General features: G+C 39.5%; 1 protein-coding gene across 2 annotated transcripts; it reads left to right on the forward strand.

Annotated features, from left to right (window-relative positions):
* Nucleotides 1-3527: 3527 nt before the first annotated feature.
* Nucleotides 3528-105760, forward strand: KLHL14 (kelch like family member 14). 2 transcript variants are annotated; one of them, XM_066247241.1, is made up of 9 exons: nucleotides 3528-3770; nucleotides 5170-6162; nucleotides 35873-35994; nucleotides 84740-84829; nucleotides 91636-91714; nucleotides 99780-99970; nucleotides 100052-100210; nucleotides 101787-101944; nucleotides 103974-105760. In XM_066247241.1, the coding sequence occupies exons 2-9, from the start codon at nucleotides 5213-5215 to the stop codon at nucleotides 104112-104114; spliced, it is 1890 nt and encodes a 629-aa protein (XP_066103338.1). In that variant the 5' UTR covers nucleotides 3528-3770; nucleotides 5170-5212; the 3' UTR covers nucleotides 104115-105760. The 2 variants fall into 2 exon arrangements, with proteins under 2 accessions (XP_066103338.1, XP_066103337.1); XM_066247240.1 differs by lacking the exon at nucleotides 3528-3770 and adding an exon at nucleotides 4219-4596.
* The last annotated feature ends 38419 nt before the right edge of the window (nucleotides 105761-144179 follow it).

Consider the following 144179-nt stretch of genomic DNA (forward strand, 5'->3'; position numbering starts at 1 on the left):
TTTTTTAAAATTGTTTTCTGAATAGCCATAACAAATTTTTTTCCTTTGGAATTTTAAACATTCTCAAATAGTGTAACTCTAAAGCCCAGAGGAAAACAACTTAGCCACCTCATTTTAGCAGCTATTCTGGAATTACAAGACCCCTCCCCCCACCCAAGGCCTGACCAGGCAGTGGCGCAGTGGGTAGAGCATTGGACTGGGATGCGGAGGATCCAGGTTCCAGACCCCGAGGTCCCCAGCTTGGGCAAGGGCTCATCTGGTTTTGAGCAAAGCTCACCAGCTTGAGCCCAAGGTCGCTGGCTCAAGTAAGGGGTTACTCGGTCTGCTGAAGGCCCGTGGTCAAGGCACATATGAGAAAGCAATCAATGAACAACTAAGGTGTTGCAACGAAAAACTGATGATTGATGCTTCTCATCTCTCTGTGTTCCTGTCTGTCTGCCCCTATCTATCCCTCTCTGACTCTCTCTCTGTCTCTGTAAAAAAACAAACAAACAAAAAAGACCCTAAGACCCCTCACTTCCCCATCCACCCTAGTTGTTACAGAAGCATTAAAATCATAGGTAGTCAAAATTTTTGAATTGTGGCTTTTATATTGTTTAGAAGCAACAATGATTCTCAGTCATAATTAGTGATCAATATATCCTATCAAAAAAATTCAAAACTGAGATATTTTGAAGTCTACAAAACATAACTAAATTCCTTTATTATAGAATGAAAAGATGCCAATAATTTAGGTGATCAATATTCTTATTCGCCTTTGATTTAATTCCAAATATTTCACTGGAAACTCATAAAAGATCAACATCAAAGCATGTAATACAAATTGTCCTTTGCATGTATGAGAACTTGGTGACATTCCACATACTTGATAACTTTAATTGCTAATGAAACAAAACACCCAAAAGATACTATAGTACAGTCACACAATTTTCTTATTGAAGACCTAAATAAGGGAAATTCAAAAAAGAACAAAATAAATCAAGACAAACAGTAGCGCCCAAAGATTTGGCTAACCTTTTTCTTTCCCCTGCTCTAAACAAACAAACTCCTTTTTTTATTATTTTACCATGTATTTGGGCTTTTCTATTATATATGTGAATATAAGAATGTAGCATCTGAATAAAGAAGTCCTACTCTCAGATAATCTAGGACCTTCATAGAGAAGGGCCTTTGTAAGAGATAAATACTTCAGTGTAATCCTTCTTCATTTATTTGAGAAGAATGTCATATATGCATGTTAATGTTTACTATTCTAAATGGGGAATTCCCTATTTTTGAACCAAGAATTTTAGTTTTCCCCCTCTCTTAAGCAGGTGTCTTTCCATTGCTCACAAATCGAAGGGGAAGGTCAAAAGACAGCCTTTTGGTGGTGCCCTGATGTGTATCTCAATAAGTTGACTAATCGGAGCACATATAAATTAGAATGAATTATGTTTCTATATTTAATAGCAAACAAAACTTCATTTAACTCATGTCCAGCTTCCTTTCATGTTTATTTTATTCAAGGGCATACCTTCTTATTTCTGCCTTTTTTTTTCTTTATTTATTTCTTGGATACCTCCAACCTCCAATGACAACCAAAATGCAGAGCTATAAAGGTAAGACCACAATTCATCATGAGCTAAGTCTAGGGGACATGTCCTTTACCAAAATGCCAATGAATCTCTAATACAGCAAAAATTCTGGAATCCTTCTGGGGTTCATTTTGCATGCTAAGCAGGGTCAAAAATGTGAGCTCAAAAGTGGTGGTCCTTATTTGTCAGATGAGCTCCAAAGTTGAAAGGTCACCTTTGTGAAATTGCACCTGAGTTTCCTATAGCACTTGATGCTAGCTCCTGCAAATCCAAGAGTCCTAATTGAAAGACAAATCTGACAATATGATAATTTTCCAACCAAAATACATGTGACTTCTGGTCCCTTATCTGTTGAACTGACAGAGAAGCTCAGAGATGGTTGTTGGACCACACAAAATGATAAGAGAAAAGGTGCTTTCCAACAAGATCATAATTCTTGAATAGTGCAGGAAAACAAATATAAAGCAAAGAGCTGTCTTCTATTCTGTGTAGCAGTGCTGCTTCCTCCACCCCGGGTTTGTACACTTAGCCACTCACCTCTTAGGTAAGGGCTAGTGTCTATCCAAGTCAGACTCACACCTCAAATACCAAGACACTGTAAAGTGACATCTTGGCATACTTGAGTCAGATGGTTTCTGCATTTCGTAGTGTGTGTGGGGTGTGGGGGGAGGAGTGGAAGGGAAAAGCAGCATACCAATGTAGTGAAATCTGGAAACAACAGCATATATACAGACACACAAAAAAAGTTTGCATATTGCACAGAGCGCTTGAAGATCATAAATCTATGCATGAGAAAGATGTAGTGGAAATTTTGGGGGGGATTAGAGTTTATTTTTGTCATCTCTGTGAGACAGCTACTCATTCATCCAGATCACAGCTAAGAAAAAAGCTGGTCACAGAAATTAGCAGTTTCAGCTCAGCAGCGAAGTCGCCAGCCTGTGAAGGCAGAGAGAAATTGACTAATTAGCAATGCGCACTAAAACTTGACGGTTCTTTATAGAGAGAGAGAAGAGAGAGGGAGAGGGAGGGAGGGGGGGCTCGCTTTTTCCCCTTCTTTCTTCCAAAGATGTTTGAAATCGCAGTCATTTACGCTCGACAATTTTTACAATAGCCTTGAGCCATAATTTTGCGAGTCTCTCCAGCATCCATCCCCCTGTATGGTCTCTCTCTACTGGCCAAGCACGACCGTTTCTCTCCCCAACCGTGGATTTCCTATTACTCTCGTTACGACTCACTGAGCCCCAGGCCCAAGGATAATGATGTGTTGTTTCTTGGTAGCATAATTTGTCACACGTACATTTTTTCTTCTTCTTCTCTTGCAGAAAGCTCTGCTCCCTCTCTCTCTCTCTCCCTCTCTCTCTCCCTCTCTCTTTCTCTCTTTTCTCCCTCTCCTACATTTTCTTGCTGTTGCTAATTCATGGTGATCAAATGATGTACGACAAAATAAATTGTAGAGAGTGACTGCCTGGAGTTGGGAACCAGAAGGTGTTTTTCCCCTCCCAAGGAGAGAGCAAACCTTTAAAAAGGAAGGACAATTGATTTTTTGGGGGGAGCTTAAGTGAGCCTTGACTTTGCAGCTGGTTGGAAGCAGGTAAGTTTCTGGCCTTGTGTCTGCCTTGTGTGTGTTTTGTTGTCTTTTGGGTTGTTGGGGGGTGGGGTGGGGAGGGAGTCTTGAGGGGGGGGGCAGTGGTGTGGCAAACGCTCCTGAAGATGAAAACTATCGCAAGAAATAAGCAGATGAAGGGGGGGGGGGGAGGCAAAGGAGAAGCAGAAGGAAGGGGAACAGGAAAAGATGGGGGGCGGGAGGGAGAGAGACAACGAAGCGGAGAGAGCGAGGGAGAGGAATGACCCGGTCCACTTACACGGAGAGACTCTGGGAGATGTTTCAGGAAAGCCAGAGCTGTGGGGGCGAGTATGGGGGGGGGGGTTGCCGCCGGGGGGAGGGAGCTCGAGGGAGGTGAGGGTCCACCTGGAACAGGATGGTAAAGTGAGTCGAGAGGAGCCCAGTCTCCCTACAAAAGGAAGCCGGCGCTCCAGGACCGGCGCCAGGCAGGGCAGCGTGAGCCGCAGTGGAAGGGCAGGTCCGGCGGGTCTCCCTGAGCCCGGCCGCGGCGGCGGCGGCGGCTGTCCCCGGAGGGCGGGCGGGCGCGCCGGCCGGGCGTGGGCACAGGGTCCCTTTCTGCTCAGCCCTGGAAGGTGAAATTACAGGTTACGGACCTAGCGTAGCGATGTCGCCTCGCTTCCCCCGTCCTACCCTCCTCTGCCTAGATGGGGGAGGCTCAGACTTTGTACAGAAGTACTTTCAGGGCTCGGGAAGCCGGGGTGCCCAAGTGGGGGGCCCCTGGGGGCTGGACCGAGGAGCTTGCAGAGAAGCCGCGGCTGCAGCGACGTTGTGGGTGGGACGCAGGGGACCCCACAAGCAGCCGCGTCGCCCGTAACCCCCCCCCCCACACACACACGCATTGGACAGCCCCCCTCCCTTCCCCAACACCTGCCTGTTAACTTGAACTTCTCACAGTTATTGGAGTTAAAGCCACTGCGCCTTGCGGCCGGGAGGGAGGACCGTCTGCACGAATCCTTCCCGGCTCTTACTCCAAATCCGCCCCAGGAGCCCTACTTCCTCCCGCCTCCTCTTCCTCCCTGCTGCCCCGCGAGGGAAGGGGAGACCCACGTCTGAACTTCCGCGCCTTGAAAGGCGGGGGGCGGGGAGAGGGGCCGGGGGTGGGCGGCTGGGATTCTCCTGCCTGGTTTAGAGGCGTCTCTGGAAAATTAGTAAAACTGAGTGGTGACGAGGGAGCCCACAGTTTGCGAAGCGGGGAAGCAGGCAGGGCCCGGGTGAGGGAAATGAGCTAGAATTGATAAGGACAGCTCCCGCCTCTGCCGAGTCCACTGAGCTGCTCCTCACCGCGCTCCGCTGCACTTTCTCGGGAGAAGAAAGGGCTTTATCTGCTCCCTCAGACAATTAGCCCAGGAGTTTCTCGGGGCGGCACGGATAATCGAAAGGGTCCCCAGCTTTTGGAGGGTTAGTAATCGCCCACCCTCACGCTTGTCTGGCCCCCGTTTCTGCCCCCCCCACCACCCCCCAAAAAACTGGACCAACTGCGAAACGCAAAGCTACGGGCACAAGTTGACTTGGAGCCTCCTCTGTGGGTCGCCTCCGCGCTCGCGGGGCATTCCCCGGCTCCCCACTGCCCGGCCTCTCCCTTCCTCCGGCCCCGCGTGGACACAGCCCACGAGGCGTCTCGGCCTCAGCCACCACTTTGCCGTCGCTGCTGCCACCGCTGTCGCTGCCAAGAGCCCTGGTGGTTTTAGGAAAGTGAGGGACGAAGTGTGTGGGCGGTGGCGAGAGGAGTAGCAGCCAGCAGCGCGGGCGCCCGGACCCCTGCCAGGGCCCTTCTGGCGGCGCTCACGGATCCGGCGCCTTCAGACCTTCTCCCTGGGGTCGGGGTCCGGAGGCGCGGTGGGCAGGAGCCGAGCCGAGCACTGATCGTTGTTCTTTGCCCTCCCTTGCCCCCCACACCCTTCCCCACCCCGGCCACACCCCACCCCCTCCACTACCCTCTCCTCCCTCCCCTCCCCCACCCCTGTCTGCCAGGCTGGAGGAGGGTTTAAAGCCAGGTGCGCCGAGTCAGGTCGCCATGTCCAGATCCGGGGACAGGACCTCCACCTTCGACCCCAGCCACAGCGACAACCTGCTGCACGGCCTCAACCTGCTGTGGAGGAAGCAGCTGTTTTGCGACGTGACCCTGACGGCCCAGGGCCAGCAGTTCCACTGCCACAAGGCCGTGCTGGCCTCTTGCTCGCAGTACTTCCGATCGCTCTTCTCCAGCCACCCGCCTCTCGGGGGAGGGGTCGGCAGCCAGGACGGCCTGGGGGCCCCCAAGGACCAGCAGCAGCCGCCGCAGCCGCCGCAGCAGCCACAGCAGCAGCAGCCGCCGCCACAGGAGGAGCCCGGGACGCCTTCCTCCTCCCCCGACGACAAGCTGCTGACCAGTCCCCGGGCCATCAACAACCTGGTGCTGCAGGGCTGCTCGTCCATTGGGCTGCGCCTGGTGCTCGAGTACCTCTACACGGCCAACGTGACCCTCTCGCTGGACACGGTGGAGGAGGTGCTGTCCGTCAGCAAGATCCTGCACATCCCCCAGGTCACCAAGCTCTGCGTGCAGTTCCTCAACGACCAGATCTCGGTGCAGAACTACAAGCAGGTGTGCAAGATCGCCGCGCTGCACGGCCTGGAGGAGACCAAGAAGCTGGCCAACAAGTACCTGGTGGAGGATGTGCTGCTGCTCAACTTCGAGGAGATGCGCGCCCTGCTGGACTCGCTGCCGCCCCCGGTGGAGTCGGAGCTGGCGCTCTTCCAGATGTCCGTGCTGTGGCTCGAGCACGACCGCGAGACCCGCATGCAGTACGCGCCCGACCTCATGAAGCGCCTCCGCTTCGCGCTCATCCCGGCCCCGGAGCTGGTGGAGCGGGTCCAGTCGGTAGACTTCATGCGCACCGACCCGGTCTGCCAGAAGCTGCTGCTGGACGCCATGAACTACCATCTGATGCCCTTCAGGCAGCATTGCCGGCAGAGCCTGGCCAGCAGGTAGGAGACCACGAAGAGGAGAGGTGGGGTGGGGGTGGGGGGACCCGAGAGGCCGGAGGAAGGGGACGGGGTAGGGAGGAGGGGGGAGAAGGGTGGGCTGGACCGGAGGCCGGGGCAGGCTGCAAACAAACGCAAACAAACAATTCAGACGGTGTGGGAAAAGTTGATTTCAAAGCCCCTGAAGGGTCAACAGAGAACTGGCCTGGAACAGCCTCCCTGAGCACTGGGAAGCCCACGTTCTCAATATGCCCCGAGCGGGAAGCGAGGAGCTCGTGGACCGAAATTGACAGGCAGGTGAGGCCAAAGGTCAAGGCAGTGAAGCTCTGGATCCTCCTCTATCTAGTCCCCCCCTCCAAATCAAAGTGAACTTGCTGAGGGAAGTGGATTCTGCCTTGAGAAGTTCCCGCCCCACTTCTCTCTTCCTGCCTTGGGCCGTCAGAAGCGCCTGGCACGCTCAGAGAGGAACGCGTTCATTCCTCCTTTCAGGCGCTCAACTTGTTTTCTGTTTTTCAGTGCGTGAGGTTGGCTCCCTTTGGAGTTCCACAATGCTTTGTCTATTAGGGTCGCTACTGGAAATCTTAGCATCACATACCGAGGCAAACTTTTCTGTCTCATGGAAAGCTTTTCCTTTTCATTTGCAAAGGAGAGCAAAGCGGGAGGGTTCAAGGTGTCAGAGTGAATCACGCCTGGTGGCTCCCATCTCAAAGGGGAGTAGAGTTGAAAAGTGGGAGGAGAGAGTCCTCTAGCTCCGGTTAGGTCTGTGAGCCTACTCGGAAGTCACAGAGAGTTTAAGGAGTTGTTGTGGCTGTTGATGCTGTTTGTAATCTGTCCCTTGTGTGCGTTGCAAACAGGGTTTTATGACAAGGGGGGGGAGAGAGAAAGTATGCTTTTTTAAAATGCTGCTGAAATTTAGAAGAATAAAAAGACTTCAGGATGTGACAATCATGTTTCACTGGCTCCAGTGTGAAACCCCTTTTTAATCAGCACTAGAATAAGATTGCTTTCTCTTTTCAGAAAAGAGCAGTATCTTTTCAGTTTCTCAGGGTAAAACACCATGATCCCAGATGTCAGTCTAATCCACTGAAGTGTTACACTAGAAGGTACCTGGTTTAAAAATCCATCGTGGCATTTTCCCACTCAGAAGAATGGCTGAAGGATAGGGTCTACTTTGTGCAGCCTTGTGGAACTAAATATTTATTTTTCCCATCATGATGTTCCTACCAGACCTGGGTGGCTAAAGTTTTAGGAAATGGAAGGTATTCTCTATAGCTGCTTGTGCAGCACTGGTGTTCAGGTAAGGCCCACAGGAGGCATGAGAAACCTTGAACTTAGGAACCTTGTGAGAGATGAGTTAATAAATTGTGGTGTCAGAAATTGACAGTAAAACCATATAGCACAAGCAAGAATCCAAACCCCTAGGCTCTTGAAGAGTGAACAGAGTCTAAGTAAGAACAAGAATGTAGAATGTACATTTATTTTGTAAAAGTTTTTTTATGTGTCCAAAGATCAAAATGGTAAGCTTAGTGTGATGGGCAAATGTCACTACACAATAGGCATTGGTGATTAATATTCTGTTATAACTTTTAAATGACCTATAATATACTTAGCATATATCATACATATTCAAGATTCAGACATCACAGTTGAAGTCCTGAACATATATTTAATCATATTTTTAAAAATATGTACTATCTAGTTTAAATTTAGAAACCCGGAAGGATAATAAAATTAAGATTCAACATATTCTACAAGTGATTTTTGGAAATGAGCCTTATAAATTTCATCCAATAAATAATTTCTGAAGCTCTCCATGCACTTGTACCAAATAAGTATGTCCTAAGGTTCAATGTTATAAGAGTTGACTTTCAAAACGCACAATCCATTTTTCACCTTAGTCTGAATTCAACATGCCAGCTGGGACCTGCTGGCTGGCTCTGTCCTGGTGGATGGCTGAGATACCAGCCTGCCTGGCCCCGTGACGACACCTTCCAGCTTCACTGGGCCATGTCATTTGAAGGATATGTAGTGGTGTCTGACCACTGAATGCTTACAAGTGTCATGGATGCTGCCAGAATCTGATACTTCTGCATAGGAAGAAATTGTGTTTTCCTTTAAAAGTGTAAAATATAGAAAATAGTTCACGTGAACCTATTGTTAATCTCACAGTAACATACTTTAGATTTTGTTACATTATTGATAACTATAACATTTTAATTTTTAGGGACTAATGAAATTCTAATTTTAATTCACAAAAAGAATGCAAGAATGAGTATCAAGTTCTAAACTTTAATGTAGACAAAAATCCAGTAAGTTGCAATCAATAGCATTATACTAGTCCATTTATTATGGTATCAGCATAATATAAAAATGTCCTTTCAACCTTACCTATTGTTTGACAGAGAAATAAATGTTTAAGCAATTGTTTTTGCAATTGTATCACTTTTATTGAAGACAGTTGAATGGGAGGGCCCCCATTGTATTTATTACTTTTTATCCACCTGTAGTTCTTAAAGTCTAAATGTGAAAGAGTTCGTCAAATTCAGTGAAGGGGTTGGGAAATTAAAATTGAGCAGACCACTGAAATAAGGACAAAACATAAGCAAATAGAATAATTTCAAAAAGAATTTACTTGTTAAGAATATGTTATCTATAGAAAATAGTTCTATTACTTTAATAACAAATTTTAAACATGTTTATAAATATTATTAAGTAATTTTGAATTTTTATTAAGTCTAGAAAGATAAAGCAACCCAAGCATAAAGACTTAATAAATACCCAAATTAATTTTTAATTTTTGCTTTAGTTGCTTTGTTTTTTCTGATTATGCCATTTATGCTCAGATTCATATTTTTAAAAACTAAGCAATGAGGACAAGAAATTTAAAAATAAGAGACATTTTCTTATATTCAAATATACACATAACTAATTTAAGATGACACAACTTGAATAGACAAAAATTAAAATATTGTGAAGTCTTGTTGGTTCATTATTTTTGTTTTTTAAAACTTAAAAAATAAGTTATTGAAAAAGTTTTGGCAAAGTTATTATTAAATACTTTTAAAGCATGAAAATTTAACAAAGGGATGTGACATACAATGTTTAGAACATTAAGAAGTAAACATCAGAAGACTTATAGTCTAAGTTACCCAAAGTCCCTTGTTTGATTTGTATTTTTAAATTTTCAATGCTTACCTTAGCAACTGTTCCAAATAAATCAAATTGGAGTGGATTAATTAACTTCTCTTTTACATTTTTATTGCATCTCATATAAGTAACAATTAAATAATGCTTATTAAAAGTTGAAGGAATTAAGATTTTGAAATAAAGAAGCCTCAACATTGTACTTCACGAATATTTTTCTCAATCTGTTGTTACTACTGTATATGGCAGAGGTCCATTCAACCTCCTCCCAAGAAAACACCTGTAGTAGAAATGCATTCATAAAAATTATTACATTTTTTAAAAACATTTAACCACCAGCTGTTACAGTGCTGTGTAGAATTCTGTATTAGCGAATGGTTTTCAAGCCACTACATTTTATAGAAGTTAGAAGACTACCTTATAAAGATTTCACTTTCTACAAACTGTAGCCTATTTAAAGATGTCACACAAAATAATGTAAAAATCTATTTAAACATCAGGAGTACTATCTGTTTACTAAAATGACTTACAATTATTAAAAAGCTTGTTAGATTTTGTAATACTTAGTTTTGATTCCTGGCCTTGGTGTTTAGAAAGTGTTTCTCAAAATGTAAGACAATACTTTCCATTGGCTCTCTTTCTAAGAACTGAATAACAACCTTAACAAAACAAACTAATCTTATATTCATGCATTTTCTAAATTGTTACTTCTTTTCATACCAATTTGATACCCTCAGATTAGAAGATGTTAGGTAGTTAGTTTTTGTATCAGAATTCACTTAACCATTCAAAATACAATTTGTTTATTATCTGAAATAGGACCATTGATTACAAAATTATACCATCTGTTTGGTAGACAAATAGTTATATCCTATAATCAAAAGGCAATTAGAGTAGATACTGATGCACTGTATTGGCTTAGAAGACATACTGATAAAAGTGGACATGTTCACACTTTAATCCTTGCTGTTGAAGTTTACTTATTATCTTAGCTTGTTTGTAAGTATCTCGATCATCTTGACATAAAAATGCAGTAAAAATTAGGTTACTTGATTTATAACAGCTACTTCATACCAGGTGATGTTCTAAGCATTTTATATGTTAATATTTTAATGCTCATAATAGCCTTATATAATAGGCACCATCATTAACCTTAATTTATAGATGGGAAGACTGATGCACAGAGAAGTTAAGCATTTTGGCAATAGTTGCACAGCTGATAAATGGTGGAGCCAAAGTTTGAATCCAGGCAGTGTGACTCTTGAGTCTGTGTTCTCATCCATGGTTTTCTGCTTCTTGCTATGAGCCGCTTTATGCTAGGGTATAATTTGGTCATTGCTCTTAGAGTTATATATAGACTTAAGACTCTCCTTTTTAAATAAACTTGTAAGTCAGATATATTAGCAAATCTGACTTCTAAAAGAAGTTAAGGATAGGTTTGTCTAGGGCTGGTGCCAACATTTAGTTTGTTTATTTGTGTGTTTGTTTTGTAAAAGGCCAAATAGTAAGTATTTTTAGTTTGAGGGTGGGATGGCAGATTGTCACATAATCTCTGTTGAACTACTCCACTCTGCTCTTGTAACCACAAAAACAGCCCAGGACAATACATAAATGGATGGGCATGGCTGTGTGACAATAAAACGTCATTTGTGTTATCAAAATTTCATTTAGGTTTCATATGTCATGAAATATTGTTTTTCCTTTGATTTTTTTCAACCATTTAAGAATGTAAAAACTGTTCTGTCTGTGTGGGCTGCATAAAAACAGGAGGCAGGCTGGGATTTTTCTGTGAGTCAGAGTTTGCCAGCCCCCGTTCGTGGCACCTGGGAGCCGTCACTAAACAAAATGAATACAAAAATTTGTCTTTATTCTAACGGAAAGAGTCCCATTGGTCTTTCTCTTTCCACTTGGAGATTGTTCAAGTCTAAATAATTCTGCCACGCCAATTTAAAATTTCAACTTCCCATAATAAGACTTAAGAATTTAAATAGTGATTCCAGGGAGGTATATAGTGATTAATTAAAACAGTGAATGAGTAGCTCATTTTAGCAAGCATATAGATGCTTGGATATAGAACCAACTACCATAGATTGGTCATTATTCAGAAGAGAGTTAATCATTTCTAGTTGGAAATTAAGGTGGTCAGTTACATTTAACCCACTGCTTTCAGAGATTGACATGCATATATTCAGCAAACTAATGTAAGCATATGAATGAACACATGAACAATTATTTTTCTAAATGCCAGCCTGTACCTCTGGCAGCTTTGATCATAGGGCATGTGTTGTCAGCCCTGCTGACTTCCATGTGAATCAGCTGGATGGAGTACAATATGCCCACGGAAGCTCCCACCTTGGCCAAGGTGGGGAAGCCCTGTAGGAGCACTCACGGTGTTGTAGGTTTCTCCTATGTATGCATCTCTACGATTACTCAGTGGCTGGCTGCTCTGAATATTTACAATCAAAGCAATTAGCTCAATTGCCTGACCTTGATTCAAAAACATGAGTTCAATATGAATTGGTATTTGTCCTAATTGCAGTTGAGGCCAACACATAGGATCTGGCTCAGTTTCATGTGTACAGAAAGCCAAAATTTTTTTGCACTGGTCTGCCATACTTTGTTCTTAATTCTGAGGTTAAGGGGTTAAACAATGAGCTTGCTGAGATTTGTCCCTATGACATTGCCTTACTAAAAAATACAGTGGGTCAATATATATATTTTAAATAAATCAATAAAAATAAAAACTTTCAGTTTAACTATGAAAGAAAATGACTGAAAATAAAACAAATCAAAACAAAGCCTTGACACTTGGATTTAAAGCAATAGGAGGTTTTTTTCCCCCTAGATATTCGTGCCCTGTAGTACTAAAGTGATATCAGCCTTGTTTCTGTGAGGACAATAGAAAGCTATTCATGTGAGTGATCCTTACAGGCGATAAGTACAACAGGTAGCAGCCAAAATTACCAAAATGCCTGTATATTTTAATCACATAGAACAAGATTATTCTGATTGGAAATTTATTCTGTTTATATTTTGTTTCAGAAAACCATTTTAACAATTTTAAGCCACAAATGCTTATGTCTTTCGTCATTCATTTAAAATTTCAGAAAATATATTTATTGCCATGTTCTTTCCATTAAACGTCCAAGATCATTCATGATGCATGAATTACTACTGATGATTGCTTTGAAACAAACAACAAAAAGCAAATAAACACTATTAAGTTATAGGCAAGAGGATGAGTTAAGCAGCAAAAGGACTCTCAGTTGTAATGTTGATGATACGGTGAAAATGTTAATTTTACTGTAAACATCAGAAGGGCTTATGTATTAACAGTATTAGTGAAAATAGGGATAGAACTACTTGCTATATCAGAAGCACAAGGTACTAGAGTAAGCCTACAATTGCAAGGAAATGAAAATAGCAACTATTTATGATGTGAAAAAAAAATAAATCACATAGTGAAAAGAGGAGAAAAACAAGCAGTAAAGAAAATGCAAGACAATAGGGGAAATCAAAGAAATTCCCAAGAGATAAACCATCTGAAAAAGAAAGAAAAAGAACTAGCAGTGGAGAAGGATGGACAAGGAAATTCTAGAAGTTGGAGAGTAAGTATTCAATATTTGCTGGACAAATAATAACAAATTTAGAAGCATTTAAATAATGACAGATCCAACTTGTGTAATTTACAGAGATAACATAGAGTTCCATTAAAAAGAGAAAAAAAGTCAGTTTTCAAAAGAAAATGGGTTTCAAAAAAAAAAGTCAATTGTGGTAACTTCACTCCTATAATTTGTATCAGTTTAATAATTCTGTTTTTGTTATCTGAGTTAATCAAGCTGTTTAATGAAAAGCTCTTTGTTCTTATGCTAAATGCAGTGTTTTCAGAAGTATCAGGGTTCAAAGGACAGCCTGTTAAGCCATCAAAAGATGAAAATATTATTGTATTCTTTGAAAAATCATCTTAATTCCCAGTGTAATTAGAACTGACAGCAGACTTGCGGAGCAAGGGGACCTTCACAACCTTGGGCAGCTTTTCTAAACTCATGACTATGACCGTGCCATGACCATAGTAGGAACTGCGGTAAGGTGTTCCAATTCACCACTAACGAGAAAGTCTGCTATGGAATATCCCCCAGATTTGCATTATGCATATATAACATGCCAAGCTCTGTGCTAGGTTCTGAGATACAGAGTTGAATAAAATGGACACATTTCCTACTTCATGTAGTTTATACCGTATAAGGAAAAAGAGAAAATAATCACACAAGTTAACCAGACTGGTAATGCATGCTATAGATTAGAAGAGTACTATGTGCCAGGAGACCCCATTACGGACTGTTGCAACTTTGTCAGAGTGGCCAAAGAAGACTTTATCTGTAGAAGAGGTGAAGAAAAACTTTGAACAATGAGATACCCCGGTAATGGGACTGAGAGGAAGACAGAGTGTGCAACCGAGGGAAGCACAGCGAGAGACCAGAACATGCACGAGCTTGTAGGCAGGAAAGTTTGGTGCCTTCCGGGAACTGAAAGAAGGTGCATGTGGCTAGAGATGGCACAGGAAGTGTTGCCCAAATTGTGGAGTAAATTGTAGGCTTGGCGAAGGATTACCCACTCCATGCATGAATTCCATAGTGCAAAATTCAGCCATGTTTTCACCTGAATTGAGAAAACCAGAAATACTATGGAAGAAACACAGCTGCCTTTGAAATCATAAACCTAAATGTATGTTCTGCCTCCACTTTAGCTGAGTCCCCATCAATAAAATGGGTTAATAAATAAAATAGTTCTACTCACTGGTGTTTTGGCAACAATCAGCTGAGATAAAGAAAAAAACTATAGGCCCTGGCCGGTTGGCTCAGCGGTAGAGCGTCGGCCTGGAGTGCGGGGGACCCGGGTTCGATTCCCGGCCAGGGCACATAGGAGAAGCGCCCATTTGCTTCTCCACCACCCCCTCCTTCCTCTCTCTCTCTTCCCCTCCCACAGCCAAGGCTCCATTGGAGCAAAGATGGCCCGGGTGCTGGGGATGGCTCTTTGGCCTCTGCCCCAGGCGCTAGAGTGGCTCTGGTCTCGGCAGAGCGATGCCCCGGAGGGGCAGAGCATCGCCCCCTGGTGGGCAGAGCATCTCCCCCTGGTGGGCAGGGCGTCGCCCCCTGGTGGGCGTGCCGGGTGGATCCCGGTCAGGCGCTTGCGGGAGTCTGTCTGACGGTCTCTCCCCTCTCTCCCCGTTTCCAGCTTCAGAAAAATAAAAAAATAAAAAAAATAAAAAAACTATATAATCAGAAAATGCTCTTTAAAAATAATTTATTATTCATTTTAAGAGCTGCATTAAGCAAAATGCACCAGAATGCAGGTTTGCCTATCAAGAAAATTCTTGAATGTATCTGTGATTCCACTGATGATAGCATAGAATTCATCAGAGACTCCCGGCACCAGGAGAAGTCAAAGGGATCCCAAAGGGAAACGCAAGGGCATATGAAGGAATTGGAGAATTTAGAATTTCCGATTGATCCTTGCAATTTATATTTAAGTATGTAAAGGGAAAATGGTGGTCTTTTTTGCTACAAGTCTTTCAATTCTTTCTTTCCTAGAAGAAAGTCCCTCTTCTTTTTAATCTCATGAACTCAAACTTAGAGGCTTCCATTTTGCTGGTCCCAGAGCCTCTCCCATAAGTGTGCCTGGGTCTCTGCTCCCAGCGCGCCTGCAAGGGGGCTGGTACATTGCACCCGCGCAGGGACTCTGAACTTCCTCAGCTCAGCTGGGCCACCGTATGGAGACTGGCTCACTGGAGGCTGCAGAGAAGTGAACTGAAGAATTACAGTCGGTTTCACTTCTCTGCCTGATGTGCCTTCAGGTGCCTCTGAAGAGAGACAAGGCCAGTGAAATGGTGAGGAGGAGGAGGAGGAGAAGGAGGAAGAGGAGGAGGAGGAGGAGGAGGAGGAGGAGGAGGAGGAGGAGGAGGAGGAGGAGAGAAAGTACCAATATCAAAGAATAACAAGTCCTTTAAAACATAAAGGCATTGTTGGAAAATGTGGATAGATGGATGTGTGTGTTGTGTGTGTGTGTGTGTGTGTATTCACAGTCAACATGCGTATTGTTGGGTTCCAGCTTTAAATTTGCTGTACAGTGACTTCTGGATGTAGTTTTATCAAATAAAGGTCTATTTCATACATAAGGATAGGGGCAGGACAGTCAACAATGTCACTGTCTGGCACTGAGTGAAAAAGTATTGGGGTGGGAAGGTCAATATTTTGCCAAAAAAGAAAATAGTCATATTTATAGATCCTGCTTAAAACAAAGCAGCAGGCCACTGTCTGGCCCTGATTTTTAGCACCTCTCAAAACCAGCCTCACCACAGAACATCATGGGCAAATGAAAAGGGTTAGGAGAAGGACTTTATAACCTGTGAGTCACAGAGGAAAACTTTGAAGGAAAATTTTCGTGTTTTCAAACTGCACACTAGAACCTCAGCACGTTCTGCCTCGTATGCATTAACGAGGGTTCATTGATACTATGAGGAATCCCAGCCAATATTGGTGTAGTATTGAGACAGAAATGTGTGCCTTGTAGCACAGACCAATTTGGTGGATTGGTTACTATGACAACTGTAACACTACTGTCAGTCACAATTCCTATAATCTTCCTCTTTTAAGGTTTTTCACAAGTGTTCACTCCAAAATGGCCCTTATAGGTAGGCATTACAAAGAAAAGATAGGAGATTAGATAATAGATAGAATAGATATAAATAGATATATGATATATGGATGAGAGAGAAAATATGTCCTAATAAAAGATACAAATAAAAAGGTTATGTTATAATGCAAATACTTAAAACAGTTATACTGCATAGTAATTAAGATCTAAAAGTCAGACAGATGTGAGTCCAACCCCACCTTGGCCACTTCCAAGCTGGCTTTCATTTGGTAACTTACTTAACCTATCTTCAGATGGCTTATATATAAAATTATCAAATGTACAGAATAAAACCCACCTTGTTTGGACAGTTCTGAATATTGGGAGAATATGTGTATAATATAAGTTAGTGCCTGGCTGTGAAAACTTAATAGCTTTTATTTTTATAAGAATAGTTCTATTTATATCTAATTGCCTTTCTGTTTGCTAGTTAAGACTCTTAATTCCATGCAACATGTTTCTTCTAGAGCTGGATTCTCACAGCCTGAGTGAGTCCCGACTGCTGCTCTGATAAGGATATGTTTCTGTTGGCAGTGCCTGTTTTATCAACCTTTGACTGAAATACGGAGTTTACATTGGCCCCACAGTCTGCCCCACCCTCTTGATCAGCAAATGGAAAAGTTAGAAAACTATGATGGATGCATATTAAACACTTTATTAAGATGTAATTTACATCCCATTCAATTCACCCATCTAAAGTGTGGGATCAAATGGTTTTAGTATATTCACAGAGTTGTACAGCCATCACCACAATTAATTTTAGACCATTTTTATCACCCCTCGAAGACCCCATACCTGTCAGCAATCAGCCACCATGGCTCCCACCCCAACCCCCATAGCCCTAAGCAACGACTAATCTACTTTCTGCCTCCACAGAATCATAGATTTGCTTATTCTGGACATGTCACCTGAATGGAATCATACAATAAGTGGTCTTTTAACTGTCTTTTTTCATGGAACATAATGTTTTCAAAGTTCATCCAGGTTGTAGCATATAGTACTTCATTCCTTTTTATGCTAAATAGTATTGCATTGTATGAATAGGATACATTACATTTTATCTAGTCATCAGTTGATGGCCATTTGGGTTTTTTCCATTTTGTGCTTATTATGAATAATCCTGCCATGAGCATTCATGCACAAGTTTTTTTTTATTTATTTATTCATTTTATAGAGGAGAGAGAGGGAGAGAGAGAGACAGAGAGAGAGAGAGGAGAGAGAGGCAGGGGGGAGGAGCTGGAAGCATCAACTCCCATATGTGCCTTGACCAGGCAAGCCCAGGGTTTCGAACCGGTGACCTCAGCATTTCCAGGTTGATACTTTATCCACTGCGCCACCACAGGTCAGGCCATGCACAAGTTTTTATGTGAACATATATTTTCATTTCTCTTGGGCATAAAGCTAGGAGTGGAATTGCTGGGTCATGTGGTATTCAATTAACATTAAACAAATGTTCAACTTTCTGAGGACCTGTCAGATTATTTTCCAAAGTAGCTGTACCATTTTGCCTTCTCACCGGCATTATATAAAAGTTCTGATTTCTCCACATCCTTGCCAATACTTATTATCAGTCTTTTTGATTATAGCCATGCTAATGGGTGTGGAATGTTATCTCCCTGTGGTCTTCATTCACTAATGGCTAATGATGTTAACCACTTCTTCATATGCCTCCTAGCCATGTATTTTATATTTTTGGGGGGATGAGGGAGAAAAAAATGTCTATGTAAATTATTTGTCTATTATTGGTTGTTGTTTTTTTTCTTGTCTTTTTCTTATTGAGTTGCGAGAATCTGTCAAGCATCTTTATTAGGGCTTCCTATAGTTCCTAGAACACAGTCGGGGTTACCATCTACAGGGACTAGGGGTTCTAGTTGATAAAACTGAACATAAAATGCATGCAGATGCAGAGTGGAAAATTCTCTAGATAGTTTTATATGGCACATATGTCTATTATTAAGAATCTTGAGGTTTACTGGTTGATTTTGATGTCACTTATTTTCTTCTTTATATGATTATTGAAGCTTTAGGCTGATTTAGGCATTATATCTCTTAAATGGTAGTTTGGACTTCATTTAGTAAATCTTTAGTTCAAAGGAAAAAAAATATCTATTACCCACGTTATTTGCTTAAATTTTCTTAAAGACACATAAGGAATTTTTAATTCAAACTCTGTTTATACAACAGTCATTTTGGGAAAACGAGGAATAATGTTTTACTATCAAGACAATGGTAACTCATGAGAACCACTGCAGAAGAAGAATATGTCAAAAAAAAAAACCCTCTGAAAAACAGACACTCAGTTGAAAGAGAGTGCACAGTGTTCCTTATGGGGATCAGCAGGAAACAGCCCAGCCCGGGATGCTCAGTCATGGCTGAGATTCAACTGAGGGCTTCACTTCACATATCACCAAGCCACTTTCTGACTGGAAAAGCTAAACATGATAATAACTTGTCCGGTTTCATTTTCCCTTGTTAAGTCTTCTTACAATTCTTCTTAGGGACAAAAAATATCTGCAGATGTTGATAAGAAATTACTTTTGCTACCCTTAGTAGGTTAGGTGCTGTTACTTTACTAACTGTTGCTTTGGGTGTGTGGGTAGGGGAGAATGTTCAGTAAACCATTTTCTAAGCTTAATGTTTATGCTCTGGATGGAACAATTTCTATTTTGATTATAAATCTCTTTGAACAATCAAATTCTTGCTTTCTGTGAAAAGATTTACTTTTCTATTATATAACAAAGATGACTTCGGGCCACCATCATAGATCTGAGTGCACAATGAAAGGAATTTTAACATGGATTTTTTTTATCTGGATATTAAAGGGTCAAAGAGTTATCAAAAGTATCTGATAATTTTATAGTTTTTAGTATGCACTGCCAGCAGATCCCAGGAAGGCAGATAGCCTCTCTAAATTAGTCCAGTGTGTGTGGTGGTGGTGGTGGGGACGACAGACATCTTCTTACCTTGCTGGAAGTCTTTGTCATATAGAGAAGGTACCATATTCTAGGCAGTCACTTCAGAACCTCTAGAAGCCTACAAACTTCAACTGTCACTCATTCTTATATTCAACATTTGGAAAGAGTAAAAAAGCCAACAAACAAAACTAAAATATTACACACCACTCAAATGCACTGAAATTCAAGGTTAGAAATTTCTCTAGAGTTAGCTGACTAAACCAGCAGCAAGTAGTCTAAGCAAAACTCCCATCCAAGGAAAAGGCACCCCTTGTGCAGAAGGGAGCCCCTCAAGCCTTCCATCAGCCTAGTCAAACGGAGAGCCTAAGTTTCGGAACACAATAGTCTTTTTGACCTAGAAAGAATAACCTCACTGCAGAAAGATGTTTCTAGAGAACGCCTCTCATCTTTTACGGCAAGGAAACTTTAGAGTCTCGGAGCATAAGAAACATTGAAAATCTCTGAAAGCAAAAGGAAATGTATGTCTGTAGCTTTATAGACACTAATTGAAGACGGCTTCAAAAGCTGATGCAAAACATTTCTCTCCATTTAGCCCTGCTGGTTATCCTTTCTCTACTGGAACGTTGTTATCCATGAACATTTATTGCATGTATATAGTAGCCGAGCACCGAACAGGAGCAGATCAGTAACCTGCCTCCCCGCATTTCAAATTCTTCAAAGAAAGGGTAGCTGATAGGCTGCTATAAAGTATAATTCTTGTGTAGCAAAAATTAGAAAGCCCCTTTCTAGCCTGACTAAGTACTGTAGCAGTGGATAGAGCGTCAGACTGGGACGCAGAGGACCCAAGTTCGGAACCCTGTGGTCTCCAGCTTGAGCGTGGGCTCATCCAGCTTGAGCACCGGGTTGCTGGCTTGAGCATGGGATCATAGACATGATCCCATAATCAATGGCTTGAGCCCAGGTCACTGGTTTGAAGCCCAAGGTCACTGGCTTGAGCAAGGGGTCACTCGCTCTACTGCAGCCCCCAGTCAAGGCGCATATGAGAAAGCAATCAATGAACAACTAAGGAGATTAAGGAGCCACAACAAAGAATTGATGCTTCTCATCTCTTTCCTTTCTTGTCAGTCTTTGACTATCTGTCCCTCTCTCTGTCTCTGTCTCTGTCACACACACACACACACACACAAAAAAAAAAGAAAGCCCCCTTCTCAAAGCAGACATGCAAGTTGGACCATATAAAGCTCCTTCTCAAGTGTCAACTCCCAAAAATGGGTGTGAGATTCAATTCAGTGGTCTTTTCTGCCCCTCATTCTTGTTGTCTGGACAGTCTTGTTAAAGAGGGCTATATTAATCTCCTTGAGCTGCTAAAAAAGAAAAACAGACTGGGTGTCTTAAACAACAGAAACTTGTTTTGTCACAGTTCTAGAGGCTAGAAGGTCAAAATCAAAGTGCCAGTAGGGTTGGTTTCTGGTGATGCCTTTCTTTCTGGCTTGCAGATTCCCACATTCTCCTTCTGTCGTCCCATGGCCTTTCCTCCGTGTGCACGGGGGTGGGAGCTAGGGGGTGGTAAACGGAGAGCTGTTGTCTCTTCCTCTTCTTATAAGGACACTAGTCTTATAGGCTTTGGACCCCACCCTTATAAACTCATTTCACCTTAATTACCTCCTAATGGCCTTATCTCCAAACATATTGTGGGTTAGGGCTTCAACATATGAATCTGGAGGAGACAACCCAGTTCATTACAAGGGTCAAGAATAGGACACAAGGAATTAGAAAAATAAGTTAGGGAAACTAGCTGAAATGCTACCTTTTCAACTATATTTATAAAGACAAAGTTATATAGTGGTTGAGCAATTATGCAAGTCAGTATTAGATTAATAACTCTTCCAGTATTACAAAGCTAGTAGAGAAAAAAAATGCAGGTCTTGTTTCTTCAGCCTCAGAAAATCTTGCTTAACTAATTGCTTCTTGGTGTTTTGGCTAAGATCAAGTGAGAATCTTGCTAACTCATAAGTCCTCTTAAGAACCAACCATAGAGCTGTTTATTTCTTTTTTTATAATAAAATTTACCTTCCTCAGCCTTGCCTCAGAGATTCTAAATAAATTGATCTGTAATATGGACCCAAATACATGCATATCCCAGGAGGTTTTGCTACCAGTGGTCTTAAAATCACACTTTAAAAATCATGGGACTAAACAAGTAATGCTTGTTTTCCAATTTGCTACATAGCTATAGAAAATGTGAGGAAATACTGATAGTAACTTCCTGGAAGATAAGTTTGAAGAATATTTGTTGGAAAATTAAAAGAAAGCTGCTTAACTGACATGAGAAAAATAGAAATGAGTCATAGGGAAAGTTATTGGAATTACCAGACCCTAAGGATTTATTTCACAATGAAATTTGGGTGCACTAGAGAATTTTCAGGATAATTCAAGCCACAAAGTCTAGTGTCCATAATTCAGCTTCAGAGAATGCAGTGAATTACCCAGAGTAATTTGTATTTGCCTGTCAAAGATATGATCATAAGAAGGATATCAGCATGAATTGGCTGATTGGGTGGGTCTTGAAGGCTCCTACAAACATCCTTTTGGGAATGATGGCTATAGGAGGTTATCCTAGACTCTGCAGAGCCCTGAAGCTAAGGTTTCCTTTAGCACTTAGCCCTCCAAGGTTGGTGAAGCAGCAAGGAACAGCAAGAACTTGCTCCCCATGGGGATGGAGAGGAAAAGAGGAGGAGGATAAGAGATTCCTATTTCACCCACAACAGCAGGGTGTCTCTAAGCTGGATCCCACAAGCCACACCTCATTGTCTCCACAGCACACACACACCCCAGGCCTGCTTCAGTCCCTCTTGCTTTATCTACCCCCAAATCAGGGTAACCTTCATATATCTTAACCCCAGGATAATTTCATAAATTTAATCTTCCCCTAAAAACAATTCCTGGCCCAGTTACAAGCTATCAGCTGAAATTCCCTTTCCTTTTATTTATTTTTTCTTCTCTTTCAAGTTGAGAGAAGGGGAAATAGACTCCCGCATGCGCCCTGACCCAGATCCACCCAGCAACCTCCCCCTGTCCCCCATCTTGGGCAGATGCTCTGCCCATCTGGGGTTATGCTCACAACAGAGCTATTTTTAGTGCCTGAGGCAGAGGCTCCATGGAGCCATCCTCAGCATCTGGGGCCAATGCACTTGGACCAATCGAACCAATTGAGCCATGGCTGTGGGAGGGAAAGGGGGGTGGGGAGCAGAGGAAAGGAGAGGGGTGGAGAAGCAGATGGGTGCTTCTCATATGTGCCCTGACTGGGAATCAAACCCAGGACATCCACATGCCAGGCCAATGCTCTACCACTGAGCCAACTAGCCAGGGCCTGAAATTCTCTTTTCTTAACGATGAACACCTATTTATCGCCATGAATATTCCAAGAGAAACCTGGAGCGATATATCTGGTTACTAACTTCTCACTGGGTCCCTGCATGGCCACTCCTGCAGTGACTCTCCAACTGGAAACTGCCTGCTTGGTGGGAGGCTAGCTCCAGTTCCTCAGAGCAAGCTTCCCAGTCCCCTCCCCCTGAAACCTCTCCCTGGAGCCTCTGGAGTTAGAGTAATGGAAAAAATCAATTGCTAGATCATCAGGTGGGGTCTGGCCTCAATTCCCCTCACTATCATCCTGAATAGCTGAACTTCTTTCTTTGGAATGTGATTTTGTTAAAATATTCCTTTTTACTTTTTGTCCTAGACACTCGGATACAATTAATTGGGGTGGGTGTGTTATATCCTAAACTTGAACTTTCAACATTAGTCTGTACTTTTGTGTCTTTGTACATTTTTTTTCTTGTGCAGCAGGTGCCAAAGTTACCTTAGGTCCAGAAGTCACTCATCTCTTCGAAAAGCTGGCCAAATGGGATGCACAAAGAGAGAGAGAGAGGAGTCTCAGTAATGAGACTGGTTCTCAGGAGGTCGCATTGTCTAATAATTGGGCCTCTTTAGGAATTTAAATGCAGGCATTACTTATGAGTTCATCACTAACATGAGAGTGATGCTTTATGTCCCTTTGTCACTAGGCCACACAGAGCTGGGACGGCTCCTTTGTGACAGGTGGCACAAAAACACTTCTCTCTGGAACAAGGAGAAGTGCTTGCTCCTATCACACAAATACTGCTGGTCCCTGCCAGCTCACTGGGTAGCAAGCTTATGAGCTGGTGAGAAGTGAGACCCTGCGTCCCACTTGCAGGAGGATTAGTCTAAGAGGCAATCCTTGCCATGCAACTTCCTCACGGGGATATGGGGAGGATTAATGAGATGCTATTTTCTTTGCAATTTATGCTCTTCAGAAGAAAGGCACTAAATACTAGGTATTAGAATGAGGGATTATATAGGTAATCAAGCAAAGAAGATAGTCAACTGCTTCTAGTTACTAAAGGAAGCTTTAATCTGGGAGGTGGGGAAAGAGGAAAATGCAATGAGTATGAAGTTGGCTGGAAGCCATTGTCCCCCATGAAGCAAAGGACTAGGAATGATATGTGAAGGGTTATGTACAATATAAAGATAGACCAATTCTGGCCCTTAAGACTTATGATCTCTAAGTTTTGGGGAAATTTACATTTCTTGGATTCTATTAAAGACCTTAATGTTATTTTTCCCACTTCTATCTCTGCCATTATTAGCCAGTTCGTAAGTTCGGTGCCCAGAAGAATGTGGCAGAAGCATAGATAAACTGTTCCATATGTATGCTAGAGGATATGGAAATATTCTGGAATTAGTATATGCCAGGGAAGAACTAGGGAAGACCCTAGTGTGCTACAGGAGCTGTAATGATGAGTGAGGGGGTGGGAAGATGGTTTGTTACAATTACAATGTGCGAAGCTACAGTCCATAAAAATGATGATCTCCTAGTCAAACATCTTAGTGGCAGAGTGGAGTCAACTAGGTTTTCAAAGTTCAGATTTTAAAGTCCTGATTTCTTTCATTTATTATACTGAGTGCTCAACTATGGTTTACCTCCAGCTGGTAGGTTTTGAAATAATTTCAGATGGTACATGAGAAACCATTCTTTAAATTTATTTTAATAGTTAGGATAGGTATTACTACATTTCACTATATTGCTAGATTTTAACATGTATTAGAAATAAAACACAATTAACCCATGAGGCCCATGATTCAAAAATGTAATTGGTTAGAACAATGATTCTCAATACTGGTGAGAATCATGCAGGAAACTTAAAAAAAACAAAACAAAACAAAACCCACCAAGATGGGTCTCACCCTACCTACATCATTAATTCAGAATCTCTGGGAGGTGCCCTTATCCTAGATGTATTTTATAAAAGTTCTCCCAGGTGATTCTAAACAGCAGCTGGCATTGGGAACCACAAGAATAGACTGAGATTAACCATTTCTTTAAGTGAGCAGTTATAATAAAATAGTAAGTAATATTGTAGTATGTGGAGATGGCAAATATCATGAAGGTCCTAATAACTGAAATATGGTAAACTTCCTTCTATCATGGGTAGCTCCTATTGTGGGATACAACACTGATCCTTGTGAAGAACAAAGAGAAACACAGGGATATTCTATAAAAATACGGTAGTATGACAATAGCAAGACTGATTATTTGGACATGCTCAAGTAGGGATAAAAGACAGGGGGCTGGAGGCAGGGCAGCGTAAACATAGCAGGTTAGATCTGGTGTTTCATCAATAAGACTGTCCATTCCCCAGTATATTACCCTCTGACTCTTCCACCCTGTAGTTCAGAAATGTGACTTTTCCTCATTTCCTTTTGCCTTCTGATACCACCAACATACTCATTGGACCCTAAACATGGGGGAAAAAGAAAGATGATAAAGAATCTGTAATTTTCCTGGATAGTTTCTGGGATTACCAGCAACTTTGCCTGCTCTCACCCATTTATTGTGTGTGTGTGTGTGTGTGTGTGTGTGTGTGTGTGTGTGTGTGTGACAGAGACAGAGAGAGAGACAGAGAGAGAGAGACAGATAGTGACAGACAGGTAGAAAGAGAGAGAGAGATGAGAAGCATCAATTCTTTGTTGCGGCACCTTAGTTGTTCATATTGCTTTCTCATGTGTGCCTTGACCGGGGGGCTACAGCAGACCGAATGACCCCTTCCTTGCTCAAGCCAGAGACCTTGGGCTCAAGCTGGTGAGCCGTGCTCAAACCAGATGAGCCCATGCTCAAGCCGGCGACCTCAGGGTTTTGAACCTGGTCCTCTGCATCCCAGTCTGACGCTCTATCCACTGTGCCACTGCCTGGTCAGGCCCCATTCATTTTTTTATTCATCATTTCACTATTCATACAAAAAGCATTTATTCAGTACCTATTATATTGTTTTTAAGTATAGTCATAATTTTTCTCAGTGAACGTGCATTGTCTTTATAATATGATCAAACAGATCTTAGAGTTACAATACTTCCATTTTAGAAAAACTAAATAATACACATGACTGGTTATTCTCTACTCACAACACAGCCAGACTCAAGGTGGGAGGAACAGGGGTGGCTATGATGTAGGAAAACGGGAAGCTAAGGCATTCCCCAGCCTCACCTGAGAATCACAAAAGGGCTGTGTGGAAAAGCCCTAGAGATATTTCCTCTGTGAAATGGAGGAAATAAAACCCATCTTGAAGCACTGGGAAAGGTGCCCAAGCCCTCTTTCCTCTATTCTTTCCTCTGTTAAATGGGGATAATGATACTTTGTGTTTACCTACCTCAGAGAGGCATTATCAGTTCTATTTAAAGGCTCTTCCCGTGAAAGCTGCCGGGTAATTAGCAAGAACAACTATGATAAAGAAACCTAAATACAAGAGCAGATCAGCTGGAACAAATTCTCAAGGGGGTTTACTTCTCTGGAAAATTTTTAAAAATGGGAGTAGCTCTCCTCTAGGGACTTTTTGGTACCATTGTAGCCAGAAGTTCAGGGAAGACTAGCTGCTTTTCAAAGTCTCCTTTTGGCCAATCACTTGGGATACCTCTGCTTACTTTTCTCACGGTCTTTCCTCTTTCAAGTTTTTCAAACCTTGTGGGGCATCTGTGTTAGACTTGCTTGCTGGTTTACCGGCTGCAAGCCCTTTGCCTGATTGGTACATGAGTGCGTGGCTGTGCCACGTGTATATGGCCTATAGATAGCTATGGGTGCTTGTGCTCAGGAGGATTGTGAATTGCAGGTTGCCTCCTCACCTCCGTGAGGGACCGTTTTTGCTATTTGCCTGAAAGGCGGTTTCCCCTGCCTGAGTGATTGTCCGCCATTGTAAGACTTTAGTAAATGGAATGGCCCAATACTTTCTGGCTCCGCAATTTCTCTACCATCTGCCCGAATCCAATGTGGACCTGCCTAGCCTCAGTCACGGGCATAACAGACCTCCTTAACTCAGAAACTCTTAACCCTAAAAAGAATCTCAGCCAAGACATTGACCTGTGAGAGAGAGACAGAGGAAGAGAGAGAAGGGAAGTTATAATGTACATTTTATAGATGGTAGAAAATAGGGAATTCTTTTATAGTAATTGATCCTTAATGTCAGATTTTGCTGAAGTTCATTTGACAAAGAATATAGCATAGGTCAGGAGCCCAGATGGCAAGGACAGCACCGCTACGACAGTTTAGGGAGAGCCAACCCAGCTGACCTGGGTTTATGTAAGTTTGATTGGGATAAAGAGACAGGTCAGTAGATCAAAGACACATCACAGTCCAGAATTCATGGACTTGACAGAACATTGAATATAGCAAGAAAATGAGGAAGGAGTGAAGATTAGCATAAAACTTGGTGACTTGGGTATCATAAGTTTTGATGATTATCTTTACAGAGAGAGACAGAAGCCAAGAGAGTGAATAAGTTGAATTTATGAGTGAGATCTGGACCAATACCATTGTAGGAAGCCTAATGGTTTTACATTTTTGTGAAGCATGTTTATACATGGTGGAGCAAAAGTACGTTTACAGTTGTTCATACAGAAAATAATACAATAATTAACAAGTAATAATACAAGAATAAACTCTGTGTTTCATGTACTCACAGCTATAAACCTATTTTTGACCCCCCCCCCATGTATTCTGGTCATTTATAAACAGTGCAACCTATGGTATCTGCAAGGCTCATAAACAAACAAAAAAATGACAAAATTCCAAAGATTGATTTTCAAATGAGTGATCTATAAGGTTTATAACTGTGCATAATAATAAGTTATTTTTCAATTGATTACTATGGTAACTACTTAAATATTTCCCAGGTGCAACCCAGATGCCAGCTGGTAGCTTACCAGATCTGGTAAAGATCTGATAAAATTGTTACAAAACTCTGCAACCCCATGTCCTGTGGAAATCCAAAACCCATCCTAGTTTCTGTGAATCCCTGGGGGTTTGCAACTTCCTAGCTTTTCCTTCCAGATCACTACTGTATGTACATCACTGTCCTACCACCAGATGTGAAATTACCATTCACTCACTGCTTGTGTAAAATACTAAGCCATCATAGCTTTAGTGAAGTCCACTGAAATTGAAAAGCCACGGAAAGAGTCATAACTCCTCCCAATCTTCTCCAGCCTCTCCCTACTGGATTATGTTGGAAACATCAATTTTTTTTCTCCCTTCATCATACAGAGAGGCATCAGCAGCACAATGTGGCTTATACAGTGTGTCCGTAAAGTCATGGTGCACTTTTGACTGGTCACAGGAAAGCAACAAAAGATGATAGAAATGTGAAATCTGCTCCAAATAAAAGGAAAACTCTCCCAGTTTCATACCTATTCAGTGCAGTTCGATGTGGGCTCACGCATAGACTTTTTAGGGCTCCTTAGGTAGCTATCCCGTATAGCCTCTACAGACTCGTCACTGACTGATGGCCTACCAGAATGGGGTTTCTCCACCAAACTGCCTGTTTCCTTCAACTGCTTATCCCACTGAGTAATGCTATTCCTATGTGGTGGTGCTTCGTTATAAATGTGCCGATATTCACGTTGCACTTTGGTCATGGATTTGAATTTAGCAAGCCACAGAACACACTGAACTTTCCTCTGTACCGTCCACATCTCAACTGGCATGGCTGTGGACTGCTCCGCTGTATACACGGTGTTACGTCACCATCTGCGCATGCGCACATGCTGCCACATCATCCTACAGAAACTGGGAGGCTTTTCCTTTCATTTGGTGCAGATTTCACATTTCTATCATCTTTTGTTGTTTTCCTGTGACCGGTCAAAAGTGCACCATGACTTTACAGACACAATGTATTTGTTGAAGAAGATGGTTTTGTTTATAAATAGCGACCATTTATTTTCCCATTACACTTAAATGACTTCATTTAACCCTTAAAACATTTCTACTTTACAGATGAAGCAACTGAGGCTTAAAGTGGTTGAATTCCAGGCCAAGGATATAAACATATGAAGATATAGAAAGAAAATGTAAATCCAGGTTTGGCTGACTCTTAAAATTAACTTGGCCGTTGAAGGATGAGACAATGATTATCCACTCCAGTTTACTTCTCTACTTTAAAATTGCTTAGTTTTTGTCATCAAATCTTTATGTTTCAAAAAAAGGCCATACTCCTAAAGACCAGGTACGGGGACTTATAGAATAAAAATCTCATCGATTTAGTATCATTTCAGAGAGAAAGAGTTAGGATAATTAAAATATCTGAAAAATGGAAATGCAACTCTTATTTTTAAGAAATAAAACTAGTGTGGGGACACAGGCCATTTGCTTGTCAAACCTGCAAATTATACAAAAGAATGGCGAATACTGATGACGATGGCAAGAAAGATGAGAATGTATTTATTTAGCACTGTTATAAATGCTTTATATATGTATTTTTTAATACTGAAAATTAAAAAGGTCTGTGCCTTGGGTTTATTGTTATCCCTTATCCCTATTATACAAAGAAGATTAAAGAGAACAAAGAGGTTATCTGAAAGTCACTCACTCAGTGCAGAAAAACTGAAGCCAGGTGTCTGAAGTTATTTACAAGGCTTACACCCTTAAAAACCAAGTTGTCTTGCTTCAGGAATTATGATGTTGGCCCTGGCCAGTTGGCTTAGTGGTAGAGAATCAGCCTGGCATGTGGGTGTTCTGGGTTTGATTCCCAGTCAGGGCACACACTTTTCCTATCCCCCACTTTTCCCCCTTCTCTTTCTCTCTTTCTCTCTCTTCCCCTCATGAGCAATGGCTTGATTGGTTGGGGTGTGTTGGCCCTGAGCATTAAGGATGGCTCTGGGAAACCTCTGCCTCAGGCACTAAAAATAGCTCCTCAGTTGCAACCATGGCCCAGATGGGCAGAGCATTGACCCAGATGGGGTTGCCCCGTGGATCCCATTTCGGGTGCATGCAAGAGTCTGTCTCTTTATTCCTCCCCCTCTCACTTGAAAATCATGATGTTTTCAACAGTTTTTCCCACTAGGCTAGTAGTAAGTTCCATGAGGATTATGGAATTTATTCCTCTTGTTCCCACTAATACCTCTGGTGCTTAGAGCAGTACCTGGAACAGAGTAGGAATTCAATTCATAATTGCTAAAGAATAAGTGAATTAAAATAAAGTATCTAAATCAGTAGAGGATATAAAAAAACATTAAAAACTGTCATGCATTGGCCCTGGGCGGTTGGCTCAGCGGTGGAGCGTCGGCCTGGCCTGTGGTGGACCTGGGTTAGATTCCCGGCCAGGGCACATAGGAGAGGCGCCCATTTGCTTCTCCACCCCCCCCCTCCTTCCTCTCTGTCTCTCTCTTCCCCTCCCGCAGCCAAGGCTCCATTGGAGCAAAGATGGCCCGGGTGCTGGGGATGGCTCCGTGGCCTCTGCCGCAGGAGCTGGAGTGGCTCTGGTCTCGGCAGAGCGACGCCCCGGAGGGGCGGAGCGTCGCCCCCTGGTGGGCGTGCCGGGTGGATCCCGGTCAGGCGCATGCGGGAGTCTGTCTGACTCTCTCTCCCTGTTTCCAGCTTCAGAAAAATACAAAAAACAAAAACAAAAAACTGTCATGCATTTCCTGTCTAAAATGTTTGACTAGCCTGATCAGGTAGTAGCGCAGTGGATAGAGCATCGGACTGGGAGGTGGAGGACCCAGGTTCGAAACCCTGATGTTGCTGGCTTGAGAGCAGGCACATCCAGCTTGAGGGAGGGGTCACTAGCTTGAGCCCAAAGGTCACTTACTAGAAGCCCAAGGTCACTGGCTTGAGCATGGGGTCACTCTCTCTGCTACAGTCCACCCCTCCCCCCATCAAGGCACATATGAAAAAGCAATCAATGAACAACTAAGGATCCACAACAAAAGAATTGGTGCTTCTCATCTCTCTCCCTTCCTGTCTGCCTGTCTCTGTCTGTCCCTCTCTCTGTCTCTCTCTCTCTGTCACAAAATAAATCAATAGAATAAAATAAAATGTTTAACTAGAAGAAATACAGGATAGGGAAACCCTAGCTTGAAACACTTGTGTTTTTGTTTGTTTGTTTGTTTTTTAATTTCGATTTGTAGTGAGCTGGATGCTGACAGGAAACGAGAACTGTGTTGTGAGTTCTAAAAGTCTCTCGTGATTGTAGAAAGCCTTAAAAAGTAGTGTATGTCATATTACACATCACATTGTTCTACTGTGCGCAATTCTGACCTTCACATTTTTAGAAGGGACACTGGTAGTGCACAGATGCTCAAAGGAGGTGAATGGTATAGTAAGGAAAACAGAAGATTTTTCAGAAAAAAGTGGGGATTTTCAACATGGGAAAGAGAAGACATATGGCAACTATCTTTCAATATTTAAAGAGCTGCCGTGACACAGAGATGAGAACTTGCCCTTTTTCTCTAGAAGTCTTAGGTAGATTTTCAGCTGAGTACAAGGAGAAAAAAATGTATATCTAACACAACTGTCCTACAACTTTCTACAATAGAGTGAGTGGATTTGTAAAACTAAGGGCCATTTCATTATACATTTTAACTGATAATAATAATTACTTATGAAAAACTATTAAAAGGATTTCTACATTATTTAGAAAACCAGACCAAATCAGTGGTCTCAAGTCTGACTGTGTGTTAGAATCAACTGGAAGACTGTGCAACTGTTGATTTTTAAGGTTCCATCCCATTTATACATAATCTCTGGTAATGAGGATTTATATTAAGACCTGAGAATTTATATTAAGAATCTAAATTCCATAATCCCTTCAGTGAGCCTGGTGATTTACCAGACTTGGGAATCACTGTACTAGATTACTTCCAACTTGTCTTCTAACTCTCTGATTCAATGATTCTTAGAACAGTGTAGAATGTTTTCTTTAATAATTAAATGATGATTATTTATAATTGGAAAATGAATTTAGTCTACAGGTACATTGGTAGTTCTAAAGTGCCAGCAGACCACCTGATTTCTTAAATAAGTTAAAACTTCCCTTTCAATCTGGTTGATGATGAAAACTTTTTCTATGTATCATGGAAAAAAAAACTTTATCTGGCCTGTTTCCTAATTATTAAGGTTCCAAATCACTGAAATAAAAATAAATGAGACTTTACTGTACTTAGAAAACCAGTATGATGAAAAATATGTTTACACCAGTAGATTTTAGGTCATCCTTCAATCATTCATCCCAGGAACCAAAGTGTATATGCGCACGAGCACACAGGCATACACACGCTCACATGCACGCACAAATGTGACACATGGCAAATGTGGGGCAACCACTGAGCTGAAACAACGGGACTCTCCACATTCCCCTCCTTTTTTACCTGATATATTTCTATGCAAGAATCTAGGAACTCAAGTCAAAGGCATCAAATATTATTATTAATCACGACATACTCAGCCTTTTTGTTTAAATTTATCTACTATCTTAGCTTTAAAATATGTACATTACTTTAGTCAAGGTGGTGATCAGATGACAACTAAAAAGGAGTATTTTTAAAATATTAACATATTTCAAGAGAACATTCTAATTTTGGCTAAATTGTTTCCCTATGTAAAGAGCTTCTAAAAAGTATACCATGTTGCCATATGAAGAAACTCTATTGCAATAGTGCTATGTTTTTACTTTTTTGCCTAATCTGGAATTAAACCTGAAGGCTCCGCTGGAATTATTTACAAAAGAATAGATGAAACCCACTGTCGCAAATTAATTCAGATTCTCCTAATTCTACTTTTCTGGTTCACAAAGTATCTTTTTTCACCATGTTTTCAAATTGAAGTTCACATACATCAAACAAATAGCATGATAATCAGAGTTTTCAATATCAATACACATCATTATTATCTGTCATTATTGTCATTGTCACTGTTATAATTGCACACTGTAAAAAGAATGGAAATTTTTCTACAAGAATTATTCACGTGTATTACTTTCAAGGAGTAATTTAATAGTTGACATTGCATTTATATCAAAGTAAAATATGTGATGGTTCTTCTCATTTGTTTTGTTCTTAAGAAATGTGGAATAATCTTTATTAGGTCCCTTTATTTGGATTCAGAAGGGTTCAGAATTTGATGTGATGTTCAAATGTATACTTTCTTATAACAAAGCTCAAAAGATAGCTAACATAATTAAAGCAATAATTTTCTAAGAACATAATTATAAAATAACAACTGGGTAGTGCAGTTCTCCTAATTAGCTGGTATTCATATACATAAACCCAATAAGAGTCTCAGTGAAAAATATTACTTTTCTAACTATTTAATAAGGTTTGACATGTTGAAATAAAGCCCATATTATATTGTCAATATCTAAAGACTAATTAATAATAATTTACTTTAGAGTTTATATAGAACTTTTTACTTTGTTATTTTATGTAATCCTCATGACAATCCTTTGACGAGGCAGTCAGATAAGTCTGCTTAGAGCTAAGAAAACATAGTCACTAAGAAAGCATATAATTTATACAGTCACTCTGATAAACAGCAAAATTAACACTAGAATCCAGGTCATCTATCTAGGTCTAAATTAAAAGTTATAAGTAAAATAAATACTAAAAAATAAATTTGAATTGAAAAAAAAAAAGGACATTGGCCTGGTAAAGTTGAAATCCTATGTTTGAATCCTGTTTCTACCACTTTCACTGTGGGAACTTTCTCACTTCTCTGTGAAATGGAGTTATTATGCCCGCCACATAAGGATGTTTTGAGAGTCAATGGAGAAATATGGTAAGAAAAACACTCAAATGTGTTTCATTATTTTGTGTCCTTTTTTCTGCACATATGTTTTATCCTATTTTTGGTTTCTGTGTGACTCACCGTCACCAGGCAGAGTTTTAAACTGTATTTAAAGTCAAATAACATCTGGGTTGAAAATTTTTGTAACAAGCATTAGCAACAAAATACTCTGAGTAAGATGCCATAAGAAATTGAATGAATGATAACAAAAAATGCAAGATATTTAGAATGTCTTCCCTCACTACGAAGGTCATACATAATGAACTTAAAGCATTGATCCTTCACGGGCAACACACAACCAATGACGGTAGGTAGGATTTTTCTTACTTCCATGTAATTCCTCACTACAATCCCTGAGGAGGCCTGGATAGTTTGCAGATTTATCTTAGTTTGTGTAGTTTTTCTCACTGTTGCTATGCTACCTAACCCTTTGAGTCATGTCATAATTGGCGGGGTAGCTGTTACCATTTGCCAGCTGTTTGGTGGCTTACATATTAGTGGTCTCAGTCCAGTTCTTAGAGGACAGATGGTAATGACTGGCTCTTTGGGCAGAGAAGATAGAGACTCTAGACTCTCTCATCATCTGCAGAGATGGTCTATCTAAGCCAATGTTGAAAATCACCAATGGGATGGGTACAAAAAAATAGACCTTATTAATAAAACAACTTCACAAGCATATTGGAGCCATATAATTATCTCCCTTTGTCATTCCTCAAACACATTTCAAAAGCAGTTTATTTATTTAAATAGTAAAGATTTAATGATGTTGCTTTGGTGACCCACCACTTCATTGAGTCCTTTCTTCTCTGTCTAACTGACAGACATTGGTTGATCTGCTCCCACCTGCAGTGTGGGAACACATAAATGTGTCATGTCACAACAGCCACACACTCGTGACTTCCAGCTGAATAGGTCTGTCCACAAATGGTAACTGACAGCAACCTAAAGAAAATATTTGTTCTCATCTTGACTTCTCTTATACGCAGAGTGGTTGATTATTGATTATTTGGGCTAAAACTACAGCATGAAAAAGAAGTCTTATATTAGTTCTATAACCATGCATTTAGGGGATTTTATGATACACCAGTTATGTATGTATGTATTCAAAATAGAAGAAAGGTAATTACTGCACTGAGTTTACTTAACTCCTCTCAACAAACCATCACAATCACCAAAATCCACAAAATATGGAGCTCTTTACTATTGAATTCTATTTTCATCTTCCAACTATTGATCTGTAAGGGCACAAATCCAAAGCACTTTTCAGTTTGAAGAAGTTTGAGTTGTTGTTTGTGGCAAAATTAATATTGCAAGTTGATGCTACATTAGGTGTTCTTCTATAAGTGGCTCCTCCTATCCATGAGTCCCTAACTGGAGTTTCTTCAGAAGGTGTTTTTCCTACTGAGGCATGCACAATGCATTCAATGGCACTAGCGCTTCATTAAAGGAATTCTCTTGTTCCCTTCCTTCACATGGAAACGCCATTAACTGTATTAAGTTAACTTGCCGAATGTTAGGTTCTTAACCAACAAACAGTGCTTCTCCACAAGGGCATACTTCGCCAAGCGTCCTTGCATCTGAACCACGGGCTGAATGCGTAATAATAGATTCAGAGCCACCCTGTGGGTTGTGATCATATTTAAAAGAAACTCTGGTATTTATTGACTTTTCCCTTCAGTCCTGTTGTTCTGTTTCTTTCACCACCACCTTCAGCCTTTCAGGTAAATGAAAAGTTCAATTATATGTAAAGTGACAGTTAAATCAGCAGGCCCCTTGTAGGGATCTGGGCCTCCCTTCCCTGCTCCAATCGCCAGTGTGCTCAACCCATTACTGTTCCCGAGGATGTGTACATCCATCAGGTCGAGTCTGCCGGCCAGGGTGCATCTTATAGCTTTTACTGCATATGAGACGTTGCAGGCCCGTTCCCAGGAACTGCCAGGCAGACTGGGAATCACAGTCACGGTTAATAGCAGCGAATTGCCAGCTCTTGATGGGTGGGTAGTCACTCCTTTCAGTGGCTGCCCCCTGGGGGAGAAGGTAGAAAAACAGAGGGAGGGAATTAGAGTGACTTTGCACAGTTGAGCAGGTTCGTGCCGCTGGATCAGTGGCAGGCACTGGCAGGGCTCCACTCTGGGGAGGCTCAAAACATCCTCCCGGTCTCATTCTTACCAATCGGTGCTGCTGTGTGGCCAGTGGTGCCCAGGGATGGGGTGGCTGGCGGGCGGGGGAGGGGAGGGGAGAGGGATTGGGGAAGGGGATGCAGGCAGAAGTCAGCGAAGTTAAACAAACAAAAAGTCCTGATCATACTGGTTAACACACCCCAGTTAACCCTGTGCTACTAATTGTACCAAACTTGTATTTGAAGTTCCCTGGGTGATTAAAGAGTTGGTTCACAAAAATCTCTGCATAACCTTAATTTTTTCAAGGTTCTTTGAGTGGAGAATGGCTTATAATAATGATTTTGACTAATACGATTTTTGACATGCAACTTTAATGCTTAACCTCAGTACAACTCCAGAGCATTTCATGTGTACTCAGCTGTAAAGAGTGATGATTTAAAGGGATAATATAAGAAAAAGGTCGTTCTAGAATGAACCTCTAACAAATTGCATAAAGGGAGCTTATTATTCCATGAGTATGCGGATATGCCGCTCTTCCGATCATTTTTCTGCTTGGTTCAAAAAAAAATTGTTGAGACATGAATGGGAGAAGACACAGGGAAAAATGAAATAGAAATCTGCAAGCAAGGAACATTCTTTTGATGGTTATGATTTCGTTGCCACTAAAAAAGGCTCTACAATAATGTGGTTATTCATCTCCTCTTTTGTTTTGGGTGAAGAATTCGCTCTAACAAGAAAATGCTGTTACTGGTTGGAGGCCTGCCTCCTGGGCCGGACCGCCTTCCCAGCAACTTGGTTCAGTACTACGACGATGAAAAGAAGACATGGAAAATCCTCACAAGTGAGTGTCCCTTTTTAGTTATTTACCCCACCTGTTATTGCACATCGCAGAAGTCTCGAGGAATTCAAAAACATGGCTAATCAAATTAGACATTTTATTGATTTGTTACCCTTTGGAGGCCTGTTTATGTAGCATGGGGGATCTAGAGGAAAAGACTAAATTAACGTGGCAAAGGTGATGAGTTGGTGGTCAAATACACCTGAATTCAAACTGGCCTTAAACTGCAGCACAAGTCTGTGTTTCTGGGTTTGCTGAGACAAGGGAAGGGCGACCCGGAGCTTCCCGAAGAAATTCTTCAGTTTATTTATTGTTCGTTGAGAAGCGAAAGGTTGGCTAACAGCACTAGTAAATTTTCTCACATCAGATTGGTTGTTCAGTTTATTGTCTCAGTAACTAACCTTCCCTTTCCTTTTTTAGGCATTTTGCTCATTAATCTTTAGTTTATGCAGCTTAGTTTTTAGGGAAGCACCCCCTCTATTGCTCCTGTTTTAGACGTGCAGAGATCATCAAGGCCTATCCCAGCTGCATTAAATAGCACTTGCTAACTTCCACCCAAGAGCCTCCTCCTCCCCTCCTTACAGGTTGGTTGTGTTTTACAGCAAACCTCTTGCCTGGGGCACTGAAAGTTGGAACTAATTGTTACATCGGTTATGATTCCCAATCTGACTCAGTCATGGACTCAAAAATCCTCGTTTCCTGAGTGCAGCAGGCTGTGTGCACCAGTCCCCTGGTGGGTACAGTGGCCGCACTGGTCAATAAAACTAAATTTTAACTGTCAAAATTGCCCAGAGCTGTATAGATAAAATAATAATGAGCAATTTTGATATATAAATCAAAGCCACACATTTAAAACCAACAAAAGTGAAAGTTAGCCTTTCTTAGTGCATGTGTCTTTTAAGCAGTTATATATGTTATCAATTTTAAAAGAAATAATTTCCTTTTCTTTCACTGAAAGCCCTTTAAAATAATGGAAACAGAACAACAGTTTGCCCATAACAGCAGAAGAGAAGCAAAGGCATGTGATGTGGTGCTTGAAATAATGCGTTTCAGAGCTGGCTTACCCCAGCGAAACCTGCAGTAGCATTGTCCAGGAACTGCAACGAGAAGGCTCCCTGGACGCCTATACACCGTGGCTATAGTAAAGAAGTGGGGGAGAGTAGCAGCCAGAGTAAGGAGAAGGAAGAAGGAAAAATAAGTTAGGGATGCCTTGAAATGATTTTTGATCTCTTTTTGACACAAAGAGTAACTTAAATATCTGAATGCATGACTAAGCTCTATTGTACAGATTCATCAGAAACTAAAGCTAAATAAAACTAAAGAATTTGTTTTTCTAACACTTAATCAATAGAGAAAGCCTAAATACAATGAGACAAAAATACTAGGCGGAGGAGAGAGGAAGGACAAATGATTCTCAAAGAGAAATGACAGAGAAACAGGGTAAGGGACAGGGATATATGAGACCTAAGCAATAAGTGATATTCCTTTACAAATCCATCTGTTTTTCCCAAATATGCCAGGCCAGGGCCAGTGGGATGTTTGTTCAAAGCCCTTCATTAAAGGCAAAAAGATTAATTAAAGCAGTATGAATAATACCCAAGTAAAGTCATTTGAACCACGTTCTGAGATGTGGGGTGATCGTCCACCTTATTGTCCAAATTGGAACACTTTACAGTATAAAATGGGGATCTATTAATTATGCTGGAACAACAGGTATAGACTGAAACATATGGCCACCCTACTTAATTTTTTCACACTGCCTGATACGACTTTGAGGGACGTAGTAAGAAGCAGAAACTTGAATCAATCACATGTAAGTTCTAACACATGTCTATGACCTTGAGCAAGTTATATACACGTCCTGAGTCATGGGTATTTCACTTACTTATAGTAATTTGCGTATTTTAAAAATAAAATTATGTTTATAAATAATCTACCACATGGCATGAAGTCAATAAATTGCAGCTACTGTTGCTGTTATGTTAACACCACTACCAATACTAGCACAAAGACTGCTCAGACTCTTTTGCCTGGAGGCATCAGTCAACTGAAGCTTTTCATAGAGAGGGGAGAAACTTACATTACACAGACACAACACCTGTACCCCCAGCTCCAGAGAAAGGAGCCTGTTTCCCATAGTTTGTATATGTCAGGTGGAATAATCTACTAAGAAGCAAAGATAAATGAGTATCTGTTGACTCCATTTACCACATTTGAAATGGAAGGAAATAAAAGCATTAATGTATAGAAAAGTTCTTATAATGTGAATATCTTCAAAGATCTTGAACTTTTTTTTTCTATACTCAGGCATAACCCTAACTTTGAAATAAACGTCAACTCTACTCATAATCTTTATCTCACTGGGCTTTGTACTTTATAAAATGAAGTTTATTACCTGCTGGGCTGTGAAGACAGGGCCGCAAGTGAAGACACATTTTTAGGTCTCTTGGAGAAGTATAGACAGTTTTCTGGATGACTTCTGCTCTGGGTTTGAAATTTTTAATTAAAGCATCTTATTTGACTACATTGACTCAATAATGTAAGCTTTCCACACTGTTTGGACCATCTAATAATAAATGAAGAAATGTTTCTCATTGGAATGAGAAGATATCCAAATTCACCCCAAATCCAAGGAAACATTAGGGATTGCAGAGCTTCCTGTAGCTGTTCTTTTGACCCAGAACAGTGGCTGAACTAATTGGCAGGGAACTGAGAATGGCAACCAAGCCAGGAGATAGTTCCTGGTTTGGGGGTTGGCTCATTTACTGAATGACCATCTCCGTACAAACTAACAAATAAGCCAACAAGTGAAAATCAAAAACCTGAGGTTAGCTAGAGCTTCTGAATCTTAGAAACCTTTGCCCATTTGGCCTGAGCCAACATTTCACAGCCTGTGAACAAAGAGTCAGGAGCACAAATACCCCCTTGAGGAAGCCGTGCTATTCACACACCGTGTAGAATTAAAAGAAAAGTCAGTCATAATATTTTTAGGTCTTCTCCTGTTATATTATTTATATTTTTAAAATACTATAATAATAATAATAAGCAAATAATAATAAATTAAATGGAGTGGAGGTGAATAGAAGTAAAAAAAACCCAAAAAAAAAACTATGTTTGCCCAACATAAAGAAAACAAACTTTAAAAGTCAGCTTACCAGTGGTCTGATCTACCCAAACAGCATAGGAACCATTATTCTCCCGGAAAAGACTGTTTTGGTAATATGCTGGCACAGACTGCTTTTTTGTCCTCTTCTTTGGGAAAATAATTTAGTATAACATTATAAAATTAATCTTAAGAATAGTGACAGAGCCTGACCAGGCGGTGGCGCAGTGGATAGAGCGTTGGACTGGGATGTGGAAGGACCCAGGTTCGAGACCCTGAGGTCGCCAGATTGAGCGCAGGCTCATCTGGCTTGAGCAAAAAGTTCATCAGCTTGGACCCAGGGTCGCTGGCTCCAGCAAGGGGTTACTCAGTCTGCTGAAGGCCCGCGGTAAAGGCACATATGAGAAAGCAATCAATGAACAACTAAGAAGTCGCAACATGCAACAAAAAACTAATAATTGATGCTTCTCATCTGTCTCCATTTCCTGTCTGTCTGTCCCTGTCTATCCCTCTAACTCTGTCTCTGTTAAAAAAAAAAGAATAGTGACAGAGCTCCCCAATGTCTTTCAGAAAAAGTATTGAAAAAGAACATGTAAAAATGACTATAAAGTCCCTTCGTAAGTGTAAAGTGTTAAGTAATAATAATAAAATTGGCATTGTTGTTCTCTTGACTGTTAGTAATAAAAGGGAAGTTGAAATGCACTTTCATTCATTTTTATTTTACAGTACTGCTTCTCTTGCATTTCTCACTCCTGCACGCAGTCTCCCGTTTCATTCTTAACTTATTAGAAAGCAGTACAGGAGACATGAATACTAAAATAGCCAATGCAAAAAAACAGCGCCTCCTGCACATTACAGGCCCTAATTGTTCGTGCAAATATCAAACAAAATTTTTCGGGCTACTGGCATACTTGGTGTAACATATTTTTTACATATCAATGTTTTTATAAAGTCCAAGAGCGGGAAACGTCTTGCATTCCTCCTCGAGGGAGGACTGAGAGCTGTTGTTTCTATTTGCATTCCCCGTTGACCAAGTTCTTTACTGGTGGGTAAAAGTGTTTTCCAGGACCCAACTTCCTTTGTCCTTCCAATGTGCCAATGATGACTTTCCATTCATAAAGTTAGAATGAAAATTAGAAGAGCTAAGTTAGAAAACCTTGTCCCCACCTTTTGGCCATTATTAGGTACCCTTTGTTAGTGATTGGGGAAATGTTTTGTTTTTCCTTTTCCTTTCCTTTGATTTACAATTCTGTCTTCTACTTGGTAGTGCAAGGATTTGGGAACTTGTATTTCCAAGTCGTAAAAAATAAAGAAAACCATTGTGCAGAGGTTTCCTCTGTTGTCTCCTCTGGTCCATATTTGATCATCTCCATTAGGAAAGGTCCTGGAGCCAGATATCATTGATTTGTTTCAGGAGAGTCACAAAGATCAGAGGTTGGTGCACTCTTCATACTTTTCAAGAAATATACTTTCCATAAGTTTTGAAGGAATAGTACAGAGAAAACAAATCTTATATAAGATACTGAACTTCAGTTCCCAAAGATAAAAATAGGTTTGAGCCTGATCAGGTGGTGCTGCAGGTGCAGTGGATAGAGTGTCGGACTGGGATGCAGAGGATTGAAAACTCAAGGTTGCTGGCTCGAGCATGGGTTCATCCAACTTGAACGCACTCACCAGCTTGAGCGTAAGATCACTGGCTTGAGCGTGGGATCATAGACATGATTCTATGGTCGCTGACTTGAGCCCAATGTCATTGGCTTGAGCAAGGGGTCACTCGCTCTGCTGCAGCCCCCCAGTCAAGGCACATATGAGAAAGGAATCAATGAACAACTAAGGTGCCACAACAAAGATTTGATGCTTCTCATCTCTCTCCCTTCCTATCTGTCCCTCTCTCAGTCTCTCTCTGTCACAAAAAGAAAATAAGTTTGATCATATCCTAAAGCTGAGTAATAGAGAATGGTTTAATAGCTATTCATTTAGGGAACAAAAAACCAAAAAACCTGCATACTGATACATTCCATTGGACTTGCTTCCTTGGCCCTTCTGTTTCTTGATTTCCATTTGTTTCTGCTCTTTTAGGATGTATTGAGGAAAGTCAAGTTAATCAAAAGCTAATAATCGTTTCTTATGATTATTTGTTTAGAAGGAAATAAAAAGTAAGTTCAGCTGAAGGTTTTATACCTTTGGGTTTTCTTTGTTCATATTATCTTTATTACTAGGAACCAAAACCCAAAAATTATTTCATTTAATTTTTTGGTAGGCAGGTATAGTCTATAATAGTGCATTTCTCATTGCAGGAGAACCTCAGAAAACAATGAGGTACTTCCCTTATGACTCTGAAAATGCATAGGCAGAATTTAGACTTATTTATAGATCTCATTCCTTCATGTTGCAGCAATTATTGAATACCTTCACTGGGTTGCATGATAAAACGTGCATAAAATTATCACCCTTCTTAAGAACCTAAGGGGCCCTGGCCAGTTGGCTCAGTGGCAGAGCATCAGCCTGGTGTATGGATGTCTCGGAGTCGATTCCTGGTCAGGGCACCCAGAAGAAGTGACCTTCTGCTTCTTCACCCCTCTCCCCTCTTTCTCTCTATCTCTCTCTTCTACTCCTGTAGCCATGGCTCCATTGAAGCAAGTTGGCCCCAGGCACAGAGGATGACTCCATGGCCTCACCTTAGGCAGATGGTCAGAGCATCGCCAGGTTAGGGGTCTTGTCAGGTGGATCCCAGTCGGGGTGCCTGCGGGAGTCTGTCTCTCTGCCTCCCCACTTCTCACTTAAGAAAAATGAAAAAAAAAAGAACTTAAGGAATTGGCAGCAATACAGTGTGCTAAGGGATAAATAGGAGAAACTCATACTATAGGAGTACATAAGGGGGTCCCTGATCTACATATGAGAGGTCAGGGAAGCTTTCCTAGAAGTAACTCTATAAAACTGGAAAAAATAATGGGTAGGAATTATCTAGCATAGAGGTGGATGAGTAAGTATTTATAACAGAGTCTGGCATTGAGCATGCCAAAAGGCAAAAGAGAATTGGTGCCTTTTAAAAACTGAAGTGAAATTATACATCTATAGGAGATCTAGAGGTTGGGGAAGTATGTGGTGGGCCTGGAGAGTTAACCAAGACTGCTTCAAGGACTTGTTAAGAGAGGTTCAAGAAATAAGAATTAAGAGTAGAGACTATCCAATTTTTGTTTTTAATGTTAATGAAAACACAGTGATCTAAAGATATATATATATATATTTTTTTTTTTTTTTACAGTAGCATGGTAGTTGTTCTCTCTTAGCTTGGAGCTTTTTATTTTAGTTCATGCAGTAATTGTTTCCATGACTTTGGACAAAAAGAAGGAGAGATAATTGTGTTTGGACTTTTTAAATATGTTAGCATCTAATTTTACCTTCAATGAGCTCAATTCTAATTTGAGATACATGACTACACATTGCTATATATCCTGAATTATTTGCTACTGTGTATTCATGCACCAGTGCATTAGTGGATTTTTCATAGATTTTTTAAAAAATATGTGTGGTGGTCACTCCAAATACTGTATTTTAAATAAGTTGGTGCTTAGAAAAACCAGTTGACTTTATTTCCCATTTACATCTCCCTTGAATATAGCAATTGTTTTTTCTCCAGAGAATAGCACATGTACAAATAATTTTGATGCTTCCTTTACACACAAGCTATGGTACTTGCTGCTGAGTCTGGCATGAGGGAGGTAAGGGTCACATGGGCTGCTTTGAATTCGTTGTGTCATTCCTAGGCAAATTGCAGACTAAGTCTGGCAAACCATTGAATGTAAATCCTGAAAGATTAAATGATCTCTTTGCCCAACCCTCTCACTTTACACATTCATTTCAGTCATTCCACAAATATAATTGATATCTTCTAAGTAGTAGGCATTGTTCTAACTACAGAGGATGCAATGCCGAGTCAAAACAAATATCATCGTACCTTCATTCAGCTGAGAGTTTAGTAGGGTAACCAGCATTAATAAATAATCCCAGATAGCAATATATTATATAATAATAATATATAATAGTCTGAAGTGATAGTACTCTGCAGGAAGGGTATAAACTATGTAAGATCTTGTAATGAAGAAAAATGATCTACTTTAGGAGTCATGGAGACTATTACCAATAAAGTGGCATTTAAGGTTGAAAAGGATTTAGTCAGGTGCCCAGGTGAAACTGTAAGAGAGGATTGCTCCAGGTTAACTCATAGAAAGTGATAAGAAACCCTGCAGGAAGAAGGCACATAACTGAACCCAGAGTGAGGGGGAGAAAGATAGGACATATGGCTAAAGACTTTAGCAGAAACTAGATCATGTAGGCATTTCTATGACAAGTTCACAATTTTTTAAATAATTGAAAGCCAGGTGGTATCACATGTGTAGTCACACAATGATTTAGTGGCAGAATGAGGAACAGAGCACTAGTCTCTGTATTTTCATCAAGCAGGACACACCACACCAGCCTGTCTCACCAAGTGCCATTGGCCAAAAGTCCATGCAGATGAATGGGATTTTATCTGCACTGACCGATTTCACCCATGAAAATATAAATGGACCATAGTATGACATTCATAGAACAGAACCTAGTATAGATTAACTGAGTGAATAGCCTACCCGCAATGGGCAAGAATATAATCTTGGTGATATATCACTTGATATATAAGTGATAAAATTTGCACTTAAGATTATTTATAAGCCATAATTCAATGCAAATTTTTTGACATTATAACTCTGTCTTTAAAGCTGTATCAAAAATGAAACAACATACACACACACACACTTACATAACACAGGCAACATATTTCGGGACAGATAGCTCTAAATTTAATGCATCCCAGACATTTGTTGACTGTGAGACTTTGAGCAAGCTGATTTCTCTCTGATCCTTCTCATTTGCAAAGTGAGAATAATTCCTCATAGAGTTATTGTGAGATTTAAATAAAGTAGTACAAATAAAGCTCTAAGCTAGTATCAGGGAGATACTTGTTCCTCACTATAATTTTAGTCTATTTTAGTCTATTTTGCATTCTTTTATAACCAAACAGAGTGAACCAAAAAAATTACATCTTAGCTTCTGCTCAAAAGTTTGAGAAAAAAGACATTCCTTTGATTGAGAATAAAATTTTTATCTCTTTTTAGCATGAAGTTTATATGCATCAGTCAGGATGGGCTAGGTTATGCTATGATAACAAACAACTCCAAAATCTCAGGGGTTTTAACCAACAAAAAATTAATTTCTCACTCATTCTCCATGTCTAGCACAGGTTGTCAGAGGGCATCTGTTTGTCAGAGTCATTCAGGGATCCAGGCATATGGGGCTTCATCTTTTTCGTGTGTGTGTGTGTGTGTGTGTGTGTGTGTGTGTGTGTGTGTGTGTGACAGAGACAGAGAGAGGGACAGATAGGGACAGACAGATAGGAAAAGAGAGGGGGCTTCATCTTAAAATGTCTTCCTTCCTTCCTTCCTTCCTTCCTTCCTTCCTTCCTTCCTTCCTTCCTTCCTTCCTTCCTTCCTTCCTTCCTTTCTTTCCTTCTTTTTTTTGTGTGACAGAGATAAAGAAAGACAGAGAGGGGGACAGATAGGGAAAGACAGACAGGAAGGAAGAGAGATGAGAAGCATCAGTTCTTCATTGCAGCGCCTTACTTGTTCATTGATTGCTTTCTCATATGTGCCTTGACTGGGGGAAGGGGGAGCTACAGCAGAGCCAGTGACTTCTTGCTCAAGCCAGAAACCTTGGGCTTCAAGCCAACAACATTTGGGCTCAAGCCAGCAACAATGGGGTCATGTCATGATTTCACGCTCAAGCTGGTGAGCCTATGCTCAAACCAGATGTGCCTGTGCTCAAGCCAGTGACCTTGGGGTTTCCGAACCTGGGTCCTCAGCATCCCATTCCAATACTCTATCCACTGCATTACTGCTGGTCAGGCTTAACGTGTATTTTTAACATCAACGCAGTAGAGGAAGACTGTGCTGCAGCATCTTGCACTGAGCATAAGATATTCCATGTGCTCTCCATGCCACGTCTCTTCCTCTGAAGGGGGGATCACCCCAAATAATATCGTTCAGGGTCAATCTCTGGGTAATGGACCATTATCCCAGTATCAGGTTCATTTGATCTGGAAACAAACTGAAATATAAATTGTCCTGTCCCCTCACACAATGCACAGTGATGGATTGAGGACAGGATCACCACAATAAACACTTTAATATGGAAAGAGTATAGCAACTTAGCAATCTAACCAAATAGACTTTTGGAAGAGTGCCTATCAAAGGTGTGTGCCTTGATCAGGGCCCTCTGCTCATTGTCCTTGGTTCTCTGTGGTCCCTAACTCCACCTTACAAGGGGTCCTTCTTCTTCCGTTACCTTCCTTGGTCATATCTGCAGTGAACCTGAGAATATGTTCTTCTGGAAGTGGAAGAATTTTCTAAGTACATTTCATGTCTGTAGATATTTAGGAGACAATGGCTATTTTAAGTCTTTAATTGTCACAACCTCTCTTATAGTCTTAGATTGTTTTTCCCCTCCCCTCCATACTCTATATATACACTTAGCTACCAGGCTTTAATGGGACAGCTTGCTTTTTTTTTCTTTTCCCTGAGTTAAAAGAATTTACTCAGTATATCAACCTTCATTAAAACTCTCTTCTAAGACACTCTAATTCAGTGAAATTACTCTGAAAGGAATATCTTTAACTTTTTAATAGTTAGCAAGCCGAGTTCTAATGAACCTTTTTTGCTCAAAATTCTTCTCATTTTCTGTATGATATGTAAAACAAAAATATTTTACCTGATGAGATTGAAAAGCATTGCTTCTTCCAACGCTACATGCTGTTAGATTTTTGGACTCTTTCTTTTCAACCTTACTTATAAATTAGCCTGTGTGTGTGTGTGTGTGTGTGTGTGTGTGTGTGTGTGTGTGTGTGTGTGTGAAAGAGAGAGAGAGAGAGAGAGAGATCATCTTTATTTTTTAAGTCTTGCCAAGTGCAGCCAACAGCAAACAATACACACTATCAAGAGGTTCTGTTTTCCAACTTTTTCCCCTGGAGGTAGAAGTTCATTAAATAACTGATTAACCATCCAAGTAAGAGCAAACCACAGTTTACCAAGTGGTTTTTCATGCCATAATGTGCATTTCCTTCTTCCCCTTCACAAAATCAATTTTCTTGCTATCAGCCACTGGGTGCTCTTGGAAACCCATGCCTGTATCAGTCAAAATAGGCTAGGCTAGGTTAGATGGTCCTAACAGCATGGCCAAAGCATAATGGCTTATACAAGTAAAGACTTATATTTTTTAAATGCCACATGTCTGTGCTGTGTTAGGGTCTCTGCCTCACATCCTCTCATTCCTGGACTCAGGTTCATGGAAACTCCAGGATCTGGCATGTCATTATTGCCATGGCCAGGGAAAGAACAATCCCACACTCACTCCTTGAGCTTCTACCCTGAACTAACATATTTCATTGTCAAAAACACATCAGTTAGCCCCTAGCCAATTGGCTCAATGGATAGAGCTTCAGCCCAGCATGCAGACATCCCAGATTCAAACCCTGGTTAGGGCACACATGAGAAGCAACCATCTGCTTCTCTCCCCTTTTGTCCCCCCCCCCTTCTTTCTGTCTTCCCAACCTGCAGCCAGTAGCTCAGTTGGTTCGACCAGCAGCCCTGGGCACTGAGGATAGCTCAGTTGGTACAAGCGTCAGCCTCAGGCACTGAGGATAGCTTAGTTTGTCTGAGCATCGGCTCCAGGGGCTGAGGATAGCACAATTGAGTCGAGCATTGGCCCCAGACGGGGTTACCAGGTGGACCAGGTCAAGGCATGCAGGGGTCTGTCTCTCTATCTTCCCTCCTCTCACTTAAAAAAAAAAAATCACTTGGCCACACCTAACCTCATCACGTTTAGAGAAGTGCCATCTTCCCATATTCTCAGAAAGAGAATAATCAAAATATTTGTTTAATAGCCTTAATCATAACAACAGTACACCCTATGTTCAACAAATATTCAGTTCACTCTTCTTGTCACATGTAAAATATTCTCACTCCTCCAATGAGCAGTTATTAGGCAGAGGAAATATTTAGTTGCTCCATTGCATCTTTCTATCTCTTCAGTGTGACTCTACTGTCAGGACTGATCTTCATTCAGAGATTAGGTTCTTCTACATTAAAGGAAAAGTTTAAAATGCATTTCAAATATTGTAATAACACATTTGGGATAGAATTTTTCAAATTTTGAATCCCCTCAAAGGGTATAAATATGTTTGTATTTATATAGTTTTACTATTTTTACTGTTTATTATGCCTAACCTATTATACATCTATCATATAATTGTGCAAATGTGTATATATAAACATAACTCCCATAGAACAGAATGGATTTTGTCATTTAGAGTCACCTCATTAAAAAAAAAAAGAACTAAAGTAACTTTCAAAATTACAATAAAAAAGTGAAAATATAATTGAGGTGATTATTACATGCAAAGATCTTTATCACAATAAAGGAGCGATTAAAGTAAAGTGTAGATGAGCAGACTTTCTATAGAGATCCATGGCGTGACGCTGTGGGGTAGGTACCACATCTCTTATTCCTGACTAGCTGGCCAGTTAGGAATTTGGTTTAGTGTATTATACACAAAATGAGATCATTACTAAGGAACGATTACTCTATGACTACCCCTTTATATTTATTAATTATATTGCTATCGATGGAGCAAATAGTGGTGCTTCAGAGAAGAGCCTGGCCACATCTAGCCGATATTGAAGATGGCTGTGTGTGCTGAGCAAACGCAGATGCTTTCTTACCTCTCTGTCTGGCTGGCAAGGCAAACTACCCCTTACAGTGTGTGCTAATTATTAATCCTACTGACATGCTTTTATTTATTTATGTATCTTGGCCATGAATTCTTAATTTTGTTTTTAAAAAAAATGTAAGATTGAAAATTCCAGTTATTTAGCTAGAACAGTAATCATTGTGAGTTTCAAAGACTGAAATCTTCCACATTTTTATGTTGAGAACACAAAGCACTTTCAGAAAACCCTACTGCTAAGGCAATGATGTATCACTTTCACTTTCATTATATGTTTTTAATCAGAGCGTGACTTCACACTAGACAAAGCGATGCTTTATGCATGGTCTCACTTGTTTTTGCTAAAGTCTTTTGACATGATTAATTTTACTTTAATGCTTTTGTCTTGTTGTAATGGTAAGGATGATGGGTATAAACCAGGCAAAAATACATGCTTTCCTATTATAATGCCTCTGAGCATTAAAAATATCTTAGCAGAAAAGGGAAAAAAAATCACAGGAGACTGGTCCGGCTGGAATTAAATTTCTTGCTACCTGAACACAGAGTGCATGAGATTTTAAAAAAATGATTCAGTCATTGTTTTTAGTTTTATTTTTTTGGTATTTTTTATAGCAATTTATTCATCTGTATGATTAGATCTGAAGAGGAGGAGAGATTGTGGCTCACTGGCTTCTTGATCTCATTTGTCGCTTTGTAGCATTTAGCTCCTTCACAGTATTAAGGGACCAAAATATTAAGCAATTCAATATGGGGTGTGTCTCAACCAGATCAAGGTAAAGCCAGCCATACTTCATAGTGGTGCCTGGCATTGGATATAGGTTAGTTTTCAGCTGTTCTCATTTCCAGTTTATAGGAATTTAATACAAAGTCCTTTGTCCAAATTACAGGAAAGCAGTGATGTAGATGACTTCCAGAAGAAAACAGTAGATCATTAAACAAGTGAGACCTGCCAACGAGCAGCTAGCTGTCCAAGTATCCGTTCTACCATATTCACTTTTTCTTTTTCTTTAGATAATCATGGTGTTGCTTGCCCATGAGTATGAGACCTTTTTTCTACACAACTTGTCTTCTTGTTTTACTTGCCTTCTAAATAAATCTTATTACAATAAAAGTATCATCTAGGATTGTCCAATAGAACTTCATGCAATGATGGAAATGTTCTACATCCGCACAATCCAATATGGCAACCACATATAGCTGTTGGGTAATTCAAACGTGGCTAGTAAGAGAGAAACAGAATTCTAATTTTATTTCATTTTAATAGATTTACATTTAAATACACCCCCACCCTCAGTGACTAGTGGCCTCTGATTTAACAGCACAGTTCTACTTTGCAGAAAGTTGTGTGATACGTTCATATTCACTTAAAGAGAGCTGTTTACCACCCCAACCCTGCAGGCCTGAACCTCATTCCCTGTAAGTAGGGAAGACTATAGAAGACTCCATGAAATAACTAAATTCAAAGAACACCCAATGAACCACATAGAAGCTCTCTTCTAGGTACTAAGGTTTCATCTTTTGCTTTCTCATTCTCTCCTTCCACAAATCCTCACTTTTTCATTAGGTTACCTAGTATATTCATTATTTTTTTGTCAGCCGTAACAAAGTACCAAAACCTTGGTGGCTTAAACAACAAAAATTTATTCTCTCATAGTTCTGGAGGCTTGACATTCAAAATTGAAGTGTCAGCAGGGCCATGAACCCTCCCAAGACCTTAAGGGAGAATGCTTCTTTTCCTCTTCCTAACTTCTCTTGGCTCCTGGCAATCCTTGGTATTCCTTGGTTTGTAGCTTCATCCCTCTAATCTCTGCCTTGTCTTCACATGGCCTCCTTCCCTGTGTCGATCCTCTGTGTCTCTGTTTCTAAATCTTCCTCTCATTTCTCTTAGAAAGACATCTGTCATTGGCCTAGAGCCCACCCTAATCCAATATGACCTCACCTTAACTTGATTACATCTGTAAAGACTCTATTTACAAATAAATTCATGTTCATGGGCCCTTGGGGCTTAGGATTTAAACATATGTTTTTGGGGGAAACAGTTCAACTCACTATGCCTAACAAATGACACACACACACACAGAAGAAACATAGAACAAACAGCTGTTAGAAGCTGTGTGTGAGGCACACCTTCCAGGCACTTTACCTGCATCTATTTATTTACTGTAATTCTTATGACAGCATTCTATAATATTAGAAACTATGGTTATTTCCAGTTCATGTGAAGAAATGGAGGCACAGGGACAGTAAGTAATTTGTTCAAGGTCACACAGATGGTAAATGACAAAGCCAACATGTGCACCCAAATGAAGCCCCAGAGCCTGCCATCTTCTCTGTTTCTCATTACTGTTGTAATAACACAGACAATATTGTAAACAGAGTTCAAGGTAAAGCAAGACTAGACAGGCTACTTTAGCTTTTTATGCAGAATAAAATGGGATAGTCTCTACACAAATGGAATATATTAATATCCTACTATGCATGGTTATTTGTTGAACCTTCCACTATGCCTTGTGTTATTCATTGAAGATTAAAGGAAGAGTTTTGTACTGGGTTATTTCTAGGTAAAAATTATTTTAGAATGAGGCAATCTTTCTTCTAGGGGACTTGCAAATCCTGCCACTGCTTTCTGTGTGTACTTCCTCACTTGCAAAAACCGTAATTATAAAATCCGTGTGCCAAGACAAGATTTTTTTAAAGAGGGAAAAGCTGTGTGTTTCTGTTCTCTTTGTTCATCTGTTTTATCTTGGACCAACGATGCCAGGGTACTCTTTGGTCTGTGGTATCTGAGTAAACCTCACACCTTTGTTTCCTGTTCATTCATAAATTTATTTGAAGTTGTTTATTACCATAATTATTAACTTTACCAAATATCGGTAGCTGCTCTTGTGCATGCATAAACATTTCTTAGGATTAAATTATTTCTTCCATATTAGAGCTATCAATTTTTTAAAAAGCATCTTTTTTTTTCTTTATTCTTGTCAGAAACCCAAGTCATTTTTCCCACCTGAGTGATAGTCAAAAGACTTAAGTGTGGATGAATTAAGGAGCAGTCAATGGTTACTTGCTTTCAATCTTATTATTAAATTTGGAAGTTTGATATCCTATATTGTGTTTGTCACAAATATATGGGAATAGGTTTCTAGTTCTAATTCAGAAAACAATCCAGAATGGTTCTCATAATTTATATGTATCTCTAATGTCCACTTGCTAATCTCAGCATTGGGGTTTCCTCTTTCATGCTATACCCCAGTTCCAGCCTCAAATTCAAAGCTTGAGTAGACATGGGTTCAAGGTTAAACCCAAAATGTGGAGCTACCAGGCACTTTCACAAGATGAAATAACCTTCCTTGACCTTTGAAGAATGTTTAAAAAATAAGAAAACATAAAATACGTATCTCTTTAAGATGCAGCTTTTGTTTCTTTAAGCAAATAGATTTAGTCATTTGCAAGTATGATAGTCAATGCCTGATTCTATCATGGTGTGAAGGAAGTCACGGATGAAAGTTCAGTTCCTTTTACAGCTCAGCTAGCTTCATATAGAGAGCATTCTTATTCCAAGCCACACTCGAGCTGCACCCCAAATGGGTCCATATAAGAATATGTGACTGTTGATAATGGAAGCCCATTGGAAGAGTGGATGAAACAATGAAAATTCATTATTTAGCATTACTGAAAAAAATAGGACATTTCTTTTTCCAAAAGTAGGTTGGTAACGTGATCCTCATGCAGGTTGCATCCTTAAGCAGAACTGATCCGGGCAGGGCAAGCACAGAGCAGTTCTCCAAGGTCTTCTGAGTTTCTCTTGTTTGCAGTGTATCATATGTCACTTGACAGAGTGCAAACACATGAATACAAATGTATTTCCCAGAATGAATAAGTAAACAGCATAAAAAAGGCTTCTGGGGAAAAAAATGTGTTAGAAGTATGTAGTTGTCATTCTAGGAGTCAGCAAACTTTTCTACAAGGGTCAGACAGTAAATACTTTGGACTTTGCAGCCATAAGGTCTCCATTACAACTACTCAACTCTACCACTGCAGTATGAAAGCAGTCATGAACAATGTAAATGAATAAGAATGGCTTTATTTATTTAAAAAAAACCAAACTTTTTTTTTAATAATTTTATTTTTTTAATGGGGCGACATCAATAAATCAGGATACATATATTCAAAGATAACATGTCCAGGTTATCTTGTCATTCAATTATGTTGCATACCCATCACCCAAAGTCAGATTGTCCTCTGTCACCTTCTATCTAGTTTTCTTTGTGCCTCTTCCCCTCCCCTTTTCCCTCTCCCTTTCCCCCCTCCCCCCGTAACCACCACACTCTTATCAATGTCTCTTAGTTTCACTTTTATGTCCCACCTACGTATGGAATAATGCAGTTCCTGTTTTTTTCTGATTTACTTATTTCACTTCGTATAATGTTATCAAGATCCCACCATTTTGCTGTAAATGATCCGATGTCATCATCTCTTATGGCTGAGTAGTAAAAAAACCCAAACTTTTAAGACCTTCCTTTATAAAAAGAGGAGGAAGGCTGGATTTGACCTGTAGGCTGGAGTTTGCCAACCCTTGCTCTAATCTAAGGGCATCTCTCTTTTATTCACAATCACACCATTTGGTAGCAAAACAATACTTATTTTGGTAATCATAACAAAGAATTCTCACACTGACTAAGCCCTGAACAGATGTTAGCTCATTTAATCCTCACAACAATCATCTGAGGCAAGTTCTATCATGACTCCCATTCTGTAGAAGAGGAACCAAGGCATAAAAACGTAAAATAACTTCTCCAATGCCATGAGGCAGAAGCAAAGCCAAGAGTCAGACTTGGGTAGTATCTCTCCAGAGATCACAGTTTTAAGTTACTAGTCATACCAACTCTCAGGGGTGTTTGTGACCTGTTCTTTTTAACATCACACAGGCTCTGTTCTGACCATAAACGAAACAGTTCCTCTGCTAGCAACATGGGCAGACATTATATTTACCTTGTTGACTAACTTCACTTGCTTGCCTGACTCACAGGACATAGCCCACAGACACCGTACAAATGTCAAATCTGGGGATTAGTTTACACTCTTGCCAAGGCCCAACAGGCAAGTACCAGAAGTAGCTAAACATTGGCTCATTAGCCATGGGGTCCTGCAGGAGGTTAAATACTGCTTGTGCAGAGACAAGGTCAGTCTTTCAAAGATAGGTCCCAGCCCTTAAATGTGTGTCATTAGATTTTTCTGCTTATCTTAATTTTCTGTCTCTGAACTTGCAAATATCTGTAACAAAAACCAGCCTCTTTGCAGACTACACATGCAAAAGAAGGGATAAAAAGACAAGAAAGGGAGAGTTTTGATTTTAGCTACACCAAATTGTAGTGACACCTTACATGAGCACTTATGATGTGACCAGCTCTGTTTTTAACATGTTGCATGCATCTTCTTATTTAGTGCCCACAATACCCCATACCCCATTTTAATGTACATGTAACTACTTCAATGAGGATTTTAAAAACTAAGGCTTAGGAAAACTTACAGTTAGTACATAAGCGAGTTAATATTCCAAGGCATGAACCTCTGACTCCCAAAGCTACATGCTTGCTGCATGGCACTGCCTTTACTGGGGTGCCCTCTCTTCCCCTCCAGGCTTGAGGCTAAGACAGATGGAGAGCTTGTGTGTGCCAGACACCTGCTGCAAACCTCACATGACATCTCATCGACTACACAGAGTGTCATTGTAAAGTTCAGACCATTATTATCCCCGTTTTGTTGTTGAGGAAACCAAGGTCAAGGAGTGTGTCCAAGCTGGTTTGTGGTGAAGCAAGATTACAAACCCAAGCAGCTGGCTTGAGAGCCTACCTCTTAAACCTGCCATTGCACTGATTTGAACTTGTCCCTCTGATTCCCAGGATAAAGGGTGGGCATGTCTTGAGGGCTCTCTAGGATAATGGAACTCTACATGTTTATTTATTGGATAAATATTATCCTCATAACCACACTGGATAATATCCTTATCTACTCCTTGCAACTTTCCAGTCTATCATTCTTTGGGTCCCCCATAATAACCGTGTGAGATAAACAGGTCAGGCATTGTTACCACTTTGACATATGAGGAAACTAAAGTTCAGAGTGGTTAAGTGACTTGTCAAGGTCATGCAATAATTGATGAATTTGTGACTCACACCCATGGCTTCTGACCTAATTTAGCTCTGTGTTCTTTCTATTAAGCCATATTCTATGGAACCTTATTAGGAGTTCTTTGACCTGTAACTGACATTATTTGATATCTTCCTATATGGCATTTTTTCCCCAACTGGATTATTTAGAAACATATGTATTAGAAATTTTCAAATCACTTGAGCCATTTTGAACAAAAAACAATTAGCTTTTTGTTTTCATATAATACAGAGGTGAAGACTCACAAGGTGCCATGCAAAAGTTGAAGCATATACTGGGTGAGCAATACAGGATTTCAACAGGAAACAGATGACACTGTTTAGTAAGAAAGCTACTTACAGAGATGTGGGCAAGGGCTGGAACACCTCAAAGATTAGTGTATCCCTGTTCCCCAGGGCTAATAACAGTGGGCACTGTTACCACCCCAAGGCCTGAAAAATGAGGGGAAGGAGAGCACAGAACCAGAGACAGAGAAGGCTATATTGAGAGAACCATTTACTAGGATCTTCATTCAAACAAGAAAGCAGCCCACACTGACCCAGAAGAAGAAAGCCAGGGGAGGAAATACCTTGACCTTTCTCTCCTTCTGGAACCAGATTCAACCCAAAGCTAAAATAAGGGGATCCCTGGATGTTGTGAGTAGTACCACTGGTGCCCAGAGAAACCAGGCTGGGTCATTGGGAGTAGGGAGAGGGTCTGTAGGGGCAATCAGAAGATGTCCAGCATTCACCATCCATGAAGCTGCCTTTTATTAGAGACCAAAATCTATGATTAAAATTGTCAAAATACAGATACCTTTTTGTTCTTTGGAACTCAAGTATCTGCTTTGGCTTACCCAAGCTCCTTTATACATGAGCTATCTTATATTTTCTATTAGATCTAACTGGCCCATTACCAAATAAACAAACTGAAGTGGAGGCAGGTAACAAGGGGACAGAGATACAATAGCATCAAGCCTCTCCACCAGTTACAAGTCAGGCCAGTCTAAATTCAGTATTATCCTAGCCCAGGGGTAGTCAACCTTTTTATATCTACTGCCCACTTCTGTATCTCTGTTAGTAGTAAAATTTTCTAACCACCCACTAGTTCCACAGTAATGGTGATTTATAAAGTAGGGAAGTAACTTTACTTTATAAAATTTATAAAGCAGAGTTACAGCAAGTTAAAGCATATAATAATAATTACTTACCAAGTACTTTATGTCGGATTTTTGCTAAGTTTGGCAGAATAAATCTTTATAAAACAACTTACTATAGTTAAATCTATCCTTTTATTTATACTTTGGTTGCTCTGCTACCGCCCACCATGAAAGCTGGAACGCTCACTAGTGGGTGGTAGGGACCAAGTTGACTACCACTGTCCTAGACCATTTCCCTATGGTAAGATGACTGTGAATGTTTGTTTGAATTTTTTTAAAAGATTTTATTTATCTATTTTAGAAAGGAGAGAAAAAGAGGGGGAAGGAGGGATGAACAGGAAACATCAACTCCCATATGAGCCTTGACCAGGCAAGCCCAGGATTTCGAATTGGCAAACTGATGCTTTATCCCTTGCGCCACCACAGCTCAGGCTGTTTGACTTTTAAAACATGAGTTACTTTTCTTCTTCCCCATGATTCTCTTTGCAAATTGAAGACAGTCTCCATGGTACAGCATTGTGCTTTACACACATTAATGTTACAAGGTAAAAATTAGTAATTTGGCCTGACCAGGTGGTGGCGCAGTGGCTAGAGCATCGGACTGGGATGCGGAGGACCTAGGTTTGAGGTCACCGGCTTGAGCGCAGGTTCATCTGGTTTGAGCAAAGCTCATCAGCTTAGACCCAAGGTCACTGGCTTGAGCAAGGGGTTACTCGGTCTGCTAAAGGCCCACAGTCAAGGCACATATAAGAAAGCAATCAATGAACAACTAAGGTGTCGCAACGAAAAACTGATGATTAATGCTTCTCATCTCTCTGTGTTCCTGTCTGTCTGTCCCTATCTACCCCTCTCTCTGACTCTTTCTCTGTCTCTGTAAAAATAAATAAATAGATAGATAGATAGATAGATAGATAGATAGATAGAAAAATAGATAGATAGATATTAGTAGTTTGACTCACCTTTGTCAGAAAGCACAAGTGGGGTTTGTGGTTAGAATTGATATTGCAGTCTTCAATAGTATAGACCCCCACTGGGCTCTGCGAATTCCTTATTTACAGACTGCAGCTCTGCTGTGTACTGCCCTCTGCATCTCCTTTTGGGTCTCTCTCTCATCATTGTTCGTACCACATTAGACTTGAGGCTCTATTTCTGATAAAGAGAAGGCACTACATATATGAGGGATGGTGCCATTGGGCTGGGGTCTCTTGATTGTCACAAAATGCTGTAGAAATAACCATTGCCATGAGGGTCCTATGGGAAAGCCACACTATTTTTGCATGGTCCGATGGGTGAGTCAGACAAGTAGGTTCACTGGACTTGAGATTGGAGAAGCCTTCCCTAAGTAGTGAGCATGAGCGAATTAAGTGTTCTAACATTTTTCACCACTGGTAACCGAGGAAGGCCAGTCCTGTGAAAAAGCAGTTTGATTGATTAGCCATTTAAAAGGAATGTGTCAATGTCGGTGTAGAGGAACACTTCCCTTGAGTGAACAGAACGCAAGTAAAAATGTAACTTTCATGGGAATCAAGCCTGAACAAATGCTCCATGAACAGAGATGTCAATAACGAATCATTTTTAATGAGTATTAATAAGTTCAATAAAAATCTAGTTTGAAAGTCATTCTTGGCCTGGCCTGTGGTGGAGCAGTGGATAAAGCGTCAACCTAGAACGCCGAGGTCACCGATTCAAAACCCTGGGCTTGCCTGGTCAAGGCACATATGGGAGTTGATGCTTCCTGCTCCTCCCCTTCTTTCTCTCTCTCTCTCTCTTCTCTAAAATAAATAAATTTAAAAATCTTTTTAAAAAGTCATTCTTTTCCTTTCTTTGACCCCTTAAAAAAATGGCTTCCATTAGGAGGAGCTTACGTCTTATCCCGCACATTCCTGTGACGCGTGGCACCGGGGGAAGCAGGCTGGCAGCCACCCGCTGAGCCCCTCTGCCTCTCCACAGCCGCCCAAGGTGTGCGTTGTTGGGGACCGAATAAATAAACAGGGTATTTTTGCAATCTGGACAAAGTGCTGGGCCCAAACCCCACCTCATTTGCCTCATTAACAAAGAGCTACACCTGATTCTCATTTGTCTCACCCATGTTCTCCGGAGGAGACTGGAAGCTAGATTCTTATTAGTGTAAAGTAGATTTGGATGGTATGGTGGGGGTTGTCTTTGAGTTGCCTTGGAAACTTAATTGAATTGCTGATGGACCACATTTTTTTTCTATGAATAAAAGTGGATGTGCTTCTGGGAGCACGGAAGTTACGGCTAAGGAACAGTAGAGACTGGCTGCAGTGGCGTCCTCCTGAACCCATCTGTATATATATCTTTAAGTCCCTGTCTATCATTTATTTCAATTCCATACCTTTGCCCATTCGGGACCCCGATATATACTTGTTGTGGCTGGACCGCGACAGTGCGTCACTCTGTAAGCTGCTGAGAAGCTCCCAGGATATGAAGCTCCCTCTCGGCAGGATATGAAATGTGCGCTTGGAAGCTTTTGTTGTCCCATGACTGCTAATGTTATCTAAATGTCCAGAGGCCTGGAGTTGGGGGTAGAATTACTAGGGCGGCTTAAAGATTTCCAGCCTCAGAGCACTAGCGCGCTCCTGGCCCACGTGTAAAGAGCCTTCTCTTTGAAGAACATGCTTTGTTCTTAACTGCACTTTTGATGTGCCATCTCTCACCATTTTCTCATCATTTCATTTGATAAGAGCAATGTGAAGAGAAGACTCTTAAAATGCCAGTGCTTCCAAGGCAGGAGAAGAGGAAGAACTTGAGGAAGAAGAGAGTATTGACAACTCTTAACATATATGAGGGAGCGTGTGGGACTGGGGGTGAAATCCTGTAGAATGCAGAGAGTTTTATTTGGCAACAGTTTCTTAACCCAGAGAGCCTTCATGCTGTACCTGTAGTACTTCTGATGTCATCTTCATCTCAGTGAAAGTTGTATTTATCTGGCTAAGCCATCTTTTTACTATATAAATGTAGTTTTGCAAAAACGTACTTTCTGTGGCCCCTTCCAGGATGCCTCCTTGAGTACTAGTGTTTGGTGGGTTATCCACCGCCCTTTTCTCATCCTGAACACCCTTCCTGGGCTGTGGCATCCACAGAAGGTGATGACGGACCACTAATCAGTGTTTTCTTCTCCGTCCTCTCTCTTGAAACCGACTATTTCTGTATTTCCAGTTGCCTCCTTCACATCTCCACTTGGCCTTAAATTTCTTGTCTTGCCATCAAATCCATTGTCTTTGTTCTCTGTTGCAGTGAACCGAAAACCTAGGTGTCCTCCCAGATTGGCTCCTGTTCTCTAATCCCCTCTTCATCCTGTTAACAACGCTGTCATTATTATCTTCTCTATCCATTTCAATCATTTCTTCATCTCCATTCACACTGCTAATCCCTAGCATAAAATCTCCAGTGAATCCCCCACACACACACAGAAGATGAAAGCCGACGGCTCCACATGGCTGCTAAAGCCTGCCTCCCACGTTCGCTTTCTGCAGCTTCCTCCATTGCACACCTTTTCTCCCAGCTTTTTCAAATTGCACACAGATCTCTGAAATGTAGTCCTCTGACACCTAGGCCATTGCTCATGTCCTTTCTTCTGCATGGAATGCTCTTGAGTTCTGCCTAATTCCACACTCCATTGTGTAACACTTGCTCAATTTCAAGCTTTGTGTTAGGAAATTGAGATACAAGGAAGACGTGGCCCATATTATTAAGGTCGACACAATTTCACAGGAAACGGAAATAAATCAGTTCTGTATAATGTGATAGGCCAAGAAAAAGGTAGGTAGAGGGCACTAAGGAAGCACATGGCATTACCCCCACCTGGCCATGGACCTCTTCTGACCAAGTGCCAGGGTAATTTCTGACCCACATCTAACAAGTACTGCTGTCTCCTCTGTGTTGTCATAGTACCCTTCCTATACTTACCTTGGAAAGTGTATGTTTTGTATTATAGTTGTTTAAGTGTCTTCCTTCCTACAATGAAAGCAAGAATATTGTGCCTTATTTATCTACATAGCCACTGTGTCAAACACATGTAATAATTATTGAAGAAATGAATGGTTAGTGACTAAACAACAACAGCAGCTTAAACAACCTTGGCAATCAATACACGAACACATCAAAATCAGTTTACCTTCACATTTCATTTACACAGTGATCAGTTTAGATGAGTGTTACATCAAATTGTTTGATATATTCATATAAAATGTTATATAGTAGGCCCCCAAAGTTGTTAATGATGAGGAAAATATTCAACTTATCTTGATCATTGAATAATGGACTTGTGGGGTATAGACATATCTTGTTTAGTGTTCAAGTTCAAAAATTATGGGCAAGCTTTGAAAATATATTCTTTACCATTGGCTTTTATCAAGCACCTAATATTATACTTGCATTAAATGGGTACTAGCTAAATATATGTTGAAATAGTGTTTTTCCATCAAATTGTAGCACAGCATTTTAATAATTTTGATGACACCAGCAGGCTCTAGTTTTATAAAATGTTCATAAAAGCTAGAATTCCAATATTGTGAGTATATCTACGTCACTGAAAAGATACACTAAGGTTAAAAATAGTATGGAGCTTATCCTAATGACTATAAAATATTGAAATTATTTGCCTTTTTGTGTAAAAGAAGCTCTTAGATAAAATATTTAACTCTGAATACTGACACAAACTTATCTTCCAAGTCCATTTTATTCAGTAAAAATGCTAACCTTTTGTCTAATTTATGTTTTGGTGCTATTGCCGTGATGTTTAATATCTGGGTTCTCCTGTTAATCGTACGACCCTCAGTAAATAATTTACAAATTCAGAGCCTTAGTTCTTTTCATTTTAAGTTCTAGGGAATAAGCCCTGCCTACCTCACAAAAGGTACATGGAAAAGTTCTATGTAACCTGGAAAATGACATACAAATGTGATGAGTTCTTATTTTTCCAGGCAGTGACAGAACAGTGTGAACAAAAGCAGAGTGTGACATTGCATTTGAAATTTAGGAAATTGCAGTTGAGAACTGCTGAATGGTGGGTTGAGATTAGGGGTAAAGGGTCAGCTGAAAACCATTTTGATCTTATTCTATAGTCAGTGGGGAGTCACCAAAATCTTTGAGCAGGGAAATAGCATAATTAAATCTGTGGTTTTAAAGTTAATTTAGGGTGAATTGGAAAAGGAGAGACTGGAAACAGGGTAATCATTTATTACATAACCCAGGCAGAGGAAAATAAGGGCCTGATTGAAAGCCATGACTATGAAAAAATAAATAAAAGAATGGCAAAATTAAAACTCATTTCATAAATAGAATTAAATATCATTTGGAAATTCTGGGCAAGCGGTGATAAGAGGCAGTCTAGCTTGATGGCCGATTTGAGCTGATGTTTTTGCTTAAAAGAGGAAACCAACAAGATACAAGTTTAGGCCCTGGCCGGTTGGCTCAGCGGTAGAGCGTCGGCCTGGCGTGCGGGGGACCCGGGTTCGATTCCTGGCCATGGCACATAGGAGATGCGCCCACCCCCCCTCTTTGCTTCTCCACCCACCCCCCTCCTTCCTCTCTCTCTCTCTCTTCCCCTCCCGCAGCCAAGGCTCCATTGGAGCAAAGATGGCCCGGGCGCTGGGGATGGCTCCTTGGCCTCTGCCCCAGGCGCTAGAGTGGCTCTGGTCGCGACAGAGCGACGCCCCAGAGGGGCAGAGCATCGCCCCCTGGTGGGCAGAACATCGCCCCCTGGTGGGCATGCCGGGTGGATCCCGGTCGGGCGCATGCGGGAGTCTGTCTGACTGTCTCTCCCCGTTTCCAGCTTCAGAAAAATACACACACACAAAAGATACAAGTTTAGAAGAGGAAGAAATAAGCTTAGTCTTAAACATGTTGAGTTGTGTCTGTATGCATCACATCCAGCTTTGTGTCGGGCACATTGTGGGTGTTCAGTAAATATTCAGTGAATTCTTCAGTTAAGGAATAAAAAAAAAATTAAAGACTGGGGAATATTTAAGGGATGTTATCCAGAAAAGATTGGAAAATACTGGTCTCTATGACAGAAGAGAAAAGGCTAGAAATACAAATTCTGAAGTCAGCATGTAAGCAAATAACATCATTGAGAGCTATAAAGTAGAAGAGATGGAGTGAAGGAGAACTAATGGCTCAACTCTGAGAGAGTAAGATTATATATGTCCAATGCCTTGCATAGAGTAGGGTTCAATAAGTAAATATTTGTTGACTACATGGATGAAGGAATGAATGAATACCATTTTCAGGAGTAGATAAAGAACAGCTGGGCGTCTTGTAGTAGCCCTTTGTTTTGTCTGAAATGTTTTATCTGAATCATAGACTAATACTGCAATTCATCATCTGGCTCCCATGAAGAAAAGTGAATTATATGGCCTAAATTGAAGGCAACTGTGAGGAATTTCTTCCCCTTGTCATTTTCACTTACATATTTTCTTTCCAGTTCAAGTTATTTACTTAAATCTGTCATCAAACTGCAGTTATAACAAATCATTCTTTCTTTAAGACTGCATATACTACAATGACAGGAACTAATAACACTTTTTCATGTACTAAAAGTGGGCCAAATAGAACAAAAATATTCAGTGCATTAATTCATCTACTGCAACCCACATATACATGTTGCACAAAAGGTTTTCGAGTATTGGTCCAACACCTTGTTCATCACTGGGCAGATCAATTTTGAAAGAGAGGACATTTCAATTTCAATTTGTACAGATTCTTATAGGCATAACCTAGACTGGCAGATGAGAATATCAGAACAAATAAGAATATGTAAACAATGAGAAGTTAAACCTAAAGCTTTTAGGGGTCTGTTGGGCAGATAAAATGTATTATGCTCATTTTGTTAAAGATGACGCTGCCTACGTGGAGGCCATTGGCCCAGGAGATATTAATGTGTGTTGGGGGGCAGGCAGAATCCTTGTAGCCTGGGGCTTGGTTTTGGGATTAAGCCTTTCCCACCCTTTTTGATGTGGGGTGGTACAATCCCATCTTGACTCAGATAAGTGACTTTGTATTAGAGACTTCCCTATTTTGTATATTGGATTAAAGGTTTGGATTTCTACACTATAAAATAGGGGCAGAATAGGAGCTTGCTCTCTTCGTTCCTGAGATTGACTTTAGAGAAGAGAGCAGAGAGGAGAGCAGAGAAAGGCCACATGGAAGAGGCCAGGAGAAATAGCCAAGATGGTGGAGTGTTGAGTGAGAAGCTAGTTTGTGCAGAGTTTGTGCAGGGAGAAGGAAGGAGATGGGGAACACAAGCGAATAAGGTTGGTGAGCTAGAAACCTTTAATTCTAGGAAACTCGGATAAGTCAGTAGCTTTGTGAGCACTGAATGTGAGTGGGTTTTGGAGCCCAGTGTGTGTTTTACTTGCCCGCCGGGTGCAAGCTAGGATTAAAGACTATGGCCCACCAGTTTTTGGCTCCGTTGTTTCTTTACCGACTGTCCGAATCCAATGCGAACCTGCATGAGCCAGGCAGCTGTGATGGTGGCCCTGGCTTCTGGCTTTACAGGGTCATAATGTAAAAGGTTTATATCTATAAAGGTAATATTTGATTTTTTAAAAAATTGCTTTTAATTTATTGTGTTTACATAGATTCTAGTGTCCCCCCGAAGCACCCCCTCTCTGCTGTATTTCCCTCAACATCCTCCCTTGCCCCTCTCCCCCCCAACTCCCTCCCCACTTCCCTCCAGGATTTGCTTTTCTGCTCTCTATAACACTGTGTTATGTGTATATAATTTTGAAAAGAAATTTAGAATATCAACTAGATATGATAGAAACAGCCAGTTTCTATATGATAGAAACAGCCAATTTCTAAATATTAATTATAGGAAGTAAAGGGGTCAAACTGATTGTTAGACTCCAAGAATACTAAAAAGATTACAATTTATAAAATTTTAACCTCATCACTCCATTTTCTCACTACACGCAAAACAAAAACAAAACAAGGTATTTTTAGAGCTGATATAAGAGAAATGTAAATTTGCATTTGCCACTGCCATTTGACCATACCTGCTCTCTGAGGAATTAAATAACCAAAAAACAGGCTGACAGGAAGGAGGTAACAAAAGAAATAATAATACCAGAATAATATACAAACCAGTCACTGAGTAATCATAAGTTGACTATACTTTTAAAATATAGTCACCATATATAATTATAGTCCAAGAAATCTTGTTTCTCAGTTAATAAAAAGTTTTTTCTTAAAATTACTTCTAAATTTCAGATGAATATAATTTTTAAAAAATGAAAACATAAAATTAATGTCCATTTCAAAAATACCAGTAAGCCCTTTTACTAATTTTACTGAATTTTTAGATTTTCTAACAGAAGATCCAGCTATAGATATTTTTTTCATCTCATCTTGAATAAAGGACATGAACTTTGGGCAGCTCTTGTCAGATCAAAAACCCTAATTTAATTTGAACACCACTTTCTTCACAAAAAAAATGATTATACAAATTAGCTCTGGCTAGATAGCTCATTTGGATAGAGCTTTGACCCTAAGTACAGAGGTTGCCATTTCAATCCCCAGTTGAGGCACATACAGGAATAGCTTGATGTTCCTTTCTCTTTCTCCTTCTTTCTCCCTACCCCTCTCTCTAAAACTCAATAAGTAAAGAAAAACTTTTAAAGAAAAGTATACTCAAAAATAAGAATTCAAAAAGTTAAACTGCTACTTGAGATGAGGAATTATAATTTATATAGGACCTAAGTTAATATGACAAGAAAGTAAAACATAATGTTGAAGTGACTTAATCAAAAAAAGAAAGATCATCCACAGTTTAAATCAGGGGTCCCATGAACAGACACTTCTCCCAGGAAGAAATACAAATGGCCAACAGATATATGAAAAGATGCTCAGCTTCATTAGTTATTAGAGAAATGCAAATCAAAACTACAATGAGATACCACCTCACTCCTGTTAGATTAGCTATTATCAACAAGACAGGTAATAGCAAATGTTGGAGAGGCTGTGGAGAAAAAGGAACCCTCATTCACTGTTGGTGGGACTGTAAAGTAGTACAACCATTATGGAGGAAAGTATGGTGGTTCCTCAAAAAACTGCAAATAGAACTACCTTATGACCCAGCAATCCCTCTACTGGGTATATACCCCAAAACCTCAGAAACATTGATACGTGAAGACACATGTAGCCCCATGTTCATTGCAGCACTGTTCACAGTGGCCAAGACATGGAAACAACCAAAAAGCCCTTCAATAGAAGACTGGATAAAGAAGATGTGGCACATATACACTATGGAATACTACTCAGCCATAAGAAATGATGACATCAGATCATTTACAGCAAAATGGTGGGATCTTGATAACATTATAAGGAGTGAAATAAGTAAATCAGAAAAAAACAAGAACTACATGATTCCATACATTGGTGGAACATAAAAATGAGACTAAGAGACATGGACAAGAGTGTGGTGGTTACCAGGGGTGGGAGGAGGGAGGACATGGGAGGGAGGGAGGGAGAGAGTTAGGGGGAGGGGGAGGGGCACAGAGAACTAGATAGAGGGTGGCGGAGGACAATCTGACTTTGGGCGAGGGGTACGCAACATAATTTAATGACAAAATAACCTAGACATGTTTTCTTTGAATATATGTACCCTGATTTATTAATGTCATCCCATTACCACTAATAAAAATTTATAAAAAAAAAAAATCAGGGGTCCCCAAACTACGGCCCGCAGGCCACATGCGGCCCCCTGAGGTCATTTATCCGGCCCCTGCTGCACTTCTGGAAGGGGCACCTCTTTCATTGGTGGTCAGTGAAAGGAGCACATTGACCATCTCATTAGCCAAAAGCAGGCCCATAGTTCCCATTGAAATATTGGTCAGTTTCTTGATTTAAATTTACTTGTTTTTTATTTTAAATATTGTATTTGTTCTCGTTTTGTTTTTTTACTTTAAAATAAGATATGTGCAGTGTGCATAGGGATTTGTTCATAGTTTTTTTTATAGTCCAGCCCTCCAACGGTCTGAGGGACAGTGAACTGGCCCCCTGTGTAAAAAGTTTGGGGACTCCTGGTTTAAATGCATGTGTTAATTGTAAAAATCTGGGAGAGTACTTTAAGGTAAGTAAAAGTATTCTTTTTATTCTTTCAACTTCACTAAGGTGTTCACTTCTTGAATAAAAACAATTTACTGTTTTAAAAGTGAATTAAATAAAAAGATGTGTTGAAGCTATTAAATAAAACTTGATCCATAGTTAAATGCCTATATATTTATAAAAACCTAAGAAAGAACATTAAGGAAGGAAGAGAACTTCATTTATTCAACCTTTCTAAAATGTTTGCTTCTGAACTTAAAGCATTTTCGATTTAAAAAATGTTTGGAATAATTGTTGTATAGAATTACTTCCTGAAAAGCAAAAGAAACCAAATCGTTTTCCCAACTGTGTATAGATGATATATAGGAATACAAGTTTGTATTGATGCATGGAGCAAAATTGCTTATAGAAAGAGAAGCAGTTAATTCGAGTTCATATTTCTGACACAAGATCTTCAAGTTATTAGAAAATCTGGCCTGTTTTAAAAATCTGTCTTTAACAATATTAGCATAAGATACCACTGCTAAGTATTTGTTCATCCGAGTTTCTAAAAGAGGAATAAACTATTTGTATTGCCTTTATCACTGAAATATAAAGTTCAAAAGTAGGTTATCATGAATAGCTAGAGAATCAGAGATAGATTTTGGCACAGTTTAAATGTTTGGAATTAGGAAGAATGGAGTAAAGAAACTAATACTGTTGTTATTTTCCAACTCAGCATGAGCTGCATCGCCCCCTCCCCCAACAACAACAACAAAAATGAACACTAAAGTTTTAAAGAGATCTCCCTAATTTTGTCTTACTGTTGCAGTTTTCCCCTTCGTTTTGTTAGCCTTTTAAAAGGCCCGATATCTAAGCCTGGTTCTTGATGCTTTTTTTCTGGGGGGCAAGCAAAGAACAGTGTACACCATCTAGTGGCTCAGTTCAAAATTGCAGCTGTCCGAGAAAGACGCCTTGGAGCAGGACGCCGCAATGGGTATCTGCAGCCAGGGCAATTAACAGACTTAGTTCTTCCTTCAGCATTTCTCCAAGTGCCTGAAGAACGCTGAAGTGGTTGCCATGAATTCCAGAGGGAAGCCCTCACAGCACATAAAAAGATTCAATCTAGGAAGTTAATTTAAATAGCCCAGAGTTAAAACCCTACTTTATTCTGCCTACGTATATATATATAATTACTTAGCTTTAGTGAGAACTTTTTACTGACCTGCTTAGTACCAGAATTGATATTACTACTGTAACACTTTGTTATATTGGGAAGTGAGCAACTATGATGAAAAAGGAAATAGGTTCCATGTGTAATCATATGCTAAGTGAATTGCTTCTCTAAATCGCCATCAACCAAAGCTGTCGTTGCCAGTCTGGGTATTCCTGGAGAGCCACGGAGCTATTGCTAAGCGTCCTTGAATCCACAGTCACAGGCACATCCTCTACAAATTGAATATATGATGTCTTCTCTATACATTGGATTCATAACTACAATTCAGATGTAATTAGTCAAAGAATTACTAAATGATCAGCAGTTTATTTGTTATATTATTTTCACCAATAAAAATTAGGATATCACTCTCATCTTGGAATCTGGAATAATGTATTTATATAATACATTTATATGTATATTACATAAAAGATATATATTTTTAAAGAATTATTATGGTCCTGATTTCAGCAGTCCCCATTTCTAGAAATTTGTTATAAGAAGGTAATCATTCATATGTTTAAAGATATTCATTTCAGTATTTTTTACCATAGCAATTAATTGGAACCAAATTTTTGTTTGACGATTAGGGATTATTGAATAAATTTTAGTTTATCCATACTAAAAAGTATACTACTATTAAAAACTATTTATGAATGTCTGTATTTATTGAAATGAACATTGCTTATCACATATTTACAGGTAAGAGCAGATTAGGAAAGCATATATATCATAATCCATGTTTATGTATTTGTGTGTAAAGAAAGCCTAAAAGGATAGCTTTTATCCCAGGAGGAATAAATGATGTATTTTGTCAAGCATAATATAAGAGAAAGAAAGGAGTCAAGGATGCTACTAAACTTTTTTTTCTGAGCAAGTGGAAGGATAGAGTCGACACTGACTTAGGTGGGAAGTGGAGTGTTTGGAGGGGAAAGCCTGGAGCTTGTTTGGGGGCACATTAAGCCAGACAGCCCTTGTTGATACCCACACGGGGCCATGAAGTCATGTGGCTGGAAGTTCACCAAGGTACTGAGTATGGATAAAAGTGAAAAGAGGGCAAGCTCTTAGGCCATGCCAGTGTTTACAGACTGAGATGACAATCCATCAGCAAGCTTTCAGACCAGGGAATGGCCAATCAGGTAGAAGGAAGTTCCAGAGAGAATGGTCTCCTGGGAGGACATGTGAAGAAGAGAGCCATCGACTATGTCAAATAATACTGTGTCAAATGATAGGTCACCCGAGATAAGCACCGAGAAGAGACATTTCATTTAGCAACATGGACGTCGACAGCAGCTGTCGCAGTGGAATGGTGAGGGCAAACTATTATTAGGAAGGGTTTAAGTAAAAATGAAAGGGGGAAAATTGGAAACTTTGAGTAAAGACAACTTTTTCAAGGATTATTTATGTAAAAAGAAATGGAAAAATGGAATAAGTAAGAAGAAGAGGATATTGATCCAAGAAAAACATTTGAAGGTGGTAACAGCGTGTTTCTCTGCTGATAGGAAAGACCAGATTGGGGAGGAGGGGATTAATGATGCAAGCTGTGATAAAATTTCTGGGAAAGATCTCCATGAGTAATTGAGAGGGAATGGGACCCAGCACACAAATGGAGGTCTTGACTTTAGAAATAAGCATGGACAGTCTATCCATCCTTGATAAAAAATTAAAAAAAAAAGAAAACAAAAAGAAAGGCAGAGTATGTATAGGCATGCTGATAGACAATTTGGTATATACATTTGGGGAGCCTGTGGGAGTTCTTTTCTAAATGTTTCTATTTTCTTAGTGAAATAGAAAACAAGGTTATAAGCTTAAAGTAAATCAGAAGGCTGATGTTAGAGAATTGAGAAGAAAGAAGATGTAAAATAGTCATTCAGGACAGGTTAGAAAACTTTCTGTCAAGGGCACGATAGTAAATATTCTATCCTTTGCGTGCTATTAGGTTTCTCTCACAACTATTTCACTCCGCCATTGTAGCAAGAAAGCAGCCACACTGATGATAAGTAAACTGATGGATATGACTGTGGTTTCAATGAAACTTACTTACAAAATCAGGTGGTGGGCCAGATTTGGCCCATAGGCCATAGGTTGTTAACCCTTGATCTAGAAAAATGGGATAATAAATGGTGTAGAGAAACACAGTAGAAATTTCAGGAAATAATAACATGAATTTTAAATGAGGCCATTCACACAATGGTACAGCCACATTCACTTATGTTGGTGCTGACCTGGGGCCGGATCCACCAAGATTTGGTTTTGCTGTGCAAGTCAGAGAATAGAGAAAGAAGCAAGAGAATGAGGGTGTGTGCTGGGAAATGATTGCAAAGATGAGCATTAAAATCTAAGCTGAATCATGAGGATAGTAAGAACATTAGGAGCATGGGGCATAAGGGAAAGTAAAAGAAGATATTAATGGACTTAGACCTTGTTACTAGCCTTTGATGCTCAGATACTTCTCCTGAGGAAAAAGAACAGCTCATTAGCTAATTTATTGAAGAATAAGAGCTAAATAGTGATTGAAATGATGTCACGTTATTGGGTGACAACGTATAAAGTGGTCATCAGAATGTGGGATAGATGTAATGTTATTCCCCATTTTCTCAACATGAAGGGAAGGAGAATCCAAGTTTGAGTTGAAAATTGTGTTTGAATGAGTCTTGTTTACAATAATATCTAGTTTCTTACTTATGAGGATGACACGTATTCCTACTCTTCTTCCCCTATGTTATATTAAAATGTTCTTGCCTACTCCTCTCCACAAATAACACACATACCCATTGTCATTTTTAGTTAATGGTCTTTCTCTGTTTTTTGTTTTTGTCGCCCTCTCCTTTATTCTCTCTCTGTGTGTGTGTACCTCTTAGCCTTTATATGTGGTTATAGTTTACTTTTTCTGGGTTGACACTTGAAGGTGTTATGTATTTCATATCTTCCCCTTATAAACCTTTCCTCTTTTAATGGGTTATTGAGCTTTAAGATGATGGCTTTTAATTTTAGCAGAAACATACCCAGGTGATGAAAGAATGTCAGCAAGATCAAAGGACAGGATCTATTCCCTGTTTACCACTCATGCTTTACTCCACTCCCGGCCTCTCTGCTCTGAGAGTAATAGACTCTTTGGTATTCAGAGACCACCATGACCTTGTCTCTCGCTACTTTTCCAACTTTACATCTCATTGCTCCTCAAACCTTACTTTACACTCCAGCCCCACAAAGCTGCTGACAGTTCTCCAGCCACCATGCCTTTGTGCACACAGCTGGCATTGACTAGAATTCCCCAAGCCTCTCTCCATCAGTCCATTTCCCACCCTCCCTTCAAGGACCCAACACAAATCTACCTGTAGCTGTTATTTTCCAGGACAACTAAAAAAAAAATTACTCTTCATTTGCTTCATCTTTCTCAGCACCTTGGAATTTTATCATATCATAACTTACTATCTGCTTTACATTTTTATTTTTCTGTGTATGTAAATTTTCCTCTATTGGTTGTGAGCCCCATAGTCTGATATTATGTTTGTATTCTTCTCTGTTTCATACACAGCACACAGTAGATGTCTAATACATATTAAATAAATGAAATAAAAGCTCTTATCCTTCTCATGCAATGTGTATTGTTAGGATGTGAGTTTAAGCCAACTTAAGTATCACCAACATAACTCTTGAAAATATGGGGATCTGTGTCACTTCATTCTATCCACATATCCAGATGTGACCATCTTTGGGGGATCATAAGTTCCTACCCCAATAAGTCAAAACTGCATTTTAAGTTAGTTGTATACCAAATCCATGCTTTAACAATTTTGTGTTTTGATTAATTACTTAATAGTGCAAGTGAAGAAAACTGGCTTATTGGGAGATGTTTTGTCCTTTATAAAATTGAACAATGTAAGAATATTTGGTGGAAGAACTAAAGAAGAGGAATGGTAAAATAATTAATTTTTATAGTTTGTCTGTAATAAGCCTGGTGTTCTACATAAGTTATCTAATTTAATTAAATTCTCACAATAACTCTGTGAGGTAGATAGATATCATCATCCACACCTTACTGATGAAGGAGACTCTGAAACTCATAGTTAAATGATATAAAATCTAAGCCTGTATGACACTATACTATCTTCCATTTAAAAGGCAAATTGCACATAAGTCTCCAATATTGAACCAAGTAACTAAAGCCACATGGTTTTTGAAATTACTGTTTCACCTTAACCAAATTGCTTCACTTTCTCCATCTGCAATTTCAAAGTATTGGCTGAAAGTTACAGAAATCCAACTCAATATAACTTAAACTATTTTGCCCTTGATTTAACAAATACTTATCAGGTGTCACTGTGTGCAAGACATTTATCCAGGCACTTGGGGTTCATTGGTGAGAAGGACAATCATGCAGCTACATGGCTAATATATTAGTATATTGCATGCCTATATGGTCCATATGTTAATATAGGAATAATTTAAAAACAAAATGTTTAAAACCTGTATAATGATAGACACTATTGAGTGCTATCAAGATACAAGAATGGTGAAAGTCAGGGGTGGCATTTTCACGTGGGATTGTCAGAGAAGGTCTCTCTTTCTAGGAGACACCTGAATAAAGTGAGGGGTCAGGCCCCGAGAATATATAAAGGGAGAACAAACAGATGAGGTGGAGAAAAACCCACGTGTGAGTAGAAATATGATTCTAGTGTTGGGGAGATGACAAAGAAGGAAGCCAGTGTGACTGGAGCATCATTGGCGAGGGGACAGTGGTAGGGAAGGAGGTTGAAAAGGTAGCCAGCAGCCAGGCCATATGGTCCCTTGTAGACCATTCTGAAAGCTCTAAAGTGTATCCTGAAGGTCACAAGTAGTAAGGAAAAGACATAGAAGTGAATGTCATCATCTGACTTAGGTTTTCAAAGGATCATTCTGAGTGAAAATAAACTCAAAAAAAAAAAAACCAAACAAAAATAAAAGCAGAAAGGCTGTTAGAAGGCTATTGTACAAGTGTGGGACAGAAAGGGAATTTATGAGGCCACATAACCAGGAGGGCAGGGCAGCATGAACCTTAGGAATGACTGAGAAACCAAACTTCAAAATCCTGTCCGAGTTCATTCTTGTAGGTCTCATTCTGCTCACTACATGAGCTCTTTCTCTCTCAAACCTGCTTCTTATGGCCAAGCAGCTCCAGGATCTGCACTCAGAAGGGCAAGGTTGCTTGTTACTCCAGCAGAAAACCCCTTTGAAGGGCCTGGCTGGGTCATGGGACCATCTCCAGACCAGTCCCTCTGTGAGTCCAGCACTGTGACTCTGGGCCCAGCTTTGTGACCCAGGGAACGAGCTACTCTAAAGATAGCTAGAAGGAGCAAGCACAAGAAAGGAGTGTGCACTTTCTGGTGTTTTGTAAAGACGAGGCAAAGCACCCTGTGAAGGCAGCAGACGGATGTAATGGCTGGGGAGAGATTGAAGATGGCACATCGCTACCTGAATGAGCCAAGCCCCAGTGACTTCCTCCTTCTCTAGATGTCATTGACGCAGAGTTCCTACATCACTGTGTTCCTCCTTCCTAATGGTCTCATAGGGGTCTGTATGACTTTCAACTTGACTGCACATTTTCTGAGAAAATAAAAAGAGCCATAGTGTCAAGTTCTCTGATAACTTTTCTAGTACCTGCGATGATGGGACAGTGTTAGTTAGCCACAGGTGGATTCTCAGATTGGCACATTCAAACCGAAAGAAATCTGGAGCCATGCTTTCCCAGCCAGAAGTATTCCTTGGGAGTCCAGAAGCAATCTTGTCACAAACACATACATCCATAACCATGTACTGAGCAGGCTTTCCAGATGGAGCCATTGGAAAACAACTTGATTTTTCCCAACCACTGATTTTTCAGAACCTCTCTGTTGGATATCTCCTCTCTCCTTGCGGGCTAAACCTCATGAGGTTCTTAAAGCAACCCCATGTGTTAAATCAAATCTACAGGGGTCCTCACAACTATGATATATTATAGGAAAAATGTATAAAGCAAAATCGGCAAAGGAAAAAGGTACATAAGGCAAAGTCTGAAGGAAACCAAGTATAGAGTCTTCTTCCAGTGAAGTCACATGGGACGCCTTTATTCCCTCTAATGAGAATTGTGACAACACCTGCAAAATATTGTCTACCAGGGAGGTATTAGAGACTCAGTGCCCAAAGTTTCTACTGAGGGCCGGTCAGGTTCTTCTGCCCAGCACATACCAAAATTCCATACTCCGATAAGAAAAGCAGCTATATATAACACAAATCGCACTGTTTAATTTGGTCACAGACAGCCACTTTCTCTTAAGGTAGTGGGAACACTCTTAAAGTCTAAGTTCCTAGACATCAGCCCAAGGACAGCCTTGCCAGCGGGCCTTCCTAAGGACAGCAGTCCCAGGCCTGCTATACCAACCCCTTCCTGTACACTGATGTTGACAGGATGGTGAGCAGGGCTGACCCGCCCTGCAGGAAACCGGTCATCCTGAGTAGTCTGGTTCTGCCAGGGATAGAGCTGGAGGAGGGGAAGACAAAGGGAAACAAGCTCTTACTCGCTTGATGTTGCCTTTCAGAAGGCAAATGCTGTAAAGCTGACTTTGTGTTTTGAATAGCTGTCTTTATAGGTTCCATTGTGAACCTTTTTCTATAGCCTTCCCACCATGCCACAGGGCTATTAACAACAGAATTTCTGTTAGGGTCAACTTGACCTGGCAATTAATTGTCTTGAGTGAAGGATTCTTTCGTGACAGTTCTAACCCAGCAAGCTTCCTGAGCACCAGCTCAGTCCCCAGGAAAGTACATGGTAGCAGGGCCCCTCCAAACCCACAAGTACAGGCCCCTTCTGCCCCAGCTCTCCCCTCACACCCATCACAGACAGCTCTTGCGGCTTCCTGCTTCAGACGTCCCCTGTGCCTGCCAAGCGTCAGGAGGCATAGAAACATCTGGCCCACATCTCTGTTCCACCTGTCTCTGCTTTGTCTTTGGGGTGGAGGGAGGGAGGAAGGTTTGCTTCTCCTTCTTTGAATTAAAAATGCCCAGGGGTCCCACAGTCTCGCACTAACGCTCCCTTAAAAACACCCTACTCACAAATAGCTTTCCAAATGTGTGTGTGTATGTGTGTGTGTATGTACGTGTATATACATACAATCAGTCAGAACCAGTTAGGTGGAATCTTAAGCAAGTTGTGCATAGATGGCCTGGCATATATCTAAATTAATTTTGGTCTTAGGGTCTCACTTAAATTCTAAGGAGAAATGCCAGATTCTTATGTGCATTCAGAAATATATTTATAAGTAAATATAACATGATATACAGTGACTTTCTACTTTTGCCAGTAAATGATGGTTCCAAAAAAGAAGACAAGGGAATTTCAGTATTCACCTTATTGCCCTCCATGTTTCTGTCTTCAGACCTGCACATCCAGCTCTCCCCTTCTTCCAGCTCTCCCCTTCTTCCAGCTCTCCCCTTCTTCCAGCTCTCCCCTTCTTCCGGCTCTCCCCTTCTTCTCAGCTCTCCCCTTCATCCATCTCTCCCCTTCTTCCCAACTCTCCCCTTCTTCCGGCTCTCCCCTTCTTCTGGCTCTCCCCTTCTTCTAGCTTTCCCCTTCTTCCCAGCTCTCCCCATCTTCCGGCTCTCCCCTTCTTCCAGCTCTCCCCTTCTTCCCAGCTCTCCCCTTCTTCTGGCTCTCCCCTTCTTCCGGCTCTCCCAGTCTTCCAGCTCTCCCCTTCTTCCCAACTCTCCCCTTCTTCCAGCTCTCCCCTTCTTCCAGCTCTCCCCTTCTTCCGGCTCTCCCCTTCTTCCGGCTCTCCCCGTCTTCCGGCTCTCCCCTTCTTCCCAGCTCTCCCCTTCTTTCCAGTTCTCCCCTTCTTCCGGCTCTCCCCTTCTTCCGGCTCTCCCCTTCTTCCCAACTCTCCCCTTCTTCCGGGTCTCCCCTTCTTCCAGCTCTCCCCTTCTTCCAGCTCTCCCCTTCTTCCGGCTCTCCCCTTCTTCCAGCTCTCCCCTTCTTCCCAGCTACATATGTCATAACTTTATTGAGAGGCAGCTCTAGGTGCCTCTTCCTGGCCAAGACCACCTTGGACTCATCTCCTTAGAGATGATAGGCTGTGCTTGAATTTCTCATGTGTGTTAAAGCTGTTGACTAGTATAATCTTGAGGGCCCAGCCCGACTAGTTCCTGGATATAACACACACACAGGTACAAGCGAACATAGACATACACACACCATGAAATGACTATGGGAGAAATATGTAACAAATCTTTCTGACTCTCACACTGAAACATCCTTGGAAGTCATATAAGTGCAATAACACAGTAGCACACTGAACAACTGCTTCTAGAACAATCAGGTGGCTCCAAATGTCAAGAAAGATTTAATTAGAGAGCCATTACCTCTGGATTATCTAAGGAGAGAATGCTCCAGAGGGAATTTGAGTTGGGGACGGATTAGCTGCTTAAAAGGACAATGTAGATCAGCCTGGTGTGCAGGAGTCCCGGGTTCGATTCCCGGCCAGGGCACACAGGAGAAGCGCCCATCTGCTTCTCCACCCCTCCCCCTCTCCTTCCTCTCTGTCTCTTTCTTCCCCTTCGGCAGCCAAGGCTCCATTGAAGCAAAGTTTGCCTGGGTGCTGAGGATGGCTCTGTGGCCTCTGCCTCAGGTGCTAGAATGGCTCTGGTTGCAACAGAGCGACGTCCCAAATGGGCAGAGCATCGCCCCCTGGTGGGCGTGCTGGGTGGATTCTGGTAGGGCGCATGCGGGAGTCTGTCTGACTGCCTCCCCGTTTCCAACTTCAGAAAAATACAAAAAAAAAAAAAAAAAAGGACAATGTAGAAAAGAGACCTTCCCTTTTATTTGTTCCCATGTTACTCAAACACATTTTCTTTGGCTTCAACAAAATAGTTGATATTATAATATATGAATTATAATATTGAAAATATTTTTGGAAATTGATCTAATTTTAATAATCAATTTTTAGAAAATAGTCTCATTAAAATAAACATAATATCACTGGGACCTAGACCAAGTTCTGGCACATAGTAAGAACTCATTTAATATTTGTTAAATCCATATTATTTTTACTGATAGTGACTTTTGTTACTGTGACAACCTGGAAAACCTTTTTTAATCTTATGATTTAGCTTAAGCTTCTCTTTCTCTCTGAAGTTTTAGTCATTTCCTGTCTGGTGCTTCTATTGCTTGTCTCCTAAAGCATTGTGTAGCTTATTCATCTGTTTACGAGCTTTCTCTCTTTCTGCTCTGTGAGCTTTGGAATACAAGAATAGTGTCAAATTAATCTTTATATGCTCAGAGTTTAGCACAATAACTAATAGTTCCTCAAATGCATATTTTTGAATGAAATGAATGAATGAATGAGTTGATAAACAAATGTCTCTTAAACATACCTTTTGATATCTCATAGGTTATAAAGTGAACTAGAGTTCACTTTCCCATATCAAGAATGTGTGATTTACATCAGAAAACATTCCTAATAAATTCTCATTATACTTGCCTCCTCTCTCCCTCAATAACTTGGCTCAACAATGGGCCCATCCTCTAAGAGAACCGAAGCTATTTCCCAATCATTTTTGCTATCCTCTTGCTATATCACCCACAGTTTAAATAGCACAGGCTCCCCTGACATTTGCCAAGGATCTTATATTCACAAGTTTAAATTATATGTGTGGCTTTACTACTTTAATCCATTTACAGAGTTGACTATTTTTTTAATGAGCCTTTGAAGGTATAGAACAATGAATAATACAATTTCTCATTCCCCTGAGAGATACGATCAGGAAGTCGTTGTGTTGGCACTTAGGAAAGGGAACATCAAAGTAACATCAAAGCATTAGCATGTTTCATCAGTGTCTGCAAACACAACATTTTATAAAACGGAAAACAATTTTGGAATAGATTGCAGCTTTCATTCCCAAAGACTTTTTTTTTAATTTCTAACTAACATGCCAGGAATATCCAAAATAAAATAGTTTATGTGGTAATAACATAATTTAGGGATGTATTAGTGAAAACATGCTACTTAAAATAAAAATGAGTCAGTTTTGCTTTAATATCTAATAGAAGTGCTATTTTAAGTCCCTTTAGCCTCACCAGTTGTTAGCTCAGAGTTAAAACTGTAAATATACAAGGATTTATTAAAAACCTTTGATCCTGGCACAATTAGACCTATGATAGTTTCTAATGAAATATGTCACAGTCTTTGAAGAACTTACAAACCTCCTTTGTGTAAAACACATCTGCACTGCAGGTAGGATGACATCTATCCTAGAAGCCACAGGATCCTGATCGAAGGCACATCTTTTTTTATTTCTCCTCTTGTATCCCCTCACCTTCTCCCTCCATATTTCTGGTACTCACCACATTTTTATAAAAATTCCAAAGAAATAAACCCACAGTTTCCTTTAGTTAGCTAGCACTCCGTCATCTATGCTACTAACGTTTATTGTTTCACTAATATTTCCCATTACTATATTCGCTACAAACGCTATAGCAGTGCCTGAGTCTGACCCAGCCTTAGGTGCTTCTCAGTGCTAGGCATGAAGCTATAAAGATGACACAGTCTGGCCTCAAGGAGCTCATAGATCCCGTGGAAGTGACAAACAAACGACAGGCAATTTCAGCATACTGTATCATAGCTTGGCAGGTATACAGTAAAAGCATGTATCAGTGCAATTACTGTACAGAGAAGGGAGTAACAAAGCAATACTCATTGTCAGGAAACCTCTCCCCTAGATACAATTTTGAACGATGACAGGGAAACAAGCTCTCTTGGTGTTAGCACAGCTTCCGAAACCTAACACATATGCACTTTTCCCCAGATTTATATACCTTGAACTCACTTCACAAACTTTGTCTCCAGTGGGACTATGGGGAACTGGTTCGTCGTGTGCAGAACGAGTTCAGAATGAGGGAGAAGATATTGACAACCTCTGGGTTAATTCAGAACCTCCACTAACTCATCACTGGAATCAGACCATGTGAATTTCATACAGGATTTAATTTTCCAGACAAACTGCCCATAATGATCAAATCATCCCCAGTATACAACACATTTTTATTTATTTGCAGTTTGCAGAGAGTAGAACCCAAATAAAATAGAAAGAAAAGTAACAGAGCCTTTTCTGTAGATTATCAGTAATATCTGTCAAGTCCTGCTTTATATAAGATGGTTTACTGTGTGTCTGTTTCTATCTTCAGAGAGGCATCGGCCAAATTGCTAGGTCATGCAGAAGGACTGGGTGGTATGATTAAATTAACTAATACATTTTTAAACATTTCTATTTCTCAATTGCAGTTATTATAAAATTGAAAAAAAAATCATTTAAAAAATCCTCTACAATCCCATGGCAAGGAATACTCACTTATTCAATATTATTAAAGTGAGACGTCTTTCTTTCAGGTTAGCTTTGTTTTAAACAGCATGTAATTGCTATTTGAATTTGCTCCAATGAGTAAATATATCACAAATATGTATCCTAGCAATAACATACTTTCAAAATATCATTTATTTTGCCTGTTTAGATAACCCCATAGACAAGCACTTTAAAGACAGAAATAGTAATTATAGGTAGAATAAATTATGATATCAAGAAATCAAAATCCAGCAGAAAAATCTATAAAATGCAATTGGATTTTAAATATATAAAAAGATGCTCAACCTATATCATCATTAAAGAAATGCACTTCTATGAAATTTTAACTAGATCCTAATTATTCACCTACCATACTGGCAAATATACAAATGTACAAAGGGGTACTCTTTGATGATATCCATCAAAATATAAAAAACACCCATCCTTGAGCCCAGAAATTTCACTTGGAGGAATTAGCCCTACAGATAAACTCCTGCATCTGAGTGTTATATACCTACAAAGACACTTGGCAAAGCACCGTTTATAACAGGAGCAGCTGTCAATGCCTGTCCCCTTCTCTCCATCACAGTGCCCTTCCTGATCAAGCCTCCATCACCTTTCATCTAGACTACCTTACCTGATGTCTCTCTTTTCCCTCTTCTACCTACAACATCTATGGAGGCTACAGTGACATTTTTAAAACATAAATCATATCATGTCATTTTGCTGCTTCAAACCCCTCCAGCATCTTTCCATTGAGCTAATAATACAACCCACATGACTTATTCTGGTTCATAAAGACCCAGCCAGCCAGCCAGGGTCCTCCTCCTGACGTTCTCTCATGCCTCTTTGGTCCTTGCCCTCGGTGCTCCAGTCACGGAAGCTTTCTCTAGGCTGCTTGGGCACATTCAGTTTATTTGCACTTCAGGGTCTCGACATAGACTCCTTCCCCTTATTTTTTTAACTATGGTTCCTTCTCACTCTTCAAATTTTACCTTAAATGCCTTTCCCCAGTAAGGCCTTCCCAGATCACCCCAGCTAGAGTAATAACCAGACACTCCCTTTCTAACACATTGTCCTATTTATTTCTCTTCATATCATCTGTCACCACCTGGCTTTTTGTTCTGTGTGTTTCTATATGTTCTCTACTTATTTGTTCATGTTCTTTCCCTGAAATGTAAGCACTATAAGAGCAGAGACACCATCAGTGTAATTTCTTGCTGTGTTATCAGCAACTAGAAAACTGTCTGCATCTAATGAGTGTTTAGTAAATTTGTAGAATAAATTAATACATGGCCATCAGAAGGGAATGGAATACATTAAAGGATACACATCAGATGGAATACTGTACAGCTGTTAAAAAGAATGTGGTAGTCAATAATCCAAAGGTTGTCCTTTGACCAAGACTGAACCATTACGCCTGGTCTGCCCTGGGACTCCCAGTAGACCTCATGTCAAATCCTACTGTTCCTGACCTTCTTGTTGTTCTTGATACACTCTCTGTACCTGTACCTCAGGGCCTTTGCACTTACTGTTCTTATTTCTACATCCAGCATGGCTCACTTCCATCAATCTTCTTACTCACAAGTCATCCACTCAGAAAGGCCATCCCTCACCACTGTCTTTCCCATCCTCTGAACCTGCTTTACTTTTCTTCACTGTACTTATCATTTGAAACAAAACTGCTTATTTATTTGTGTACATGTTCTATTAGGTGCTTCCCCTGATTAGAACACTCTTTGTTGCTCTGCATCATGACCTCCCCAGCAGGTAGAACATTGCCTGGCATGGAGTAGCTGCTGAAAAAATATTTGATTGGTGGGGAGCAAATAAATGGATTCTTGAGTACAAAAGAAGCAAGGTACTAATCAATGTGCCCATAGAACACTGCTGCCATTTGCATTAAAGAAAATGATTTGTATGTAGTATATCTCTGGGGGGGAAAATCAAGAACACAGAAACAGTGATAACTTCTGTGGTAGGGTGCTGAAAGCTGCAGGTCAGGAATGGGAAGAAATCTTATGGGTCCCGCATATCCCAATGTTTTATAAGATTGTATTTTCTCCATGGACAGTAATTATTTTTTCACAAAAAGTAAGAAATAGATCATATTTGATAGTTTTACAAGCTTGTGTATTTAAGGCCAAGAGGAAATCAAGGCCCTTGTAAATGAGACATTGAAATGATAAACAGTCAAAAACCATTGATTTAGTGGTTATATAAACATGGCATAGCCCTATACAATCTCTTGTTTGGATGTTCATGAAAATTTTGTGTTTGTGAAGGACACCTGTAGCTTTCTTATGGCAGTGGTATACATTCTTCAGCTATAAAATATGGGAGAAAATAGTAGGGTTGATCTCTAGCAGAGTAAACCTTTTAAAAATACAGCAAACCCAGGCACATTTTATATGCCAGGAAAAAAGCCCTCTATGCCCAAGATGTTTGCAAGGTTGAAATATATGCTCATTATTTAAAGAAGAAAAAAAACTTCTACCAATAGACACTACCCATACTTAACTGGTTATTTGCTTAGTGTTTTTCTGGCTCCAGCAAACAAATGTATTCTACTTTAAGAAAACCCACTATTTGAATATCGAATTTATAGGAAAAAAAAAAACTTTAAAGGAGTGACCACTTGATTTAATTAAGATTCCTTTAAATATGAAAATAATAAAAATTTAAAATATAATTCAATACAAAAAAACTATACAGAAAGTTCAGGAACACCATCACCGAAGACACAGGTACTCAGTAATTACTTGCTGGTTGGGTGAACATACCTATTGAAAATCAGTAGAGTGAAATGGATGAGAGCGTGGGTTGGGATCCAGATATCCCTGTGTTTGGATTCCCTCTGCCATTCATTAGCTGAGTATGACCTTCAACAAGTGACTTCACCTCTTAAAACCTCAGTATTTCACAAAGAAATAAAAACGAATGAGTTATGCCTCCCTTGTACAATAGTTAGTTGTATTAAATGAAAGATATAGGTAAATAAAAGCAAATAAAATATAGGTATATTTTATTATGTATTATATTTTATCATGTGTTATAATTTCATCTATTAGTTCCTTCACTTAATTTCTGTTTGAATGGGAGCAAATGAATAGCAAAAACAAAACGTTAAGTGTTATGATATGTTCAGCGATATAATATAGGTACTATATAGAAATATAATTATATATTTTGTCATATAAATATAACACTGGCACAGAGCCAGACACCTAGTAAACATTTGGTAAGTGGTAGATACTATTGTGAGAAGTAACACAAAATACTCTGAGGGTTTGACCATTTTCATATCCACAATGATTAATTTTATGTATAACATTCTAGGATATTTTATTGCACTAGTACAAGGAGTAGTAAAAGACTGTGTAACTCAGATTTTTATGGCCTTAGAGTTATGAGAAAACAATTAGCAGGTATATAAGTGAATTGTGGCAGCAATTCAATTGTAACAAGTGCTAACATCTATTGAGTGTGTGATGATTAATCATTCTGCAGAGTAAATACTGGGACTTAATATCCTCTCCAAGTTTACTTTATAGCATTGCCTGCTTCCTACTTTCTTAATTAAAAAATTTAAACGTAAATGTTTCATTTAAGTTCCCAGGCAAGAATAGAATATCACTTGCTTGGAGTGGAAAAGGCAAAAGATGGTACAAATTCTTCAAATACAGAAACTAAATGAGTATATATTCCCAAAGATGACCAAAGGTTTCTTCTTTTTCCCTCTTTCCTTCTAGCACTTGTGGTTTGTTTAATAAAAGTTGAGAATTCTCACAAAGGGCCTTATAAACACGTGTTATTAGATTTTAAATCTGATTTGAAAGTGCCTCTCTACTGCTCCCTCTGAGAAAAGTGACCTTTTTAAATGGAGGGAAGTGGGTTTAGATGACAGTCATGATAAATGCGGTCATGTTCACTCAATAAAATAAGGCCCAGTGCATTTGAGGATAAATCAGTGAAATGTACAACCCCACCTGTCTGTCTCCATCATTCATTTCCACTGTCACTTTCACAGTGGCTGATGGATCACAGTTGCTGTAAAATTAGACAGCCTTTAATCTCATTTCATCCTGATTAGGTTCTCTTTACCCTTTCCCTCTAACTCACTGACTGACACGCTAAAAACTCACACTGGGCTGCATATGAACACGGAGTACAAACTTCTCCTCCAATACTTGTTTGTAAGGATGAGGTTAATGTCCACCTCTAGAGAAATTTAGAAATGGTCATCAGGCATGTATTCATTGTTATCTAAATGGTAATCAATAATTACAGTAACTAATGCCATTTTAAACAGATGTTTGTCCTTGCTCACTGTCCTATTTTTTTTTTTTTTTTACTTTCCTTCAGGTTTAATCAGAAATCAAGGAAAGTAGATCTTTTGCAAAACTCAAACATTGATTTAATATAGATTTTCTTCTAATAAATTAGGAGCATTTTACATTCAGAATAAATTTCAAAGAGCCTCTTGATTCATGGTAATAATTCAGAAAAGACAATAATTCAGGAATGAGAGGACTGAAATTCTCTGCCAAGAAATATAGCCTACAAGGTTTAAAAACAAGAATAAATATGTGTAGGTAAATAAGAGTAGCTTCAAGTAGGCTTCATATTAGACCATCAAAGACTTTCTCTCTTATTTTGAAGGTTTCACTAGTTAGTTTAGTGCAATAGTTTCATTTGTTTGCGTAAAGCATAACAATAGGGGTAATCAAATGAAAAAGAGGCTTAAGAATAAATCATCTATTATTTCCTTTACTTAATTTCTGCTTGCCTGAATGGGAGCAAATGAATGGCAGGAACAAAATATAAGTGTTGTTATATTTTCAGAGATAGTGCTGTATATAAAGCTGGACTTCCAGTTAAAAAGAAGATAATACAAGTTTTCATTCCTTATAAGATTTGGACATTGAGTGGACTAAATATTTAAAATAAATATTGAAAGAATGGCTATCATTAAGTAAGTTGGTTATAGTCCATGGCCTCTATTTGTACAGTCATTTCTCATGTGCATAGATGCATGCAGATGACAATCAACGCTGTAAATTTACAGTGACCAGATGACATTATGATGAACTGAGTAACACCAGGCTGTTCAGGATATACAAAACATACGGTAACATAGTTTGGTTTCTGGTATTTTGAAACCATCATCATAATCCAAACAATGATGAGTTAATTTGAAAAAAAAATGTCCAAAACACATCTAATCTTAGTTGCCCAGTCAACCCAACATATGCTTTGCCCCAAATGGCTTCTACGAAGTGAAGCCTGCAGAATCTATATGGTTAAAAGCATTTCCCAAAGAGGTAACTGAGGGTGGAGGAAGAAAAGGACATTCCCAAGATGACTCATGAAATCAATTGACCTAATTAATGGGCCTCACAAACCCATGGCACACCCAATTTCTTCTGCATTATCTCCTAAATCAGGGGTTCACATACCAATACCTTCTCCGCTGTGGATATTAGTTCAAAAACAATGAAGAGTCACAGTAAATTTTTTAAAAAGAGAAAATAATCAAAACTCCTAAAATCCTTTAGTTAAAAAGCTTCAATGACCTCATTTGCTCTTGCAAAAGCTGTGTTGTAGATTTCAAAGCTTTGTTTTCTATTATTTTTATTTACATACCTTCGTCTGCAAAAGCATATTCTGGGAAAAATTTAAAAAATAATAAAAACAAACTGAAACGAGAGCTATGTATCATCCAAAATGAGTCGAGTATAAGATAGGGGCACTCTCTCTTTTTCCCTCTCTCTCCCCATTGGAAAAAAGCGCACGGTACGAGCTGGCCTTGACTCATATTGATTTCCCACTGCACTGGTTTCTTAAGTGCTCTGTTGATCCGTGTCAAGCAATAAGTTCCCTGCCTGAACATGCACATCACCTCCCCATTTTTCCTCACCTAGATTTAAGGTGCCCATATGATGAGCTGAACAAGGACATCATTTTTACTTCTGGTGTCACTGGGTCCAAAACACTGCATGTGTTGTAACTGAATCTGGGTACGTTTACATTTACCATATGATATTAAAACAGCAGAGATTAACACTGCCTGCACAGGGGGTGAGAGGGGAGTCCTATTCTGGTTGTGTGTGTCTCCCAAATGAAAATGTAAATGAGAACAAATTAGAGAAACCTGGCTTTCATGGGTTTCTGAATAACACCCCCTCCCCTCAGCCACCACGTTGGGGCAGGGAGAAAGGCGAAATGAGGGAAATGAATATTTGTGATGTTCCTGACAGTTTTTATCTTTGTTACAGAAGAGCTCCTAAGCAGATAGATAGAAAATGTGTGATTGTGCTGCTAATGACATTGTACAGGAAATTAAGCGTATACATTTGGAGAAGGCATTAAATCAGCAGGACCTTAATTTAAAAACTTAAAACTGTATGGAAATTCAGCTTGCTCATTGCTGTGGAATGAAAAGCTACCAAGCTCACTGAGCCTGTCTGTGGAAAGAGTGCCAGCAAACCAAGTTGGGGCAGAGCCCCTTAATGGCTCCAAGTGCACGCAGGGTTATTTCTTCCAAGACGCAACCCCAGTCCTGACCATTTGGGAGTTTCAGTCACTGTTTTAGAATGAGATCCCCCTTATCAGGCAGGTGAGGAGAACTTAAGACTCGAAAGGAGCATGACAGGTTGTACTTGACTAATTTGCGGAATAACATTATGTAAAATTAATCAGGAGGGGTTGGATTTGCAGTGGCTGGGAACACACCATTGAGCCACTGTGGGTTGGGGGGTGCCCTGCTCTGCTGGCTCTCCTCTTCTTACTGACTTCACCTCACATTTTATACACTTCGGTGAAAGCAAATAGCTAGTGAGCCAACGGACAAGTTCTAAGATGGAAGATTTCATACATCTGGTTTTTTCTTCTTCTTAATTCCAGTTATGCCGTACAACAGTGCCCACCACTGCGTTGTGGAAGTAGAGAATTTCTTATTTGTGTTGGGCGGAGAGGACCAGTGGAACCCTAATGGTAACTATTGAACAATGTAATAGTAGCTGCTCAGCAAGTATGTGTGCAATGAAAGGCACAAGTAACAGTTCGTTCTGTAATTACCGTGCAAAATATGTATCTGCAGCAGGGACCAGTGAAGTAGTCAGTGAATGGGGCTGACGGATGGAAGGAGGGTCAATCCCTGAACTAGCAGAGGACAACGCAGCAGAGCATTCACTCACTGACTGTCTGGGGATTTAGCTTCGCCCTGACGCCCCAGCCCCTTTCCTGAGCCATCCCTTGAGAAATGCCACCAGCACAGCATGGACTCCCTAGAGGCAGGTGACAAGCTGCAGCTATTAAGAATTCTTAACACCTTCTCCCCTACTTCTCTCTCATCTTACTGGGAAAACAATACCATTCCAATAGTTAAGCATGACCAACAGTCGCACCGAGGTTCGTTCGCAGCTTTTATTATTTGAGGCCGTTCGAGTTGTCCCCTTTGCAAGAGCTTCTTCCACAGATAATCCACCATCCCTGTGGATGTGATCACATCAATAATTTATCGCAAAGAGAAATGAAACACTTGAACACATTTCCCAAGCCAAACACGGGGAGTGCACACAGTGCCTTGCAGAACACGCAGAATTATCAAGGTATTTTTAGAAGGCTTGCACGTGGAGGAGGAGTTGCAGTTGTACCCTTCTGTGTAACAGAGATCATTATGACTGAGAAACCATAAAACAGCTTGCAGGTACACATTTTTACTTTAACCCCCCAGAACATCCAGATGAAATTACATATACTGCATGTATTTTATTGTGAATGCTCTCTTTCAGCATCTGCACCAAGGCAAATTATAGAAAATTGTTACATCTGTTCACTCTAGAAAATCTTAAAGGCGCACAACCCAGGCTGCCCTCCAAGAACAGTTCTTTGAAGTGAGGGGGACATTCTTTTTCAAGACGTGCTGCTTGGTTGGGCCATATCTTTAATTCTTGGGAAGGAGACAGTTCCTGGGCTTTGTGGGGACCAGAATTGGAACAGGAGCAAAAAACTGATATGCAACATCTCTCCTCTCGCTTAGCTTTGAAATGACAGATTTGATATTGCCAAAAACCCTGGCAAACTTACGTGCAACCCCTTGCAAACTCCCTCTTCATTGTGTGACCTTTTCTTCCTCCAAAGTGGTTTCAACTGAATAGAGCATTTGTAAGTGGACAGGCAGTGCACTGTCATCAAGTTTATCTAGCAAAAATTCTGCAGAACTTACTTTTCAAAGGCCATGACTGAGGACTGATTTTCTGCCATCATTTCATCAGCTCATCATTTCACAAAATCCTAATAACCATCCTATGATCGCCCCAGGTCTGCTATGAGGAGACTAAGCCTGAGGAGCTTAAATAACTTGCTAGGACATACAGCTTGCAAGAAGCTGAGCTGAGTCCATGTAGGTCTGTCTGACTCTGGGGTTTAGTCTTCAAACCACTATGCTCTACTGCCTTTTCAGACAAACATATGTATAATTATTTGGATAGATATGAAACAACAGCCATGTTTTTCCATTGATCCTGTAAAATTAAATCAGTTTGTATCACAATGGCAAGTGGCTCTCACTTGCTCAGAAAGAACTCTTCATCATTCCCATTTAGAAAATGGTAAAGGAACTCAATCATCTCAAAAATATAGGATTTTCATATTATAATACCTCATGCAATCAAAAAGTAAGCATCTGATACTAAAATTTATAAAGGATGATAATCCATGATAATATATAGTATGCTTTAATTTCATTTCTGGCAGGGAGGAAAAGTTAAAAATCCATGGGTTGACATATTATGTATATGTCATTTCCAAAGACAGAATCTTTTAAAGTTGAACTTTAGTTCTTATGAAAATGGTGCCTGAGATGCATGTCTTTAAATGAAATACAAATTGTAAATTTCACTATCTGCTCATAAAACACAAATATGTACCCATAAAACACAAATATGTTTTACTTATTGATTGTCTTGATTATAAGACCAAAATTGGAACTTATAAAACACGTTAGTGACTGGAAATATAAGCAGAATTTTTTTTTCTACTTAGCCATAGATATCAACTTCTATTAACATCTTTCATGTCATTAGTAATAGAAATACATCCTAATATTCTAATATATATGCACATATTCTGTCAGTGCCCCAACTTAACAGAGAACCAAATTACATTTATCTCTTACTGATGACTGACTCCCAAAACACTGCTCATGGGGGACCTCCTCTCCATCTCATTGTCTTCCACTCCACCTCTGGCTGAAAATTGTCACCCTATGTTCCATTTTACCTGCCACCTAAATAAAGTCAACAATGGTGTCCGGTGGCAGGATGCCATCATAGACAGAGAAAAGGAAGAAGAGTTAGAAAAAAAAAATGGAAAAGATGCTAAAAACTAAGAGAGTGAAGAGTAATCCAAAAATGCCAATGGATATGGCCAACACTCTCCAAATGCTAATAGGGTCTCATTAAAAGGCACAAGGAAGGAGTGAATAACTGAATTTGATCTCAGCTCCCTCACTCCACCACACTCATTCTTTCTGAGGTCCATTATGCCCTCAGTACATCCTTTGCCAACTCCAGGATGTCCTCCTTCTTTCTATCTCCCTAGTCTGTCCATGCCCCTTTTAGCACCACTGACCTTGCTTCTGGAAACGTTCTTTATCTCACAGCACATCACACCAGTCCCTGCTTAGCCTTCTCTCTGGGTGACAGCTGCTGTTATTACAACCAGAGTCAGACATTCCAGTCTCCACCATCACTGCTCAGCATGTGAAGGCACTCCCTGCCCTGTCGCAGAAAGGAGGCAGATATCTTCTTCCAAATGACAATTCTAAAGCAAATTTCATAGAAAATCATTATTATACATGGTGGATATGTTCTATATTCCTGTTAATAGCATTAGTCTTCAGATGCATTTTGGAATTAACCTTGAAACTTAACTGTCAAGAATATTTTCTTTTCTATAAGGAAATGATTGAAAATTCTACGTGGACTCCCTTTAAACCAACTCTAGACACAATTATTCCTTGAGTTGGAGCTTCCTTTTGTAGACTCCAAATCCTTTGGATTATTCTCACTCCTGGAACACTCATCCCTTTTTGTACATTCCCAAATAAAACATAGGTTACTACCAAATCATCCAAACTTTCTCATGTGATCCTCGAAATTTATGATCTCACATCAAAAAAATCCTAATAGACCTTACACTCTCCTCTGAATGGTTCCTTCAGTTTCCTTTCTAATCAAAACTTGGTTATTTTCCCAGCCACCCTCTCTAGTTGGGACTGGGTTTTCCAACTTTCTCATTCTTTATATTATTGGAGGTAGGCAGCTTTTTTACTTCCTCTTCATTGCCAGTCTGACATCCTTAAAACCCATTACTTTAAAGGATGTCTTCAGATTACACCACTTTGCTGCCCCTTTTTGGGGCAGCTATCTACTGTTTTCCTGATAATGCACCTTCTTCACTTAACCTCACTGCTCTTTCTCTGACCATCATTCCCTTGTCTTCTTATTTTCTTCCTTACTGAGTTTATATTCTATTGCCCTTCCCTATAATCAATCACACTAGTGTGCACACCTGCAACCCTCATGTCCTCCTCCTTCCATTACCTAGTAAAGCCTCAGTCCTGGCTAAATACACTCAGTTCCACCTCTCCCCCACCCATGAGTAACTTAATGTAGATCTAGAAAGCCACACAGCAACTCTGGCTACTAAAGAACCATGTTGATAACTAGCCAACTTCACTTTATTTTCCTGGTCAGTGTCCTCTCTCACCTTCCAGGTTGACTATTTCACACCTTCTCTCTCAAATTCTTTTCCCCAAAACCTCTCTCCTCACTCTCAGTGAATAGCCTATCGTCTTAGTTTAATTACAATAGAAGCAATCAAAAGATAGAAATCTTTGTCTTGCTACTACCAAATCTATTTCCTTATATCCATAGCTACCCATATAGTCCATATTTTCTCCTATTATTTTCTGCTCCAGTCTAAGGCCGATTCTTCTTTCTCTCTTGCTTGCTCAAGCACCTGTGCAGCACTCCTGAGCTTAAAGGCACAATTCAACAACCAAGCAAGAGCTTCTCTGGGTGCTGCATCCTCCAGCTATAATCTTCTTCTGTTTACAGCAGAAGTTCTCACAAGTATTCCCTATCTTTTTTTTCTCTGCTTTCTCACATTTGAATCGGCCCGGAGGAGCCCCCACTCAGGCTTCCGTTCCCACCCTTCCACTGAAGCAGCACTGGCAAGACCACCACCAACCTCAATGTTGCCAAATCTGACAGTCAGTTCTCAGATGCTAACTCCTCCTCTTGAAACAATATTTGACACAGCTTTCAAAATACCACACTTTCCCTCCCATCTCTGACAATTTTTTTTCCTATGCTAATTTTCCTTCTATCCCAGGGCTAATTCCCAGGATTTATATTACCTTCCATTTCCATATCTGCCTCCCAAAGGGGTTTTGTTCTGTTCCTTGACCTTAACTAATATACTGGAATATTAGCCCCAAAATTTGCACCTACAGCCTCATTTAACCAGGAGCAGCCTAGTAGAAACTTCCACTTTGAGATCCTACAGGGCTCTTAAGGTTAAGACCAAAATAAAACTCACCTGACCAGGCAGTGGCGCAGTGGGTAGAGCATCACACTGGGATGCAGAGGATCCAGGTTCGAAATTCCAAGGTCACCAGCTTGAATGTAGACTCATCTGGCTTGAGTGCAAGCTTACCAGCTTGAGTATGGGGTCGGGGTCATAAGCTTGAGCTTGGGATCATAGACATGATCCCATGTTCGCTAGTTTAAGCCCAAAGTTTGCTGGCTTGAAGCCCAAGGTCACTGGCTTGAGCCCAAGGTCACTGGCTTGAGCAAGGGGTCACTAAGTCTGCTGTAGCCCCCTGGTCAAGGCACATATGAGAAAGCTGTCAATGAACAACTGAGGTGCCACAACGAAGAATTGATGATTCTCATCTCTCTCTCTTCTTGTCTGTCTGTCCCTGTGTGTCCTTCTCTCTGTCTCTGCCACAAAAAAAGAGAAAGAAACATTACCTCTCTCCCAACCTACACTACCCCTGCCTGGTCTTCCCTGACTCAGCAAGTCACATGACCTTCTATCCAGTCACTCAGGCTAGACACATGGCAACCTTCTTTAATTATATCACTTTTCTTTCATACTGATAATCAGAAAATGTTTCCATACACTAGATCCCAAACCTGACCATATCTCACTGCCAGCACCTTTATTCAGTGACCTCCTGATAGTTTCACTGCTTCGAGAGTGGCCCCTCTATAGTCTGTTCTTCACACAGCTGCCAGAGTAAACTTTGTAAAAGATTCATTAGACCATAGTCCATGCTTGGTCTTGTAACAAAAGGCGCAATCCTACACTAGTCCATAAGGCACACTGTTCTGGACCTTGAAACCTCCCTGACTTCTGTCCAAGTCACTCCAGCATTCTTGCTAGTTTTGAATTCATGAGCAGCCCAAGGTCTTCATACTCGCCTGCCCCACTGCCTGAGTTCATTCTGCAGATATTTGCACAGCTTACGAAAGGCATCTGTGGCCATTCTACTTAACCTGGCCTCTCTATCAATCCCTGCTTTATTTTTCCTTATAGCCTTCATCTACTTGATAATATATTATGTTTATTTGTTTACAAATAGAAGAACTTGGTCTTTCTTTTTGTACCAATATATTCTCAGAACCTACAACATACAAGACATGTAATAAGTGCTCAATATATCATTGTGCAATTAATAGTTGTGTGTTGTATACACACCTATGTGAAAACACACATGCATGCCTGCAGACATGCACACACACATTCACGCTATCTCTTTATTCCTGTGGTCAAGTTTGGTACCTATATTTCAATGGTTAGTTACACATATATGAATATAAAGCACATTTTTAGAGTTAAGACCTCAGGTGCTTTGGATCAATCGTTTTCAAGCTCCGGTCTACTAGAAATTTCTGCGAAAGAATTCACCCTGGTGTTGTATGAACATTGTGGGCCATGGGTGAAAACCTCTGCTTTAGACGATTTTCATCTCAGATGCTACACAGAATATGAAATATAGTCTTTTGCTTCCATTTCTTGGTGTCAAACTGTATGGGAAATAAGAATAATTTTAATACCTCAGAGGCAATACTGTGCTTATTAGGTTCAACAGAAGAGTTAACCAGCTTCAAGGACCCATGTTTCTCATTCACCACTGTCCCTGCAATAGGTCACAGCAACTGTACTTCCCTAAAATACATACATGCACAACTTACACAACATGCAGAGATTAGAACTGATTTCCTTTAAACTCTTATTACAGCAATTGCTATTATTTTCATGGAAAGGGTGGATGGTACTGCTGCTAAAATTCTTGGATCATTTTAAAAAAATAAAAGGTCTAACCAGATATATCACACAGGGTAATCTCTGGAACTGATTATTTATAGGCAATAACTTCATGTTTTTAAGGCATAAAAACACCAAAACCCAGTAATTTTTACCCTAACTCTGGGATAAAACTGGTTTGATAACATACTTGCTATTATTACTATGGTTGATTTCTTTTAATTCTAACTCATTTTTTTAAAAAGACAGAGGAGAAGTGAAAAAAAAAGGAAAAACATTGGAGGTGGCTCATTTATTCTTCTATTGACTTTATCACTTCTCATACCATGTTAGATAGTTCCTCTACCTAATACATCTATTTGTTAAACCTGAGAACAGAGACATCTTACAAAATACTATTAAATGTGGAAAACAACAAAGGAGTCTAGGTCTTAAGTGTCTCAAATATATTTTTACAGGAAAACACAGTACAAATTTTGTCAGCAGATATGATCCCCGATTTAATAGCTGGATACAACTTCCACCCATGCAAGAAAGGTAAGTATTTCTTGTATCTGAAACATTAGTGGCTGCTTCACAAGAAGCATGGATGCTGAATGGTTTTCCATGATAAGGTCTGCTAAATGGAACCAATGGGGAGACAGATGAGGCAAAATAAAAAATTTAGCCCAACCAATGAAGATTAACTGCCTTATTAACTCAACGGGGAAAAATAATCAAGTAAGTCAATTATTTATCCTAATGAAGGAAGAAAAATTTTGTATGACTTTTCTCACTTTATGACATTGCATTGGGCTTTTTGGCAAACAGAGCTACAATCTTACTGGCCATCTCACTCTCCTTGGTTATGTATGCTGTATTTAAATCCTATAATTGAAATGTAAAACACCCTTCTCACAGTATTGTGCATTTTGATGCATAAATTTCAATATTAAAGTTTTCAAGTCTCACTGACTCAAATCCTTTACATTTGCCTCATCAAATATCTTTCCATCATACATTCAAGAACAGGTCATTTGTTAGCTGGAAAAAAAAAAACCCAGTTTTTCAAGGTGTCCTCTCATTTTTTATGTACAGTGTTTATCTCACCCAATTCTCCTAGCACCAAAGGACAAGATGACAACTACATTTATACCTATTTGCTTCTCCCGGCTGTTATTTAGGCACGAGGCCATGTCTCAATGTGCCTATTCAAATGCACATGCTCAATTTTTAACACTGGTGTTTTTTTTAAATAATATCTCAACGTCTTCTTGAGCAAATTCTTTAATATAATAACAATAATTTACAACCTATTTTCTTGATTGAATTATGTCTTTCATGACCTTTCACCTTAATATTTCCTTTCTTTAAAAGCATTCAATCTGATTGCTCTGTGATCAAATGAGATCCTTTATATAAATTTCAAGTTAAAAAGAAATTTTCAGGCCCTGGCCAGTTGGCTCAGTGGTAGAGCATCGGCCTGGCATGCAGAAGTCCCGGGTTCGATTCCAAGCCAGGGCACACAGGAGAAGCTCCCATCTGCTTCTCCACCCCTCCCCCTCTCCTTCCTCTCTGTCTCTCTCTTCCCCTCCTGTAGCCGAGGCTCCATTGGAGCAAAGATGGCTCGGGCACTGGGGATGGCTCCTTGGCCTCTGCCCCAGGTGCTAGAGTGACTCTGGTCGCAACAGATTGACGCCCCAGAGGGGCAGAGCGTCGCCCCCTGGTGGGCGTGCTGGGTGGATCCCAGTCGGGCGCATGTGGGAGTCTGTCTGACTGTCTCTCCCCGTTTCCAGCTTCAGAAAAATACAAAAAAAAAAAAGAAAGAAATTTTCAGACTATCCCATTTATTCAAAAATGGGGGCCTGACCTGTGGTGGCGCAGTGGATAGAGCATCGACCTGGAACGCTGAGGTCGCCGGTTCGAAACCCTGGGTGGGCTCGCCCAGTCAAGGCACATATGGGAGTTGATGCTTCCTGCTCCTCCCTCTTCTCTCTCTCGCTCTCTCTTCCTCTTTCCCTCTCTCTCTCTCTGAAAAATTAATAAAATACTTAAAAAAAGTTTTAAAAAAAAGTTTCATAGATTAGCATTTAAAAAAATGGGAAGACTATGAATCTATGCTATAAAGAAACTTACTTTCTATTCCATATAAATATATTAAGACTTTATTTAAGGAGACTAAAAGCTATGTACTAAAAACAATGGGGCACAACATATTTAAAAGACAATAGACATCATTAAAAATGTCTAGTTCAAAGGTACATCAGGAAATTATTCTTAGTCAGTTAGTATCCTGACCATCATCTCCATCTTCCTGTTTGTCCACATGAATACATAAAAGCCTCCTGATGCCTTTCTTGTTGTTTCCCTCTTTTGGGAGTTATTTCCTGCTTGTTGTTATTGTAGCTGCATCACTTTACCCTGTAATCAAAACAATTCAAAAAAAGTTTTCCTTAAACAATATTTTAAAAATAAACATCAATAACATATTTGAAATGTCAGCATCTCATCACCATGGTCCCTTTGCTGGGGGCTGTACACCACGATAATTAACCTTCACGCCTTGGGTTTGGGAGGCATAACTCACGTTGCGGTCAATTATCTCACTGTAGAGCCCCTGAGGATGAGAAGTATTGCTGCAAAACCTAATTAGTAATTTTTTAAAAGTGTGTCTTGTTTATTTGATATTCTGTAATGACTTCCTCTGAGGCACTCTGGCCTATCATGGCAGGGTCCTACTTAGACAATTTTTAGCAGCTCATTGACCTGATAAAAAGACCTGCCATGGTCGGTCGGCGCCCGGCAGCCACCGTTGACAGGATGGACTGTTGAACACTTCTTTCTAAGTCATTATGGTATATCATGTCAGGTCCTGAGCAAGAGAAGGTTTTTTTTTTTAGATTTAGAACAATCAACTCGATAGACCAAATAAAGAGCTCCTAACAGCAGAATGGGAAAAGGCAGATTTCGCAGATGCCCAATCTTCTAGCTCCATATCTCCTATGGGTTGGTTGACCCAGGCAGCAATCCACAACTTAAAATGAAATTTTTCTGTCATTGTTAAGCTTCCATTCAAAATAGCAAGCATGATCAGTTATCAGCGTGGTCTAATTGGTGATTAAACAAAGAAGAAAAGAATACTAAATTATATGGGACAGGCTTCAGATCAGAAAAAATATTTCTTAAACATTTAATTGACTTATTTTTGCATTGTATAGATCATGAAGCAAACTTTTGGTTAGCTGCTACCAAACTGCTGACATGTTACCAAACTGATTGAGAACAAGAGAAACAAGTTGTAAAACACTCTCGGGTAACCCATTCTTAAAGAGTTGGCTGGACAGATACCTAGGATATCTTACCTAATTAGAGCATCCAAGAGTATAATAAAGTGCAGAACACTGTTCCAGTTCAGCCAGAAAATGGACACATGGCCTCTAGACTTCCTCCACCTTAAGTCCACTCATGAATTGCATGCCTGATACCTTTGAATTTACTGATGAAAATGATTAAGCAAAACGATAAATTTAAATGTCATGCAGCTGAGTTGTTTTGGTCCCAGTCTTAGGATTTTATTCTTCAAAAAGAAGAGGGCAAAAATAAAAACTTGAATCAATGGATATGCTTTCATGACTTTAAAATTTTTAACAAAAATAGACATTTTAGCTATCATTATCAGGAGATCTTAATCCCTAGCTAGTCTAAGGGAAAAAAAGAAAGGAAAAAGAAAAAAAACAGTTTGAAGAACAGACACAAAGCATGTTTCACAGAATAAGGAAAATCTAGAAGCCTTACAAGAAACAATGAGAGTTAATATTCTGTTTGAAAAATCTATTGTTTTTAAGCTGATGATGAAATTCAAAAATTCAAGCTGAGTTAAGATTGTAATAACTCAATCTCACAATGTAGGTTATAAACTGAACACATCATGGTGAAGGAAGGACTTTTAAAGACCTGTACACAGTGTATGTTTGCAGAAGTCATCTAGTCCTTTTAAAGTTATCTCAATAGACTGAAAGTGTCTGTGGGGAAGGGGGGGAGGGGGAGGGGGATGTTGTAGGAGGAAGAGATGAACAATTTAAAGTATGTTTGATCACCTCGATTTACTTTTCCAAAAATAGCCTAAATAGCCCAAACCAGGTATATTCTTCATGTGGAGAGGCAGAGCAGGAGACCTGGCATGGTAAAATTTGAGCCTGGAGCAAATGTTCTTAGTTATTGATAAACCATTAACCAGTGTTTCTAGAATGCATTTCATGAATCCTCACTTGGGGCATGCAAGGGATTAAGTCAGAAACTTGGAATCTTCGCTATTGGAATTTCTACATAAAAATGCACTTTTCTTCAGGAAGTAAAACCTACTGTGTGTGTGTGTGTGTGTGTGTGTGCATTTCATTCAGATCCTAACAGTGACACTGCGTGGATAAAGCTAGGAGTACACAGGGAGCATCAAATTGAGAATGCCTCAGCTAAAAAGAAAGCGAGCTCTCTGAGTGTCACAGTGAGGAGGAAGGAAAAGTGAGAAAACTGAAACCCAGACTAGACAAAAGGAGCACACACTTCCAAAGAGAGCTCATTTTCTTATTCTCCACTGTCACAATTTAACTAGAGGGTTTTCATACTTGTCATGACTGATGGGCATTTTCTCTTAGACCAATATATAGTGTGTAGAAAAGAACTCACCACCTTACAACCCAAACAATCCAAATTATTTTAAAATGGCACGTCAGTGAAATTAGTAAACTAATTATTTCAGAATCTTCCAGACCAGTCATAGAATTAAGTGGGAGAGGGATACTCATCTATTCTGTGTCAATGGTGCAAAGAAATATCAATGTACAGATTTTTGTAGACATGTGTCAGTTTTTTCAATGAAACATTTTACCTGAGAAGGTAAAATCACTAGGAAAATCATCTTGACTTGCCATATTTCATAAAATAACAATTGAAATCACGTTAGAGAAATAAAAGGGGCCAGGAGTCCATCTCTATGCACTTAATTTTACAATTGTTTTTCATTCTAATTTTATATTTCAATGAGTGTTTACTCTTCTATACCAGGAAATCCTATTTATTTTAGATTTGTATTCCTTTGAAAATTTTATTAAATCTTCCTCCAAAATCTTTCTCCATATTCTTCCAAAATATGCACATATGAAACACACACACACATACACACAACATTTTATTACAATTTTAAAAGGGCTTTATGAACTCCTCAGAAGACATGAGTCCAAGTTAACAAATCTTACTTTATGAAATCTGTCTCTTCTGAGTATTTTATTTTCCTTCCTCCTTTTCCATCTCTGTTGTTTATTATCCTAAATTTTCCACAGCACATATATTTTTTAAAAGCATCACAAAAAAAAACAGACATAGCCAAAATAATACTCTAAAATTATTGATAATACTAACAATTTCAGGACTATAAAATTAACTGAACCTTATGATCCCACAATCCCACTTCTGCATATATGTCCAAAGGAAGCAAAATCAGTATCTTGAAGAGATATCTCTACTTCCTTGTTTGTTGTAGCATTATTCACTATAGCCAAGATGTGAAAACAACCTTGTCTGACAACAGGTAAATGGGTAAAGAAAGCATGGTGTCTGTAAACAATAGAATATTATTCAGCCACACAGTTGAAGGAAATCCTGCCATTTGAAACTGAAAGTCATTATGCTGAATGAAATAAGCCAGATGGAGAAAGACAAACACAATATCATTTACACGTGGAATCTAAAAAAAATGTTGAACTTAAGGAAATAGAAAATAGAATGGTGGTTGCCAGGGGCTAGGAGTGGGAGAAAGGGGGAGTAGTTGGTCAAAGGGCACAAAATTTTAGTTGTAAGATAAATAAGTTCTGAGGATCTAATGTATGGTGACTATAGTTAATACTGTACTGTATGCTTGAAATTTGCTAAGAGAGTTGATTTTAAGTGTTCTCATAAAAAAATGGGGCAGTAACTATGTCAGGTGATGGATGTGTGGGAATCCTTTTACAATATATGCATATATTAAATCATCACATTTTACATTTTAAATATATTACAATTTTGTCAATTATACTTCAATAAAGTTGGAGATAAAAGAAAACTGGATATATCACCATATATAACATATACCATACCTGTATGGTAGTAAGTCATCTACACAAATATTAAAAAATTTTAGTTGTCACTTAAACTACAGGGTTGGCAAAAGTAGGTTTACAGTTGTGAGAATGCAAAACAGTTTATTCTTGTAATATTATTTATTTATTAATTTTTGTATCATTTGTTAGTAATATTTGTCTTATATTATTGTTATTATTTCTTATCCTAACTTATGGTTCATCTTTTAGGTAATGATGACTGATAATTTAACCAATGGCTGAAAAAAAGTGGATACTCAAACAATACTATAAATCTACTTTTGCCTCACCCTGTATTATTAAGAAATATTTATACAAAAATATTTTTAATTTTATTTTTCAATTACATTCAACATTATTTTGTATTAGTTTAAGGTGTACAGCACAGTGTTTAGACAATCCCATCCTTTACAAAAGTGTTCTCCCTAATATTTCAAGTAACTGCCTGGTACCATACAATTATTAAAATATTGTTGACTATATTTTCTTATACCTTACTTTTCATATCCGTGACTATTCTCTAACTACCAATTAGCACTTCTTAAGCCTTTCATCATTTCACCCACCTCCTTAGTCTCCCTCCCCTTTGGCATCCATCTTCTGTCCACTGTATAAGTCTGTTTCTATTTTATGTGTTCATTTATTTAGTTCTTCAGATTCCACGTATAAGTGAATTCATATGGTATTTGTCTTTGTCTGGCTTATTTCACTTAACATAATACCTTTGAGGTCCATCATGTTGTTTTTTATTATAAATATATACATATACCACAGCTTTTTTATCCACTCATTTACAGATCGGCACTTGAGTTACTTCCATATCTTGGCTATTGTAAATAATGCTGCAATAAATCTAGGAGTGCATATATTCTCTTGGATTAGTGTTTTGGGTTTCTTCAGATATATACCCAGAATTGGAACCACTGAGTCAAAAGGCAGTTTCATTTTGAATTTTTTTGAGGAACCTCCACACTGTTTTCACTATGACTTACATGCAAACATCTTGATGTCTGATTTTTAAAAACTTGTTCAGGTAATATTAACCGATGGGTCCTGAGCATGAACAAAATGCTGGACACTATAACAAGCATTTTACATGTGTATTTACAAATAACTCTGAAAGGAAGTTACCATCATCAACCTCCTGTTATAGATGAACAATCTAAGGCTGAGAGGTGTTAAGTAATGTGTCAAAGCCCACACACCCCATAAATGGTAGAGCCAAGCAATCTTATTCCAGAGAACAAACTGTTAATCAAGATGCTACATACTGCTTCCCAGAGGCTTGGGTACTTTGTAAACACAACTTAGAAAATCTCCCAACCATATAGTTTAAACTGATAAAAACTTCTGAGACTTCTCATCTTGCTATTGACATTGCCCAAGAATCTTAACATCAATTTTTATGAAGACCATAATTTACCAAACATAAATTATATTTACTAAGAGGCTTAGCAACTTAACAATTGTACTTTGTCAGTACACATGGCTATTTGGACCACATGTTATCCTTATGAATATATAATTCTAGTTGCTTCACAGAGAAAAAGGATGCAAAGGGTTTAGTATTTGCTTAAGATTTTAACCTAGTCTTCCTAACTCCAGAGGTTTGAGTCCTCTTCAAACCTTTATTCTCCCTCAGCTCTCACATCTTATTAGTCACCAAGTCTTATGTCTTCCTTTAAAATATCTTTTTTTTTTATCACCCTTTCCCATATCTTCCACTAAAACTCTAATTTAGGTCCTTAGCAATATTTCACTCCTAGATTAGAGTCCACCTCAAAATCAGTCTTCTTGTCTCCAACCCTTTCAACACAGCTTACATATTGTGCTTTTGGTGGCATAGTTAAATAATTTAATAAACATTCTCTCTTGAATAGAGACTTTATAATATCCCATTGCTTTTTAAGAATCAACACAAAACATTACATAGATAAAATTCCTATAATGGGTTATATATAACAGCAAAATTTTAACACTATATTCAGTTCACCAAAGTTTCTCTATTTGCTGTAGTATTAGGGGTGGGGGGAGAAAAATGATAATTGAAGAAAAATTTTGATGATGTAGTTCTCTTATAAATTGGGAACAATGACCCTTGAAGGACCATAAAGAAAGTGAATGTCAAGATAATTTATTATTGTTACATTATCTACCTCATTTTTCACTTTGTCTTACTGAGCTGTGATATCCTCACAGGGTACCAGATATCCCAAACATTAGTGAACACTTTACTAGTGTATCAGAAGCAAGATAAAAAGAGCTAAAACAAAGAGTTGGTGAATTTCTCTCTACTGTTACTTTAATATCAGAAATGCTAACCAAATTAGGCAGTGCTCATGATTACTTTACAAGGTCTCAGATTTAGAAGGTAGTTACATGTGTGATTTTCAATGGTATGCAACCCTTTCTGAAGCTGAATACATCTCCTCTCCTTAACTGACTGAGCTTCTTTTTGACTTACGGTGGGTTGTTGTTTTTTGCTGTAGAAGAGCCAGTTTCTACGCATGTCGGTTGGACAAACACTTATACGTTATTGGTGGAAGGAATGAAACCGGCTATTTGTCCAGCGTGGAGTGCTATAACCTAGAAACCAACGAATGGCGTTACGTGTCCTCTCTGCCGCAGCCTCTGGCAGCTCATGCGGGAGCCGTGCACAATGGGAAAATATATATTTCAGGCAAGTCATTCCTCCACTTTCTGTTACAAAGTTCAGTTCAAAGGCACTTTCTTGATTAGTATGTATATGTTTAATTCACAGGGGGTGTACACAATGGAGAATATGTCCCATGGCTATATTGCTATGACCCCGTAATGGATGTCTGGGCTCGGAAACAAGATATGAACACTAAACGTGCCATCCACACTTTGGCTGTAATGAATGATCGCTTGTATGCAATTGGAGGAAATCATCTAAAAGGTCTTTTTTTTTTTTAAGTCACAATAACTTTGCATCTCATGTTTCTGACCAAGAGGGGTTTATCATTAGATAATTGTAATTAACCAAGTAAAAAATCATGTTGACCAGATAAAATTTACTCTGTGTAAATGAGTTCCTCTGCTGATAGGATTAATTTTAAGTACCACACACATGAAGGAAATGAATAATGATACCTACAGAAAACTTTTAAAATGAAAGCATTAATAACTGAAAAAGCACAATTTGTTGTAACAATGAATGTAGTAAAATAAATTATTCCTTATCAGTAAAATAAATTATCGCTTATCAACAAAGTTATAATAATATATTCTGTCCAGAAAATTGTTTTTGGTAGTAAACATAAAAACTTTAGTCATAGCTGCACAAAGAAGCTAATATGTGATTTTTTTAAAAAAAGAAAACACTTAGAATTTCACGTCTAAATTTAGTATTATCTCTTTTTGCCCTGGCCAGATAGCGCGGTTGGTTAGCGCATCGTCTCGAAGCACAGAGGTTGCCATTTCCATCCACATTCAGAGCACATACAGGAACAGATAGATGTTCTTGTCTCTCTCTTCCTCTCTCTTCACTAAAATTAATAAATGAAAAAAAAACTTTAAAAAGAATTATCTCTTTTAAGAATCATTTATAATTGTCAATTTATTTTATTTGCTTTTTAAATGAAAATAATAAACTTATTTAAAGTATATTATTTTTAGGAGTCATGTCTTGGTTCCTTTGTTTCTCCATAGTTGTATCTGACTACAACTTTTGTAATAGATGTGCATTATGTAACTTTATGTGCATTTATATAACACTGAATTTGATAGGAAAGCAGAGAGCTATATGATATTGAGAATGTTATTAACTGCTTTGGGCCTCAATTTCCTCATCTAAAAATAAAGAACCTGATGCCTTAACTGTGGTGACACAATGGGTAAAGCATAGACCTGGAATGCTGAGGTCACGGGTTCAAAACCCCGGCTTGCCTAGTCAAAGCACATATGGGCGTTGATGCTTCCTGCTCCTCCCCGTCTCTCTCTCTCTCTCTCTCTCTCTCTCTCTCTCTCTCTCTCTCTCTCTCCATCTCCTCTCTCTAGAATGAAAAATTTTTTTAAAAAAAATGAAGAACCTGGTCTGATTGGTCTCTAAAGTCTCCTGCAGCTCTGACCTTCCACAATCCTTGAAATTGAACTGAGTGAGAAACAGGCCATGTGAAAGTGGCTAGTTACTTAACTAGCTTATTAAAAAGCACTCTATAAAATGCTTTAACTGTAATTATTTTCAACCTCTAAGAAAAGTTTTAATACACCACTTTTAATAAGCTCTTCCCCCATATAATCAACCAATGACATCTAGTCAGTTTTTTTAGTTAACCTAAAATACCCAGAGTTAAGTTTTTTTGTTTGTTTGTTTTAGGTCTCTCTGACATATCTCTTCATTTCACCAATAAATTCATACACTTGTGCCTTCAAGACACAAATTACCTGATTCTTGCCTCTAGACCTTTTTTTTAAAAAAAAGCCCTAGTAGTAAATGGGGACCGTAAGAGTTTATCTTTTGTTGTGTCACTTAGGTTTCTCCCACCTTGATGTAATGCTCGTGGAATGCTACGACCCAAAAGGCGATCAGTGGAATATTCTCCAAACTCCCATTCTGGAGGGTCGGAGTGGTCCTGGCTGTGCCGTGCTTGATGATAGCATTTACCTCGTGGGGGGTTACAGCTGGAGTATGGTATGTACCCACATTGAACTTCTCCTCCTTCTTTACAGTTGCACTTACTTTTTGTTTCCTTCAAAGTGTGTTATCACCCATGCATGTCCCTTCAAAGAGTATCATGCTCACATGCAAACTTTACATAAAGTAAAGTACTTTAAATAATAAATCAGTGTGGCTGCTATAGAGCTGGCTTGCTCTCTGATCAGCTGTCATAAAATGGGTCAGGTCTCTGAGTCTCTCCCTTCCCCATACTCTTACAATTCTAGCTTTCCAACTGAAAGTCAGACTAAAGTGGTTTTGCACATACTTTGTTGAAATCGTTTGAATCAGAGAGTCTAAAAAGTTTCTGACCAGTAAGTAAGGCATGAAAATGGAAATCGATTATTCAGTAGCCACAGATTCAATTGAGGATACGTAATTAGCCATTACTTTTACTTCCCTTTCCTCTTTATTATTAAAATTCCCAAACATACACCAGAACTGAGAGTACAGGGGCCCCTCATTTACACCTCATCCAACTTCAATAACCATCAAGTATTTGCCATCCGTACTTCATTTATTCTTTCTCCAAAAAAATTTTTACTGAAACAATTTGAAGCAAATTCTAAACATCATATTATTTTACCTTAAATGTGTTAGTATTTATCTCTTTGAAAAACTGTTCATTTATCTAAACACACTGTCATTATCAAACCCAACAAAATGATATATATTTCTTTATATCCAACCCATATTTAAATTTCTCCTAGTTACTTGAAAAAAAATGTATTTTTCAAACTGATACATTAAAACAAGTCTCACTTGTATTAGTTATTATCTCTTACACATCTCTGGCAAACTGGAATGTTACCCCGTCCTACTTCTTGTTCCATGCCATTGACTTGTTGAAAAAGCAGGGTCAGTTATCATATATCCAGCACTCTGCAATTAGCTAATGACTCCTTGTGGTATCCTTTTCATTGTCATGTCTTCATATTTCCTATAGACTGGAAGAGAGACAAGGGCTTAATTAAATTCAGCTTTTCTCTTTTATAAAAACTTTGTTACTTATTTTTGGCAAAAACAACTGAGGAGGTAGCTCTGTAGTTCGAATTACATCACATCGGGTGACACAAATGGTCTGGTGGTCTACATACTCACTTTTTCAATGATGACTTTTATCTTTTTCCTATTTATATGTGTTGGTTTTATAAGATTAATTTGGGGTTTTAATAATTTGATTTGTATTTCTTCTGCTTCAAACAAGGTTGTTATATAAAGTTTTGGGGGGAGCTTTAAAGGTTATTAGTGATATGAAGGCAAATAGGTATTGACATATATAACTAGATACTCATACACGTGGCTGTTTGCTGGTACGAATTGCTAGCCACGAGAGTATACATGTTTGGCACCAGACTCCAGGAGTACTCTTTCAGAAAAGTGACCGTTAGGTTGGTGAGGAATTGTGTTTGTCGGCTGTGATAAAAAGAAAGCTACTTTGATTTGGGAGGAGAAATGTTATACAAACACTAGCCCCAGAGGTTGACAAAGGAAACAGGATTAGTTGTTTGTTTGTTTCTCATGTGGCCTCTTGAAAGTAAATCAGTGTGCAAAGAAATCAGCAAGCTTTCATTTCTAGTTTACTTTAAACTGGTTCTGAATCCCAGGTCTAATTCTCTCTACAGTTGTAAAATAAAAATGAAAACATGAGGCAACGATCTAAAATCCAATCTACTTCAATTATTTGACTATTTAAGGTGAATTTTTTAAAAACTTAAAGCAGCAGGATAATTTCTACTTTTTGGTCAATGATTTGAAGGGATTTGTTGATCATCTAGGATGTTCTAGGTACTCAACTTTTCTTCTTAGTCACACACACATAAAAACAAATTTTCAAATCTTGTCAAGCTCTAATTTTCCCTTGGATTAAAACAGTTTAAAATCTATGGCTTTCATTTTGAATTTTTAAACAAGAGCAGAGAATCGATATTTTCTTTGCCAGGCAAATGTGATAAACCAGGTGGCCATTGCACTTCCCTAAATGCTCTCTGTTCTGCCATTGCAGGGGGCCTACAAGTCATCCACAATATGCTATTGCCCAGAGAAAGGCACCTGGACAGAACTGGAAGGAGACGTAGCAGAACCACTGGCAGGCCCGGCCTGTGCCACGGTGATCTTGCCCGCCTGTGTACCTTATAATAAATAACACCAGGAAACCCTAGAATGAACAGTATCCCATTATAGGAGACAATGACAGGTGACATCATTGTTATCATGAGGAACAATACATTCGAATGGTACAGCTGCCGAAATCCATTGTTGGTTGCTGGTGATTTACAAGTAACTACAAAGAAAAAGACTTGTTCTTGAACAGATACTGTGTCTGTAACTCGGATCACAACAGACTTCCATTTCAGACTGGTTTTAACTTGTCCCAGCTTTACAAAAACTCCTCCTGTGGATCTTAACTTTCAAAAGGAGAAAGATAAAATAGAAAAGAGTGCCCCCAGAGAGACCTAAGATCAGTATTGTGCATTGTAGTCTACCTGCATGTGATCTATGTTGAAGTTTTGGGGATATTGTGTTCATGAATGATTCAAAATTGGACCTACTAAAATACTTGCATTACAGAAATTGCCACTTGATTCTGTATTCCTAACCTGTGGCTACTTCACAAACTCCATAGGCAGCACAGTTATAGAAAGTTATATAAGATTAAAGAGAACCACTTTTGTTTCTATATAACTTTATTTCATAACCCTTCTTCCCCTAACAGACTCATGGGATCAGAGAGGAGAAAGATACTGGCTCTTGTAGCAATTGCGTTATGCCCTATAGACTCCACGTTAGCCACAGTCATCGTTTCCATGTCCTCGATTTTATCTGAAAGAGCAAAACAAAATATGCTATGTCAGTAGGCAGTTCATGGAGGATTTCTCATTTTTGCAGTATAGAAATAAGCAGTGAACACGCCTGTTATTTGTTTCAAATGGTAGGACTGGCAGGCAGTCATGCCATATTGTGTTTTTTGTTGGATAACATATCTGACCCAAACTTAACCCACAATGAAAACTGGAAGATTGCTTTCAGGAATTCGGGAACAAAAAGAAAGAATATATTTTTTTTAAGTACAGTTCCAGTTTTTCTTCCATTCCTAAAACATACAACTTAAAAGAGCCACAGGAGCAAATTACAGCTCTGAACAAATACTCTCCTCTCTTCCTCACCAGGGCTCTAAAAATGGCTTTAGATTTGGCTCTAGAAAAGCACATGACTTATCCTGATTATTCCCCAACCCGTCATATATGTTTGTTATCACCAGAGACGCCTGAGCTCAGTTAAGTGAGCAGTTGCTAGTTGTCCTTAGAAGCCTGAGCAATTTAGGAACAGAAGATCAGGAGAGCATGAGACTGTCTCAGTGTGGCCAGTCAAGAGAACAAAACCGGCAGGAATATGAATTTGATTTTCAAGCAAGCTCTTTGGATCTGGAACAATATCCATTAGGAGTAAATAAAAGCTTAAAATACTTTTTTAATCACCCAGAGATATTGTTGAATTCCTCAACAGATGTGTCATTCAAAACAACACCACTGGAAAGCAACAGATTAAAACTGCCTGGTGATAAGCTTTCACTGCAGAACATGTCAAGATGGACAGGTGTGCTGGAATCCAATCCCATTTCTACAGTAAAGTGCAATTTTCGTTCTTTTTGTATTTATTTGTATGTTCAGATCCAAAGGATCCATTGTAAAATATATATATATAAGTATATATCCAGTGCAATTAACTTCCATTTCTTTTTCCTTGAAAGCATATGAATAAGTAGAAAGAAAGAAAGAAAAGTCACAGTACTTTGCAGGAAAATCCCAGCTGACTTCATGAAGAGCACGGGGTCTGCTTCAGAACCTTTTTACCGTCAGCTGTCACCATTCAGTCTGAATGTCACAGTTTATACAAGGATATTTGCTTTCCTTAGACTTGTTCTTCATTTATTTTTTATTTCTAGCCAAAATAAATAAAAGCATTTATGAGAACTATAAGTAAAGCTTTCTGTATTTCAGAAAGACACAAACTATTAGAGAGTGGAAAGTGAATAAGTCACAGAGGATGTAAATTTTGTACAGTCTTAGAATGTGTAAATGAAGCCTGCTTGGGAGGGAAAAGTTTAAATAAAAACTTTATGTACTAATTCAACTGTCTCTCATGTTTCTACTTATAAAGCCTCTGTATAAATCTCTGCATTGAATTGCTTAAATGTTTGTAATATATAAATGCTTAAATGTTTTATTCTGCAGTATACATTACAAGTTTATTTAGCTTCCTGACAATATAGAAATGCATACAGTATGGACAATACTAAAAATTATGAACTGCTTCAGGAAAAATGTTGTGAGTTGAATCTGGTTTTTCTACTGTAAGAGTGTTATAATAAGGTATACTTTATCAATATCAAATAGCTAAATATTTATAAAAATGATTAGAAGCACGATCTCTATTAAATAATATTTGTACACTTTCTAAAGAATAAGTGAACCACACATTTAATTAAATTATATAAATCTATAGTATTTAACCTTTTTAAGTCAATAAAAGAGGTAACTCAGGACAAGGAAAGAGTCTGTGGGAGAGAGTAGGGGAAACTGAGGCATGTAGCTGAAGCTCGCACATGTGGCAGCATTCCGGGTAAAGAGTTATGGAGGGTTGGAAGCTATTTCCTGAAGCTTGTAAGCTGGAAGACTTTACTTTAATGCTTCCCAGACAATATACCATTACTGGGAATTAAGCTCACAATTAAAGGATTATGTGACCCTCCCTGGTATTCCGTGAAAGCGGGTTTCTGTCCTCTTTCCCTGGACCCCCGCCTCGCCGCACTAGTGTAGCATACCAGAAAAAGGCCTCTCTCTACAGCGCCCTCTGTTACCATCTGGTCCGTATCCAATGGTTACTTGTTACAGGGCTTCTTCCAAATGCCCCGAATCCCCCAAAGCTCTAGTGCTAACAACTTAACAAGAGCAATTAAGTGAATATAATTGTCTTTTTCTTAGTCCCAAGCAACCAGCTACTTTAAGTTCATAATTAGACTGGCTAAAAACTGGGAGACTGAGCATAGTGACCTGGGTGTTTAATTAATTAATTGTGCCTGCAGACTTAAAATTATTTACCTGCATTAGTTCTCTCCTATGAGAGCCAAATTTATATTTTCCCAACCACTTGACACTTACATCACTTAACAAATTGTCATAATTATCAACATCGTAAGTGTCAAGTATTTATTGAACATATCCCAAAAGGTGGCCCATAAATGCCAAAGTCCTCATTAAACGAGGTTCTCTAGGTCAAAATGTTTTTAAAATAAATGAGTAAGTGGGCCAAAATAAGACCAGTAAAGCATAACAAAGCCAATTAATACATGTTGGTGGGTATCCTGATAGACTGAGTTTCCGCAGATAGGGTAGCAGGAAAATCATAACTGACCAAGCCTGACTCCCTGGAAGCACCAAGGATGTTGAACATTGATGAAAAGCAAAAAGACCACTCTAAGAAAATATCAAATAATATGTTTGCTTTGTGTAGCGATAGCTAATAGTGGTGCTCTGAATAGTGCAATAATTATAGACCAATATTGGATGGGCTTTCTTAATGGGCATATTTAACCTTTTAACCTTTGCTGACTCTACAGGCTTGATGCAGTAACAAAAGGTTCAGTTTTAGAGATGTGTATGAAAACTGTGCTTCAAGATTGCAGCACAGTGGTTTAGGAATAAGAAAAAAATCTACAAATGAAAATTATGTGTCTTATTGTATTTTATTCTATTCTAGGCTATTGCCTAGCATATATTAAGAATTTGGCAAATCTCAATTATTCAAGTTAGCAAGAGTAATAGTACTTTAGTGTTTTTAACTCACTGATGACACTAAAAACAAGACGGTTTTGGAGTGAGCTGACATGTAGGACTGTGTACTTCTCAGGCTCTGAAGAATTAGATCACTTTGGATAAAGTGACCTTTGAACATAACCTCCCTTTCAATTTTTACATCTGAAGTTGACTCCTCTTCTGTGACCTTCCAAATCCTCCATGTAAAACAGAATGGCATTTTGGGGTAGGCAGGCGGACAGGTAAACATTTTGCTTCAGGACACGATCATCCTACATTTAGAGAGATGGCAGGCTTCTGGCTTCCGATTAATTAAGTTGCTCAAATCTAGGACATTTGGGAACTGATTGAACTAAATTAAGAAAAAGGAATAAAAAGAACAGTGTTTAGTTATTAATTCAAAGTTAAATCAACAATAGTATATAACATTGCCACTAACTGAAGGCTTACTATGAGTCAGACACTAGGTTGGGCATTTTATGTTTTCTCATTTACTCTTTTGAACAGCTCTATAAGGTAAATATAATTCATGTATTAAAGGTAAGGACGCAAGCTCAGAAAAGGTAAACTATTTGATAGAGTTAAGCAGCTGATAAGTAGCAAAGCGAGGATTCACACCAAAGCCTTTATCTAAGGTTACCCTCAAATTACCATATTCTCCTTCCCATAAAGAAAATTTTTTTTTCCTTTCCAAGTGACAGGAGGGGAGATAGAGAGACAGACTCCTGCATGTGCCTTAACCAGATCTACCTGGCAAACCCCATCTGGGGCCAATGCTTTGCCCCTCTGGAGCTATTCTTACAACCAAGCTATTTTTTAACACCTGAGGTGGAGACTCCACCAAGCTATATACTCAGTGCCTTGGCCAACATGCTCAAATCAGTCGAGCCATGGCTGCAGAAGGGGAAGAGAGAGAGAAAAAGAAGGGGAAGAGGGAGGGATAGAAAAGCAGATGGTCGCTTCTCCTGTATGCTCTGACCAGCAATCAAAGTTGAGACATCCACACGCCAGGCCAATGCTCTACCACTGAGCCAACCGGCCAGGGCCCACAAAGAAATTTTTTAAATCAATTACTTGAAGTCGTATAGGAATTTCTGGTGGATTAGTTGCTTTTTCCACATATGAAACGAATGTGCTGGAGGAAAAAGTGAACACTGAATGATGACGCATTGTGGTTAGTGCTCCATTGTCGGTGAGGACGAAGAACTGGGGAGCACAGGAGTGGGCAGAACTAGCAAGGGCTTGCTCTGTGACCTTGGGAGCTCATTTAGTTTCTCCAACTATACTTTTGTTATCTGTATATGGAGTGATAATCTTTTTTTCAAAAAACTATTGTAAAAACCATAGGTAAAGAATGCAAAAACACTCTGTACTTCATAGACATCAAAGTAAAATTCACATATCCACTATTAGGATGCAATAACTAAGTTCAAATTTTAGCCTCAGTCTCACTTGTTTTTAAAAAATATTTTATTTTTAACTTTATTTAGTTTTTTTTGTTTTTCGTTTTGTTTTGTTTTAGAGAGACACAGAGAGAGAGAGAGAGAGAGAAGGGAGAGGAGCAGAAAGCATCAACTCTCATATGTGCCTTGACCAGGCAAGCCCAGGGTCTCGAACCGGCAACCTCAGTGTTCCCAGGTCGACACTTTATCCACTACACCACCACAGGTTAGGCTCAGTCTCACCTTTAAGTCAGAGTTTTCTTTGTTCTGTTGAGCAGCGTGAATCCTTGCTTTTCCAGTAACACAACAACACGTTCCCATCTTTGCCCTTTTCTTGTACATTTTCTCCACTTCATGCTCAACCCTGTCCATTAAAATCCTGTCCTGCCGGGTCCCTGTTCAACCCCCCCTGCCTTCATTAAGGCTCAGATCACAGCAGTCTTTTTTTTAATTTTTATGTGGTGATATTGATAAATCAGGGTACATATGTTCAGAGACAACATCTCCAGATTATTTTAACATTTGATTATGTTGCATACCCCTCGCCCAAAGTCAAATTGTCTTCCGTCACCTTTTATCTGGTTTTCTTTGTGCCCCTCCCCTCCCATCACCTCCTCCCTCCTTCCCTCCCCTCTCTCCCCTCCCCGGTTACCATCACATTCTTGTCCATGTCTCTGAGTCTCCTTTTTACATCAGTGGACGAATGGATTAAAAAGCTTTGGTACATATATACTATGGAATACTACTCAGCCATAAGAAATGATGATATCGGATCATTTACAATAACATGGATGGACCTTGATAACATTATACTGAGAAATAAGTAAATCAGAAAAACTAAGAACTATGTGAATCCATACATAGATCACAACAGTCTTACGTGATATTTTTCAACTGACTTCTTAGGGCTCGCTGACTTTATTCAATGCTATTTATAAGAGTTTATGTCTTACCCTCTCACTAGATTCATGGTTCTTGGAGAGTGGAGATAATATGCACTATGTCTAAAATAAACCATAAAACCATGGAAATATTTGTGAATAGAAATATTATATTTAACATATAATGCAATCAAATTAAAAACATTTTGGAAAGAAAGGGGAATTTCACCTTGGGGGTGCGGACCCTAACCAGTCTTTTCATTTGCACTTTTTGCATTCTGTACAACTAAGTTTATATCTTGACATCTTAACTTTTTAGCATTTCACAAGCACATTTCTATGTGACTAGGTGGTTTTTATACTAAGCTTTAATATTTTCAGAGAGTGTTTAATGAATATGAAACACGCAAATTTTGGCATATATATTAATATCACATACAGTCTTCAAATGACATTCATCTGTGTTCTTTCTGATCCCTCCCCCACCCCAATTTCACTCCACAGTTCATGTTCTGCCCAATTACTAGTATTGTTTTGTCATAACAAACACTTTGAAATACATAAAATTTCTGACTCTCCTGAAATATTGCTTATTGGTTGTATCGCCGGTCATTTTCCTCATTTAACATTTCTGATGAGAAATGCTGCAACTCTTCCAACCTTCGGGCTCTTGCAGGAGAGTTGCGGTAAATTGTACTTGCCTTGTGAACGGACTTAGACCACCAAGACTCCACTTCAGGCCACATGGCATTCATACAGTTTGGCAGGAAGTTCTTTACTTGTCTTACAAGTTTGTCTTAAAAGTAATGCAGACAATTAAAACCAGCTGGGCTGAAATGCCATATTAAATTTATTCATTTCTTTGCCAGCATGATTGACTAATGTTAATCCAACTTGCAGGAAAGAAAGAAAAGAAAGAACTTTAAAGCAAAAAGGCCCTGGAGTCTACATGTCTGATACAAAAATATAATCTGAATCTCTGGCTAGCCCATCCTTAGGGTGGTCATTATCTCCTCTAAATTCTTAAAATATTTACTATCTATACTGTTCATACAAAACCTATCATATTTTATTATTATATATTTACAGGGTTTTACAGTAAATTTATGCCTTGTTTTAACTAATTCCCCTTGCTACAGACTGGGCGGTGCCTGAAATGTGTTTTCCCACATTGCTTTGTCCATATTGTGGTATTCAATAAATGGATATCGGATTTTAGAGGTATTGGAATCCCTAGAGTAGCACTGTCATTTCTGACTCAGAAATTTTATGCTCATAATCTTGAAAATGTAAGTTGTACATCGATTTTTCTCAAAGACAAGTCTGACTGCTGCCGATACCACAAACCCTGTTTGTGTGTGCAAGTTAGTTGTTTTTGTTAAATTAACCATGTTTTTCTTATTTAATGACTGTGAAAATGAGAATTTTAATGCAAAAACCCTTGTTCAGTTGTATAAAAACCCTGCTATTATGAAAATCTTTGCCCCAGTACATAAATGGGATGGTAATGGTGCAATCCTGGCCTCCAGCTCAGAAAGCATTTACAAATATTGGGAAGAGTGATCTCTTTACAAATGATGAGGATGTAATATATTCCTTGGTACCTCCAGAGAATATTTTTAGTATTATACTGTCAGTCTTTTGCTCCATTATTCCTTCCACTCTGGGCAAAGCTATGTGATATGCCTTGTCAAGAATATAACTATATGTAAGTAACTGTAGTGCATAGCACATGTGCAATAAGTACATATAGATAAGGTGATGTGAAAGTTCCAGAAAATAAGAATTTATGTCCACCTTAGGAAACCAAGCAAGGTAAAGGCAGAGAGAATATATAAAGCCAACCCTAAAGAATAAGTAAAAAATAAAAGAAATTTTACTTAGGTTAATGTTTGTAAGGTAATCCTTAAAAATAGAGTAAATAACAACGAGCCAGTTTCATATGGTAAATTGCTAGATAAGATATTATAATCAACTTCTGATTAATGTATTAAATGGTGATATACTAGATGAAGGATATGAAAATGTGTAAGGGCAAGGACTATTTATGTTTAACCAAAATGAAGTTAATCTACTTAAAGACAAGATTTTTCTTATGATGACTAACAAAAGATGAATTTTTAAAAAATAGTTTTATAGATTTTATAGAGCAATTAAAGTAATCAGGATGAGATGAACTTAAAGTTCCAGAGAGGGGAACAGTGTTCTGAGGTGAGCTGATGATGACAAGTTATTTTCTTCCCTGGTGACATTTTTAAGTCCTGGCCACAAGTTGTTCAACCTTGGCCCACACAGAGGGCCTGTGTTGTGAGAAGGAGAAACCAGCCCGCTCTTAGCTGTCACACAGAACTGAAGTGACAAAATTAAAACCTGAGAAGCCCTAAACACACAGCCAGTTTTCCTGGAGGGAGATCTTTGGAGTTCTGGTGTTATACAGGAAGATGAAGAAATAGGCCAAAAAATTTCTAGAATGCAAGAAAAGGTTTCTGCAATTTCACAGTGCTTAGGAATTAAAGGCTTGCCAAGTGAAAAGATCTACTTCAAATACATGACTGCTCATACCTGTAAGACATTTGCAGATTTTAAACTTGTATGAATTAGGAGGATAAATAGTTAAGCTGAAAACCATTAGAAGAAGAGCTGAATCTTCTCCAGACTACAAGGTTGAGGAGACAAAGACCAGACTCTTAAGCAAAAGCCTAAGAGAGACTGCCCTAGAATAAGGATAGACCAAAGGGAGACTGAGAAATACTGAAATTAGCCCCAGCCAAGCTCAATCCCTGATAGAATTGAGACAATCATATCTATGCTCTATCTGTGTAACAAAGGCAGAAACCTTCTCTGATAGAAGATAAAATTTTTAAAAAAGAAGATAAAATTATATGGAGCCACTACAATTCTTTTATGCATACATTCAGTCAAATATTTCTAGACATGAGAAAGAATAGAAGTAGACCCACTGCTGATCCTGAGTTATGAAGGAGCACACAAATAACCATGATTGGTATGTTAAACTGAAAGAAAGGTAGACAAATAAATGAAAAGATGGAGAATTTCACCAAAGAATTAGATTTTTTTTGTACTTTTCTGAAGCTGGAAACAGGGAGAGACAGTCAGACAGACTCCCGCATGCGCCCGACCAGGATCTACCCACACGCCCACCAGGGGGCGATGCTCTGCCCCTCCAGGGCGTCACTCTGTTGCGACCAGAGCCACTCTAGCGCCTGGGGCAGAGGCCAAGGAGCCATCCCCAGCACCCGGGCCATCTTTGCTCCAATGGAGCCTCGCTGCGGGAGGGGAAGAGAGAGACAGAGAAGAAGGAGAGGGGGAGGGGTGGAGAAGCAGATGGGCGCTTCTCCTGTGTGCCCTGGCCGGGAATCGAACCCGGGACTTCTGCACACCAGGCCGACACTCTACCACTGAGCCAACCAGCCAGGGCCCCAAAGAATTAGATTTTTTAAAGATGAAATGGTTGCCTGACTTGTGGTGGCACAGTGGATAAAAAGCATCAATCTGAAATGCTGAGGTCATCGGTTCAAAACTCTGGGCTTACTTGGTCAAGGCACACATAGGAAGCAACTACTACAAGTTGGTGCTTCCTGCTTCTCCCTCCTTTCTCTCTCTGTCTTCACACACCTTTTCTAAAAATCAATAAATAAAAAAATCTAAAAAAAAAGTACCTTATAATCATATTTTTAAAAAAGATCAAATGGTTATTTTAAATTTAAAAGAAAATAATATGATAAATTAAGAACTCAGTGAATAGAGTTAACAGTAAATTAGACACAGCCAAACATAATATTGGTAAACAAAAAAGAAGTTAATAGAAAATACCTAAAATGAAGCACAGAGAGAAATAAAAATAGAAAAGTACATGCAATAGTGAAAGAAGCATCTGAGCCTGACCAGGTGGTAGTGCAGTGGATAGAGCATTGGACTGGGACACAGAGGACCTAGGTTTGAAACCTTGAGGTCGCCGGCATGAGTAAAAGCTCCTCTGGTTGAGTGTGGGCTCACCAGCTTGAGTGCAGGGTCATTGGCTTGAGCATGGGATCATAGACATGACCCATGATCACTGGCTTGAAGCCCAAGGTCACTGGCTTGAGCAAGGGATCACTCATTCTGCTGTAGTTCCCCACCCTGCCCCTGGTCCAGGCACATATGAGAGAGCAATTAATGAACAACTAAGGAGCTGCAATGAAGAATTGATGTTTCTCATCACTCCCCTTTCCTGTCTGTCTGTCCCTATCTGTCCCTCTCTCTGTCTCTCTGTCACAAAAGAAAGAAAGAAAGAAAGAAAGAAAGAAAGAAAGAAAGAAAGAAAGAAAGAAAGAAAGAAAGAAAGAAAGAAAGAAAGAAACATCTGGGACATGCTCCAAATATCTACTATTCAATATAATTCCAGAAGGAAAGAGACATGATGGTAAAGCCATATTCTAAATAAGGTTGACCAGTAATTTTTCAAAACTGTTATATGATATCAACTCACAAATTCAAGAAACTTAACAATCGTAAGCTGGATAAAGATAAAATTACACATTAGAGTAAAATTCATGCACACCAAAAGCAAAGAATAAAAGGTTGCATATTTTAAAGGAACAAGAATGAAACTTTGGACTTAGTTTTCAACAGAAATGATGAAAGCCAAATACATTATTATAACATTATTAAAGTGCTGAAAGAAATAAAAGCCAACTCAGGATTTTATATCTGGTGAAAATATTCTATAAAATCTGGAAATGAACAAAAGACCATTTTAGGCAAACAAACATCAAAGAAGTTCATTAACAGTAGGTCTATGCTAAAACAAATACCAAAAAGAGATTTTCAGGCAGAAGAAAATAATCACAGATGGAAATATGGAAAAAACAGAGGGGAATTAAGAACACAAGAAAAGAGAAATAGTTGGGTAACTATAAATTAACATTGACCATGAAAATGTAATTGTGAATCCTTGTAAAATTATAACTGAATTGTATAGCAAGAATAGTCAAAAAACAGGAGGGAGTGGCAAATAAAGTACAAGTGTTCTAAGTTTCTATCAGTTAAAAAGAAATAAAAATAATAATTTATAATAAGCCATGAGGCATACTGTGAGTTCTGGGTAAATCATCAAATGAATAATAAAAAATATAAAATTAACAAATGAATAAGAGAAAATAGAATAATAAAAACACTTAATTATTTCAAGAAAAAGCAAGAAAGGAGAGAAAAGAATACAAAACAGACCAAATAAATAACAAATAGTAAGATGGGAGATATGAAACCAAATGTCAGTAATTTTATTAAAGTTAAATACTATAAATATGATCCATTAAAGAATAAATTGTCAGACTGGTTTGAGAAAACTGATATAATGTTAATAGGAGACAAAAGCTTAAATATAAGAATATACCAAAAAAAATAAAGTAACTATAATACCAATAGATATAGTATAAAGACAAAATAAACAAAGTTGTTCAAAATGGGCACGACTTCTTTCTATATTAAAAGCCTAGTAACTCGAGGTTGGTAATAAGTTGGCATATTAAATGCTATTTTGCATATTATAATTCCGTTGTAACTAATCAATGTTTTAAGAAATGATTGTTTACAAAAAGTTATTTAACATGAAAGAAAAAAGGAAAGAAAAAATGATAGATAGATAAATGAGATAATCTTGGATATTTATTATAAATTCTTTTATAATTTATATCTGTTGCTTAAATTTTTAACATTATTCTGAGATCTTTCAGCCATCCCTACAGTATTGTTTCTTTAAACATATTTTATAGTCTCTAGAAAGTCTACACTGCGCGTCCCCTAACATATACCCCCACACAAACATACAAAGCCTCCCAATAATGTTTAGGGGAAAAGACATCATGGCCCCAAAAAGCCCTAACCCTGGGGTAAAAAGCAGGTGTAATGTAATGTAGGCAGGATGACATATTCTGAGAATAAAAAGATAGAGGTGTGTTCAGTAGGAAGGAAATACATATAAATTCTATAAATTCTTATTCATCCCAAAATGGATATACACAGAAAAAGCTCAGTTTGGGGGTAAAAAGTTAAGGAATGTATCTAGTATATATTACCTCCAATACCAATTAGACTCTCAGATTCAGGTCTGACTCTAAAATGTCAGCAAAAGCAAACCAAATAGATCATGTGAGAAGTGAGTAGTTAATGGGAGAAGCAGATAGTGTTAATTCCAAAGGGCTTGTTCCATCAAAAAAAGATTCCACTAATCTGCGGAAGCCTAAATCACAGGACCTCTAAGACACATTCTGCTAGTGTCAGTGTTCCACACCAATTACAGATTTCTGAAGGGCCATCAGAGCAAAACTATGCCCTTAATATGTAAGCCGACACTGCTGTAACTAAGATTGTAATTGGACTGGGACAAATCTCTATGATCTTGATATATGAAAATCCAAACAGATGGTTTCCATAGAAATGAATAAAAACATTTCCAAATTACTTATTCAGGATTAATCCACTGCAGCTTTGCAAAGCAAATACATTTGATTAGGCTCAGTAAAGCAACCAATGAAAAATAAACTAAAATTGTTCAATAAGGTACTATAGCTCCCTCCACTAACAGAAAATCCTCACACAGTTACCAGATGGATTTCATTAAGGAAACACCGCTGTCTAGAGCAGGAGTTCTGTGATCACAGAGGCTGGGTGTGAGCCCTGCCGGAGCCGCTGCCCACTGCTTAACCTGAGGACGGTAAGGTCTAAACCAGGGGTCTCAAACTTGTGGCCGGCGAACAATTTTGTGCAGCCCGCAGACTAATCCACGAAGTTCAAAATATTTTGGATAAAATTAAGTAAGCCTAGGGGCCTACTTGTATTTTTCATTTCTCTAGCATCCTAGCTAGATATTAGCTTAGTTAACAGCAGTTGTGATGCGAACTACAGTTTCTGGTCGTTTTGTGACCCTGAGTAAACTGCATGTACGATTGTGCTTGTTGTACTGATTTTTTTTTGTTTGTTTTCAACTGCAGTGAGAAAAGTGTTGCATAACAGTTGCCTTTTGTAGACCTAATGCGGCCTGCCAAACGGCTGTGATCTTGCTCTGTGGCCCACATGCTGAGTTGAGTTTGAGAGCCCTGGTCTAAACGTTGTTTTACCGAGTTTCTAAAAAGAAGTCAATAAAGAACCTGCCTGCTAGGAAGGGCTGTCGCAGGTGCGGCTCCCAACCAGGACAGGACTCCACTACTTTTCACAGAAACTTCTGCACCTGGCTGGTGATGCTGGAGACCAGGGCGGCCATGGAGAAAGTACAACTAACTCCAGGCCTCACAGGGGATCGGGGAAGTTGCCGGAGAAGATAGGCCACACCCAGGCAGAATCAGGGCCGTTTGAGCACTCTGCTGTGAGCAGGCTCTGGCCTCCTGCCCCCAGGAGGGTGCCAGCCTGCAGGGCTTGTATCTAGGTGGGGTGAGCTCTAGCAGCTGGGGCCTCCAGTCCTGAACAACCCCACATAGTGACCCATCTGGTGCCAAACATTTTCAGTGCCCCCAAAGGAGGTCACCGGTGCTAGTAAGTCAAGAAGGGGTTGACCAGCTGTTCGTTGAGGCCTTGCCCTCTTTCCTTTAACATCGTCTTAGACTTGCAACCCCACACAAAAAATATACACACTCTATGCTCGAGTGCCACCCCCTACCCCACACCCTTTTCTGGATGTGTACAAGAAGATGTCACAAGCTCCTGACTGAAGTTATCTCAGTGCATCCTAGACATTTAGAGGAGTGGGAAACTAAGGAGAAGCTCTCCAAGTTTCTAACCTATTCTCAGATCCGTTTGGCTCATAACTGGCTCTAGATAGGCATTTGATTTGTAAGTTTTGTGTCTCATCCCACTGCCATCACTTGCCCAGTGATGGATCCCGGAGATTTTCCTCATTCTCTATGATGATTCCCCACCTGGGTCCTGGCTGGGTCCACTCTGCTGTTCCCCTGCCTGCTCTCCACCCTGGTCACAGGGTATTTCACAGCCATCGTGTGCCTTTACCATCTGGCTTTGACATTGAGCAAGGAGGCCATGTGACCCCTCAGAGGAACCTCCCTCGATGAACTGGAAGGACCTTTCAAAGAAGCCAATATTTTCTCTCATATTTCTATGACGTTTGGACACTTGAGAACCATCACTATACTTCCAGGGGACAGATTTCTCTCTCTCATGTTCACCACCTGAGCAGGAATTCAAGGCTGCAACATCCAGGCCCCTAAAGACCAACAGAGTCCTCATTTTCTACAAGTACAGTTCTGGGCTCTGGGCCTCCATCCTAAGCACTCACAAGACAGCCTGAGTGAGAACAGCCAGATGTTTCCCATGCATTCCTCCGCTGAAAGCCAGGTGGTCACAAGCTCATACAGCCCTGCAGGAGATGTCCTGCCTCCCCTGAAGCCTGATTCAGAAGCAGCATGCAAAGGACTCCAAGATGGCTGCCAGGTAGGTGGAGGCAATCAACCAGAAAAACCTACTGAAAGTTAGCTGAACTGAAGTGTCATAACCAAGGATTTACAGAAGCCACATAGAGACTGGTAAGAAGGGCAGAGACACAGAAAGGGCTCCCTCCAGCACCCACATGTAAGGGATATATCAGCTGCAACTCTCCCTCCCCCCAGGAGCATGAGGTCTCTGTGTAAAGGTTTTGTGTGATGCAGGGGTGCATTGCATCAAAAACAAACTTGGAAATAAATTCTATTAGTCCCATTCTTCCATTTTCTTTGCTAATCTCTGAGCTGCACAAGGGAGTCACTGAGTCTGCTTTGGCAAAGACCCTAAGTAAGGGAATGATAAGACAAGCTATAGTTTGCAAGAAAATATTTACCAATAACAAATCTGAGAGTGGATGAATATCTAGAATAGGTAAAGAACTCTCAAAACTCAACAGTAAAAACACAAGCAATCCAGTTAAAAAATAGGCAAAAAAACACAAATAAATATAGAGATGGCAAATAAGCTCATAAAAAGATCCTCAACATCAAAGAAATGCAAATTAAAATCACAATGATAGTACTACACACCAGTCAGAATTGCAAAAATAAAATTAAATGAAACAGTGGCATCACCAAATGCCAGTAAGGGTGTGGATTGATCAGACATCGCCCATGGGAATAGAAAATGGGGCAGCCACTCTTGAAAACAGTTTAGCAGTTTCTAAAAAATTAAATAAGCAACTACAATCCAATCCAACAAGTGCATTTTTTTTTACATTTATCTCAGTGAAATGAAAATCTATGCTCATACAAACACTTGTACATGATGTTTACAACAACTTCATTCATAATAACCCAATAAGGGACACAACTAAAATGTCCCTCAGTAGGTAAATGTCAAACAAACTGTGGTAAATCCATACCGTGGACTACTAAACCATAGAAAGGAAGAAACTACTGATACATGTGACAACCTGGATGAATCTTGAGAAGATTAGGCTAAGTGGAAGAAAAAGCTAATCCCAAAGCTAGCATATTGTATGAACTTATTCATATAACATCCTTAAGTGACAAAATTAAGGAATGGAGAACAGATTAGTGGTTGTCAGGGGTCAAGGGGCAAGTGGAAGCAAGAGAGAGTAGGGCAACTTGAGGGATCCTTGTGGTGATGAAATGAGCTGTCTTGATGTATCATTGTCAGTCTCCTGGTTGCTATATTTTACTTGTAGGATGTTACCACTGCGGGAAACGGGATAAAAGATACACAGAATCTCTTTGTATTATTTCTTACAACTGCATGTAAATCTACAATTACTTTATCATAAAATATTTAATTAAAAAAAAAAACTTAACGTTTAAGAAAACCAAAATGATGAGCTTTGCCTCGTTTTGACTACAATATGTTTTGTACCGTTACATTGAAAGAAAGGTAGAAAAATTAGAATGAGTTGTCTAAAACAGTCAATTAAAGGAGCAAGAGAGAGAATACAAAAGTACCTTAAAGATTTTGTTGTAACTTAAAATATCCACGTGTACATTTATTTGATCACCCTCTCCAATAGAGCCACACAGGCTATTCTTTGAGTTTCAAATGCAGATAGAACCATGTTGGTTGCACACACCCAGACTTTACTATTTCTGGTCTGGTTCTTTAAAGGAAAAAACACTTAAAGAACTTGAGGCATGAATAGAGTGCTCTATTTCTAAGTTTTTAGCGGTATTTTCAGTTTTTGGTTTTTCTTCTTTTTTAAGTACTTTATAGTTATCTCCCACACAGGTCAAATTCAGTATTTTTTTAAGTAACTGTCTGGTTCTTTCCTAAGGAACCATAAAAATGAAACTACTGTACCAGCAATCCCTCCCCAGGGGTATTACTCTTAATAGGTATTAGAGATCCTTTAGTGCAGATCTAATCCCAATGTATTTTTAAACTGAGGTGAATATTTAGATGGGCTTATATGTATTTTTTTCCTCTAAAGTATGTGTTACTTTTATAATAAAAATAAATTGTTGAAAAATAAATTGTTAATGTTCCTACAATTTAAAACCATCAGGTAAACAAGTTCATGTTTTATGATTTAAAAAATAAGTTATCAAAGTTTTAGTCTTTCTTAGTCTCCTTTCTACCTCCACAAAAAAAAAAATCAGAAATTTCTAGTCAAGACAAATTTTTTATCCACCTCATTTCCCCACTGCACTTAATCCAATCCCAGACCACCTTCTTCCAATTTCAGGTAGTATTTGTGTAAGGAAATACAAATTTTCATCATCAGTGAAAATAAATGATAACTGGAATAGGGAAATATGTGGTATGAGTTTTACAAAATAAGCACACTTTTATAGTACATTCTAAATCCAAATATAAGTTGTTTGATGTTTGAGAGAATTCTTGACTCTATTGTCCTGGTACGCATTCAGCTGGTGGAGACAGTTCATTAATAAAACAATCTGCCAAGGTGAATACATCTAAGGTCCTCTCGTTTGGGGAGTTGGCCCAATAGTTGAATACTTGCTGTCAATCTTGTTTAATAGTAAATGAGTTGTCCATGTTTTGAGAGTAATGTTTATGATTGCCTGGGACTTTCTGTCCTGCCCTGCCTAATTCAGTCATACAGAGAAGTCTGGTAACAGAATTGTGTGTGTGTGTGTGTGTGTGTGTGTAAAAGACTCAAAAAGATAATAATGTGTACACCCTGAAATTAAAAATATGTGCATTTGTATATAAAAGATTGCTGTCCATGTATGTGTATGCCTTCTCATGCTTGTGGATGAGCCTAGAGCTTTTGATTGTACTCCAAACCAAGTAGATGTTCAGTAGATGTTAGAGACCACATGATGTACCAGAAAGAATAGTGGAGGGGAATTTGGGAGACCATCCACAAGCTCCATTACTGACAATCCAATTTCTGCACTTGACTTTGACTCTCTGCTTAGAGCCCAGTGGCTCTGCTAGCAAACTGCCTGAAGACAATTTCTCAGAGGACACTGAACAGGAAAGAGAAACCATTGAAAGAGAAAAGAGTGCACTCAGGATGAACCCCACAAAGGAAAGCTGAATCTAAAGACTCAGAATTTAATATTTCTGGTAATGACATAACTCTGCTCTTAAGTGAATCACTCTTTACTCCACTTTATTTTGTACATATTATCTCCAAGGCATAATTTTTCATCTGTAATTATCTTACCACATAATTTAGACCTTTGTACATAGCAGTAAGATATGCACTACATAAACAGCCCAGTGCTAAATTGTTGTTGCCAGGATAGGTCTTACCGTTCCCATTTTTCTATATCTCTGCTCAGAGCCCCACTTGGTGAAGCAGTGGAATGACACTGCCTGCATGATAATGGTTGCTTCAAATGCAAAACAAGCCCCCAAGAAGCTTCTAAGTCTAAAGGTTGGGAAATACTCATCAGAACGTATGCTTCTTTCTACCAAGGGAAGTTTAAAATATCCTATTTGCCCACAAAAAAAAAGCTAGGAAGTAGAAAAAGCAGGATAGTGGACATCAGGCAGAGCTGCATCAGAAGGGAGAAGGAAGGGGGAAAGGAACAGGGAAAGGATGGAAGAGAAATGAGAAGTAATAAGTATAGAAAAATGACAGAAGGGAACAGGGAAAGGATGGAAGAGAAATGAGAAGTAATAAGTGCAGAAAATTGACAGAACCTTGGAAGAAGAACATGTTCAGGACAGCCTATTCTTTAGGCATCATGACGATGAGATATAACTAATTTCTTTATTGTTTTGGTAATCTCACTCTCTACTTCCACTGTTTAAATATCATGCGTAACCATGTGACAGGTGCTCAAAAAACGAAGGAAGAAAGGAAGAAGGAGTAAAGTAAAACAGGGAGGAAGGGAGGGAGGGAAGGAAGAAAAGAAAGAAAAATTCTTGCTCAATATTTTCTGTTTGGTGGCAGGCGGGCTCTTCTATGGGAAAAATAAAAAGATCTATTCCTTTTATCATTTGTAAATTTTATAAGAGACAATATTTCAGTGGAAATATTTGTCCTTGTTCCAGGTCAGCCTCTCAGTTTAGACATCCTGTCTACTGATGATGTACTTGAACCGGAATCTTTATTAACCTGTTTTTACTTTGCCTCTGAATCATTTGAAGAAACAAAAATTACAGCAGATTCTAAGCAATAAACTGGTCCAAATTTGCAAGTTTGGGTACAACCTTCTCCCACCATCCAAGAGTGTCTAACATTGAAATTCAAGCTTCAGTGAAGTGTATTAATGCATATTTTAATTAATACAAACTGTGAGGTCTAGCAATGTAGTGGAAACATTCCCTTTAAAGAGAAAAATAATTGCAGAAGGATCCAGGGATTTAACCCATACCTATAATATTCAAGAAATTTATTTCTAATAAATACAAGAATGTCACCTTACCTGAAAATTAAGTTCACTTTAATTAGTAACTAAAAGGAAACTGAAGAGTATATTATGCCAGTAAAAAGAAAAAAAACAAACATTGAAGATAATATAATATTAAGGACATCTTGCCGAATATTATTCATATAGGATTTCAGTAGGAAGACTTCTTATTATTTTTAACTCAAACTCTCACCTGAAATTCACCACAAGAGTTGTATAACAGAGGATGTTATTTTCAAAAAGCATTTCATTCCAGCAGAAAGATAGATGTCATTAAGAGCCCATAGACAAGACTTTATAGTAAAAGTGACTCAAAAGATACAAAAATAAGAAATCTAAAAACAAAAAGGGCTTTCAACTAAATAAAGGAAAACGAACAATGTTATATTGCAGCTATAAATACCACTCCCCAAATTTTAGTGACTTAGCACAGTGGTCCCCAACCTTTTTTGGGCTACGGACTGGTTTAATGTCAGAAAATATTTTCACAGACCGGTCTTTAGGGTGGGACGGATAAATGTATCCCATGACCGAGACAAGCGTCAAGAGTGAGTCTTAGACGGATGTAACAGAGGGAATCTGGTCATTTTTAAAAAATAAAACATCGTTCAGACTTAAATATAAATAAAATGGAAATAATGTAAGTTATTTATTCTTTCTCTGCGGACCGGTACCAAATGACCCACGGACCGATACTGGTCCGCAGCCCGGGGGTTGGAGACCACTGACTTAGCAGAACAGAAATTTATTTCTCACTCAAAATCTGCTATAGGTCAAGGCCACCCACAGGAGTTTCTCTCAGACACTGAGGGAGGACTCTCTGAAGCAACTTACTGATTCAGCCTGACCGAGGCTCCACCCTTTTCAGCTGTACCGTCTGGTTAGGTAGAATAAAGAGGAGTATGGAGAACAGCACATCAGCACTTATGTGCTCTGCATAACACACCTCTGCTCACATGTCATTGGCCAAAGCAAATCCCCTGGCTATGTCTCTGGGGATAAGAGAATTTCAACTTCTGTATAAATGGAGAGGGGATCAAATATATTGGTGAACAAGAACAGTGTAGACCACAAATAGTAAAAACAGGTTGTGGAAGAACTCAATTTTTCTGAGTATATATAGGATGACTCTCATGTCGGCACTGCTTCGAGCATAACCCTGAGGAGTAGGACTAACATATAGAGGAGAGGGAACCAGCTGCATCTTCTTACCATTCTGATGTGCAACCTGAATGCTCTCCTCTCTCCATCCTGAATCCTTTTATACTTCCACTTCACCTCCACTCTCACTTAAGACATTCACTTTCTCCTGGAAACCAAAAAACAATCCTCCTAGACAGGGTAGACGGCCCGCTTAAGTGACTTCATAGCATCCTGTAGTTGTTCCTCTCTGTCAGAATGTTCACAAAAACATAAAACGTTTCGATACATGTAAATGCATGGAAAAATACTATGTACTTCACACCTGGTAAAGGATCAATAGATGTCATTGTCGTCCTCATCATTGACATCATAGCACCTTAGCACTTTGCGTTTATTAATTTAACAGTCTCTCTCACAAGACTGAGATCTCATACTCATATCTCTTCATTGAGAACACAACCTCCTTCAGGTCACTCCACTCCCACTCATCTCATAACAGCCTGGACCAATGACCTGGACGTGAGCCTTTCACAGCCTCTGCTTTCAAGTGGTTCTAGGTCCCCTCTCCTTCACTAACTTCTACCCTAAGTTTCTTTTATTCACCTTCTTCTATAGTTCTTCTGGGACTGTTACAGTATACATAAGTTCCTAGCCTTTAGTTATTCATAGACACAATAGTAAATTATTTCATTTGCAATGAAACCTGATACTAGGACATAATAACAAATAAATTAAAAATATTAAAAACCGGTTGCTGTCCACTTCCATATTCATTACTAAAGTACTATCTCCTCTCTCTTATTCCTGATCAGCTTTTCTCCAACATCCCACATAATTGTCACATGGTATGGATGGTTCAATTTCAAATTTTATTTGTCCAACATCTTTACACTATTATTTACTCTCTAAAAATTCCCCCAAAATCCCATTTACTTGTACAAACATCTGAAATTATTCCATCATTAAATAATAAGAATTTAACATATAATATTAATATGCATATGCTCTTCTATACATGCATTATCTCATTCAACTAGCAATATATTATTTTAAGGTTTCTCTTTTAAGAGCTATATTAAAATTAGTGCATTGTATGATAAATAACCAACACCAACGATTAGTTTTATCACAGAGTGGCATAAATAGCACATTGTTATTATGTATACATTTGTATATGACTTATTAACATTCATTCCAGAAATAGGTTTTATTGATATACTTTATACATCTGGTTTCCCAAGAATAAGTCCTGGCCTCTCTGAGTATCACAATGTCTTCTCCTTGTAGGATGGAAACTCTGGTCCTCTCATCAGTGTCAGCCATGAATAATTTCACAGCCTCCCCAGGAGGTTATGTGCTTTGAAATTTTTCTTTGGCTCTGAAACAGTTACTAGATTCTGAGAACTTATTAAGCATGGTATAAAACATGGGAGAGATACCCTATCCAGTACCCTCTTCATCTAAACAGCACAAACAACCAAATAAAAATAGTGCATCACAAAGATTGCTTTCAATTTTTTTCATTTCTCTTTAGGATTATGATGTTATTTTTCAAAAACCATGTCTGGGAGCTCTGGTCTAAGGAGAGCCTGTGGTCATAGGAGATTAGAGGATAGTTCACCAAAGAAATGAATTTTGAACAAGACCCAGTGAAGCAGAATTGGGGCCATACATCAGAAGAAATGCTGAAATGGAGTTTAGCATAAAAGAACTGAAACACCAGCGATTTAGGCAGAAGCATCTCCTAGATAAAACTCTAATTTCAGAGCAAAGAAATATTTAAGTTCCTGGTCTTTGCTCTTAACAGTGATGAAGTCTATGACCTTAGGTAAATGATTTCACCTCTTCATACTTCTGTTTCCCCAGATGTGAAAGGGGGTGAATTTTCTGTTCTGTGCTGCCCACAGTGATGATGGGAGTGTGTAGAATAAGATACATGGCGTGCACTTTGAGATCTTGGTTGCAGGGTCCTGAGCACTTTGCTGATGCTGATCCACAGAGCAGCCAGAATCTTGCATAGGTCCAAGTCTTGGGCTTGTGTTCAGCACGTGGAGGAGAGCAATGCTCCCTTTGCTTCTCCTCTAGATTATCTTTCCAGCCCAGAGAGAGGGCAAGCACCCCTGCAGTCGCCATTCTGCATCTCCCCGAGGGGAAGCTGAGGCCTGTGGACACGAGCAGATACTGTGCAGCCAGCTGCGCTACTGCCTGTCTGAGACCACATGTACAAAAAGATCATATATCAAGGGACCCAGCCATTTGTCTCTGCTCCAAATAATGTTAACTAGCATTTATAAAGGACTTAACCATTTATCAACATTGTATTATTTCATCTGGCTGTCACAAGAACGCCAAGTGCTATCATCAAAGAACTGCATAGCACTAGGGGATCAGAGTCTGGAGACAGACAGCCCTAGGTTTGAACCCCAGCTTAGCCATTTGTCAATTGTGTGACTTTGAGCCAGACCCCATGTCTCTAAGCCCTAAATCTCTATCTACAGTATAATGATCATGAAAAAAGATCGAATAGGGTATTGTGAGTGTAAAGTATGAATTTAAGTAAGGCACTTAGGGCAGTGCCAGGCTCATCGTAAGAACTCTACAAATGTTGACTATGCTTTATTATTACTATTATTATTATTATTATTAAAGCTTTTTTAAGAGCAGTTTTAGGTTTACAGCAAAATTCAGGGGAAAATACAGAAAATTTCCATATATCTTCTGCCTCCTACTCTATACAGACAGACTCCCTATTACTAACATCCCCCCCAGAGTGGTGTGTCTGTCACAATGGATGAACCTGTACTGTCACATTATAATCATCCAAAGTCCATAGTTTGCATTAAGGTTCCCCCTGGGTATATAGTGTAAATAGTCTATGGATTTAGACAAATGACATGCCTCCAGCATACTATCATCCAAAGTATTTTAAGTGTCCTTAATTTTCTCTCTGCTCTACCTATTCATCCCTCCCTCCCCACAAAGTGGCAACCAAGGATGTTTTTACTTTCTCCACAGTTTTGCCTTTTCCAAAATGTCATAGCTGAAATTCCACATTATGTAACCTTTTACAATTGGCTTCTGTCACTTAGTAATGTGCATTTAAGATTCATCTTTGTCTTTTAAAGGATTGACAGCTCATTTCTTTTAGTGTTGTATAATATTTCATTGTCTGGATGTGACATCTGGCTCTGTTTTAATACAGGTGTTAAGCAGATACAGAACGGTTATGTAATATACCCGATCTCATACAGCCAGTGAGCAACAATTCAGGACTTCAACCTGCAATTCTCTCAACAATATCTCTCTGCAGTCAGTCTCAGATGAGCCCAGGTAGCTGGCAAGCTTACTAGGACATGCTGAATGCAAGCTCCATTTTCAGAAATGGTCAGTAGACTTTGTATGTTTTATCCCCCGGGGTAGAGAAAGAGAGCCGCCACTGGGGCCAAGGTGGGTCCGAGGCCTGCAGTGGAGCATGGAAGGCAGTGACGGAAGGCGCCCTGTCCTTCTCATCTGCCAGAGCAGCGCTGCTCCAGCTCATATGCAAGGGGCCAGGGGTGTGGCCTGAAAGTCTGCATTTCTAATAGGACTCCAGGTGGGGCAATGCTGCTGGTCCACAGACTAGACTCTGAGATGGAAGAAGCTAGTCTATCATGCTCTCTTAGGGAGAAAATGGAAATGATTCTACGATTCATCTGACAATTCTTTACTGAGTCTCTATGACATTCTAAGTCTAGAGAGCCAGAGCCAACACTGCTGGGATCCCTGCTTTCAAGGATTGTATATTCTACAGAAGGGGACAATTACACAAATAAATTAGAGAGAAACAAACTGCCATGTGGGTTACAAAGGACAAAAGTGGGGCCTGAGACAGACAATAAAAAAAAAGATGTTCTTTAGATTAATCAGAGAAGACCTCCCTGAGAAGGTGATATTTAACGTGACATTTGAAGGAGGAGAAGCAAACTATGCAGAAAGCAGAAGAGGAACATTCTAGGCTAAAACAATCTAACATCCCTAAAATGACAAAAGAGGAGAAGTGTAACTCTGAATTTCATTTTAATGCACTCATTCTATGTACTGGGTGAACAATGGATTTAAGGGGAGCAAAACCAGCAAGAAGGAACCTAGCCAAAGGTTATTGCAGGGGTTCTGGAAAGAGATGATGAATCCCAGATGGTTAATGCTGAAATAAAGCATGAAAGTTGGCCTACCAGGAGAGGGTTAGGCATGGGCAAACAACCCAGAGTTTTCAATCTTTGTCCCCAGCATCAAGTCAATCTATCCCAGAGACAACAGCAAAGGCCTCACACAGAGATAAAATACCCACAATGCAGAAGGGTTGTCCTTGCAGTGAGCAGGGAACATACTACCTTAGCAGAAAGACTCTCCAGGAAGCAGCAATGATGTTGAAATTAAGACAATGCCTTAGAGCACCACAGATATGCTGTCCAGCATGGTAGCCACCAGCTATGTGTGTCTGTTTAAATATAAATCAATAGAAATTTAATGAAATTAAATTTCAGTTTCCCAATCTTACTGTCATATTTTTATTGCTCAATAGCATCTGTGGCTTGTGGCTACTATTTTGAAAAGAAGAGATTCATAGAACATTTCAATCATCATAGAAAGTTCCAATGGACAGCGTTGCTCTAGAAGACTAAGTTGTGAATTAAAATTAAGGAATGGTGAAAGCTCATAAGATATTTCCTGAAGGAATAATAGTTGCTACTTCCTGATACACAGGTGATGTGGCCTCAGGGTATATTTGCTATGCAAGTAAGCAGGAGAAAAAATGTGTAATAGGCTTCCATGGATAAATATTGGAAAAATAAGCACCACATAATGACAAATAAATAGGAAATTAAGGGTGCAGATATAAGAATTATGTCATTGCCCAATCTAAGGGACCTAGACCAGGCCGGAACTTAATTAAAGCCAAAATAAAAACAAATGGACTTTGAAAACTGAGTGGTAGAAAGATTTGAGATCTGGATGTTGGTCAGTAATGAATAGAGTTGGGAGGAGGAGTGGTGGGTAAGGTGGAAAGTGAGTCCAGATAAGGAATTTCATGGTCAGAGATCTTGGGGGAGAAATCATCTGTGATGTTGAAGTCCAACATGCGGCCTTGCCCATGGTAGCTGAGATGAAGCTGAAGACCATACTCAGGGGCTGTAAGAACAGGACATGGTAGGCAGTCATCAACATAGATTGTTTTAATTTTTTGTTTAAATATTTTCAAGCTTATAGAAAAATAGTACAATGAATCCCAGTACACTCTTAACCATGCATCGACAAATAGCAACTCATGGTCAATCTTACTGATGTGAATTTTAATGTCACCAAAACATTAGAAGGTCTTGGAGTAGAGAAAGAAAAGTGAGATTAGGTGGTAAAAACAGAAAAAGAATGGGACATCCTCCTCCTCACGGTCAACACTTACGACTAAATAGAGGAGGTAAAATCCAAAAGAGGAGCAGCGCTAATGCTCGTGTCTGCAGACAACGGCAAGCTGCTGGTGGCCTGACCTTTGGTGGCTCAGTGCATAAAGAGTCAACCTGGAACGCTGAACTCACCTGTTTGAATCCCCAGGCTTGCCTGGTCAAGGCACATATGGGAATTGATGCTACCTGCTCCTTCCCCATCCTCTCTCTCTCCCTCTCTCTCTTTCTAAAAATGAATAAATAGGTCCTGGCCAGTTGGCTCAATGGTAGAGCGTCGGCCTGGCATACAGGAGTCCCGGGTATGATTCCCAGCCAGGGCACACAGGAGAAGCGCCCATCTGCTTCTCCACCCCTCCCCTTCTCCTTCCCCTCTGTCTCTCCCTTCCCCTCCCGCAGCCAAGGCTCCATTGGAGCAAAGTTGGCCCAGGTGCTGAGGATGGCTCCATGGCCTCTGCCTCAGGCACTAGAATGGCTCTGGTCGCAAAAGAGCAATGCCCCAGATGGGCAGAGCATCGCCCCCTGGTGGGCATGCCGGGTGGATACTGGTCGGGCAAATGCGGGAGTCTGACTGCTTCCCCATTTCCAACTTCAGAAAAATACAAATAAATAAAGAAATAAATATATATGAATAAATAAATAAAAAATAAAAAGAAAGCTGCTAGCACAATATCTGGCACGTAGTAGAGAATAAATAGGAAGGCAGAGAGGCATAGACAGTGGAGAGAGCAAAGAATACCCTATCCTCATGTCCCTACATCTGTGGATGATTTAGGGCAGCAGGAGACAGACACAATAAAAGAATAAACCCTTTGGAAAAGACTTCAAATTTTAAAAAAAAGCTAGGTTGCAGTAATGGATCGAGTTTTCATAGATTATAATTATAATAATCCAGCCAAGCCACATCATATTAATAAAATGCTGAGCAAAAACGACATAGCAGAGAAGTTAGCTCCCTGCTGATATTTGAAAATGAAACACAGCTACAAAGATGGGTCTCCACTCATGTGACTACAGCTGGCTCTCTATCACCCTTTGCCTGCCTTGTCCTGATGCATATCATGCCAGCCTCGCCTCCGAGATTTGTTCTCAAGAAGCACAAAAACTCTTCCTGAGCCAGGGCACAGCTGCAAATGCAAGGCCTGCAATGCTTCAAAAGTCTTCAATGGTTTCCTGTATCTCTTTCCATTTTAATAGAATTTGCAAGTGACAGAAGTCCACAATCACATCAAAAGCTGCCTTCAAAGTTGGCCTCTTGGAGCATTCTTCATCCTAAAACTCCAAATGCAACTAGCAAAAGTGTAGGCATTCGTATTCCTATGTGTTTAAAGCAATATTCTAGATTTGTCTTCCTTCTCCTAGAGGAAAACACAGCAAAGCCTCCTGACACCACAGAAGTTCAATGTTTGGTTTCATAAGATGTTTTTCTGGTTCGGTTTCAGGCTGCAAGTCTATTGAGCTGGTTGGGTGGGTACCACTAATACATGTGGTTTACATTAATGCTATTCATGATGTTTATCCTAACTCCACAGGAAGCAGCTCACCATATGGTATTCATGTTTGCGTGTTGCTAAAAGACATTCAGAATTCCCGTTTTTAAGAAGAATTCATCAATTGCAACGTAAATAAAACACATGCCTCTGCATTTGTTAAGGAAAAGGCTATTTTGAATTGGAGTAGAAAAACTACTACAGCAGTACAGTCAGATTAAGTGGTAAAATCAAACGTCTTCCCAAGCTTGCATTGTGATTTGGGGATCAGCTGATACCTGCAAAACCAAACAGATGCTTAGGAAGGGGAATTTCAAGGGAGTAAGAGCTTGGTGGCTTCAAGGAGGAGAGCAAGTGATTTAGTGCTAAAAGGGTAAATTTCCTCAGCACCTTCCTAACTGAGGACATTGTGCTCATCTCAGGCGGATACTAAGTGGTGCAGTAAAGCAGCAAATTAGAAGAATGTAAATTCTTTAGTAGGAATTGCACGCAGGGGAAAAATGCCTCCTAATGCTCATATTTGTTTTCATGTAAATAATGTACACTCTTCCTAAAATCAGACTGGCACAGGCTTAAGTAAGACATCAAAATCCTCAGTAGATAATATGCTGGACTCCAAACTAGCAGGGACAGAGTTATCCTCCTAGTTGGATGCAATTCTTGCAGGCAAATGAGAGAGATCGGCTCACTGTTGAAATCCAGCAGTTTCGGTCCCCTGCTTCCGCTCGTGTTCTTAGTAGGCGATGTTCTTGTTCTCATTCTCTCTTTCTCCTTCTCTCTGATTTCTTATTACACTAAATTGTGTGCTAATTGGTTGAGTGATCCCAGATGATATCATTTTTATTTTAATTGGTGTAATTGCTATTGTTATTCTTTCCCCATACCTATGTGTGTCACCTTTTCATAAATCTAGTGGTGCCCAGAGCTCTCTATGAGACTAATCGGAGTCCCACTGTCTGTCAGACACCGGTTCGTTGTAGTCATCAGGGTGAATCCCAGTGGCCTGGGTTCTCCTCCACATTCTCTTTTGACTCAGAGACTTGGGACAAGGACACATATCCTCTTCTCCAAAATATTCTTAATTCGTTTTCTATGAGCCTCACCTTCATTGTTCTACCCCTGTGGCTTATGGCACTTACAGACCACATCTCAACATTTAGCACCTAATTGTAACGTGCCTTGTCCACTGGGGACATTATTCTCTCATAGGGTAAGCTTATTTGCCCTACTGAGCATACTTCTCAAGGATACATGTTGTACAGCACGATGCACTCACTGTTTGCTTCCTTCTGTTGTGTCCTGGCACTTAGGAAGGTCCAGCCCCAATTCTCAGGGAGCTTGTGGCCATGGAGGGGCCAGATGAGAGAGTTAACAATAGGTTTACAATACAGTGCTCAGAAGGCAGTCAGCACAGGATGTTTCAGATGTCCTGGGAGGGCACTCGTGTTTCTGGGGAGCATAGAGTTCCCTGTATAAGGTGATAGCTCAGATAGGATCAACAGGATGAGAAGCAGTTCACAGGAAAAGGTTAGTACAGAGCCACATCAGAAAGAGATGAAAGGTCAATGTGTATGGGAGATGCCAGGGAGCCATTTGAGGGGACCAGCAAGGATGGGACAAAAAAGAACAACAGAGTGTGATATATCCTGAGACACTCGAGGACTATGTTTTTAGGTTGAAGCATATGAACTTACCAACCTTAACCAGATATTTCTGGCCTAAAAATACAGCATTTTCATATATTATAAAAATTATAGTATCCCATTTCTTTGTATTTCCCAGGCATGCAAACTATGATTTCCTTGAAAATACTCCCCCCCATAGGCAGTGTTTGTTAGGTAATTTTCATCTAGATAGAGAGAGGGAGATCAGTGTCCTAACTGAGAACACTCATTCCAGGGAGGTTAAAAATTGAAAGACTCTAATGGAAACTTCCCGCCACATGAGGCTCTCGAAACACTTCAGCTACCTTTATAGCCGATCAACTCCAGAGACTTTCTTTGTTCGAGTAAGGGATGTCAGAAATGATTTTTCATTGGTGAAATGAGCGGTGATCAAGATGTGTGTATTGACTGAAATAGTGTGCAGGCATTCCCACTCATGCGTGAATGGGGTGTAAGAATCCAGCGAGCCCCAGAGCCAATGCAATTAGGAGTGGAGCCTGAGGCTTGATTCAGAAATTGTCCTGGGTCCAGCTGCTGACTCAGAGGATTCTCCTTGTCTGAATCTGGCTGGAATGGTAGCTGAATCCTGCTGCTAAATTACTGCCTCTTGGCCTGTAGTGAACCGTCCATGCAAGGCGCTGTAGCAGCACTACAAGGGACCTAGAGCCAGGACTTTGTCAAGCTTATAGAACAGGTTATATGATTCCTTTTGTGTTTTCTGTCATATATATATATATATATATATATATCTGTATGTGTGGCAGAATTTGATCTGAGCCTTGCTGTCATTAAAATCTAGTATCAAGGTTATCCCGATGTAAAAGATCTATCACCCTTACCAACCAACCTTCAGCTGTTGGGAGGTTACCAATATTTTCTCCCTAAAGAGAAGAAAAAGCATGTGAGTTTCAAAGTAATGCTTTCTTATAATAAGAAATGCTGAATATATCCATAGGCAAAAGGTTCAAGAAGAAATACAGAGGCTAGAGACTAGTTCCAACTGGGGAGGGGAGAATGAAAGAGAGACTGGAATTACCTGGAGAGCATTTGGTTTGGTTTTATTTACACATCACGTGCTCTCTGCTGACCCTTTTGGTTGCTGATCACAGGTGCAGCAGGAGGGTCCTGATATAAAAGAGAGATGGAAGACTTGCTAGAGATGGTCCCAGAAGAGGCAGAGGAGGAAGAATCAAGGCATAACTGGAGGGCTTAGCTATGGGTAAGAGGAGTGCTCCACCTTTCTCAAAAACTAGAAAGAGGCCCTGGCCGGTTGGCTCAGCGGTAGAGCGTCGGCCTGGTGTGCGGGGGACCCGGGTTCGATTCCCGGCCAGGGCATGTAGGAGAAGTGCCCATTTGCTTCTCCACCCCCCCCCCTCCTTCCTCTCTGTCTCTCTCTTTCCCTCCCGCAGCCAAGGCTCCATTGGAGCAAAGATGGCCCGGGCGCTGGGGATGGCTCCTTGGCCTCTGCTCCAGGCGCTAGAGTGGCTCTGGTCGCAGCACAGCGATGCCCCGGAGGAGCAGAGCATCGCCCCCTGGTGGGCAGAGCGTCGCCCCTGGTGGGCGTGCTGGGTGGATCCCGGTCGGGCGCATGCGGGAGTCTGTCTGATTGTCTCTCCCCGTTTCCAGCTTCAGAAAAATACAAAAAATAAAAAAACTAGGAAGAAAGTGTCTCTTCGATGCTCCCAGTCTCCCTGTTTGAAGCCTTTTAAATTCAAGTGCCCATTGCTCTCCCTCCTTGAATTCCAAATCCATCCATTCCTGTGAGTAAACTTTAGAAAGTCACCTAATTGCCCTATTTATAAAAAGGATATAACAATGTCTACTACAATAAGACTCATGAAAATCAAGTGAGTTATTAAGTCAGAGTCACAGAGACAATATCTAGTTCATATTAGCTGCTCATTAAATAACTTCATTTCTTTTATTCATGTCTTTTTCCCCTATCCCATGCACAGTCTTATTTGGAGATCCTTATTTCTCTTACCTATGATTATATAATACCGTATGAGTTTAAAACTCCTCTAAGAAGAAGGCACACCTTCTCTCCAGAAAAAGGTTTATTAATTTTGCATACATTGCAGGGAGTTGACTGACCATTTGGAGCCCATCAATGGATTTTTCTCAGGTTTAGAACTACAGTTCTAGAGCAGGAATCTATAAAGCATATTTTGCCACCCAATCCGTTGGGAATTGGCAGAAATGTATAATTTATATACATTTATATTTTTATTGTTATTTTTGCATTGGTAATATGTATATAGTGTTGATAGTATAGTGCATGTATATTTTAAAATAAAGATATACATATTTGGGGTCTTCAAATGCACTACAGTTTCCTCTTAAATTACAACTCACTCAGAGGAAATTAATATCTTAAGTAACTAAGGTATGAATAATAGAAGAATATAATAGAATTTTAGTGACCAGTACAAGGGAACACTGACAGACAGGAAGGAATCCGGGCCTTCCCGGAGGTCTTTGTGGTATCCCTGAATCACCTCCACTAGACTGCTGGCTGCTCTTTTTCTGCCTAGCAGAGCTCAGAGAGGAAGGAAGGAGGAGAATGATTGGTATTATCCTAGCCCACAAAGACAAAGAGAGAGGATTTATTGCTGCTCGACACTTAAGACCTCCCTACCTTGCCATCATCCATTCCCGCTTAAACAAATGCTGGTTGTCATCAAGATGATTATTATTACTATGCAGACCAGATCCTCTGATGAGTCGAAGCTGATGAAGCACTCCTCTCAAGTAAAGAGACTAAACTATTCCCAGGTGTCCTGATTTATTCCCAAGAAGTTGTGATTTTCCAAGTGGAACTGTGATCGCTGAAAAGCATTCCCTGGTTGCACTAGGGTGGAAAGTTAACCCTGCAGAGTACAGCCTCTGGTGCCGGAGCAGAGGGAGGGATCCAGGTAGGCGTGCAAGTGGCAAAGAAGAATGCAGCGGTCCCCAAGGTACCTTCCACAGCAGCGTCTTCAAACTTGAATGGTCCTAAGAATCTGCTGGAGAACATGAAACGAGAGATTAAACACCCCTGTCAGGGCAGGGCCAATGGATGTGCCTTTCTGACAAACTCCCAAGTGACGTCTGTGCTGAGGCAGAAGGCCGTCACCATCACCCTCTGAGTAGCAGCAGGCACCCTGGTCAGAGTCCCAGACTTCAATCCCATCCCACTTGGTCTCTCTCCCTCTGTGCTCCCTGCATCAGCCTCTTTGCTCTGCTGGCTGCCGAAATTATCCTTCTAAAACTTGAGGATATCTGCTATCATTCCTTTACTCAAAACATGGTTGACTGTGAAGACCACTTAACTCTAAATAGCATCCAAATGGCTTAATGTGGCACAAGAAAGTATGTAATACAGTAGGCCAAATGTGTTTTGTTTTCATTCTCAATCGCACCAGTGCAGGGTGCACACAACTGTTCTCCTGGTATTCTTCTTCCTGTTGGAGGAAACCTGAAGACACTGAGGCCACTCAAAGGCATACTGAGAGGTCAATGTGGTGACACTGACCAACCACCATCTTACGCAAATTAGTACATCCCAGCTCCATGGTTGTTGTTTTTTTTATTTGCTTTTGATAAAATGTAAATAGTCCCTTTCCTAAAACAATGTTAAAGATAAGGAAGAAAAAAGAAAAAAAGTGTTTTTTAATCCTCCCCTTAGTGTAGATCATCTTTTTTTTGTGACAGAGACAGAGAGAGGGACAGACAGACAGAAAGGGAGAGAGATGAGAAGCTTCAATTCTTTATTACAGCTCCTTAGTTGTTCATTGATTGCTTTCTCATAATATGTCTTGACCCAGAGGCTACAGCAGAGCGAGTGACCCCTTGCTCAATCCAGAGACCTTGGGCTTCAAGCCAGCAACCTAGGAGTCATGGCTATGATCTTGCCCTCAAGCCAGTGACCCGCGCTCAAGCTGGTGAGCCCACTCTCAAGCCTGAGACCTCAGGGTTTCGAACCTGAGTCCTCTGTGTCCCAGTCCGACACTTTATCCACTGCACCACCACCTGGTCAGGCTAGCCTAGATCACCTTAAGCAAAAGCCATTCATTTGTTTTTCAGTATTGCTTGTCAGTGTGCTGAGAGAGCAGACAACTCTTGATGACTGGAATTTCATACCAGAGCTACACTTCTGCAAGTTCTCCTGTATTTTTTTCTAGTCAGTAGGCATCAGTAACCCTGCTTTGGTTACCCTGTTAACCATCCCACTGTGCTGGGATTGGAAGAAACAGAAACAGGGTCTCCACTGTGAAGAACAAAGATCCCTTCAGGGCTGTCCACCCCCCACTCCTCGAGGGAATTCTGGGTAAAGACGTTTTGTTTGGGTAACGATGTTTTGTTTGGGTAACCACTAAAACCATGAGGAAAGGACAGCAAGAGGAAGGCTGTAAAATAAGCAGTTTGGAAATTTGGTTCTTCTGGCTGACATCCTTGCTCAGATATCCTTCTCAAGGAGGTGGGGCAGACCCCTGAAATTTCTATAACTGAGACCCAGTCCTGCCTCAGACCCTGCCTCCACCATTCAGGCCCCTCTGCTGATATAACTCAAAACCACAATTTTTAGAAAAAATTGTTTTCTTCTTAAGTTTTTGAATTTTTATTTCAAATAAAAATTGTTAATGGGTTTTCCTTAAAGAATAAATTGATCTAGCCTGACCTGTGGTGGCACAGTGGATAAAGCGTTGACTGTCAACCTGGAATGCTGAGGTCACCAGTTTGAAACCCGGGGCTTGCCTGGTCAAGGCACATATGGGAGTTGATGCTTCCTGCATCTCCCTCCTTCTCTCTCTCTCTCTCTCTCATCTCTAAAGTGAATAAAAAAAATCTTTTTGAAAACAAGAATAAACTGACTTGATTAAGTATCTCTAAAACCTGTTTATTACAAGAATTATTTACATGCCTATTAGCATAGGCCTTAAATATGACAACTAGACCTTCAATGTACATATGTATATCAATATATATGTAGATAGACATAGATACACACACAACACACAAAACACTTAATTCACTTGCCATGTTAACAACTTCATAGGTGCTCCCTTGTCTTTCAAGAATGGAATGGTTGGCTGCCTTTATGGCCTCATTTAGCATCTCAAAGTGGACACTTCCTTTGTGAGAAAGGTTACTGCATGACTCAGCCACTTAGTTAATCTGACTAATTAGCATTCTGTCGCCTATTAACAGCATTAAAAACAACAACGGGGTTCTACGTACTTCTCAGATTTCTAAACAGACCTTTTTCAAATGTCAAGGACATTTGTTGCTCCCTGACCTTGGTGAACTTTTGGCCTACTTAATACCTCCAGAGAAGCCCTCCCACTACCTTTAATAGAGAAGGCACCATTTTAAATGGCTCCTAAATTGTCAGCCTCCTAAATTGTACCATCTTTTCAGAAATACAATTCCAAATTAAAATTCTGTGTCAGGAGGAAAACATTAACTGAATTGCAACCGTTCTTATGAGCCTCATTTAACTCAGGTGCATAAAGTTGAGAAGGCAAATTTACATAAAGCTTGTTTTGTGTTTTAATGTTTCTCTTTTCTTGGGGTGAGGGGTGGTCTATATATCCATAACTGTGTAAAGGCTACCGCTAAAATTTAGATATAAAATTACAAAATTAAAATTCAGCATTTGCTCCAGGGCAGTGGAGAGAAAGAAGGAGAAAACTAGCTAAATATTGAGAAAGCGTAACTGTGGATTGCGTGCCATGCAAACTTACTGGGTTTTCCTTTACTCAAAGGTAGAAACTCAAACAAGTTCATTGATTAAAAGCCAATTCAAATTGCCTAGGAATCAAAGCAATGTTTTCAGTCTTCTTAAATTTTCGTTTATTTTCTGTTCTCCTTTGCTATAAAAATGTGGGGGGAAATGAGTCACTGTGTTATCTCAGGAAAATGTTGACAATCAGATATTTGTTTAATAAATATGTTTGTATCATTTGTCCTGCTTCTGTGCTGATGATACAGACAAGATAGACATGATTTCAGACACTGACCACTATAGAAGGGGAAAATAATCATGAAAAGAGTGATATAACGGAAGTTACTAGACAAGACCAGAGCAAAGAGGAGACCCATCTGTAGGCAAAGGGGTTGATCAGGGCATGAGCCCTAGAAGGAATAACTCAGAACGTAAACCTTGGGTTTTCCTCTCTACTTCCTTTTAGAGCAAGGCAAGTATTCCCGATATAGATCTGCAGATTTCCTTTTCATCTAGGTTATTTAGTAGTGACTAGGTCTCAGATACTAAATATGGTCTATGTATATTCTCAATTCTTCGTCCCAAAATGATATGCAATAGGTTTTAATGTTATCCTCTTTGTTTGAGCTGAATTGTGTCACCCCCAAAATTTGTATGTTAAAGTCCTAAGCTTAGTACCTCAGAAGGTGACTATTTTGAGAGACAGGGCCTATAAAGAGGTAATTAAAGTGGGGTCATTAGCATCGCTTTAGTCCAGGGATCAGAAACTTGTGCTATGGCTCGCAAGCCAGATGTGGCTCTTTTGATGGCTGCATCTGGCTCGCAGACAAATCTTTAATAAAAAATAATAATAACATTAAAAATATGTATTACAATCCATTCATTTCCTACCGCTCATGTTCATGGTTGCGAGTGGCTGGAGCCAATCACAGCTGTCCTCTGGGACAACACCAAATTTTTATTGGATAATGCATAATGTACACAGGTCGTTGTATGGCTCTAACGGAATTACAGTTTAAAATATGTGGCGTTCATGGCTCTCTCAGCCAAAGAGGTTCCCAACCCCTGCTCTAGTCCATATTTCTGGGGTCTTTATAAGAAGAGGTGATCAGAACAGAGACAAAACAGATAGAGGGACGACCATGTGAGGACACAGCCAGAAGGCGAACTCTGCAAGCAAAAGAGAGAGGCCTCAGAGGAAATGAACCCTGCCAACACTCCGATCTTGGACTTCCAGCCTCTAGAACTGTGAGAAAATACATTTCTCTTGTTTAGCCACCTAGTCTGTGGAATTCTTTTGTGGCAGGCCTAGCAGACTTGCATCTTTTTTTTTTTTTTTTTACAGATAAAGAAATAAAGACTTAGAATTTTTGCTGTATTACACAGGAAGTACCAAAGACAGGATTTGAGGTAGAATCCGTCTGACCCAGAGCTTCCCTTAACTCTCAAACTGGACTGCTTTCTGTGAGCCCTTGTCTAATCAGGTGTGCTCTGAACCCCACCAGGAATAATCCCCTTTGCACAGCTGCCCACCCTCTCCATGGTCCCCTTCCTCAGCATACCTAACTCATTAACTACAAACTTTCACCTGCACTGAACTCATTACCCAGGGATCAGAGCCAGGCTGGTCCCTGAAGGATATCACAGTCCCGTGGGAAATAAAAGGTATCATACCAAAGCAATTAAAATAGCAAATCCCAGAAACTGAGTGAATGACAAATGATAATGCAGATGACAAAGAAGGAGCTGTCTGTCTCTCCACTGCCATACTCATCTCTCCCTTACTACTCCATGCACTGCAGCCTGGCTTCTATACCCACTGCTAATCTGAAACTGCTCTTGCCAAAATGTCCTTGTTTCCAAATCCAATGGACATTATTTTGTATGTGACATACTTGTACGTTTGACACCATTAACCATGCCCTTCTTTCTTAAAATTTGCTTTTTCCCTGGTATTCTTGGCATGATTCTCTAGTTTTCCTCCTTCTTGCCAACTGTTCTTTTTCAGTCTCTTTTTCTGGCTCCTTTTTTTAATTTGATTTTTCTGTATTGGTGGATCTTGGATTCTGTCCCCAGTCCATCTCTTTTTCTCCCTTCATACTCAACCTAGATGATGACATTCATTCCAGTGATGTCAAACCCCCACCAATCGCTCCTAAATATCTCCAGCCCACCCATGGTTTTGAAGCTCTAGGCTCATATATGAATCAATATCTTCCCCCCAAATCTATTTTATCTCAATTGAAATTCTTGGTGAATTGCACCCAGTCACCAAAACCAGAGACATAGGGTGCATTAGTTTAGGAAGTTCAGGATTTTGACAATAGGGATCCTGGAGGTCTTCATTTTTATTCAAGTTTCAGTATCTCTTATTTAATCTCTTTGAGCTTCAGTGTCCTCATCCATAAAAATGAAAATAGTAATAATAGCTACCTGAAGTGAGTATGCAATTCAAGTGTCCCCCGAGACCACCCTCAGGTTCAAGAGTTCTTCTAGTCATAGAAGAACTCACAGAACTTAGAAAAGCCATTAAATACACAGTTACAGTTTATTACAGTGAAAGATACATAGGCAAAGGTGCAGAGGGCAGAGTCCAGGAAAGACCTAGCACAAAGCTTCCCATTGTCCTTTTCAGGAATCATGCAGACAACGCTTACTTCTCTCAGCAACAATGTGCGGCAACATGCAGAGAATATTGCCAGCCAAAGAAGCTCCCCCGAGATTTGGTATCTGGAGTTTTCAATGGCATTTGGTCACATAGACGTGGCTGATCATTCACATGGCTGACCTTACTCTCCAGCCCCTCCAGAGGTCAAGCTGTTACTGTGTGGCCCAAAGTTCAATAAATGCTATTGTTAGCATAGACAATCTGGAATGATCCAAGGCCTCCCAGAAAACAAAGATATTCTTATGAGGCTAGAGGTTACCCTGTGAAGCTATGAAGGCCAAATCCTTTACTGCACAAAGATGAATGAGTTCATGGATGTAACATGCCAAACACATGCTAAGTGTGCAGTAATGTTAGTTGTTATTAATAGTTTCATTTTATGTTCTTCTTTTTTCTTTACTTTCCATGTTTAGTCAGTTAACAAGTCTTGCTAATACCACTTTTTTCTTTTCTTAATTATCTTTCCTCCTTTTCACACCACTACCTTCATGTTTACTGGAAGAAATATAATTATATGGTAGGAAAATATGTAAAATAAACAAATGAACAAACATAAAACAGGTGAACTTGGGAGAGGGTGCCAAATAAAACTTCTCAAAAAAAGTACTTTTGAAATTGAAAACTCAACAAATAGCATAAACATGAGATTAAACACAGACAAAAGAGAAAAATTCCATTTTAATTATATCCTAAATTTTTGCAGTTTTTAAGAAGAAAATACACAAACAGATCTATTTGAAACATTGAAAAATTAGAATCAATAAGGAAATGTATGAAAAATACTGGTGTATTTTGACAATGGAATGCTATTCATAAGTTTAAATAAACTAGATTTACATGTATACATTTATATAAATATCTAATACATTATAGTAGAAAAAAAGTTAGCTACAAAAAATATTGTGCCATTTATGTAAATTGCTAAAACTCAAAATATAACACTCAGCAATATATGCTCATTTACATACGTTGAAAATGTGTAAACATGGATCAGAAAGCTATACTACAGCTGTAAAATGTTTCCTACCCCAGGGGGATGAAAGAGTGAAGAATAGGATGGTAAGAGCTTCAATTGTATTAATCCTGTTATAGCTAAAAAATAAATTTTTAACTGCAGAAAATTTAGCAAACATTATTCACAATAGCTCAAACACAGAAATAACCCATGTCCATCAGCTGATGAATGGGGGGGAAATGTGATGTGTATATATATATACACACACACATACACACACACACGCACACACATACACACACACACAATAAAACAATATTATTCAGCCTTAAAAGAAATGACATACTGGATTATGCTATAACATGAATAAACTTTGAAAATTTATGTTAAATTTCAAAGCCAGAAACAAAAGGACAAATATTTTATGATTTCATTATATGAAGTACCTTAAATAGAAAAATTCATAGAAGCAGCCAGCAGGTCAGAACTTACCTGGGACTGGGGAAAAGAGGAGAATAGGGAGTTATTGCTTAATAGTTAGAGATTCTGCTTAGGGTAATGGAAAAGTCTGGAAATAGTGGGGACAGTTGCCCAATGTCGTGAATGTAATAAATGCCACTGAACTGTACATTGAAAATGGTTAAAACAGCTAATTTTATGTTACATGTATTTTACCACAATTTTTAAAAATTAATAATGTAATAATAAAAAACCATTGAACTGTGCATTTTAAATGGGTTAATTATATGATATGAGAATTATATCTCAATAAAGCTGTTATTAAAAAAGAGAGAGAGATTTATTGCAAGAAATTGACTTAACGCACTGTGGAGGCTGACTAGGCAAGCTGGAAATCTGTGGAGCAGGTCATCAGGAAAAGCTGGCCAGACTCTGAGCGAGCGCTCAAGTGTTATTAGGGGATTGCTTCTTCCTCAGGGAGAATGAATGGCTCGGACCCACCCAGGTAATGTAAAACAGTCTTTCTTTCTTGAAATAACTGACTATACATTTCAGTCACATCTAAAAAATACCTTTACAGCAACACAGGATTAGTGTTTGACCGAATAACTAACTGCCTATACCCTAGCCAAGTTGACACATAATATTATGGGTACATCTTCTTCCTGTCCTTGATGCTGACATGCATTCAAATTGCAAGAAATTCAGTAGAGTTCAATTGGGTCTAAAAGTATAATGGAAACATTTTAAAATACATAAATTATTTTTTAAGTGTGATAGGAAAATTATGAGCATAATAATTACTTGGTGGCTTTTAATATTTCCTAACAAAAGTTGAATATTAACAAAAATTTAAGTGTCTCCCATAAAATCTACATTTAACCCTTAAAAAAAAGTCTATGAATCAGACATCCAGCTTAGATTAAGGATGTTAAAATTAAAAAGGCACAACACCTGGCCTGAGGGAGATCATAGTCTAATATTTATAGAGCAATCAAATACGATTCATCTCCAACCATTAGTTGATGGACACCACTGACTAACAGGGTCTGCCCGGCAGTCCAGCCTGGCTCAAATGTCTGTGTAATTACCCTCCACTGACTGACTTCAGAACCTCAACCATTTGCAAAAGCCATTTCTTTGTAGTATAATTCTTTTCATGAAAAGCTTCCCAGTGCAGAACTACTTCAAAGAAGCAGAAGCTAGAGGTCTGTTTCTGAGATAGAAGAAAACAATGGTCCCAGAACCCGAGGTGAGTAATGATCCCTTCCTATTGTCCAGTTTACCTGTTTTTCTGCCCTTCCCACCTTCTTGCTCCTGCACTTCTTTTCTATATGTCTCTTCCTTGTCCATGATTTTGCATGCCTTGGGTCCTCATCCTCTCCTTGGTCATTGTAAGCCCCCTGGTAGCACTCAGAATTAAAGGGGATGCCATGATCCATTTTCTAACCTGTCAGTAGAGAATAATAAATAAATAAATAGATGATAGATAGATAGATAAGAAAAAAGAAGAAAAAAAGAAAAACTCTGTTTTAAGGTGAAATAGTAAGAAATTGGAAAGTTTAAAGTTCAGTTCTCCTTAAGTTTCTTTAACAATGTAATTTTTTAACGGTGTCCAATAATTATTTTATGTTGACAAAGATAATGAACTACTAATGAGTTTGTTCTTGTAGGAAACTTTATTTCATGAAAAGACAACCACTACTATAATGTTGCAGCATATTTCTTTTTACATC

Source organism: Saccopteryx bilineata, chromosome 11, assembly GCF_036850765.1.
Source record: "Saccopteryx bilineata isolate mSacBil1 chromosome 11, mSacBil1_pri_phased_curated, whole genome shotgun sequence".
NCBI lineage: Eukaryota > Metazoa > Chordata > Mammalia > Chiroptera > Emballonuridae > Saccopteryx > Saccopteryx bilineata.

Excerpts from the sequence above, each read along its gene's own strand:
- KLHL14 (XM_066247241.1), top strand. The coding sequence starts at position 5,213 with ATGTCCAGATCCGGGGACAGGACCTCCACCTTCGACCCCAGCCACAGC. Across the intron at positions 6,163-35,872 it reads CGGCAGAGCCTGGCCAGCAG|AATTCGCTCTAACAAGAAAA; the intron begins GTAGGAGACCAC and ends TTTTGGGTGAAG. Across the intron at positions 91,715-99,779 it reads CTTCCACCCATGCAAGAAAG|AAGAGCCAGTTTCTACGCAT; the intron begins GTAAGTATTTCT and ends TTTTTGCTGTAG.